A 144,179-nucleotide genomic window follows, 5' to 3' on the forward strand; every position below is an offset into this window, starting at 1 on the left:
CTGCATGCTCGCCAAACTTTCTGCCTCCACCTCGCGCGCTTGCCTTCTTTTGGAATAGTCTGTTACTCTTAATGACCAGCGGTTATCTTGCCTTCGTGCCACAGGCCCTGTCCATGCCTTCTTGATTCCACGGGTTCATATAGTCAAACATTTCATAATGTAGCGTTCCTATTTCTTTCGCTATAGCTCAGCGCACTACGGCATTTTCAAACTGACACAGCAGACGTTCGTGGCAACAGAGAAGCGACAAATGTGGATTAGCAATTGAGGGATACCAACCTGTGCGAAGTATCCCGCCGAAATTACTTGCTTTCTTGGTGGTGCAACCATTGCATCCAAGCGACGGTGACGCGCTGTCGCACCGACGCACTGGCAGATGACGTCGCTCCGTTAGAGGACGCTCTGACTTCACGAAAGTGCTTACTTAGAACAGAGGCGTGAGTTGTGAAGTGAACTGGCAGATGACGTCACCCTAGTAGATGCACTAGGGTGCGCAAGAGCGTCGATAACACAGGTGTGAGTTGCCTTGGTTAGTCACCGCGCAACTACCGAGACGAGGACGATGAGGAGGAGGACACAAGGCGCTGTTGCGTCATGCTTCACACAAGCTGCCTGTGTGAAGCATGACGACGAAATTAGTCGATAGGGACACATGCCGAATATTTTGTCTTTGTTGACCTTTTCGCTTATGATAGGGATGTTAGCGCAGACGTTGAGAAGTTTCTAACTACAGACGAGGGCTTTGATAAAAGTTTAAATATTCGCGTTGGTGTGAATAGTGCGTTCTCGCCGTAATTTATTATTAGTACTTGTTATTTATTATTTAAAAGGTTGTTTCGTACTCCTGCTAATTGCCCGCCACGGTGGTATGGTGATTATGGTGCTGGACTGCTAATCCGAAGGTCGCAGGATCGAATCCCAGCCGCGGCGGCCGCATTTTCGATGGAGGCGAAAACGCTGGGAACCCGTGTGCTTAGATTTAGGTGCACGTAAAGAACCCCAGGAGGTCGAAATTTCCGAGCCCTCATAGGGCTTCCCTCATAATCATATCGTGGTTTTGGGGTGTTAAATTCCAACAGTTATTATAAGGATACCGTGTTAACACATTGATCAGAATGAATTATTCGGTACTTCGAAATACTATTTCATGTTATTCATAAAATTTATTTTTTTTTTATTTTCCGTACGACTGAAATTAAAATTTTCTATTTCTAAAATGTGAATTTTCCCCTTGCACTGCCCTTGCTTTCATTTTTACATTTACTTTACCCGCCACTTTCTCGGCCAATCCCTCATAGTGGGTTGGAGCCAGTACTTAGAAACAATCAAGCAAGATGCGGTGCGTCGTTTTGCTGCAGCTGGCAGTAGCGGTCTTCCTGCTGCTGCCTGGGCAGCCAGAGACGGCCGCGGGAGGACAGGGACGCAGGGTCGTCCGCTACCGGTGCCAGTACCTGCGCACCCACAACCGAACCAAAATCGTGTGCAGCCCGATCGAGGTGTCCCAGGCTCAACCCGGCACCACCACCTCCATATCCATGCAGCCGGAGGCCTTCAACGGCCACCGCGCTCACAGTACGTCAGTGCAAAGATTTAATCAAAGCTTTTATGAGTTACAGATTTCGGTAGATGCAGCATAGTTCGCGAGAAAACCGGCGATGGCGAGTGTACAGAAATGCCGGTGTACACAAATGCAACCTTCGGAGGTGCGCCTGTCACGTATGCGTATTTGTATGCGCCGTTTTCAAGTAAATGATGTTCTCTCGATCATGGGCTTGTCGGCGATCAGCTGTTTCTGATATGTCATTCTGATCTTTTATCGAGGTAACTTGTGATTGCATGTTGCCACATTTCGTTGTTGTCTTTCATTGTTGTACTTCATTATTTCACCAATGACAGTCGTTGTTGCTTGTGGCAACTTAAGTGTTGCGCCGCTAAGCACGTGGGTGAAGGTCCAATTCCCGGCATGGAGGAAGGAAGTTAGGAGGGAGCAGTGCGCAATGAGATATAAAGAAAGAAAGAAACAAAGAAAGCGAGAGAGAAAGAGAAAGAAGGAAATAATGGCGAGGAATTGGGAGAATTGACGTAGTTGAGGAAGATGCCACCAGGTGCCACTACAGAAGCTAAAATTACGCGCGCGCTGCCCGCACCAGTGGCGAGGCGGACTGATGATGATGATGATGACTTGGGGCTATTCCCTTTGTATCGGGCGGGCAAGATTAATTTGGAGGATGGATGGATGCTATGAGCGTCCCCTTTATAACGGGGCGGTGACATGTCTGCCACCAGGCTCGAAGGATAAAAAAGAAAAAAAAGAAAAAAACTTCCTTGTTTCATGTTGTCCTAATGCCTTATCTACATTGATTAAATCTATGTTATTATAACAAAAAATATAAATTCACAGTCCATCTCTCTGCCTCTTAAGGCAGAATAACCTTTTTTCCCCCAATTATTTATTTTTGTACTTTATCTCTACTTTTCTGCCACCGATACTCTAACCGTCTCTTACTTATTTCTAACGCGGGCGTGTTCAGCTTTCCATTGTTGTCCCTAAAACCCAAGGCTTCATGTAGACTCGTGCCCACACGTATACCTGGGTGAATATCGCCACATTCAATCAGTACATGTTCCATCGTTTCCTTAGTTCCCCCGCAGCATGTACATAGTTCTTCTTCGTTACTGAATCTCGCTTTATAACTACGCGTTCTCAGGCAGCCCGACCTTGCTTCAAACAGTAAAGCGCTTCCCCTTGAATTATCATAAAACCTTTCCCTCCTTATTTCGTTTTTTCCCTTTCGGTAGTTACTCAGAGCCGGCTTCTTTCCATCGCTGTCATCCAATAAGTCTTCTCCGCCTCTCTGACCTTCCGCTTAATGCTCCTTGTTGCCATATCGCCCGCACTGCCAGCCGTATATTTACTGGTGAGCCTCCTAGTTCTTTTTCTCCACTGCGTGTCAACGCTTTTTCTATACAAATACCTGAAAACCTTCTCTGCCCATCTACTCTTCTTCATTTTCCTCAGCCTCTCTTCGAATCTCATTTTGCTCTGAGCTTCCCTCACTTCAAAGCCTGTCCATCCCATATCACCCTTCACCGCCTCATTTGTCGTCTTCCCGTGAGCGCCCAAGGCGAGGCGGCCCACCGTCCTTTGATTTACATCCATTCCTGATTGCACCTCTGACTTCATGCACACCACTGAGTTCCCAAATGTAAGCCCCGGAACCATCACACCCTTCCACAGCCCTCGAAGCACCTCGTACCTATTGTATCCACATAAAGCTCTGTGCTTCATAATTGCAGCATTCCTCTTTCCCTTTGCTACCGATGCTTTCTCTTGTACCTCCATATATCTATCCCCCTCATTTACCCATACTCCGAGGTACTTGTACTCGCTTACCCTCGGTATTTTTTGGCCCTGTATGAAGACCGCATGGTCTTCGTGATCATTGAATACCATCAATCCACATTTGGTTGCACTAAATCCTAGTCCTAGAGCCTCACATTCCCTTCCGCATATATCTGCCAGTCGCTGTATATCATCTTGACTGTCCGCAAATAAGACAATATCATCAGCATAAAATAGACCTGGAAGCTTCTGCTCAACCATCGCTCCGACCTGTTTGTGTGACAAATTAAATCCAATGTTGCTACCTTCTAGCGCTTTTTCCATCCTCGCCATGTACAGCATGAATAACAGCGGGGACAAAGGGCATCCCTGTCTCAGCCCCTTGCTAATTTCAACGCTGTCCTTGCTACTTATTCCTTCCCATTCTATACAAACTGTATTTTCTCGGTATATTTCTCTCAAAAGCTGTACACAGTCGTCACCTATGCCCACTTCCTTCAATATATCCCACAAAATTTCCTGATTAACGTTGTCATACGCCCCGGTGATATCTAGATAAGCTACGTATAAGGGCCTGTTTTCTATTTTAGATATTTCTATACACTGGGTAAGAACAAACAGATTATCGTCTAACCGCCTGTCGATTCGAAATCCATTCTGAAGTTCTCCCAAAATATCATTTTGTTCTACCCACGCTTCTATTTTTAATTTTACTGCCTGCATCGCCAACCTGTATAGCACCGATGTAATTGTTAGGGGTCTATACGAGCGAATGTTATCTTTTTCTCCCTTGCCTTTATAGATTAAGTTCATTCTACTTTTTCGCCAACTGTCTGGTATTTCCCTCTCCTGTAAGCACTTTTCTATGGCTTTCAGCAGTGCTTCTTTAGTGTTATGTCCGAGTTCGTTAATGAGGCTGACGGGAACCCCATCTAAGCCCGGAGTAGTGCGCTTAGGAATTTTTCCTTCGGCCTTCTTCCAATTGAAATTCTCTAGTACTACATCTTCGTCGGTTGCTCTCCTTTGCGTACTTTTACTCACCGGGGGAATCCCCTGGGGGACCTTTTTAAACGAATCGGCTGTTATCTTTCGAATGTAACCTAGCGCTTCATATCCTTCGAATTTATTTCCTCCTTCATCTACCATATGTTGTTGCATTGTGCCAGACTTCCTACCCAGCGCTTTTAGGTGGCTCCAAAATATCCTAGGCGCGGCCTTCTTCTTTTCGCGAATCTCTGTCATCCAGCGTTCACTTTCACCTTTAATTTTTGCCTCGACTAATTTCTGCACAATGGATTTTTGCTCTAAATATATTTCCCATATTTGGTTAACTTCGTCCTGTGGCCGCTTCTCCTTTTTTGCCTGTCTGTGCTCCCGTGATGCCTGACGTCGCATCTCGATCGCTTCCCGGATTTCTTTGTTCCACCAACTTTTTGGCTTTTTCTTTCCTTTCCAACAAATAGTTTTCTTCTCTATTTCCATTTCTTTCGTGATTACATGTAGCAGCTCACTATACTTCCAGTCTTTGCCTGGTAGTTCGTCTACTTTTTCCTCGACTCTTGCGGCTATATTTGTTATTTGTTTGTCATTTAGATTCGAGCTGCCAAACTTTGATTCTATGTTCTTATTTTCAGTTTTATATCCCATTTGTAATATTATGCGTTTATGATCACTACCCAAGCTGTTAATGCCTTCTTCGTCTATTCTCATGTCTCTAAGTTTATCATATATTCCTTCTGTCATGAGACAGTGATTGAGACACTGAAGCGCCCTCTTCGTATCGCTCTCCCGCACACGCTCCCGAGCATTGTATTCAAAAACTTTGTCAGCACAGCGAGCTGTTCCGACACACCTCGATGCAATGTATACGAGCAGATGAGGACTTTGGAAAGAACACGCATAAGGCTGACAAAAACGACCGAGGAGTGGCTTTAGTTTCACAATAAAGTAGCATATAAATTGAAAGAGCGCTTCTCAGCCAATCTAAAACCGGGAGTCGTTTTTGAAACCTCGTCTCTGAGCTTTGCAATCGAATTTCAAAGAGGCCAAAATGGGTCTAAATGGAGGCAGTTCTCATAGGCTGTGTGGTAAAATCTTTAAATGGCCTGGGAAGGTAGGGACTTTGTGGCACATTATTAGAATTACGCCTAAAATGTTCTAGTGGTTCCTTAGCATCTGAAACCGAGAGTCATTTTCAATATCATATTTCGTTCGTGAGATATGATTTTTTTTTGTGTGTGCTTCCCATTCAGTTATGGCGGGGCCCCATTTTTCCCGATAGAGCAAGGGGTCCTGAATTTTTTTTTTGTTAGGAGCACCGCAATTGCTACAATACAAAGCGTCAATGTTATCCCTCTTTAGGGCAGTTCGTTCTAACGTGAAAGTGTGAACGCCAAGATTTCGCCACGGGATAACGAGCAATAAATGAATTAAGCGTGTTTACAACACTGTTGAGACCACAGCTAGGACACTTGTCCCGTGTGTGGCTATCATGTTTATCGAAAGAAAACCGCCGTGACTAGCCATCTTGTGCTTTTTTCATAAGAGCGTCTATTGGTTTAACCACAAACTCTTGGGCACAGACACGTCACCGCACAGATTACGCATATTACACAATAACCTTAGGTTCACGAGCATTTATGTACGGTGATAGTGACCCATTTAATTTATCGGCGCTTCTACATGCCTTCGACTCGGCAATTGTTCGGTTGTCTGAGCAGCTACATGTGCACATGGTGTTCCTGTTGTAATTTTTCACCAGCGCTAACATATGAATTTGTTTCCACGACTTGATTTTTCCTTTATATATGCGCTTTTGACGTTATCTTTTTTGCACTAAGTGTTACTGGCATACTTAAACTGTTGATTGAACACAAGTTCCGTGTTACTTCTCATGTTGCTGACGACTGTACCTTAATCTAACTACTTATGTGTTCTTGCATTTCGTCCCCATCGAAGTGCGTCCGTTGTCTGGAATAGAACCAGCGCCCTCGTGGTTAGCGACGCGTCGCCGTATGCGGGTGCACTAACACTTCTCAAGGAAAATGAAGTAGTAAAGCTATTCAACTTCCTCCATGCATGCGTCTGGCTATTGCGCTAGTGGATGCCGGTTCGACTCCCGCCGCAGGACACGTGCATATCATTAAATTATGTTCAGGCGTTGACAGATGTACAGTCGGTGTAAACTGGCTGATATAGGCAATGAATGCTCGGCAATAAAGCCCACAAGACCCTTATGCGTTTGTCTAAGACGACTCGAAGGCGAAAGTTGTTTTGCACTGCCTCCCTGATCAGCCCACCTTTGACCAAGCTGCGATGTCATGTAATGACGTCACGATATGTGACGTCACAAATTTTGGCTACTTGTGACGTCATGACGACATCATATGGTGACGTCACCATGTGATGATTTTTTGCATCACTCGTGTTGACGCTGACAGTCAATTGTGGCGTCAATTGGCCTTAGTAAATGTGTGACGTTCGTAATACGGAGGCCGTTCTCACACACAGAGGGTCGCGTGTGCCACAAGCTGCGTGAGCTCGCTGAGCGGCTGGCACCGTTCGAGGGAGGCGCCTGGAAGTACTGCGACCCCAGCAGCTGCCTGCGAGAGGTGAGCTCGTGGTGGTTGCACGCCTTGCAAAGGCTCCAAGCAGGGCGGCCGTGTACTGACGAGCTTGTCGTCGCTGACGCAGAGTCCACACTGCACGAACAACGTGCTTAGCAGCGAGTGCAGCCAGTGCCTGGGCCGCTGCTGGATCATGTACGCCTTTCCGGGCGACCGCGGCAACTCGCACGCCAAGGACTTCCCCTGCGATCCACTCGGATGCGGTGGTGCCCAGATTTTCTGTACGTTGACTACCTTGCTTCGGGTAGCTTATAAACCTACTAAAGGTTTTTCCTAACTGCGCTAACAAACACGGACAGAGAAGTAAGTAGAAGGCTGGATGTGCCTCCGGGCCTCTTCTCGGATTTTGCTCGTTTGACGTACTACATAGTGCTTCGAACGTCCAGTCTTCTGCCCTCTTCTATGTCCGTGCTTGTTAGCGCAGTTAAGAGAAACATTTAAGATGAACGTCAGCCAACTAGCCCGACTTGGTGCTCTACTTCAGCTTATATATGTTCTCAGAAAAAAATGTTTGGGAGAGCCGCGCGAATTCCAGGAGATAAGCGTTCAGCGTTACCAGGGCAGTGACAAACCTGACGCATGCAGGTTTGTCACGGCCTTATGCACCATTGGTGTGGTTCGCTGGGTGGGGTGGGAAGAAGTCTCTGTGAAGGCGGTTTAAGAATAGGGAATGGGAGGGGTGGAGGGCGGTGTGGTTAACTGTCCAGAGATTTGACGGACAGCATACTGGCAGTAGAAAACCCTGAGACGCCGGGCCAGTACGATCGCTCTAATGACTGATTGCTGCATAAGAAAATCGGGAAATGGGACACTGCTCAAGAAGAGACACAGGCTATATCATGCAACGTCCAATGTTTCATTAGACCAGTTGGTATGTCTCTTGTGTAGTGCGCTGCATCCCGATTTGCACTTTTAGCAATCATTCATTATAAGCCTTAGTCAGTGTCGGCTTTGCGTGCGAAGTATGAACAGAAAAATGGGCCATCGATTTTCGGAACGCAAAATAGAAAGCGCTTACCTGTTTCACCGAAAGTACTCTGCAAATAAAATTGTGCCAGTTTTGTGCGCATGATGGCCACAATCAAAAAGCAAGTGTCACTGAGTGGCGTATGCCTGCATTTCTCAGTTGGTCTTACTTTTATAAGAGCTAGCTCCCCCGCAGGTTTGGCGGCAAGAATAGCCACTCAGATACACCAGCGACAATGCTGTGTAAGGATAAACGTATTCTCTTGCGCTGACTGGGTCCAGTGGTCGAGGATTAGCACCGGAGTAGCTTTTAGAATATCACTGCTTAGGATACGATCGTCATAGCTATGAATGCATCAATTAAGGTTTGGCGTGGACGGAAATGTGTTTAAGATAGCTTTGAAAGATTCCTTAAAAGCAAAATCTCGTGTTTATGTTCTTTTCTCTTTTTTTGCAACCAATCGGGCGCGTGATTCGTGCGTTTGCAATAATACTGTCGAACGTTGTGTCAAAATAAGCAGCGTCACTGGCAGGGTCGTTCATGGCAATTCTGCACTGTTCAGGGCACCTGTAAGTATATAGGCGTGCGAACAGGGGGGCAGGGGGGTTGTGGGCGCCCCCCCCCCCTTAATCATCCAAGTGGGGCGCCCATCGCATTACTCAGTCGGACCTTTCTCGTCATTGTTTAATGTACGAGATCAAGGCCGTGCAAGTTTCTGCGATAATGGCGGCCGAGTACCCCCGATATTGCATTCCAAGAACTCTCACCTCTAGCCCCGGAAAGCCAAGGTCCAACGGCAGGCCGTTGTCGGAAGCACGTCATGGCTTCATTTTCATTTTTGCATCCTTTGCGAAGCTGTTTTCTTTCGGACGCGAATAAAGTGTGTGTGTGGGGAAGGGTCTGCTTTCACCACGCCTCCCCTCCCCCCATCCTGCATTCACTCCTCGCAACTGAGAACCCTGCGCACGCCTATGCCTTGTAAGAGCTGAAAGTAAAGACGATTTCATATTATCTGGGGTTTAACGTCCCAAAACCACGACATGATTATGAGGGACGCCGTAGTGGAGGGCTCCGGAAATTTCGACCACCTGGGGTTCTTTAACGTGCTCCTAAATCTAACTACACGGACCTCAAAACTATTTCGCCTCCATCGATAATGCAGCCGCCGCGGCCGGGATTCGATCCCGCCAACTTCGGGTCAGCCATAACCACTAGACCACCGCGGCGGGGCGTAAAGACGATTTAACTCAAGCAAAAAAAAAAAAAATAACTATCTGCAATGAGATATATTGGGGAAGTTTCGATTGTATATCTGTAAGTTCCAAAACACATATCTGACATTTTGCACGTTGCGTTGTGCCATCACATAGAAAAAAAATGCCCCCACCTCCCCGAAGGGAATCGTGAGGAAATGCGAATGCATTTCTTGCGCCGAGAGTACACGGCGTAGTGATTTTAATGGCGTAAATTAATGACGCCGTCAGACATTCGCCTTCACCGACTTCTGCCATCGCTTTGAGAGGCGCCCAGCCAGCGAACGGTCGAGAGTGAGGCGCGCGCTTCACTCTAGCGGACGGGAGAGTGGGGCGCAGGGAGGAGAGAGAGCGAACGGCGAGAGGAGCGGCGAAGCACTGCACCACACCGTGCACTGCACCTACCCTTTCCTACACTCTCTCCACACACGCGGGAGCTCCGCTGAGCTCCCGCGATGCGAGCGCCCTCACACACCAGAGCGCGCTCCTCCTCTCCCTTCACTCTCCGCTACTCCGCCCGCACAATGCCACCTTGGCCCGCACCACCTGCTCCGGTTGCTAGGGGCGAGGATAAGCGCGCGCGCCCGCAGCTGTTGCTATGGGAGAGGGAGTGAGAGCGGAGAGATAACACCTGCCGGCGCGCGGACACCGACGCCTGACATAGCCCGACTAAGAAATGCATTCGCATTTAAAATACAAGTTATGTGGGCAGCAATAATGCTCGCTCGTCGCGTAACTTCCGCAACTTATAAGCAAGTTTCCTAAGGGTAATGGAACTTCGTGAACATGAGTCCATCTGATGGTGCAGGTGGCGGGTACAAATTTAAGGACGACTAGCTGGCCGGCGGCAGTGAGCCAGGATTGACAAAGCCTGCTGCAACATTTTCCAGTGAACCTCGGCGAATTTCGTTGGCATTATCTGGCATCCCTGCAGTCTGTCCTGGCGGATCGGCTTTCACGAAATGACGCGTCGGGTTTGACGGCGAACTGTGGGAGTCGTCATCCATCGGGAACTACTCTACGTTCGAATCTGCCGCCAATTAAATTTTTTTTTTCGTTTTTCGTTGGAACGCTCACCTGTGCATGGTACCAAGTGTAGGTGGCGAGGAACTGTATAAAACGACAAGTGTGCTTCGTCATGTTATAGATGGACACAACTCAAGTTACTTCCAACATATACAAGTGACGTCAAATGGCGTCGAAATTCGTGCTAATTCCGCCCGCCCTAGGCCAATCAGCAGTATTTCTCCCGATTTCTTGCGAAAATTGCGACAATACTAATTATCATGTAATGCAGAAAATTTTACACTGTGTCTCCTTGTGTAAGGGCTGATACTTAAGCTTTGATGTGTGCTCGAAGTTAATCCTTTAGCTGGTGTACAATGCGATAAAGCTCAAGCAACGTCATGCTCAAGCACCCTCTTACAGCCTATGTATGCGTGTTTCCTTAATAGATCCTTTGTTGCTTGAGAAGTGTAACAGCCGCCAGCTTATTATACAAAATAGGCAACTCATCACTTACCGGCCACTTTAGCTTTAGTGTAATGAGACGAGCCATTCGGCACTCTCATTTTTTTCTGACCACGGACGTAGTGTGTTAAATCACTATCATTTTTGTTTTATTCATTTACCATAACACCCTTAGATCGAATGAGTCCTTAGAGTTGCAAAAGTGTGTGTAAAAATCTTTATTCCTATAAAATCCAATATCCTCTAAATTGATGTGTATCGTTTCTTGTAGTAATTATAAAATTAATGCAGGAACAATCAATCGATAATGTTAAGCACAGGTCGCATGTGTAAATACCAACACAAGTGGGCGCTGTGAAGGCAAAGAAATATGAAAGGAGCGTGCTTTTAACAGGTAAATCGAGTATGTCCTGGATACTTGAGTGCTCAATTAGCGGTAATAGTAATAGTAATAATTATTGCGGTTTAACGTCCCAAAACGACGATATCGTTGCCTCCGAGATAGTGCGCGCGAATATTGGAGGCCTTTAGGCGCCTTCGCGTTTAGGTTACAGATGACGTTGACATCGCGCTTTTTTTTCGACGCGTTGACGCGTGCTTCTGTGCTAAAGGCAGCAGCGTCTTTGTACTCTATTAACACGCGCCTGCCACGTCGATGCAAGTCATGTCCCCGCAATCAGACGTTATATGAAACAAGACTGAAACTTGGGCTGCGGGTCTGCCATGCAGTCTCATTAAAGGTGGACGAAGACCCCCAGAGACGAAGCGGACGGTCTTGGCGAAGGAGCTTGGCCTCCGTCTATCGTGTGCAAAGCGCTCCTTAAGGCACTTTCGCCGCAGTACTTTGTTGTCATGCAGAAAAGCAAGCGTAGTAAGATCAGGAAGGGGCTACTAGCGGTCACGGGGCACATTACATCTGGTTCATTAATTACACACGAACGCATGCACCTTATATAGGAGTACAAGTATGATCGTTGTCGTCTAAAATTTATGAGGGACGCCGTAGTGGAGGACTCCGGAAATTTCGACCACCTGGGGGTACTTTAACGTGCACATAAATCTAAGTACGTGGGCCTCGAGTATCTCAGCCTCTATCGAAAATGCGGCCGAGATTCGATCCCGCGACCTTCGGGTCAGAGCGGTAAAAATAAAATCCTCAATGACGATGATCACCACTTGTGCTTACGCTGAATTTTCCTGTAGCACCATGATATAAAGTGAGGGGAGAGGGAACAATTCCACTCAGTTATTTACAAACGGCTATTTTTCCTAGCCTTTTACCATGTGGCATTTGCACCACTGTTATGCCTTAAAAGAGGCATCATAGGTTGCATTCCACGTTCGACAATTCATATGGAATGAATGTAGCGCTACAGAGTACTTAGTCTCAAGTCGTCCGCAATTTCCGAGAAGCCCGCTCGCTCCGAGCCGCTGCCACCGAAAAGTTTTTCAATTTCCTCCAAACTCTTGCCCTTGGTCTCTGGGACAAACACGACAAAAGGTACGAACGCAACCAGTACCAGCGCACCGTAGAGCCAGTACGCACCGGCGGCACTCAGAAGGCTCTGAATGTCGAAATGCTCTTTGACCAAAAGAAAGCCGGTCGCGAAAAGAAATGCAGTGCACACGCTCGAAGCCAGGCCTTTAGCCTTGAGAGGGATCAGTTCCCCCATGAAGACGAACGGCAGCGGGCCCAGGCCTAAAGAATGTCCCACGGCGTACAGGGCGATGGCTAGAATCGGGAACCAGCCGTACTCTTTGGAAAATTCTTCGCCGTTTACGTCTTTCAGGTAAAAGTACAGGCCGAGCAGTCCGAGGCCGACCATGGTGACGACTGACGACACGACGAACAGTGCCTTGCGCCCGGCCCTGTCGGCGAGCACCGTGGCCACAGTGAATATCACTACGGAAATACCTCCCATGATGATGGAGCAGTTATGTGAATCTAGGGACGTGCCCGCCTCGTCGAAGATGTCCTTGGCGTAGAAGAGCACGACATTGACAGCTGCAGCCTGCTGCATGAACATGGGCAGAAGAGAGTACAAGAGCGGCTTGTAGATGTACGGTTTTCGCATCTCGGCCAGCGTGAGACCCGGCAGATCTGCGGCGCTGCGCTCCAGGGAGCTGAACTCTTCACCGATGCGTGGTCCCCTGTAGAACTTCAGCGCTTCCATGGCCTGCGCTCGACGACCCTTCAAGATGAGCCATCGCGGAGATTCCTGGACGTAGAGGGCGAATGCCACGCCACACACGAAAGCTGGCACGAGGCAAGCTACGGCGAGCCAGGTGTAATACAGCCACTTGCCCATGGTGTAACCCAAGAGGATACCGACGGCGAAGAGCAGGTTGCAGCCCGTGTTGAGCAGGCCTCGCATGTGTGCAGGAGACACCTCCGACAGGTAAACCGAACTAGCGGGCGCTGCTGTGCCCATGCCACCGCCTGTCAGAAAACGGCCGACCATCAGCCATGGCGTCGATGGTGCCAGGATGATACACATCCAACCGGACACGAACCACACGGCGACTGTGACCATGGTCTTCCGGCGCCCTATTAGGTTTACTAGTTGACCTGAAAAGTACCAAGAGCTTTCTTGAGGAAGTATACTTGATATGCTGAACGTAGCATCTAAACGAACCTTCCAGCATAACAAATGCTGCTGTCGTATTGTGTCATAAACTTCCTAGTACGACGTTTCCCTTTATTTGAAACGTTTGAGAGAAAAGATGGAGAGTCGCTTAAAAAATGGCACTTGCGCTTTGATACGATGATTTATGTTGCTTTTGTAGTAATACTAAGAACAGTTAGCGTAACACTAATGCTGCGAAAGCACATCACTTTAAAACTGTGTTGCCTTAACTTATCCTTAACGCTACGAGAAGTAAATTACTGGACAATGTGATCACCTTGTGTCTTGCTGTAGTAGTATAGTGTTCTTGACATTGTGGAAGAGTAATTCACTAGCGCAAATGAAAATTTCGTGTTTGGTACCTGTTAACGCAGAAGTTTTGCACAGTGCCCTCAGCGAAAGAACATCGTTGCGTTTCAAAAAAATTAAACATACTTAGTCTGGCGTGTACAATTTTTTGTTAGTGTTACTTCAACATTTCACATACAACTTTATCGAACATCTGCGCCGAAAGAATAATCAACACTGGCTGAAGAAGCAATGTCTTGAGCAGGCCCGTAGCCAGGAATTTTTTTCGGGGGGGGGGCACTTGCTGAAAGCCTTGACTGTTTGAGAAAAATGCCTATTTTCATTATTTTCAGTAAAACACCATGCATCATAAGAATTTCGTGGGAGGCCTGGGCCCACCGCCCCCCCCACCCCCGCCCCCCCGGCTACGGGCCTGGTCTTGAGCTAACGGTTCAGCAAGCAGCTCTGTTTTCGTCGGGACCTTGTCAGGGTGATAATCGACTTAACATGACGTCACCACGTGACGTCATGTTATGTGTCGCCATAGTGGCGTCACAATGACGTCACAAATTTTGCCGCTCTGTGACGTAGTGATGACGTCATTTGCGACCACCTGAAATTTGGGAACATTTCTTGTTGACGTCGACGGTCACTTATCGCGTTTCTTGAGACATCTAAGGTTTTCGCCTTAAAAAAATTGTGTCAATTGTCACTGGATGTCTCAGTCAATTCTTGCGGGGACACCACTTGAATAGGTTTTGAATACGCCAAGCTCGAGGTTACCTTCGATCAGACCACCCAGCACTGCACCGGGGAGCACGAGGGACCCGAACCACGTGACCTCGTCGTTCGTGAGATTGAACCGCTCTCGAATGTACGGTAGCGCTGGCGACGAGTAGGCGCACATGAGGCCGACTGACATCATGGCGAAGTAGGCGGCAGCCACGCAGATGGCAAGACGGCGCCGAGAGGCCGCCACCTTGGATGAATCCTCGCTCCATTGGACCTCCGCAGTGTCGGAACCTGCACGTGTGCGGGATGGAAGTGACAGGCACGTGGAATAAAAAATTACCCCAGTTCCACCCAGTGTGAAATGTGCAGAAGCAGCGGAGCTGCGATTCATCTGTGTTTCTCTGGTTATTTTCTGTAATCACTGTGAGGCTACCACTTCGTCCGCGACTCAGAGCCGTATATGGAGAGAGTCTCGCGAATAGGCGGGGCAGTGACGTCGCGGCGCGGCGATTACGCCGGTACGTCATCGTCGCGGTTGGTCGGGCTCCATTTTTTGGGCGAATATTTCGAACCCAAAGAGCAAACGCTTCTTTTTTTTTTGAAGCTTAAACGATCGAACTCCTTCAGAGTTACTATATCAGCAAACAAGCGCGCAACAACCAATTCACCTAAACAGTTCACGCGTGGATACCAGGATGCATATACAATACCCGCGCGCGCTGCACAGAGGTGGTGTAAATATGGCGGCTCATCTCCGCCGCCCCGCCGGCCAGGAGAGTGGTTGTACGTCATGAAAAGTGGGCCGTGCTGGGGCGGGGCGCGGAGAGTGGCAAGATGAAAGAATTGCCAAAGATGAAAGAATCGGCCGCGACTGAAGCAGTTACGTTATGTATGAGTGTATATAGGAACCGAGTTCAGAGAAACACCCTTTCACGTTTCACTGTGCAGCTATACAGCTTCGTCCGCGACCTAGAGTTACTGTAATGTTCCCCCTGAGGGAGCAAATACAGTAACCCTACCACGACTTAGAGTTACTGTATATGCCAGCTTTAGGTAGCAGAGTTGCGCGTCTGTTTTTCAAACGCCCCTACAACCGTGCACTGAGGAGAAGCTGATGCGCAGGCCAGTTATACTCCCTGCAGGGGCGTAGCCAGAAATTTTTTTCGGGGGGGGGGGGGGGTTCAACCATACTTTATGTATGTTCGTGCGTGTGTTTGTATGTGTGCGTGTATATATACGCAAGCAAAACTGAAAAATTTCGGGGGGGTTTGAACCCCCCCAACCCCCCCCCTTGGCTACGCCCCTGACTCCCTGCCTGGATTAACACTACTTATAGACCTTCTCACAGAAGGCTTCCTGGGCGCCGCCATAATCCCCTTAATAGGTGTGAACCCTCTAAAATGCGCTGTCGAGGCTGTGAGTCTTTGTGCTTCCGTGATACAGTCCCGAAAGGAGGTGTTTTTTCTTTCCCGTGAAAAGGTCTATAGCCAGTAAAGTTCATCACCGGTCGTTGACACGCCAGGCACGTCGATTGGCGACGCGCTTAAGGATGTCGCCTGCAAAGACAGGGTGTGGCTTCGTCGCATAGCTGTGGTTGCTGGCCGGACCTACGCGCAACTCTGCTACCTTTAGGTAGCATAGTTGCGCATCTGTCTTCCAGACGCCGCTAGCAACCATGCATTGATGAGAAGCTGACGCTCAGGCCAATTTTTGTATTTCTCGGCGCCGCCGCTGCAGCGAACTGAATTAACACTAGCCATCGACAGCCAATGTTTATCCCCGGTCTTCGACACGCCAGACAGGTTAATCGGCGACACGGTAGGCATGTCGCCTGCAAAAACGAAGTGCGACTTCACCGCATAGCTGTGGTTGCTAGCCGGACCTATGCGCTACTCTGCTACCTAAAGGTAGCATATACAGTGACTCTACCGCTACCGAGGCAGTTACGCTATCTATGGGTGCATCTGGGAACCGGAGCGTGACATTCGGACACTCATCTGTCGTCAGGACGAGCTCTAGAACTGCTCCGCTGTTAAAATTTGGTATTGGTGAGAAACAAGCACTGAACGTAATACCGTGAATGTTACCGTGTGTTATTCTTGAGAGTTACAATCGCAGCTGCCCTATTTTGGATAAACATTGAACCGCTGATAACGTCTGTATACCGAGTAAGCATTTTTGTGCCCTTGAGAGTGGCTGCTTGTCCCTTGATTAGGACCCCTACTAATGAGGCGCTAAATGATATTGAGCACTGTACATGACAGTGAACTCAGGTTATGTCTGCTGTGCGAGAAGCTGCTGTTAACTGTATTAATGGTGGGCGGTAACCACCTGATGCGCATAAACATGTTACACGACAGTTCGAAAGCGACGCCTACCAAAATTATATCTTTTTTTTTCTCATGCTTATATGCATTACAAGAAGTAGCGGAAAAGCAGACGTCTCCATTAAATGTTTCATGCTAACCCTCATGGTAAGGTGACAGACATGGCACAGATAATTAAGGTGCAAAAATCTTAGTTTCCGTGTGTATATAGGTAACTAATATAGACCAGAGGGCACCGATTCTTACAGCGTTTACAGGTCATTGAACTGATATAAAATGTCCTTTATGTGAAGAATAGAAATCGCTGTGCTGTTTCCGCCTTCAACATTGATCAATTACTGCCACTGTAAAATGATGACAGCGTATGACCAAGGTTGGAAACAAAGTTTGAGAATAAAATAAGCAGAAGCTTTATCCTTGCACGCCGGGAAAATGTGTGCGCGGTGGCAAAACTGCATCTCGCGCTGGTTGCTTAGCGGCTGAGGTGTTTCACAGGAGGACGCGAGTTTGATTTACAGCCGCAGTGGCCGTATTTCGCTGGGGAAGAAATGTAAAAACACCATTGCTCTTAGAGATAATGCACGTTACAGAACCCCAGGTGGACAAAATTAAAGTCCCCAACTACGGCGGACCTCGTTCTAATAATAATAATAATAATAATAATAATAATAATAATAATAATAATAATAATAATAATAATAATAATAATAATAATAATAATAATAATAATAATAATAGTGTGGTTTTGTCACCTTTTCTAATTGCACCATGATTTATGTTGACTGCGTTCGTACGCTTAAGAGATCTTACGTGTCAGCACGACCGAGATCCGGCGGAAACGTTTTGGGCCCTATCTAGATTTCGTTGTTGAATTACAGCAGAAATACCGAAATTTGGCAGCCTCTAGTTCAAACCCCTTTTGCAGTTGCCCTCGCGAAATTCCACAGTCGCATTAGTGAAAGTGAAGATTTAAAACCCCGCCAGGTAGCTTAATGAACACAGAGCAGCACCGGTATTTTGGAAGCAGATAATTCCAGAACTCGCGCAGATCGCACAACTCGAGTCACTCCAAAAGAGCGGTGGTCATATTGTTTGTCAGAATTAAACTAATATAGTTGGGATATGAGCATTTGCGGTCGAGTTGGTTGATAGTAAAGATGTGCGTTTACCATCCCAAAGCTAAACAGGTGTGGGCGGACGATGTCCCAGTAGGGAGTGCGGGTAACCTTGCCCACGTGGAAGTGACATAGCCGATATACTGCAGGGTCGTCCAGGCTCCAGGCACGTGTCCGTAGCCTCAACAGTGTAAAGGCAATGCATGCTTGACACTATTCGTCTGTAGGACGAGAAGGACTAATGCCGCGCGTGTTTCTTTACAATAAAAATTTTCGCGTCCTCATTTACCACACTCGCCACGCTTATCAAGCTCCTGTTCCCACGAGAGATGCTGTATTTCTTTATCGGAATGCCCTTGCGTTATTCTCCGCATTGCTTGCCTCACAATTGCTTGAATCGTCGCGATAACCTCCGAGTTCATCTGAAATGTGCGCTGACGCCCTAAGAGATAGGTTTGAGTCCCTAACACCTCTCATCCGAAGTGATGACATCGGGCTTTCTCGTCGCTATCGCTGCCCAGTTGTACGTTTGGTCAGGCGCGAGTTTGCTCAATAAACGGCTTATGTCCGCAAGGTCGTCGCAAGATCGCCTGCCTCTTAGCTTGGTATTTCATGGAGTGACAGCATTTGCAGAGAGGTACTTGAGTAGAGGAAAAAAAAAAAAAAACCCGACGTACGATAGCTTTGGGTGCTCGCCACGCTACTCGGTACGTTGACGCGAAATGCACAGTCTCATTCAGACCCAACCGGCACTGGCAGGGACTCTATCTTTTGTGTCTCTTGAGGAGGTTTTCCTGGAATCCCTTGCTGGTATGCCTCAATTCTGCTACAACATACACATCTGTCTTTCCAAAGGTTACAAATTCACACGTCTGAGCATTACAGCATGCATTTTTCACGTGAACACGCTTAGAGCTTTGTCTTTGTTTTCTGGGTACAAACAGGCGGCGGTTGCATGTGCGTATATGCACGCAGACGTCGACTTCGCGGTGAACTATCAACATTTCTGACAGGAAGCAACGCATTTGACTTTCATGCTCAAAATCAAAATATAATAATTCTTGGGGTTTCACGTACGTCCCCGAACCACGATATGATTATGAGAGACGCCGTAGTGGAGGGCTCCGGAAATTTTGACCACCTGGGGTTCTTTAACATGCACCTAAATCTAAAGCGTCTAGCATATTGCGTTCATCTAAATGCCGCCACCGCGGAGCAGGATTCAATCCCGCGACCTTCGGGTCAGCAGTCAAGAACCATAACCACTAGACCACCGCGGCGGGTGAAAGTTCGAAAGAATTTTTTAAGCTTTGCTCAATTCCGCTGAATGTGACAGCAGTTGTGTGAGCCTGGTCTGGCTGAACTTAGGCTGAACAGCCCCACACAAGCACTTTCCGAGCATCAATAAATAACCAAATAACAAACCTGTAACTAATCTTATGCATGCGCTAACATAACCTTTTCCTTTTACCGCGTTGGAGTGTATTAGAACAGGGGAGTGCTCGGACCGAGCTTCAAAAAGTGAAGCCCGAACAGGGTCAATCCGCTTGTGGCTCTGTGATCGGTAGTCTGCAATCTGTATTCGTTTAAGTGTCGTGCGCGGATCCGCCGAAGTGGTGTAGGCATAGGCGTGCGCAGGGTTCCCCTTCAGGGGGGGGGGGGCGAAGGTTCGTCGCAGCGCCCTCCCTCTCAATTATGTCAATGTATGGCGCTGACATTGCGCCTCCCCCCCCCCGAGTTGCAGCGCCCCCCTCCCTAATATGTCAATGTGTGGGGCTGACTTCGCCCCCCCCCCCTCTTAGGTGAATAGGGGGGGGGCGCCCCCCCCTCCCCCCGTGCGCACGCCTATGGATTAGGGGTTACAGTTCTAGTACACTCTAGTAGGGGTAGAATGCCCGCTTCCCACTCAAAAGGCCTGGGTTCGAATCGCAGCTGTAGATGATGGGTTTTTATTCTAAGTGTCACCTTTTTCTAGCTGTATTGGTTTTCCTCTGTTCTTAAAACTAGCTTGCAGATGCTACGTGTTGCTTCGAAAAGTAACGCAAAATGTGAAGTAAAATAGAAGAAATTTCACAGTGAGAGTAGTTATTTGCAGCGCCACCGCCCGGGATTCAACAAAAAGCGTAAAGTATGGCCTCCGAGATTATTTAGAATACGAGACTCGAAACGAGATTTCACATTTTACGTTACTTTTTGTAGCAATACGTAGAACAGAAGCTTAGTTTTAAGAAACAAAGGAAAACCAATACACCTATAAAAGGTGACACTAAGAATAAATACACTGCGTGCGGGTAAGTTGCTGCAGAAACGAATTATAATAAAGAGCAGGCGCATATCCATCCTACAGGAAAAATAAAACAAGTACAGCATCGTAGCTTAGCAACAGGTGCTTATGGTATGGGAAAGGGCATCGTACCTCGGTAACCTCGAAACGTGATTGTTGTAAGTTGCAGGAACGTTTATTCTTGTTCAGTGGTTCCAAAAATAAAAATGATAAAGAACGTCTGTTGAAATCTCCCTGCCACAGGGTCTTTCGCAGCCGAGCTCGAAGCTGTCGAAACCGTTTTCGCACTTTCGCCTGCTGTGTGGTGGAATAAATTTTCTGCGTCAACGTTAGAATGATTGCCTGTAAACGACTACGAACATATGTACAATTCACGGAGGAAGCAGCTCTGTTTTTGCTTTCAAATGCACACGAAGTGCCCAAAGGAAACGCTTGCTGACACCGTTATTCGACTTTCGGTCAGCGCTATGATTAAAATTCACTGCGCTCGCTTGTTTGGCTAACGAACGCTTGGCTACTGATATGGCTGAATGTTAGGTGTTTATTATTGTGGCCATAGTTGTCGTCTGCAACAACAACAACAACAACAACAACAACAACAACAACAACAACAACAACAACAACAACAACAACAACAACAACAAAACCTACTACTCCACTACTACAAAAACTCGGCTGGTGGCCTCCTGAAAGGAGTACTGACACAATTCGAAGGCGAGACAAGTTGTGAGATAGGCTTGTGTGGACACACATGCATCAACTACAAAACATCAGAGGCTTATATAGCTCAGAACATATATAAATCAATTATAAAGTGCGTGCCACGCATCCGCACATGAAGTGGAGCACCTTGCGACATTGACATCAACTCGGTTCGAGTGTAAACAACCAAGAAGCAGCTACGTCACGAGCTGGTGTTGCTCCTTGCGTGAGCTCGCTCCCGCAGTTATCAACTTGGTGCTCACTAGAGTTACTGTATATGCTACCTTTAGGTAGCAGAGTCGCAGAGTTGCGCATAGGTCTGGCAAGCAACCACAGCTATGCGCTGACGTGCTCACGTGCACGCAACGCCGCCCGTGGCAACTGTGGCGACCACGTCACTGGTTTATGCGCTCACGTGGCCAGCTGCATTTACCAACAATCCCCTCTGGGTCCCGCCTCTCTCGGCGCTGTCTGAAACAGAAACTGCGACTGGGCGCTATAAGAACGTTTCCGAATAGTTAGCCGTCAAGTGTTCGCTCGAGCAAAGGAACTTTTCAGCCGTAATGAGTGAGTTGTTAGCTACTTATTGCATCAGAAAAAACAAGATGCAATATTTTTGCGTCAGTACGCCTTTAAAATGATACCGCACAAAACGTTTGCAGCCGAGATTTTCTGCCCATTTGGAAGCTTGGGTGCCCAAATTGGTTAGCACAACTAGAGAACTAGAGAAAATTAATGAATTTAATGTGTTTTTCACAAATTGCCGCGTCTAGCGACCGCGCCGTGAATTAGAGGAGGTGGCGTTTAACGTCCCAGGAGACGGGGGTGCCAACCACGCCAGCCGTCACCCACGTCTCGCAACCCACTCCGCTCCTACTACGGTTCCTAGAAGCAGTACGAACGACATCGGCCGCGAACTATGCTCCCGGGTGGGGCACATCTCAGCGCCTTTGTGGAAGGGGAGGGTGGGATGTAAAGGGGAGGTGGAGACAGGGAAGTAGCAGGAGAGGAAAGCGTGCACCCTTCTTCCGCCGGAGATGCTTAACGTCACGGCCATCGATGCGCCGCTCCGCGCGCGCCGGCGTGCAGCCGCCGCGCGCTCACAATCCTCCAAAACTACGGCCAAATGTTCAAGCACATGTGAAGTAAACTCTGTTAATTCGGAACAGTCGCGTCTTCTGAGTGGAATTCCGATGTTCTTGTGAATTTTAAAATTTTTTGTTCAGTGTCCCTTTAAGTAGAGAGCATCCCACCGGGCGACACCTAAGAAAGCTGCGCTTATAAATGAAGCTTAGTTTCTTGTTTAATTATAGCAAAACGGGACATGAATATCTGGAGAGAATTTCATGAGGCGATGACTGTTTTAATTTGTAGGCTGCGCTATACTTGTCGTATTTAAGCAAGCTGTGTCGCGGGGATACTGAATAGCGCCCAAGAATGTGTGCATTAGCATCACACCCTGCTGTGCTCAAGAAGGTTCTTGTATTCCACTGACATTTAAGCCGGGTTGTCGTCCGAGAGTGTGAGGTAGTTCAGGCCGCCCCTTGACGCAAACACTGGTTACTTCGCGAAGCGTGCCACGCGGCGGTAGCGTACCTACGACTGAGAGAAGTCAGTACGTCAGGATATAGGCAGTATAGGCTGTGTAAAGCGTTATGATGAGAAAACAATATTATATGTGACGTCTTAAGACTTTCTCAAAACAGATCAGTGCTTTACTCCACTGCGCGCAGGGTTTGACGACAAAATCATACTGTAAGATGTCGCGTACTCCATCGCCATTTACGCGCACAGTTTTCTTATTCATTGATTCAGTACATTGTCATACTATCACGGTTCGCTGTTCACCTCTGTTATATATACAGCGCGTACCAATCTCACTGTTTCTATGCCCCACTTTCCCTCCCTTTGATATTCGACGGAACATCGAAAAATGTGCGCTGTTTTCTGTCCTTCGGCGGCTTAGACGACATCTTTTGGCTTGGCATATCACGCGTGATGCGACGGCAGACTGATCTACTTGAATATATTAAAGTGGCCTTTGGGCGCTGACGCCAGCGGTGCATGTAGCTAGCAAGCAAACCCTAAAACGTGTCGTCGTGTTACACTCCTAAAATATAATGTGGGCACAGTTTAATGCATGCCACACATTTCGGAGCGCTGGTTGTCAACAAACCACCGCCGCTGCCTCAGGCACTAAAGTGTAGTAAGCCTCGACCTAACGAAAGTATGTTTATGGCGACAAAGTGCCGTCCAATTAGGAAACAGGCGATCGCCGTGTGATCTTTTCGATGCGCGAGTTCCTCGCGCATGTCTGGACTTCTGGAATAATATATGCAGGCACAATGCTGAAAAAACTGCATTACACCATACTGGAAATTGCATGACAAAAACGGAGCTTTTCCTCATGGTGCAGCTAACGACACGCGTACATGTATTTTTATTTCTTTTAACACGAAAGTGTTTCATGCCGGGGTCCACCACGGCTCCACTGGCGCATTTCCGTCACGGATATGACGTTGTAAATTATAAAGACTAACATATGGCAAAGAAAAAACTATAAGAAAAAGTTCCGTCACCGGGAGTTGAACTTACGACCTCTCGATCGCCAGCGCGAAACGACTCTGCCACGGACGGCATGTTCTCTGCTATGCTAACGGCGAGCTATTTATGTACACCATTTGCCGGTGGTGGTACTCTGAGATCGGCGGTACAGCGTGTTTTCGTTATCACTAGTGAGATGGCGTGAAGGGCTCGAAGAGCGCGCTTTAAAAGTCGTCCCCCACGCGGATTAGCGCGCGCCTCGACAGGGCGCGGTCGCTCGTGCGGGCGCTTATCTCGTGATCTCGGTGGTTTGTACGTCTTGCGCTCTGCCTGCAAGTTTCCGTTGAGAGCACGAAGGTCACCTAGCTCACTGCAGCGGCCGCTTTTGCGAAAGGAGCGCGCTGCTAACACAGAAATAAGTTACAACTGTGACAGTTCGCGCTCATCCTGTGTATGTTCGTTTCGCGCGTCCTTTCTGCTTGAGCAGCGCATTGCAAGTTTCGAGCGGCTTGCCGTTCTTCGCGTAACATTACAATTTGATGCTGTAGCGTTCATTTCTTCGCTCTTGGGGCGAAAAAATGCGCAACAAACGCCCAACTACGTCTGTGAAGACACTTGAGCTTCGTTATACATATTCCTATAGGGATCCCATGTTTTTTTACCGCATTTGAGAGGCGTGTGCCTCGCTATTTCATTATATTATTAGAAATTATGAAAATTGCTGATGAAATAGGTAGGTCAACACCTGTCCACCGTGTCATAGCGCTGTGTAAGGAAATTAAGACAAATAGTGAAGAAAATATGAAATAGCGAAGCAATAAAAGAAACGCTGCAGAGGCACGTAAAACAAACGATTCACAATCACAGGCATCGGAAGCAGCACCACCACATCATATGATTGGTGCAGACACCGCACGTTCGAAGTATACCGCATCAAAACTTGCACATCTGGTTATTAAATGAGCTGCGCGTAACAGTTAAGTGGTGCTAAAGCAGTTTTGAAGCTTTTCACCGTCCCAACACCGCATGTATGCGTTAAGAAAGAAAAACCCGTACGCTCACCATGGAGTGCAGGGGCGAAAGAAAACTAGTAACTAAATAAAATGGCACATGAAACGCGATAGCCATATAACTAACAAAAACATCGTTGTCGTACCTTTTAGGAAACCTGGCGAGTAGTCCACATTAATTGGTTTTCCCTGAGTTAGGCATAGCGTTAGAGGCTGAAATTCTCCGTACCGACGTGAAGTCAATACTCTCGGTTTTGTGAGAGTCCACATGCGTCTTCATCGCTGCCACAGCTCGATGTGCGTGGATCGCGCGGTTGTCGCATCTGGCGGGGTGAGTGCGGCGGGTGAGCACTTGAATAGCATCGTAGATAAGGCTTCAATTAAGAAAGAAGCCCGAAACTGACGACCCATTGTTCGGTGGCAGGATCGAATAGAAGACGGAATTGTATACAGGGCATGCCTGAGCATAGGGAGCAATGTATGGGAGGAAGGAGAGCCTTGGGCGGTTCAATGTTCGACGAGCGCAGAGACCTCTCGGCAAGTCCGTATCAGCTTCGTTATACTGCTGTGCCCGCAGGTAACGGAGGCTATAAATAGCGGGCTCTTCGGAAATGGGCCAGAAGACTCTACTGTGCGCTAATCGGCTATATGGAGGCGAAATTCCGCTTGGATGCTGCTCTAAGCGAACGCCATACTGAAGTTGACGGCACCAATAAATACAAACAATAAGAAGGGGGAGCGCGAACTTCTGATTGGTTTACTGTCACGGAGGCATGGTTCTGCTGTGGTCTATTGACAAGTGAGCATGCGCAGATGCCCCGGTAATGTATGGAAAAGAGAAGTAAAAGACCCCCTTCACAGAGGTCACCCACCTCTGTGAAGGTGGGTGACCAGCGGAGCTGTAAAAAAGTCACAGTTTCACCTCAAGGGCGAAGCAATGAATGCGATAGCAACAAATTGTAGTGTTATACGAAGTGAGGCTGGCAGCTAACTGTTTTGTATCCGATCTCGCGAAACTACAAAACGCTGGTGTAAGGGAATACGGCCACTCCAAGGAGAGATGCTCTCCGCATAGTCACTTCGCGTTGAGAGCGCAGCACGTAGAAGGGTATACGAGCCGCCCGCTGTGATGGCTGTCAAGATAGCGCGCGCGCCAGCGATCCCGACCGCGCCCTTAGATTCAAAGTTTCAAAGTTGCGCTGCTCGCGCGACCCCACCCCCTCCCCCTTGCGTTCATGGGTTCAGTTTGCATGCGTTCAGTTCTCAAATCGGCGGCACTTCCAAAAGCAGTTTCCGTAGTCGCGGCGGAACTGGGCGGAAGTGACAAGAATATGGCTCTTTGTCCCCATTGAAGGAGCTGAAGACAGAATACCCTTGGAAGACGCTCGACTACCATCCACTCGTCCACGTGGTCCGCAACGTGGACCACATGCACTACGCAAAAAAAAAAATTGCTCCCTACAATGGGATCAATGCTTCCTCAATAACTCTGCCGAGAGGACCATGCCCCTTATCGTTACCTGTGACTTCAACATTGATTTATCAAAGCCCAAGAACGCCTGCTGCTTACACTGCATGAAAGACGGCTTGGATGTGAACAGGGCATCACAAGGCCTCGTTGCCACGTCCAGGACAGGAGGCGTCATAGATAATTTCTTCGGAAGAGGCATCGACGATTTCCACCAGCTGTTCTATACCTCGCACTTCACTACACTTAGACCCCTCTAGCCGCGATCACGAAGGGATCCGATAACAAGTCCTGTCCAGCTGCTCATGCTCGCTCGTGCGTTGTCCGTCATAACGGCAAGTATAAGCATAACAACTCTAGCGCAACTGTAACAGCTACAACTGTGACTGCAACGTGTACGTGCAGTGCGCCTGCGCGTGCCACTCGGCTGTGTATATATCTAGCGAAATTTTTCTGAATATGAGTAGCAGCTGTCCTGTGCATCCGTGTTCCTTCTTTGTCCTGTTCGAATTCTATTGAAGAATATAAGCACTACATATCAGCTTACCGCGTCTGGTGTTGGTAACACCCATGTTGCTGTTGGCATCGTTAAGCAAATGTAACCAACTGGTTATATAACACATGTGCGACTATTCAACATATGTGTGTGCGCATACCATTTGCACATTTGTCTAGCGTCATTCCGTCACGTTTCGCTCAATGTCAAAAAATACGCCACAGTCACTTACCCGGGCATACTTCGCATAACATCGATTCCCACGGTACGTGGGATCTGCCGAATTTTTGTTTTATTAAATCTTCTGCCATGTAATCTGGTGACATACCTTATAGTTTAACATTGTCGCATATGAAAGCATAGTTTTTTGAGGCCACGCAACATTTGATCTTGTATGACCGCTAGTAAAAGCCTAGTTTTGTTAGGGGTCTTTGTTTGGTGCACCATAAGAGTAACCTTGCCTGGCCATATTCTATCGAGACAATAAGCTTGACTATCATTCTTCATCGCAGTTTGACCCGTTTATACCACTTCACATCTTGTGTAAGTTATGTTTAGTTCTCAAAATACACTGCCTTTAGTTTGATCACTGATGTTTTCGGTCCTAGTTAGTCTATCTCACCTCATTGTTTTATTCAGTGCATGAGCATCTGCTTCTGCGTCACGTGCATAAGTAATTTATGCTTCAGTTTATATGTTTCGTGCATGCCTCGTGGTGTTTATATTAACAGCGAAGCTGTTTAGGAAATCGCTTGTTCTCCGACGAACCAAAAACTACATCATTATAAACGGGTATGTGCCACAGAAATTGGGTAAATCCCACTACTCACCACTGGTCAACTAAAGATGAAGAAAGCAACAGTTATCCCCACAACAAATGGCTGCGAAGCGACGTCGGCAAGCCGAAGACCCCGTGTACGTAAAACGAGAGAATACTAGGTAACGGGAAAAGCAACGGCGGCTGCGAGATGACCCCGAAAAGATGGAATGCCTGTACGCCAACGACGACGTGTCCGTAGATCTATGAGAGGTGCGAACGCTTGGCTACAGCGCGAGTTTCTGTCTCTGGAGTTTGGGCATCCGTGTCGTGCCTGTGACTGTCTGTGGTTTAACTCGAATCCCTTTGCGCTGAGAATCAACTTAGAAACAACCTAGAATCACCTATAGCTAAAGCCTAGTTACGACCTAGAAGCAACCTAGAAACAACCTGCATCACCTAGCTACAGGGGCGTAGCCAAGGGGGGGGGGGGGGGTTGGGGGGGGTTCAAACCCCCCGAAATTTTTCAATTTTGCTTGCGTATATATACACGCACACATACAAACGCACGCACGAACATACGTGAAGTATGGTTGAATCCCCCCCGAAAAAAATTTCTGGCTACGCCCCTGCCTAGCTAAGGCCTAGAGACAACGTAGCAGCAACCATATTAGTCTTCAGAATCGTCGAGTTTCGCTGTTTCAAGCCTTGCGGGCCGTAGTGCAAGCTTCCCAATTTTTTTTATTTTGTATGCTGGCGAGTTGCTATTCTTGGTATTCTTACTTTTCTCTTTTCATCATAGTTCCCTTGCTGGTTTTAATTTAACAGCACCCTCTGTGATCGCATGTCATTGTTGTTTTAGTTGTCGGTGTTGGAATCACAGGTGGCAAAGTAATAACTCGTCAGAGTATTTGTTGGCCCGAATGAAGTCAATATATATATTCTTCAAGAAAACAGAACGAAGTATGAAAATCGGCATCGGGTAGGTGGTAGACAAGACAAAATTATTTTACCGATTACTTACGCTTAGAACATAGATGTTGTCGGCCGGAACAGAAAGTTCAACAATGACCCCGTTTAGTCCAGTCTTTGTTAATAACAGCACACCACTTACTTCACGTTCAGAACGGTTGAAAGCGAGTCACTAGCTGATAGCCTGGTTGAGCGAATGGCACGGAATATTTCGTGTTCCAGGTTTCGCATATTACGACGATATAGAGAGGTACACCCATGCTAGCAAGAAGGAGTTCACAAACTCGTCATTCTTGGATTCCAATGATCGCGCATTTACATGAAGACAGGGGACAGTTTCCGGACAAGTATTTAGGGGAAGACGGTTTTACGGCCGTGGAGGCAGTGATGTATAAGGGAAACAACTAGCTAAGCACAGTCTCATGTCTATGGCGCGTCAGCTGACCGCGTCGTCTTCCCCAAGCCACTTAAGATAGTTAAACGCAGAACGGCCGAGCTTTCGTTTCGGCGTGCAAAAGTTACGCCGTCCTTTGTCTAGACATATCGCCGGCATGCCTCCCTCCCTTTTGGTAGCCACAGCAGTATCATCATCATCATCATCATCATCATCATCATCATCATCATCATCAACCTCACTGCTCAGCTTGTCCGCCGCGGTGGTAAAGCGGTTACGGTGCTCGGCTGCTGACCCGAAGGTCGCGGGTTCGATCTCGGCCGCGGCGGTCGCATTTCGATGGAGGCGAAATGGTAGAGGCCCGTGTACTTAGATTTAGGTGCACGTTAAAGAACACCAGATGGTCGAAATTTCCGGAGCCCTCCACTACGGCGTCTCTCATAATCATATCGTGGTTTTGGAGCCAAGCGTTGAAAACGTTAGACGCGTCTTCCTGGCCTTGACCAGAGAAGAATTTTCCTTCACATGACAGACAAAACGCGCTATTATGTTTGGTTCGCTTTGTTTCATTGTGAAGAAGCGACGACAGACGTCGATATCGCCGTTTGATACCACTTCACCAACGATTTCACCCACTTTCGAGACCATGTAATTAAATCCGGTTAAACAGGTACGCCCTTGACCTCTGCCTTATTAGAGGTTGAATATTGCTCCAATTAATCGACTCGCTGTGCCAACCATGCCTTTTCTTCCTTTCGTTTTTCGTTGAATGATTTGAGCTAATTCATCTCCGCAATTACCTATTTTGCGGCTCCGATAATTTAATTCAACTTGTCGGAAGAATCTTTGTACTACTGGTATTATTCTTCAATGAGCGAAACTGTGGCAGAGCTTTTTTTCTAAGGTTATCAGCTTCGTCTTGCGTTGCCGTACAATCGCTATATTTTTTTCATTTTTTTCCTTTTCAGCAGTGTCATCTTTGCCGGTGCTTGGCGTGTTGCCGTCAGCCATTTCGAAAGGGCTTTAGACAACAAGAACAGTGATAATAACTGTGGGGTTTAACGTCCCAAAACCACAATATGATTATAAGGGGCACCGTAGTGGAGGGCTCCGGTAATTTCGATCACTTGGGGTTCTTTAACGCGCACATAAATATGAGTACACGGGCCTCAAGCATTTTGCCGCCATCGAAAATGCGGCCGCCGCGGCCGGGATTCGATCCCGCGACCTTAACAAACACAGTGAAGACAATAACGGAAATACACAAATGCAAGCGACAGCACTGCTCGGCAGCAGTGAAAAAAAAAACAACAGCAACAAAACCAGCGAAAACTACTATAAGTCTAAAAGCACAAAATCTTGTGCTTACCTGCGACATGAAAGGATGCAGATTAGCACATGCACCGTTGACGCACTACTGCTGAACAAAGCCGCCGGTCAATGTGACTGCGGTTTAACTTGGTTCCGTAGGTGTCGCTGACGCCTGCGCATGCGGCATTTCTGTCAGGAGCACGTCAGCACCACCGACACCGAGCGGTGCTAGTTTCCCATCGAAAACGTTGATATCATGCTTGAGAGACGTTCGCCCGACTGCGAGGTGGAGGGATGCAGATTAGTGCGTGCACCGTTGACGCACTGTTGCCGAACGGTATAGCTTTGCTGGCCACTCACCGTGTTGTCCCTCTAGGGGACGTACGTATACAGACCATAGCCATACGTCGCCTCTGCAACCTTATCGTCCTATCAAGGGGAGTTACTTCCACAGGGTCAAATCTTCAAATTACGCCCCTGTGTTAGGGTATAATGTATATGGTTTTATATGAGGTAACCCTACACAACTTCACAGGCTAACGCAAGTACAGTGCTCATCCAATATATCGCCGTAAGTTGGATTTATTGAAAGGAGGAAGTCATGGAGGGACTGCTGTATGAAACACTTTATTTCATTCGGGTTTTTTCCCGTCTTATTCCAGCCCGTGGCGCCTGTCGCAGAAGTACAGCCTACAACCGTTCAAATGGAAGGTTACTTCCAATGTAACCAGATGTGTATGTGTCATCGTTCGGGACGCATCGCACTTCTACGTCGCTATGGAGAGAGCCGGCAGTTGTAACGATCCGAAAGCAAACATTCCGCGCTTCGGCTCCATTTACCGTATCCGATCACCTGCATAACCAGATCTCACCAGATGACGCCATGTGCCGCGAACATTGTGCGCGCAAAAGCAAACAGTGGGCACTACGCAAACAGCTCTACGCGCTTGCCCGGTTCGTACCTCACGGGCTCACCCCAACGGTGGTAGAGCAGCGTTGATCTCTGCAGGAAATCATTTAATATCGGGCCATTTTCTTTCCTTGCCCCCAATGGACCATTTCTCACTTGCTCGGCCTACGTCTCGACCACGACGCAGAGTGGGCATGGGCTCTATTGGCTTGAAACGCGCCGTCACACTCAGAATAGATGATGCTGAACGTGCTTTTATACATTTTGCTTATGTTAATAGTGTTAGCGCCTATTTTATTGCCACAGCTATACAATGCAACAAGGCCTGCAGTGTCTTGTCCGCTCATGAACAGAAAGGTCAGTGTTCTAGGGCGTGGTCTGTAGAGATTAACCTGTAGAGTCTAGGGCGTGGTCTGTAGAGAAACATAGCACCTGCAAAAATTGTTGTGTGGTTGTAGTTACATCACGTTATCTACATGTGAAGCAATCTTAAGTAAAAAAAGTTGCATTTCCAAAGCCGCCACTAACGGCTAGACCTGTAGAAGATCCCTCAATTCTCAACCATCCGTTTTTTGTTAAAAGTAAAATGGAGATTCTGATGTGCCATGTTGGCACGAATGGCGCCGCTGTGGCCTTCCACTAAACCGTAGAAACAGTGTTTGGCGTCAAGATTGTTAGTGAGGCTCAAATTTCTTGTACGGTTTTTAAAGATGGCACGTTACCACTTCACCCATAATATACAGCTGTGTGGGTACGACTTTCTTACCGAAAATTTGTTCGATTTCATCGAGAGTCTTCCCCTTCGTATCAGGAACAAATATAGAAAATACAAGCAGCGTTACGGCCAGTAGTGCGCCATAGAACCAATACGCGGCTCCAGTGCCTACGAGGTGCACTAAGTCTGCAAACGTCTTGGTTATGAGGAAGCCGAAACTGTAGAAGAGGACTACGCACGCAGAGGTTGCCACACCTTTGGCCTTCAATGGTATCAATTCTCCTATGAACACAAAGGGCAGCGGGCCGAGCCCGAGGGAGTAACCGATGAAGTACAGTACGATAGATGCCAAAGGAAGCCAGCCGTAGTTGTCCAGAAAACTTTGGCCATTCCCGTCTTTTAGGTGGAAGCACAAGCCCAGCGCTACTAAGCTGGCTGCGGACAGTGCGGTAGAAAAGATGAAGAGAAGCTTGAGCCCGGCCTTGTCAGCGAGCAGGGTGGCGACGAGGAAGAACAACGCCAGCATCCCGCCCACAACGATGGCACAGTCGTCGGGAGCCATGGCAACCCCGGCCTCCTGGAAGATGTCTTGAGCGAAAAAGAGCAGAATGTTGACGACTGACACTTGCTGCATGAGTAGAGTTAGAAGGGCGCACAGAAACGATTTGTAGACGTAAGGCTGAGCGAAGTCGCCGAGGGTGAGTCCCGTGGCGCCTTCGGTGACGCTGCTTTCCATGGCCTTGAATTCGTTCTCTGTGTGCGTGCCCCGGTAGAACTGCAAAGCTTCCACGGCCTCCTTGCGGCGTCCCTTCTGCAGGAGCCACAATGGCGACTCCCTGACGTAGAGCAAGAAAGCGAGGCCGTTGATGACAGCTGGGACGAAGCTTGCAGCGGCGAGCCACTGGTAGTTCAGCCACTTGCCCATGACGTAGCCCACGAAGATTCCCAGAGCGAGCATGAAGTTACAGCCCGTGTTCAGCGCTCCCCGCAGGCTGGTGGGAGCCACCTCAGCCACGAACACTGCGGACGTTGTGGATATGACGGCCACTCCTGAGCCCGTGAGGAAGCGGCCGGAGAAGAGAAGACCCTTTGAATTGGCGAAGGCGAGCATGAGCCAACCGGCTGCGAACAACACGGCCCCCACAACCATGGAGCCCCTGCGGCCAGTCAGGCTTAGCAGCTGCCCTGTCAGGTAGATGAGAACAAAAGCGACATCAGAATTCCTTTTGCCCCTATGAGCAGCGTCACTAACCGTAAGGGTGTACATCTACAACTGGTCGTCGTCTTTTAGAGAGGCATGTATGCTTCGCACTACTGTGGCGAAGGTGTATTATTGTTTGTCACCACGAACATCGATTCGAACGTAACTTTCAACGACTGCTCATTAGAGTATTCAGAAGTATGCGACCTAATCACTTTTCCATTTCCCTATAGGAAAAGGGCTCCCGCATTTTTTTCTTTTACTTGATATAACCGGTAGGGGAGGGCCTTAAAAAACGCCTCAAGAAGCCCCATTTCAAATATTTGTGACATTTAGCGCTTAAGACACGGTTAGGGACGTCTTTACCAAAATTCCTTTCAGATAAGTTTATCATTTCGCACCAGGAGGCGACAGCTATAATAATAATACCTGGGTTTAACGTCCCAAAACCACGCTATAATTATGAGGGACGCCGTAGGGGAGGGCTCCGGAAATTTCGACCATCTGGTGCTCTTTAACGAGCACCTAAATCTAAGTACATGTGCCTCAAGCATTTTCGCCTCCGTCGAAATGTGGCCGCCGAGACCAGGATTCGATCTCGCGACGTTCGGGTCAGCAGTCGAGCACCACTGCCACTAGACCACCGTGGCGGGCATTCACTCTACATGCGAAATGAAATTCCACTTTAAGAACTTCACACACTGCTCTTCACCTGAGAACACTCCGGCGGCGATGCCTCCGGCGAGCATGAGTGAGCCGAACCATGCCGCATCCTCCTCACTGATTTGCAGGTTGCGCCGGATGTCGGGCAGCGCGGGAGAAGAGTACGCGTACGTGAGTCCCGTGGTAACGGTGCCAAAGTACGTGGCCGCCATCGCCAGGTACATCCGGCGTCGGCCGTCCGATGCGCTGTCCATGACGTTGTCCACCGAGGCTGTTCCATCGCGGACAGACCCTGCATCTATAGATGTAAGCGGTGCGTGTGACGCTTGACACCAGAGCTGGGGCGATTAGTTTCCACGTGCCGACAAAATCGGCTCTTCTCGCAGCCAACCGAACATCTACGGTTGCGAGAGCATGAAACGGATGTCTTGCATTGGTGGACAGTGGAGATGGGATATGGGCGATACTCTTTTATTACTTTATATACTTAGTTGTACTTTCAGCGCTTGAGTATACCTTTCTTGTTTCGCGTCGTCCATTCACCCGGTGTGCGCTGTCATACGCTATAATGATGAACCAAACAGTACATTTTAGCGAACACTACGTACGAGTGACAGAGGCCCCTACTGAACGTCCTGGTAACTGTGCCTGCATGTGCGAGGCGGATCAAGACGAATGGACGCCTTGGTGCCATTGCCTTTGAAAGACACGACACCTGAGCTTTTGCGTGTGTCATATATATGAGGAGCAATTAAAAGTCAGAGCTGCTGACGGGGTTTCGCTTGCAAGGACTGACCTAGCTTAATTGGTGATGCTTAGCCTAGGTGGTCTACGACGACAACAACAACTCGATCGGTAAGTATACGTATACATACATCGCACAACAAAACGGGGGTGCACATTCAGTACAAGCCTGAAGCTGCCTTGCAAGTTTCCGCTTCAAGGCTGAAGAGATTCACCGATTAATAATTTATGACCCTTGAATTTGGACTTGGCCAACCAAATACTGTCCTATGAGAATTCTGGTGCACAGCTTACCGAAAAAACGCCATGTGCAGTAAAAAAAAAGTGTAGCGTATTGAACAGAGCTCAGTGTTCTCAAAGGGATGCACTTCCTCAATATTTACATGGACTGCGTATGTTAAAATCTAGTGATGTGCAAGAGCAAGAAAGCGCGTAATAACAATGCCCTTGGTTCGTCAGAGTTGAACGCAATCTATTTCGTAAAAATTTAGACAGCGTGGTATTAACGTGCAACTTTAAATTGATGGCCTGAAGAATCCGTACCAGTGCTCCCGCAATAACGAGAAGGAAGAGAGATAGCTAGCTGAGTTGTAATTGTAAGCATGATGCATTGAAAAAATTACACATAATCTCCCCCTACGGGCCACCATGGTGGAATGCGAAAGCATCGCGGGGAGTGCGCATCGAGTTTCAGTTTCTCTTATGTGACTTATGAGACGGTAGTTGTCGAGGCGTTTGAATTACCGCTTGCCGACGCTGACGTTTACGTTCGGCTTCCCGAGACTTCCTCTGCTCCGCGGCTGTGGCGCTGCCGCTGCAACTAGCGCCGACGTTGACGTTGCTCATGGCGTTTCGCACACCGTTGCACAGAGAGAGAATGATGGAAGCACATCGAACGCACGCTTTCGCAGCCCCGAGATTCGTTTGCCGGCGTTGCCGTTTACGTTCAGCTTCGCGAGCGTTCATAGCGCCGTTGCGAAGGAGAGTGCAACGGGAGCGAGCGCGCGCCGTATTACATACGAGCGCACAGCGGTGGCGGAGAGAGAGAAACGGGAGAGGAGAAACGAAGCGGAGGAAACGCTTACGCCACCTCCTCCCACCTCCTCGCGCTCACGCGAGGAGAGGGGGAGAGTTGGCGCATGCGCAGTATGGGTGCGGACGCCGCGGAACGGACACTGCCCCCAGCATAAGATGCTTTCGCATCTAAAAGCGCAGTGAAGAGAACGCGCCAAGCAGACGCGACTGACGAAATGCTGGGATTCAGTGTTCCGTTTGAGAGCGCCTAAAAAACAACCAAGTCAAATAACTGAGAAATATGCGCGGCTGGTTGTGAAGTGCAAGTGCACGTTTGAATATGCTCTTTACAGAACAGTAGCTCAAAAATCTGTTGTAACAGGAAAAAAAAAACAAATAAGCTGTAGGGTCTTGCACCAACAATTCGACTGACGAAAACAGGAGGGCTTCGGCACATGTTGATAATAAGAATATAATAATTGTTTGCGCTTTACGTCCCAAAACCACCACATGATTATGCAAGACACTGTAGCGGAAGGCTTCAGAAGTTTGGACCACTTAGGGTTCTTTAACGTGCACCTATATCTGAGTACACGGGCCTTTAGCATTTTGCCTGCATCGAAATGCGGCTGCCGCGACCGGGATTCGATCAACAGCTGCCTGACCTTCGGTCAGGCAGCTGTTGATAACGCAGCACGTCACCTGCAGCATCCATATGTCACTGTAGGTTGTTTGGGGGATATTGTAAGAGCTTGTCAATATGGACGCTGCAGTACATAGAAGGAAACCTTTGTTATCTCCAGTTCCACCTGTGTTGTCTAACCAGCACTATGCAATGGTGGCTGTATCTAAGCGTTGTTTGTGTGAAGACATCGTGTGGCATACTGTGCAAACAAAGCGCAAATAATAATTCACCACAGGGCAATAATCGTTTCATTGCAGTCTTAGTCGAAAGGTGTGCCGTTTGCCTTGTTACGTCACTACTCCAAAGCAGCCTCAAACAAGATAATTAGAAACTATCGTATTAACTTTAGCATGCTTTCTAATCGCGTAAAGGTTCGCAATGACATCTCTTGCCCAGAAATTCCTTCTCTCTGTGCATCCAACCTAGCATATTTGGCGAGCATAGTTGGCATAGCAACGACACGGGGCTTAGCCTGTACATCCTCTAAAGAAAAAAATTAAGGCTGCTTCGCATTAGTGGTGCCCAGCCTGAAGAAGGTTCGGAGCTGGGCGGCCTTCTTTGGTTCTTTTTGGATTTCCCTTTCTTTCGTCCTCTCTTTCTTTCTTTTCCTCTTTCCATTTCTTCCACCTTTATTTCCGCCTTTATTTCTATTTATTTCTGTCTCTCTCTCTGTATATTTTTCTTCCTCTTTCTTTCCTATTTCTTTCTTTCTGTCTCTATCTGTCTCCCCCTCTTTTTCGCTTGCTTCCTCTTTCTTTCTTTTTTTTTCTCTCTCTCTATTTCTCTGTTGCTCATTCTCTCTATGACATGGTTCACTCCCTCGCGTCTACCTTTTCCTCCTCCTCACCCTGATTTCCATTTCTCACTCTTTTCGTTGTTTGTCACCCTCACTTTCTCTCTCTTTCTCGCTATTTCTATTTTCTTTCTCTTTCTTCCTTTTCTTTCTCTCGCTTTCTCGCTTGCTTCCTTCTTATTTCTATCTCTCTTTCTCTCTTTCTTTAACTCTTTCTTTCTTTTTCTGACTTCCTATTTCTCTCTTTCTCATTCTTTCTATGCTATGCGTTACTCTCTTCCCTGCTCTTCGCCCTCACATCTCTCCACCTCACCCTCACTTCAGAGGAAGGTGAAGCATCAGATGAAGATGAAGACGATGATGAAGAAGAGGACAAAGAGAGCGCGTGCTGGTTCATGATGATGACCATTTTTTTTTCTGTTTCAGACAGACAAATTATGGATAGCTTACACTGCTTCGCTGTTAAAAAAAGCGCCTTCCGTTTATGATGTACTAAATGAATAGTGCTTTCTGTCATGTACCGTGGAGGTAAAGGGCTCGTTCTTCCAGACAAGAACGTTAGCCCCAAGAGTGATTGAGTGGTCCTCGTCTGCACGTGACGTTAGCTAGTAATGTGTGCTGCAGCGCCGCACAGGTGCTTCTTAAACGTAAGGGACTAATAAACGCGGTCTCATGTGATCGACTGAGGCAAGCAAGTTTGTACTCGTGTGTACGAAATGCTCCGGTACAGCTGACTTTCTATAACCTTGACGTTTATATACGAAGAAAGCTACAAGCCTTGGTGCTCGAGCTGAGCAAGGGCAACCTTTCCTTGCCGTAATGTTTTATATGGAAATTTTAATGACGCGTTCCATGTATTAGCATTCGTAAACATTGACGTTGCCGTAAAGCTTTCTTCAGAATTTCAAACACAACTGTGTCAGAAAGCTCTCGTTATTGAAAAATATGAATGCGCTTCACTCACATTTGCCACGAGTTTACTCGCACATTCAATCTTGTCCTCCCATTTCAATAACATTTTCGGAAGCTGTACGAGCGTGTGTCGAATGCAAGGACATGTTAAAGCTTCGTAAGGCAAACACAACCCACGCTTCACAAAGACAGACGCAAGCAATACGAGGTGCAAGCGCTGTGTGTGTGTGTTCCTTGTGTCTGCCATCGTTAAGCGTGCTCTGTTTTGCCTCGTGATGATGAACGACCAACTAGCTCAACATGCGTGATTCATGTTACAGCTCTGAGGACTCAAGAGCGTTCTGGTGCGCTCGCTGAAATGTTTATGCGTTCACGAGCAGAGATCCCATGACTGTGTCGTGCACAGAGTGCTTTGCCATAACATGAAGTGTGGCGACAGTTGGTTACATGTAACAGAAGGCCAGCGGAAAACAGTACAAAAAATGGACAACAGAAAAAAAAAAAACGCTGAGGTACCTAACTGATAATGTCTGGGAAGGAAGGAACTGGACAGAGAAGAAAGGCAGGGATGTTAACCTGTCTAGAACTGGTATGCTACCCTAAACTGGGGAAAGGGAAGTTTTAAAGTTAGAGGTAAATGAAGAGAAAAAGAGGGAGATGGGGAGCACACACACACACACACGAAGTCACACTCCTCACACTCACAATATCGCTACATTTGTATAACCGCCGGTGCAAGTCTTCAAGAATTTTAGCAACGCCTTCGTCGCCTTCATCCGCGATGACTTCTCAGGACGGCATGCTAAAATAGTTTCCGCTGTCATTGCTCTGTTGTCAAGGCGAGCTAGGGCGACTGCAACTGACAGCACAGGAAGTAAGATTCCTGTACAATCGCACACGCTTGTAATGCCAAAACTCTGCACTGGCGAGTGATAAGTGTCGGTCATATCGCTTTACTATTGTGTTTCGTGCAATGTAAACGCGCTATGAAAATAGTGACACCGAACTTACCTTTAGAAGGCAGGTGCAGCGCTGCTAGATTCTTGTTTTAAGGCGAAAGCCTTGGATTCTTCATCAAACGCGAAAATTGACCATCGGCGTCCCGCGTCCTTGGCGTCAACACGAGTGATGCAAAAATATCATCACATGCTGACGTCACCTTATGATGTCATCATGACATCACAGACCGCCAGAACTTCTGACGTAATAACGTCACGTCAAATGACATCATCACATGACATCGCCTCCTTGCATTGCCGCCGTGATCGGTGGCCCGATCACGGAGGCAATGCAAAACCAGGTGATGTGTAGAATAATAATAATAATAATAATAATAATAATAATAATAATAATAATAATAATAATAATAATAATAATAATAATATCTGGGGTTTAACGTCCCAAAACCACGATATGATTATGAGAGACGCCGTAGTGGAGGGCTCTGGAAATGTCGACCACCTGGGGTTCTTTAACGTGCGCCTAAATCTAAGTACACGGGCCTCAAACATTTTCGCCTCCATCGAAAATGCAGCCGCCGCGGCCGGGATTCGATCCCGCGACCTTCGGGAGGTGATGTGTAGAAAGCTTCCAACGTCTCCGATCCTTGAGGAAGTGCAAAACCACGTTACGTCCAGAAAGCATTCAGAGGGGGCGGGGAAGGAACAATGCATCGATTGAAGGAAAAGAAGAAGATGACTTTTGTCTTCGAGTCACGTTAGGCAAATGCATAAGGAACCGTGTGAGTCATTTTAGTACAGTGATCGCACCAAGCCCTATCAGGAGACGACCGTTGAGAGTGATTTACAGTATTTTATTGCAGATACATCTTGTTGCGACTTTGCGATGCGAAAGCTTTGTATTTATCTATGTTTGTATGGTTACACTAATTCTTTTCAGCACACTTTCAGACCACTATGAACGAGTCAGAAAACGTCGATTTATTAACGCAGGAATCGAAACATGTTGCATAAAAAACGAAAACCTCCGCACAACCTACCAATACTTCTTATCAGCGTCGTGCATCCCCTTTTGACTCGTGCTCTCAACCTTTTTGTTTCTTGTTTAAATTCCAAGTACTTACGACGCACATACACAGCATGCAGCTGCTGAAAACTTGGATTTAATCAGAGGTCGTTACCTGTAACGACCATTTAATTTATTCCAATGACATCCCACGTCGTTTCTCATGCGCTTAAAACTCCGAACAAAGGCATTGAACCGAAGGAGCATGCTTGGCAACCGAACACGCGCAGCATGCGGTAAACATATATGGCGCTTTACCGCAGGCACGGAAGCCGTAGCCCGAACGATGAAGTCAGTTATCGAAAACGGGCCGGAAAAGAATTTTGAAAATGCCATGACCATAGAACAGTCGCGAAAAGAAATCGTCGCCATACATGCAAATGGACACATGGATGGCTAGCAGACGATACCAGGAGCAATGGACACTGAACGTGCTCCTGATGGCAACTCCGCTCGATTTCGCTGGGCATTTTGCTTGAACATATAGTACAAATTACTTTATGAATTTGCCCACTACTGTTTCAATAACTCGTGAGGGACAGGCTAGCCGGCAGCGTCTAGCAGCCTTCACGTAGCGAGCACGCGCGCGAAGAGCGGCACCAGAGTCCTCTCTCTGACGTCACACGCGAGAGGGCGCCACTCCGAATAGCGAACGCCGAACGCTTTCAAGCAGCGTCATTCAGGAACGCTCCTCTTCTGGAGGTCGACAAATGCGGAAAAATCTCTTATTCCCTAAGCAGGAGAAAAGCATGCCGTATTAGATGGACTGCTTTCGCGACTGCCTGCAATTTCACTTAAAGTAACTACTACAGAAGCTACATTTTTTGTAATAAAATGTCGGATACAGGGACAGGGCTAGACTCTCTAACCATCTACGCCAAGCGATGCTTACGGAAGCAGTTACGCAATTCTGTCAATGGGTAGCAACCGCACCGAGATACCTTTATTGGTTGTACGAACACGTAAGCATATTCCTGTGACTGGTGTTCCTGTAAGCGCTTGCCTTGGTTGCTTGAGCTCCACTAATAAAAGCTCTTAAGAAAGAAAGATATTAGTTTTATTTTCATTTTTTAACGCAAGGCTATTACAGTTTCTTGCGAACAATACCCGCCAAAGTTGCAACGAAGAAAGAATTTATGATGTTTCTAGACCACTACGGGTCTCTTGGTCTCTTGTGCACAAATTCTTTTTTGGTTGCAACTTTGCCGAGTGTTTGTTTATTCGCAAGAAATGAATGCCCCTCGCCAGGAGGTGTTAGGTGTTCCGTCGAACCCTGTACTATAACGCTATTACGGCTGAAAGCAAGGTATCATCTACGGCATGCGCTTCTTGAACATTTTAAAAATGTTTATTTCTGAGCCATTATAGAAATTTAACGTTAGCCTCTGATATATGTTTTATATCTTTCTGTTTCATGTTTTTTTTCTTACACGATGAACAGTTCGAAATGACAATTGAACGGCATCACTTGTCGCTAGAGTTTCACACCTTTAATGCATGTTTCATTCAAGTTGATTGAAATGCATGCCTAATGCAAGTTTCTGTGCTCATCGGTATGAACAATTCGCTGCACACTCTCTCGAGAAGTTTGTGCTCCGAAGAATACGCGCAGGTGAATCGATTTTCTGAGCGCGCTGATGTTTAGAGTACAATAGAACCACACAGAACTCTTACAGAAAGCTTTCAAATCACGGTGCCACATATTTTACCATGCACAAACAAACTATTTGAGTACAGTACAGCTATGCATTGTTGGCACGTATTTATTATGGCGTTTGAGCATCCTTGAGAAGATATTCGACGGAAGAAAAAAAAAAGTAAACCTCACACAGCGCTTTAAAAATATTCAGCTCAGTGTGTCCTAAGTTTTGTAAGCAAGATGCACTAAAAAGTCGGTAGGAAATCGTTGGCACGCATCCATCGTAGTGTTTCACCCCTGATGGGGACCTCTCTGTGGATGCCAAGTTCAAGGGTTCTGGCTCGATTGACGGCCACGGCGGCCCCTGTTTTCATGGGGGGCGCAATGCAAGGCACCCACGAACTTAGCTTTACGTGCACGTTAAAGAAACCCAGATGGTCGAACTTACTACAGAGCGTCCCGCAAAACGGAAGGCCTCATAATCATATTGTGGTTTCGGCACGCAAAACCCACGAAACTATTATTAATTATTACAGAGGTTTTCTATAGGCACCCGTGCAATTTCTTTACTGATGTGTATCGATTTTACATTGATAATATTAAACCCCTCACCACTTAGAAAGTAGCTTGAGCAGGGGTCTCAAACACGCTGCCCGCACACCTTTCGATAGCGGCCCAACCGGCACATGACTGTCTTTGTCCCACATATATTTTTAATTTTCTTAATAAGTATATTCATGAGCTAAACAGAAGTGAGTGTTGTGAAACATTTTCGTTCGTGAGGCACCCCTGCGGTCACCGTATGTTTAACTGTCACCACGGAACAAAAACTCGATATTTCAGAATTGGCGTCAAGGTTTCAGTAATTCCGGAGATATGTATGGATGTGTTTCCGAAATCCGGACGTCAAATATCCCCGCAGAGATGACAAATGTATCAGATATTCCAGAGGCTTTCTTTCAAATGGCAACATTAGCTGACATTTTGTTCGCCCCCAAGCGTAGGTGAGTTTGAGACCCCCCGAGCCGGAGCAATGAACAGGTTCAGCAATCGCATGCATCTAGACGCGTCAAAGCGCTACATACTCTTCCTTTAACCGAGCCATTCACTTCGATGAGCAGTTAATTGGCAAAATGTGAGGAAGCCGGGTGAGGGTAATGCGCACAGATTTGAGTCGCTTCCTGTAAACAAGTAGCTCCGCTGCATGTCCTACCTGTCATGCTGGCGCTTCGTCAGTAGAAAATACGGAGAAGTATTTAGGACGTTGCCAAGTGTGAGGTTGCGGTAACCACAATCGATACGTACTGAAGACGCGTGCTCCGCGACTGCGGGAACAAGAAGCAAGCACTGACGTCACAAGAAAAGAAAGGGACATTCTACAGTGATGCACAGGTGTTAATAGTTGATTTGTCTTCGCTGAAGGCGCCTCGTTCCGGCGGAGCTGTCTTCACCAGACAATGTAGTGGTTACAAGCGCAGTAAGTATCCAGATTTAGCAGGAGGTGTTTGTAACTGCGAACAATGAACGTGCAGTTAGCAGCGTGTTTGGTTTGCAGACGTGTGAGGAAGACCGACGTGTGAGAAGAATGGGATTTTTCGCCTTCTTATTTTGCTTTTTTGTTAAACAATTTACGCGCAGACGTCATCTGCGTGCTTCGCAATCCCGTTCCCGTCGGAAATGGAAGATACATTCCAAAACGATACAGTCCGCAGCCTGATCTCAATTAAGGCGTTGTGATAGAAAGTATAGATTTTAAGTTTAGATGCCAATGTTTAAAATGCCTAAAGTTTAAAATGTCGTCTGGAATGTGGAAATGAGTGCTTGAGATATTATTTATAGCGTTGTGTTCTTGCATAACCTACAGCTGGATACAACTTTACAAGTCCGCGGCATTTCCTCCTCAAAGGCGGGTGCACACAAGCCTGCACCAATGGGTGCGCACTCCAGACTGACGTCAGGAGCCGGACTGCCTTCTGAGAACATTGCCGAGAGCATGAGCAGGACTATTTCTTTAGACGCGGAGGTTATCGCCTGCCGCGCTTCGATCATCTGGGCGGGACTCTCAAGACTTCTTCAGTTGTATCCAAGTATAGGCGCCTAGACGATGAACTCAATATTAGTCAATCTTAACCTTAAGAAAAGAACAAATGTTCGGGGCTAGATTTCTTATTACTTTTACTGCACACATACTGTGGAAGTACACTGAGAAACCGAATCATGAGGGCCTTCTTTAGTATTAGGTGTAAAATAGGTTATTCAACAACGTTCGTAGAATCCTTTCAATATGAAACGTTATCAGCGAAAAAAACTTTCAAATGACGTCTTAGACCGTGACATGAACCAACGGGGCTCGCAAATCAATAAATCTGCGACGTCAACTTGATCATGACCCGGGGTTAGGGATATGAGTTTAACACATAACCCTAACACAGAACACAGTACAATGCGACGATGATTGTGGTGATCTTGTGACTAACGGCTATAGTGTCACAGGCGCAAAAAGAAAGCAATGCCGATCCATGTAAAGCTCTCTGTTCTCTAACCGGCTCTTTAAATACTATAACGTTAAGTGCAAGGCCTGAGGCGTTTTTATGGCTGTAATGCAATGTCTTCTATGGCGAGAAATCTTACGCATCGTTCATTTTTAAGGGTTTCAATTGACACTGTCTTCTATTCCAACTAGAAATGGCTATGCGTTTAGCCACACGGTGATGCAAGTTTGACCACGCGCTTATTGCCTCATAACTCACTGCCACGACTTGTAATTGCATGCAAACTTTCACTGTAAAGTAATGCATCATGGTCAAGCGAGCACCAGCGCACGCTACGCTCCGTCCTCGATGGCGCAGTTCAGGCAAGCGAGAATATGTGCGGACATGCAGAGTTGTCCAAGTGCGTTAACCTCAGGAAACGTTGACTTGCCCTGTACCCCTTAGGCTGCAATTATGCACCGCCCACAAATTCTCGCTAAGCGTAAATTCCTGGGAGGTGCTTCCTGCATTGTCGACATGGAGGAAGTCACAGAAGAAGGATAGCGACGCGCCGTTTGTCTCGTTTGTTGCACCAACACTATTCTTGAAGTGAAAGTGTTTGACGAAAGTTGGAGCCATTGGACTCTCTAAAGGTGGATGACCAGCGGAGCTGACGGGTGCACTCCTGCCTCTGCTCTCGTCGGCGTTCTTCAAAAGCGTCCAGACTCGACTGACGCGGTGAAGCACGTACGAAAGGAGTTACCGCTCCTCTTAACACCGGTCTCTCCCTCCGTTCGCTTCGTCCGTATGAGTGGGGGACATTTGTGGGGAATTCTCCTTGCGAGCTGACGTCACTAGGCTTCGCCTTTATCCCCCGAAGATTTCGTCACTTGCCACGCACTACAGCGACAGCGAAGCACCCAGACTCGACTGACGCGGTGAAGCCCGTACGAAAGGAGTACCGCTCCTCTTAAGTTTTCTGCATAGCCTTCGCGACAGCACACCGGTTGCACCGCCTGCGGGATCGGCCCAACTTTGACCGATCGACGATGCCAATTCATGATGTCGTGTAGTGAGGACATTATGTGACGTCATGATGCCGTTTTGTGACGTCGTCGCTTCCTCTGAGAAGGTCACGTGTTTTTTTTTCTGTTCGTGGACGGACGGCACAAATCAAGAAAGTGTTCCATTTACAGCTCTGCTGTAAAGGCTAACCGGGGTAAAATGCAATATGCGGGAACAACTGAAGTTTAATTCGTACTTGGCGTCGCTTCAACTGTCTATGCTACTTAACAATTTACAGCCAGTCAATGACCGAACCGAATGTAGTAGGAATTCGCTTGGCTGCGTGTGGAACGCGCATGGAATAGTGCAGTAGCGATCTTGCAACGCGAGGCAGTTGGAGGAAACAATACTTCAAGGGCGCTTAATCTGCTTAAACCCCATTGCGTGAGGCTGCAATCGCACCGTGAGCTCCTCGATGAACACGTTCGGTCGTGTCGCCCAATGTCTCTTCTTATACCCTCTTATAAAGTTCACGCTGAGAGTTTTCACCAACTTTTCTGAACAGCTGTATTCGCTTGCTCGGGGAACTTCTATTAAATGTCGGCATTCATAAGTTTTGGAGCGCTGATGTATCTGCTCTCGGAAGCTGAAAAAATGGATTTACCGAATCAGACCACGATGTCTTAAACTCTTTATTTTCTTATTTGTCTCGCTCGCACTGTTGCTCGTGTCTCCTTGAAACACATGTGTGCTTGCCCATTGTATTGAAGAGTTCAATTGAATGCGACAGAATAAACTAGTTTAGGTTCGACGAATTGTGCTTTGAACAGCTAAGTTAAAGTCTGGCACGCAGCTTTTAATGAACGCAGTCTCTCTCATAGTTCGGCACCTCATCTTCTTTTTCTTGTTTTTCAACATGTAGCGCACGTGACAGCGATGCCTGCGTGCGATACTCTAGCGTCTGCGTAGGCGAGTGCTGCGCTCGGAATGTGGCCTTTAAAGAAGGACTCACCGGCAACTGTTGGAGCGCATTCGCGTGCGAGCTTAAGGGGGCACTGGCACCTTTTTACGAAGGCGATTTTACTCTGCCATACAAATCTCCTGTATGTAGAGACGGCTCTGAGCAAGTGTGAAGCTTAGCAAATGCTGATAAGATATTTGAATTTTATACTGAAGTCAATTTTTCCATGGCGCACCTACTGACATCGACACTAGCTTGACCTCAGGCTACAGTACAAATTCTGGTGACTTCACGCAGCAGTCTGGCTAGTTGTGATGACGTTAGGTACCAAAACGTCCAAGATGGCCGCTTGTGCGTCATCAAAACTTCCAAAATGGCCGCTTGTGCGTCACCAATGGAGCCACGGTGCGGAGCGGCCGTGGAAACGTAACTATATATTGTGCGAGCACGTGACGTGAAGCTCATACCGTGTCGTGACGTCAGGGTACAGTAGGAGCCGAAACTAGCTTTTAAAAACATACTGTAATTAATTTTTCAAGGCACACTCGCGCTTAGCACTACATTTTCAAGGCTGTTGAGGGCTTGACCTTTCATTTGAAGCAAAAAAACGACAACTGAAAATATTCGTGTCAGTACCTCTTCAAGAAATCACGTTCCTGCGTTATCATTGTGTATACCCTGATCATCGCCGTTATCGTGTAGTGCGGGATATAGGCGTTAATCTCTTCCCAAAATGCATTAAATAAAAAAATAGCACAGCTTGCACTAGTGGCGCAAGGCTAGAACCAACAGTGGAGCTAGTGTTCGACCTAGCTTTTACTAAATTTTTGCTAGTGATGGCAAGCTTTTTGCTAGAGATGCTATGTTTGTGCTACTGGCTTGGCTATCCTTCTCCGGTCTCGGTCAGTTCCCCACACTATAGGCACGTGTCACGTGGTTTTGGCGGGAGCATGTGACGTGACCAGTTGTTGCATGATTTTAGTCCCGTGACTAGCTGTTACGTGACGTTACGTGATTTTTAGTCTCGTAACATACTCGCCCATCATAGTTATTGCATTCCAGGACCGGACAAATCGGCGCACGTGTTATGGGAGCGAAGCAGAAGAAGAGCACGAAGCGAGCGCGTGCCGGTTAATTTCTGTTCGCACTACCCGGCGCAACGAAAAGCTTTAACAGCTCCGCGCTTAAAAATGCGCCCAAAGTTCATGGGAGGTATTAGGGGCTCTTAGCTTGTACGTATACTTCTTTACGCTACCGTGTTACCGAATACCGGAAGGAATCTGCGCATGCGCGGGACTTCAGGGAACGTGTCTATTTATGGAACGTGAACTACTCTCCGGATAGGCTTTACGTTTACGGCTCTATCTCGCAAATCCACCTTCGTTCATCGCGATATCCGCTTTGCGGAGGCTCCAGCCGCCGAGTAAAAATTAGCCGAAGTATCACCTTAATTCAGCCAGATTACCGAAGCTAGAGTCACCTAGAATACAGAAGCCGTAAGTATTTCTAGGCACTATACCGTAAGTAAACGTGAGAGGCCTAAAGCCCCTTAAAAGCTGGATAGGTGGCGCCATCTAGCAGTGTCAAGATGAACTAGGCAAACACAATATTTTCATTGCAGAAACATCGTGAATTCTACTTCTGGCGTAAGAACGTTGCCACGGCAATATTACGAATGAGTTGCCTTTTTAGTAACTTGCGTGTCCATGACTGTGGTTGCACGAAGCGTCACATGGTGTCGACACCATCGTCGGATAACCCGGTATTCTTACACTCCTTTGCGTATAATGGGACACAGTACACGCTGAAAACCTCTCTTGTGATTTTGCCGCAGCGGTGATACAATCTTATCTAAATTAGATGTAATTAAACACAGTTGGCATCACCATTTAGTGGTTTGCGCAAACGCAGAGGTATACGTTTACGTACGTACGTAAACGTTTACGAATGGGGAGCTAAATCTTTTCTGAAACATGCATTCGGGTAACACGGTAAACGCAATCCGGTATTCCGGTAACACGGTAACATTAAAAAGTATCCGTACAAGCTGAAACTCCCTACTGTGGCGTGAACCACTCTGCGAACACTTGTTCAAGACGGCAGTGTACGTGTAACTGGTATGGTCCATGTGTCCTCGGCGATATCGTCCAGCTGTACAAACGGACTTTCGCACCAACGGGCAGTGCATGTCCGTGTGTGCACGGGCCTCTACAATGAGAAGAATTATGGTGCATGCTCTTAGAGTTTCGTTTGGCATTACTACAGAGCTATGGGGTGCATTGCGTTTGCACGCATGAAGCATAGACGGTAGTGCGCCGTTATGGCTTTACCTAAAGTGGAGTTTGATAGAGAAAGAGAAGGAAACAAGGAAAAAAAAAGATATCGGAGAGCTTAACAAGTTAAACAGTCCGGTTCGGCTGCTGTTCACTGTGGGTCGGGGAGGGGTAATAAATTATTAAAATATTATTAACCTCTGTACTACTTCACGGTGCTTCTCCTTCGCAGCCAGGCATGTGACAGTGACAATGCACGTTAGTCGCGAAGACGCCCCCCCCCCTCCCTATTCAGCCCTTCAGGAAAATAAAAAGAAACGTACTATTCAGCATGAAATCGCTCACAAAAGGTGGAAGACGTTGCGTCCTTGTTTGCGTGTCTCAAAAGTCAGCAACGTTTCGCTCAACGTTTTGGTTATATAGAATTACACAAGCAGTGAGTGACTAGCGGGTTCATTAAATGTAAATATTCACCGAAAGAAATTGCCATAACCGCGATGTCAATTAGAAAAGCAGCGACACGTTATCCTTTCTTCCATGAAATACGCAGCATGCGCGAGAAGCTTTACATAAACGCACCTATAGTCGATAAACTGATGTTGTGAAATTCCTGAAGCAGTAGTTCGTATGTCAAAGTTGAGCAGAGAGTGCATTATCCTTCCTTCGCTATAGCGTCAACCGTCGCTGTGAAGCTGTAGATCGGCGCTGATGGAACATGTGCCGACATCTGCCTGAGAAAAAAGAAAACACACACACAAGTTATATATATATATATATATATATATATATATATATATATATATATATATATATATATATATATATATATATATATATATATATATATATATATATATATATATTGAATGCACTGGCAGGCTGCTGCTCGGCAACCAGGTTAAGACATGGCAGTGGTGACGTGCGTACTATACTCTTATAAATGTAGCGTTGAAGCGATTAAAGATGTTATACATTCGCCATTATCATTGTGTATCCGATCCCCCTTTAATATGACTATGTCGAGCTGACGGGTCGCTAACTACAACGCTGACAATAATAACTGTCGGGGTTTTACGTCCCAAAACCAAGATATGATTATGAGAGACGCCGTAGTGGAGTCCTCCGGAAATTTCCACCACACGGACTTCCTTAACTTACACCTAAATCTAAGCACATGGGTTTGTTGCCTCCATCGAAATGCGGCCGCCGCGGCTGGGATTCGATCCCGCAACCTTCGGTTGAGCAGTCAAGCGCCATTACCACTGGACCACCACGGCGGATGCGACTGCAATACTGCGAAAGCATTCAAACAAAGTAAGCAACCCATGCAATAGATGGCTTACCATCAATTGTAAGGCTGCGTACTACTGTTGAACAAACCGTTATCAGAAATTAGCATAACAGACTAACCGAATAAATTACACGTAGTTTTCACGTGACGTCATACAGTCGTCTGCTAGCGGCCGTCCGCGATATTGGAGCACTGCAACCGACGCGCCCGCGTGTTGGAGCGCACTCACAGCTGTCTGTCGTCACCGAAGACCTTGCGATTTGCGAACTTACCATCATCAGCCTGACTACGCCCACTGCAAGGCAAAGGCCTCTCCCATGTTCCGCCAATCGACCCGGTCCTGTGCTTGCGTCGGCCATGCTATACCCGCAAACTTCTTAATCTCATCTGCCCACCTAACCTTCTGCCTCCTCCTCGAGCGCTTGTCATCTCTTGGAATCCAGTTTGTTACACTTAATGACCAGCGGTTATCTTGCCTTCGCGCTACATGCCCTACCCATGCCCATTTATTCTTCTTGATGACGACTAAGATGTCCTTAACACCCGTTTGTACCCTGACCCACTCTGCTCCCTTCTTGTCCTGTAAGGCTTGACCTATCTATTTGCTTTCCATGGCTCACTGCGTCGTCCTCAGTTTAAGTTGAACCCTCTTCGTAAGCCTCCATGTTTCGGCCCCGTAGGTAAGTACCTGCAAGGTGCAGCTGCTATATGCCTTTTTCTTGAGGGATAGCGGTAAACTACCATTCATGATTTGAAAATGTCTGCCAAATGCGCCCCACTCATCCTTATTCTTCTAGTTACTTCAGTCTCATGGTTAGGATGTGCGGTCACTATCTGTCCTAAGTAGATGTAATCCTTTACCACTTCCAGTGCCTTGCTACCTAACGCAAAACGTTGTACGCCTCAGAGGCTGTTGAACAGTTAGGTCTCTGCATATTAATTTTCAGACATACTCTTCCGATTTCCCTGTCCAATTCAGTAATCATTACTTGCAATTCGTCAACTGAGTTACTAAGCAAGGACATGTCATCAGCCAATCGCCGGTTATCTCCTGACTATCACGTGTTAAATGATGACGGGCGGGTGGAATCCAGCCCGTCATGTTTGGCCGAGCTGGTGGGATGACGCTTGCTCGCTGGGATGCAAAGTCAACATGCGCGACGGCTTTGACCCGTAGACATTGGGTGCCAGGACAGAGACGACGACGGACGTCGACCTGCTACCGGTTACGACGCATGCTGACGCGGCCATTCTCTGCCGGTTGACTCACTGTGTTCGCTGCTGCGGCTACTATTCTTTCGCCTGTCGATCGTTTTTTTGCAAGCGCTTGCAGCGAGCCGCAGATTTAACGCCCGGTCATGCGCCGTTATTGTGCCTTAATGCTGGTACGGTGCCTAGACCTGGTTAGTGCCATGCATTAGACACTCTGGCTTCTCTGCAAATTACGAACACATCAACGAACCTAGCGCAAGCGAACCGCAGACTCTCGCATCGGTGAAACCTGGCGCATCGCTGCGTGCGCAATGCAACTGCATAACTTAAATGGTCTTGTTAGAAGCTGCTAGAAACAAAGTAAGACTACAGAAAGCACTTGCTATCACGATTTAGCCCGGTACGGATCACATTTTGTGGATTGCGATCACGTAGGGTGGCTACTTACACATAGTACAAACAACGCTCGTCGAGATCGTTAATCGCAGCTTGACGGTATACAGCAGGAATCTCAAACTCACCTCACACAAACTCACGCAATTTTGTCACGCAGGGGCCGGGGCAGTGAAGAAGTAGGAACGCGGGTTTGTACAAATTGTCAGCAAACGTTGCCATTTGAAAGAAATTAAAAAAAACCTTTCTCATATCTCATATACGGGTCATTTCTGAAGAGATTTGGTGCCAGTGTTCCAACATGTCGATACGGATCTCCAATATGGCGAAAATCTGGACGCCGATACTGAAACAGAGTTTTTAAAGACGGCAGTCTTTCTTGGGGAACTTCAACGCACAAATTTTGGTCTGTCTGTCTGTCTGTCTTTTTGTTTGTCTGTTTGTCACCCGGTTGTCGATTCAGCCACCCGGCCAAAGTTGAACCACTTGCTTACCGCCCACCTGTCTTGAACTGGTACGGCTGTTCATACTTGTGAACGTTGTTGATCAAAAAGTTATTACGCATATCTGAGGCGCAACATCGCTAGGTAAGTATTAGGTGGTGTGTTCCTTTAATAGAAAATGCATGGATACGTAATTCTAAAGACCCTAGTTTCTTAAGCTGCGCTGAAAGTGCGGCTGCGCTGAAAATGCCATATGCGTACCGACGAACGCCCTCTGCTACGGAGGAAGGAAACCCTCTGCACAAGCTCATGTATCCCGACGTATTGCCAGATGGCGTCCATATCTCACGCATCGCCTCCTTTATCGTCTTTAGACGGCATTTGCAGCGCAGCACGCAGATACGCGGCCAATTTTTTTCACGGTTTTGTTTCAACACATGTTGACCATATGGGGTTCCTCACCAAAAGAATGCTTTAGACTAGGCGTGTCTGCGTAGCTGATAAACATACTTATTAAGAAAAAAAAATGTCGGGTGAAGACGGCCATGTGCGGCCTGCGGGCCACGTGTTTGAGACCTCTGGTATACAACGATAAGCCCTTAGCTCGACTGTGATGATCACATCGCAATCGAAGGTGTCCGTGCAGCTAGCAGAAGATCCGAAACGGAATCGAAAGCGCCCCGAACTGCGGCAGTTAGGGTTAAAGCAATGTAAACACATCGACAATGCGTTTGAAAGAATGTAAGCGCAGGCTCATTTTTCGAGTGTTCACTCAATCCTGCGCTGCTTACCTGAAATGAAATATCGCGGCGTAATCCATGTCCTTGGCGTCCTTTCCTTATTCGCGTCCTTTTGTTATTGGCGTCCATGGTATTGGAATTTTCGACAGCACTTTCGCGAGACCGCATTGTCGAGTTCTCAATTTCGGAAAGCAGCAGAACCAGGTCCCTTGGCTTCATGTTAGTTTTCTGCGCGGCAGACTTGCTTTTCGCGCTGATTATTGCACTTGTCGACATTGCAACGCCGCGCTGTTACTGAACGCACACAGCGCAAAAATAACGACACTTGGGGCACAGGCACCGAAGCCGACGCCACGTATAGCAGTTCAGCGTAATAGTGGCCACCCATCGCATACGCCCCAGCTGTGACGTCCAGAGAAACTATGTATCAAAGCTGTCGCTATCTCATACCCTTGACCCGACCGCCTTTGCAACCATTGCCGTATTTCTTAGTGATAACGAGATTTCGTTCCTTAGAAGTTATTCTTTGTGCACGTGCCATTTGATACCCACCGAACCTTTACTTGTAGATATCTATATAAATCAATAAAACAAAATGTTGAAGGTTAGCTCCTTGGTCATTGTTTCTTCTTCATCGTTATATGATAGCCCAGCGCTACTAATTTCGTACATCATCAACCAAGAAGCCCAATTTTTGGCTGTTGCAACCATTAGCTTTTTCTGCTGCTGCACACAGTAGTTTTGTGCTTGTGTTTTGCTATAGATGTATGTAGATGCGGCATATTTTGAATAAAAGTGTTATCGCTGTTGAATTCATAATGAATTTCATATATCACAATTCGAAGTTGTCAAGCATTCATTTTCTTTCCAAATACATAAGAAACGAAAACTTACTGACGTATTGCGAGAAGCAACGACGGATGCGTTGACAGGTGCTAATGCTTCCTTTCTAAAGTAGCTGGACTTCATCTTGTAACTTAACCAGCGCATGAGAAGACACAACCAACAGATATGCCCAAACGGAGAATGCTGGCTCCCAATCTCGCGCATATTGCACGAGACGCAAACTCTTATGTGAGAGCGCATGTGCAACACGAAGACAGAAGACAACCTAATAAGAAAAATGTGCGCAGCTTGCACTGGTAGCGCAAGGCTGGAACCAACAGCGGAAGTAGTGTTCGAACTAGCTTCTTCAAAGTTTTGCGAAGAATGCTACTGCGGTGCGGTCGTGAGAGGGGGAAGAGGGGTAATGCGGTGCGAGAAGAGTATACGCAAGTTGGATGATCAGTTGCCGGGAACATGTCACGTGACTAGTTGTTACGTGACTTTTTTGTCACGTGACTAGTTACGTGATGTTACGTTATTTTCAGTCCCGTGAGAAGATGCTACGTGATGTTACGGGATTTTTACTCACGCGAGTAGTTCTTACGTGAAGTTACGTGATTCTAGTCACGTGACTTAGCGTTACGTGGTCATGTAAAGCGGTGTCTGAGGTGCGCGATGTAGGTGCGTCTGTGCCAGATGGTTGCTAGGAAACGCGAGGTGACGTCATAGCTAGGCTGTCTTTTGTCGAGGTGACGCGGGGGTTTGCCGAGCTCCTGTGTTTAAAACCCTAAAGGCAAGGCATTTTGTTTACCCTTTGCATGTGTGTATGAGGTATTTGATCTTATCGTCTAAAGAGGTATGTACAACTAGCTGATGCCGCTTACAGTACGCTCGATAATGCCGCAGGCCCCCAAGATTACCCTCTTGTTCACGTCGGTGCGTCTGCGTAAGATTAGCGCGTAAATATACACTGCCCCGCATTGATGGTCCGAACAATGCGCTATAAGATGTGAAAATGGCTTATTCTTTCCTATTTCTCCCCGTTTTCTTGTAGTCCTGACGTTCGCGCGTGGCAGTATGCGGTAGATTGCATTCGTTGCACACAAAGTGAACGAGCGCTTGATTTGATCAGCCCGCTTTTCTTTCTTTTATATTGGACTTCTACCACATGCTTCACAAGTGCTGCCAATATGGGCAGTGAAAACGATGTATTTGAAATATTTGAATAGGAAAGAACTGGATGTGACGTTATTTAGTATGTGCGCAAGTAGATGAACATATGGCAGGGCGGAAAGCTTATTTCGCCCGCCTTTTGCTGGGTCTTCACATGTGCTAGATGCGTTTATTCATTGCCACCCTTCCTGCAGGACCCATAGTTAAAATAAAGTCGGGATACCCAGCCTTTCGAAACCTCTAAATTTGGTTTCAGACATCAGCTGCGCTCTACGTCAGTACATGACTTGTACATGGCCGCTTGTATCGCAATACAGCAATGCCATGTTTATAAGTCTAGGCGCTTGATTAAGTAAGCAATGCAGTAGTTGCACAAAGTTCAGCGGCAGAATTTGAGGTGTGTAGCCAAGATGAACTTTCTCCGAATCGAGGTTAGCCTCAGTGCCCTTCTTGTTTGCTCTCTCTCTCCTTCTCTTGTAAGGTTGTGTCACAGGCCCGTCTTGTGAGTTGCCTGTGAGATACAATCTTCAGGGACAAGTGTTCCCAGTAAGCTATTACTGCGGTACCAAAGTAGCCCGATAAAGCAAAGAAATGAGTGAGGCCAAGGGTATAAAAATACACTTCTCTTTATATCACGACGAAGGTGAACAAAACGCGTACATGGCAAGTGACAACCGTTTCAGTTGTGCCCACTTAAAGACAAAATATTATTTCTCGGGGCTGGTTGACTCAGTAGCTGTGGCACTGGCTAAACCATTCAACCACGACGTTCATAACGACTTGAAGTTATGCGGTGGTAATGGAGTCCCCAGTTCCACACATTATGGAATACACTTATATGGGGACGGGGGAGGAGGAGGTGCCTAATAGCAAAAAATACAGCAACATGAAATACAATGCATCAATCATACGCTAATATCGTATTTCTGCGATTTAAATAACAACTCATTGCAACCTTGGAACATGACTGCATGTTTTGGATGACGTTACACTCTTGGTAGCTTCGCATGCACTAACTAATGGGAAGTTCAGACTTCTGTAGCCATCGAATGTTTTACACATAATTTAATCTGCTACACAGAGGCCGGGTTTTATCGAAATAAAAGAAAACTGTCCGCTCATTATACACGTAAGTGCGCAAGCAACACAATATTTCTATTTAAGTGAGCTATGTTTGGATACTGTACACGCTGAAACCAGCGAAGTTCAATCTAGAAAAAAAAAAACAAAAACAAAAAAGAGTGCAACAGAAAAGTAAAGTTTGTAGAGAATGGATTAAGTTACAAAATAAAAAAAGACAGTTAAGTACGAGGTTATGCGACTATTGATATATGTTAAATTCCTCTTCTAGAACGCTTTCACACACTTTCATAGGAGCATACAGATTGGTCACAAAACAAAATACGCTGTACAAGCAAACACACTACATGTATAGTAAGACGAGTACTGTGGCCAGGAAGGGATATCGTACACAAACTGAAGTCTTTACAAAATGCACTCGATTCTAACCTGCCCTAGGGGAACCAGAGGGCACGCAAGATGCACATATTTTCCCACAGGAACGTAGCACTTTCCTCAGGTACACAATTCTTTGAGCAACTAGTTTGTGACTTAAACTAGCAACTCTAGTTTAAGTCATAACAACAGGGGCGTTTCATGACTAGACTCTACGGAAACTAGTTTGCATAGTAAATGCTATTAGTATGAAAAGAAGTGCGTACACAACTTTCGCCGACGTTGCTATTCGTACATTGCTTATATCATGGCCTGTACCAGTCGCGTACATTGACACATTGTTGACCAACCAATAAGATCGGTGTTAGAGCCGTCTCTTTCTATCATTATCATCCACGCATACAACATAGATATCCTGTCCTTGTGGTTGAGCAAGTAGGAACCCTACGGAATGCAATGCGCATTCTATCGCTATACCGATAATACATCTTGGCCACGGAGATCATAGATGACCTTTAGGGCACGATCTCGTAATGTAATGAGCTGGTGTGCTTGTTGCTTGTTTGACAGCAAGCTACCTAGGAAAACCCCCAACGAAATCAAACCAGCCGATGAAGGATGAGCAGTCGTTATTGCATCATTGAGAAAGTTGTACTTTGCTTCATGGCGCCTCACAGGAAAAATACGTTCGGGGTCAATGACATGAACTTAAATAAATAAATACAGCTTTACGTTCTCGACGCGCCTTTAAAGCATCTTGTCGTGGTTTTATTAGGAATTAGTAATTGCTGGGGATTTATGTACCAGAAACCATGAATGATCATGAGGCATTCCGCATGGAGGACTCCGGATCAATTTAGACCACCTGGGGTTCTTTAACGTGCAGCTTCATTTAAGCACACGGGTGTTCTTTGCATTTCGCCTCCATCCAATTGAGCCCACCATGACCGGGAATCGAACCCGCGCCCTCGTGCTTGGCAGCATGACACGCACGCTTTTACAGGTGAATTCATTTTGGTAACATAGCTTGCGACATCTTAAAAAAAAAGACAGCAACAGCTTCAACAAAGATTCGCCGAGCACTACAACGTGCTCACTAAAAATCTACCCTCAACGATGGAGTAACGGTCCCACACACAATATTGTAAATGCCCCTACTAGGAAGAAGAACTCCCGCGTTCTCGGCGCTATTAAAGAAACGTTAAAAGGTCTCCGAAAAACCAACAACAAAAACTCGGCATATTTGGCACCACTGCAGAACTTTCCGTTGTGCGCCACATGCGCAGGAATGTCACATTGAATGTCCTTCCCACGAGGAATAGATATCCTTCAAGCTTTCTCATTTCACGTTCATTTCTACATCCTTGTCCATGGTGTCGAGGGAGGCCGATGAGTCGGTCTTGCCGAATATGAGCTCTATCTCTTCTAGGCTTTTGCCTTTGGTTTCTGGCACAATAAATACAAATAAGATAAGCGAGCCGGCGAGAAGACCCGCAAACATCCAATAAGTGCCCGCCGCTGTCATGAACTTCACTAGATCGTCGTAGCATTTGGTGACCAGGAATGCTAGCGCAAACAGGAACGCCGTGCAGAAGCCCGTGGCAAAGCCTCTGGCCCTGAGCGGGATCATTTCTCCCAGCAGCACCCAAGGCAGCGGTCCGAGTCCTATCGCATATGAACAGAAATAGATGGCGATAGCTACGAGGGGCAACCAGCCGTAGGAGTCCAGGAACTCTTGACCACGAGTAGCTTTCAAGTGGAAGGAAATGCCCAGGAGCGTAAGACTAGCAACAGATCCCGCCGAAGAGACAATGAGAAGCACTTTGCGTCCCAGTCGGTCGGCCAGCACAGTGGCGACGAACAGCACGACGACTTGGAGGGCGCCCACGATGATGGTGCAGTCGTCGGCGGAAATGGACGTTCCGGCGTCCTCGAATATGTCTTGCGCGTAGAAGAGGATGACGCAAACGGCGGAAGCCTGCTGCATGAACATTGGTAGAAGCGTGCAGAAGAAGGGCTTGTAGATGTACGGCATGGTTACGTCGCTCAGGGCGAAAGGCTGCATGTTAGCGAGGTTCGCGTCGAGGGCGCTCAGTTCCTCGGCAATCTTGGGACCCTGGTAGAAGTGCAGCGATGCAATGGCCGCCTGGCGGCGTCCCTTCTGAAGCAGCCAGCGCGGCGACTCATGCACACAGAAGAGCGCCAGCGCCATGATAACGCTCGGTGCGAAGCAGAAGGCGGCCAGCCAGCGATAGGAGAGGTACTTGCCCAGGAAGAACGTAAGCAGAATTCCGACGCAGAGGATCGCGTTGGCGAGGGTGTTAAGAAGGCCACGTATGCTGGAGGGGCTGATTTCAGAGATGAAGACGGCGACGGTGAGTGCGGTAATGCCCATGGCGATGCCGGTCAGTACGCGACCCACGAACAGCAGCGCAGTGGACGGCGCGAACATAATGCACAGCCAGCCGGCCATGAACCACGCAGCGGCGGTGAAGAGCGAGCCCCGTCGTCCGATCAGGTTCACCAACTGACCTGCGTAGCCAGATAAAAGAACAAAGCGAATGTCAACAACTCTGTCGCTCTAAAGGAGTGCAAGAGAGCTGCACACGGAAATGTCATTTTCAGACTTGACGCAACAGTTCTTGAAAGGTTTATTGCACGATGACAATGTACCTGATGTGTATTAGCAAAAACCGCCGTATTATCATCCATGCGCGCTGATGGACGGATTAATGAAAGATCTACAACGCTCTCACACATATTACTTTTTAGCTCTGCATGTGCTGCTAGGTTAATACGCGTAAAATTTTGCGTAGACAAACATCTCGAATCACATTGGTACATCTAAACCTTTATGGGGCCTCATTAAGCAGTTTATTGTAAGGATAAACCTCGTGACTGTCATACCCGTTCATACATTGTGTATGTTCGATATTTTTTATGTTGTTCCTTTCCTTTTCTTGTAGCCACGTCCTAATAAATTATTTATTTTCACATTTATATGAGGAGAAATAACCGTGCATATTATAGATGATATAGATGATTATAGATTCTTTTCTATAATCGTCTCATCTAGAAATTTGAAAATGTACGTATATTGCGTTGCACCAGCGTATGCTGATGAGACCTGAATGGCCAGATGGTACTTGATCACCGTGAAGGTGTAGTCATAAATATGATTGTGGGCATTCGTAAGTGGAAGTGAACGCATAAATCTCCTCTTGATGGAACTATTTAAAATATTTGAATGAAAGCTGCCACAGCACAGAAAGAAAAGAGCACATTATTGTTAGTGCAGCAGCAGGCAGAATTTCCACTGAGGTTGTGTAGACCAGAAGGTGATGTGTTCGAATCAGCGTCGTCCACACACAGCGCACTAGAAAAAAAACATTAGAAGAAGACGTTTTACTCAATTACGATCAGAAAGCGCTGTTACAGGAGTGTAGCGTTCCTGCGCATGCCACAAACCGAGATACATTTTGTTCTTCTCCTTCTGCGTGCCTGTTCCACACGTTTCATTAACCTGTCAGAAGAGCACGCTATTCAAGGGCTTGGAAGGTTAAAAAAATGCGAAAAGTTGCTAGTGAACTCCATTACCGAGGCCACCGGACTATACATGACCTCAAGGACCCGATTACCAAGAAATTTTTATCGGCGGGGAGGGGGCTTTATGTGTGCTCGTGTGTGCGTTTGTATGTGTGCATGCAAAATTTCAAAATTTCGGGCGAGGAGGCGGGAGAGGAAGCGAATACAGCCACACCCCTGGCTACGACAATGCTACGGACATATAATGCTGAAAGCAAAGATCCTTTGTAAAAGTATTCATTTAAACTACTTTTCAGACTTCCAAAATAATAATGGCAGTGAGAAGTCCGGCGGTTAGCAAACATATTCTAAGCTAGTGAAGGTAAGTCACACAATTCAAAGACCTTGTAGACGTATAAAACCAATGGTAAACAGCATTTAGAAAATGTATAAGCATTTAGTTCACTTAGGCCGTGTTAGGGCTCAGATGTACAAGTATGCAGTTCAGTCGCATATTATTTCGTTTAGTACTTTGGCGTGACAAAAACGATCGTCGTCGAGTTGAAAGGAATGCGAAAGGTTTGCTTTCACTATTGTATTCCCTTCCGCTTTTTCTAGGGTTCAGTGGCCACCATCGCCAGTTACTGCCCTGAAGGTTATCGGCAGTGCGTCGAAAATGTGCACACAAGTCTACGCCCTCTCGCTTTAAACCCGATTTCTTAGATTCTTCTTCGGCACTACATGCGAAAATAACAGAGAGTTGAGCTAGTTGGTCCGCATTGATGTTAAAAAACTGGCCGTGCAAACATGGACAAAAGAGAGAAGACATGCGGCGTTCGTTGCGTATTGACTTCTCTTTTTTGTCCGTGTTTGCACGCCCAGTCTTTTAACATGAATACTATCTGCAAGATCGGCACGTCAAAAGTGGTGCTGCGTTTAGATTGCGTTCGCACTATAGATGCAAAGTACTTAAGAAATCAGCAGTGCTTTTTCAGACAGATGCAGCGTGCTCATCACTTTTTGACCAGTCAATGGTATTCGTCATTATATCCTTAACCAACAATATAACAGAACAAGGATAGTTGTGTTTGCTGTATAAACAATGTAAAGCGAAGAGAACTTTGTTAATATTGGAGCCTTAAAAACATGTTGGTGCCTTAATGTTGTCGTTGTTAACAATGTCAATGACGAGTTCTGAGAGAACTATTTGTCCGCTTTACAGACCACGAGATTATGAAAACTCTACGCCAGCACCATAATTTAAAAGGCTTTGGCTTTCTTTATTTTTGATATTTCCGCAAGGTCAACGACTCACACCCGTACGTTACCACGGGAAAGATCATGGCGTTTACAAAACGACTTCTGGTTTCAAGGCTGACATCTTTGTCTTGCACAATGAACTTAATTACCGAACTACTACTCAGCAAGATTTTACGACGTAACGTAACAGAACCTTATGCAACACTGGAAACAGAGGCGGGGGCTTGTAATTCTTACTATCTGATGTTCCCTAACGGCACAACAATCGGCATGTGAACACTCCATTTCCACTGCAGTTAGCTTCCCTGACGGGAAGTTATCAGCACTTTCGCCCCGGCGATGTGGTAGTGTGAGAATTGATAACGTCGAAGTCAAGGTTCTGGTGCAACGAGCCGTTTAAATCACTGCTACGCAGTAACACGTTGCAGGTTCCTTTAGCAAGAACTACGCGATTGTATCTGGGGCTACGCCTGCTTTTAGCAGTGGAATGTGTCCTGTTTCTCTTTCGCAAGATATTGCATTGTTTCTCCTACAGCTAACTGTCATTTGTTTACAATGTGCAGATAAGCAGCAGTGGAACATATTGCGAGGGTTGGCCTGAGAAATGGAAGGCGTGGCCGTTTGTGATGTGAGATAAATAACCTCGATTACAGGCTTCATCTCGCATTTAGACGTATCTGTCGAATTACGATTCGCATCCAATGCACGGGATAACAAAGCAAGCAGGAATTATCCGTAAATGTATCACCTGCAGTGATTCGAAGTCGTCAAGGTTAGTGTCAGCATTGTGTTGATATTATATAACATTAAAAAAAATGTTTGGCTTAGGTTGCTGCTTGACACCACCATGCTTTAACAGCGATGTTAGACGCGCGCAGGATTAACAAGAGACCTACTCGTCAGATACAGTCACAAAACAGGGCAAGCATTCAGGGCTCTGCTATTGATACAAAGTGCAGTATTTATGACTTGAGGGTTGCCGTTAACAGGGTGTCTACAGTAACTTGCTGTCAAAGTGCGTAACAAAATTTTCTACCGCAACTTTATTTGGAAATGACCTTGTCATGGGGTCTGCCAAGGTGGTGTAGCGTTTACGGTGCTCGGTTGCCGCCCCGAAGGCCGCGGGTTCGATCCCGGCCGCGGCGGTCGCATTTCGATGGATAATAAGTGTAGGGGTTGAAGGTCCCAAAACCACGATATGATTATGAGAGACGCCGTAGTCGAGGGCTCTGGAAATTTCGACCACCTAGGGTTCTTTAACGTGCACCTAAATCGAAGTGCACGGACCTCAAGCATTCTCGCCTCCATTGCAAATGCGGCCGCCGCGGCCGGGATTCGATCCAGTGACCTTCGGGTCAGCAGTCGAGTACCATAACCACTAGACCACCGTGGCGGATGCATTTCAATGGAGGGGAAATGCTAGAGGCCCGTGTACTGTGCAATGTGAGTGCACGTTAAAGAACACCACATGGTCAAAATTTCCGATGCCCTCCACTACGGCGTGCCTCGTAATCATATCGTGGGTTTGACACGTAATACTCCAAATATAATTAATATTGACGTTATCATGCTCACGATCACTTATAGATTGCTCATAGGTATTTCTGGTTCATTTATTAGTACGAAGCGATTCAGCGTCAATGCCTTGACGATATTGCTTAAAAGTTTCGCGCTTTCCTTAAACGCCCCTTCAGAAAGTATTATACACATGTGAAACGTATTCAAGGGTCAGGAGGTCACAGCGTTCCACTCGATCTTTCCACTCAAAAAAGGTCAACAAAATTTTGTGCAAGACTAACTCTTCCATGAACTCTTTTTTTTCCCCCGTGCCATCCGATATTGGAACCGTTTTCCCAGAGAAATAATCGAGTGCCCTTCTGTTTCCGCTTTCATTGCCGCACTTCAGAGGACGAAATGATCGTGTCTTTATTCACCAGTGCTGTAGCAAGGTGTCACAAGAACGTCGCCCACATGTCTTGGTTATCTTTGCTTTCTTTTTTTTGTTGTTTTTCTCTTCTAATAATGCAGAGTGCACTAAGATGTAAAACGCACTATACAGACAATTGTTTCTTTTTAACACGAAAGTGTTTTATGCCGGGGTCCACCAAGACTTCAGTGACGTATTTCCGTCACTGAAATGACGTCGAAAAAATTTACACGATCAGGTGGCAAAGAAAAAATGTTCCGCCAACGGGCATCGAACCCACGACCGCTCGGTCCGCAACAACAGATGCCGGGAACGCTATCCACTGCGCACGGTCACAGACTCGAGAGGCTTTACAAACGCGCCTTTTATATCTACTACTCTCCCGGTCGGCGGGGTGGTGTTGCCCTCTGGGAGCGGTAAAGTAAAATAATTCGTCATTACTGTGGCCACCGCGAATAGCACCTGCAATGCGTTACACATCCGTTCCATTCGGCGCGTTTTCAATAGAAGGTCAATTTTGTCACTGCCTTAACACACCGCGAGGTGGCGATCTTAGCCGAAGCGTCCTAAAAGCGTCGTCCTCGCTCATAGCATCACGCTAATCCAAACCAAAAATAGCTCTGCACCGCGCGCCTGCCTCACCTGGCTGTAACACCGCGTTCCCCGCTCACGCACTCGCCCCGAGAAAAGTCGCGGCCGCGCTACCGGGGCGGCACGACGCGCTTTGCGTTTCCCTCTAGTCCGGCCGTGGTGTTCAATCGCATTTTAACATGCTGCGGGATGGCGACCAAGTTCTGCGTCCAACATGCGACGCTCTTCTGGCTATCACACCTCGTTCTCTGATTACGCTTTCACCGTTAACTACTACAGCTACCACAAGGTTTGTTTAACCATTTAGCATGGACGTTAGTCGTCGGGATGGAGGTGTGCCACCAATCATCAAAGTGGGTACATCCACGTTAAACGGTGCTATAGCTGCCAGACATCAATATACATTGTGCAAACTCTCTTATATCAATGTAGAGTAAACATTCAGTTACTTCTGTAAGGGCACGTTTTACTTTCGTGTTATTCCGATTCCTATGACGGAGGGATCAACCATCTTTTTTTTAGTCATTTCAAACGTGAAGTAGTGTGTTGTGTAAAAGCGTCAATACTTATATTTGTATACCAAATGTTTACCACTACAAATTGTATTATTGCATGAAGTGCTGTGTTCGACACACCAGCTGACTTTTTTCTGTCGTTTCGTTAGTAAGTGAGCTCTCTTTTGTTGTTCACGTGCATTGTACTCAAAATGTAACCAATCCACTCCTACTCAAGGCCTAGAAATTCAGGCCAGCAGTATTCAATAAATAAATAAATAAATAAATAAATAAATAAATAAATAAATAAATAAATAAATAAATAAATAAATAAATAATAAATAAATAATAAATAAATAAATAAATAAATAAATAAAATAACAGGAATAGTGGTGGGAATATGTGGCGTCTTAAAATAAGGACAATTGATACTACAACCCGCACGAATAAAGCAATTTCCGATATTTAAGCCGTAACAGAAAGCCTGAGGGCGTGCGGTCCTTTCTTTCCACCTGCACCTGGAAATAAAACCAGTTTTTTTTTACTTCGCAGTATCAATACAGTCGCTACCTACCGACTCTCAGAAGCAGCACATCTGAGGCAGCGAATATATATATATATATATATATATATATATATATATATATATATATATATATATATAGATATATATATATATAGTAGTGGGAAAAGAATCACGCGGACCCCGATGGAATAAGGGATGAAGAAAGAAACTAAGACTTTCGTTGGTTTGGCACTGTATATCTTCACTAACGTTTCGTCTGGTGGACCAGACTTTGTCAAAGACCAGACTTTGTCAAATTTTCCGATATATATATATATATATATTTATATTTATATATATATATATATATATATATATATATATATATATATATATATATATATATATATATATATATATATATATATATCGTTGGCCATTTCACATTGCCCTATAATTTACAGGATGATTTTAAAATAGTTTAGAACGCGCTTAATATTATAGTAAAAGCTCGTTAATTTGGATTTCACGGAAGCTAACAAAAAAGGCCGATTTAACCGAATTTTAAATTATCTAGAGAAAACAATAAACAAAATTGTATTATGTCAATACACCTTCATCCTCTTGATGGGTACGTAAATCCTGTGCTTACTTTGCACAAGAGCGGTGTAAAAGCTGCAATTTTCACTACTCGCGACTTTGTTCACAATGTGGCCGCGGCTCAAGACCTCCCTGTCTTAACTAATCCGAAAAGTGCTAACCCAAAACGTCGTTACCATTGTTACTATACGGTTCGTGCTGATGACGACGGCGATGCAGACTGCGCCACCTTGGTTCGGTTGTCCGCGAACACCTTTTTCGTTACTTTGCGCCGCTCAATTGTGGCGCTTGGCGCGCTCCGAGAATCGTTCGAATTAACCGGGCTGCGGCGAAGTATGACCGCATTAACGAGAGTTTGATGCCACTGAACAATGCATATGCCGGCCGGGACCAGAGAACAGGTCCGAATTATCCGATTTTCCGAATTAACGAGCTTTCACTATGCTGGCACAACTACCGATTGACACTCATGTCTCTCTTCCAAGCACTTCCGGTCGAGCACTTCTTTCCGGTTTTACGAATATTCTGAAGAAGGCTTCTAAAAAGAGAAATTGATGGTTCTGATTCAAGTTAACAGTTATATGGAATACATTTGATATCGGCGCATAACATTAATTAAAATAAGGGTCAATTAACTATCAGGACCATTAATGAAATTTAATTGATTGAATTCATTGATATATTATGAACTGCTTGGATCGTTGCGGCACCTGGCGGAGTAGATCTCAAGCACTCGCTTCTTTTTACGTGGCCTCCGAGATACGCTTTGGCAGCGCGCGAAACACAAGGTTAACACCAGGGCACACGAACACCGACGTGCGAGTACCACTACCAGACACCGAAGTCAAGGATTAGGGTCACCTCCGGATTTTTTTCCTTTACTCAATTGTTATGATTGATGGACACACTGCGTAGGTGAGGGAACTCACCGCCGGCAAGTCCGCCGAACACGGCCCCCAATGTGACGAGAGAGCCGAACCATGCGCCGTCGGAGGACGAGAACTCGATGCTCTTGCGTATGTCCGGCAGCGCGGGCGAAGAGTAGGTGCACGCGAAGCCGAACGACATCGAGGCCATGTACGTCGTCGCCACGGTGAGGTAGAGCCGTCTCCTGGCGTCCTTCTCCGTGCCGGAGCATGCGGGCGGAAGCTCGACATCGGCTGTGTTGGGAACTGCACATACAAAAAAAAAACCTCCTTTTAATTTCCTTCACTGCAGGTTATTTTAAATTTCACCTGAGCGACCCACATGAATGCAGCCCGAGAAAATATACAGACATTCCTGGGCACTATAAATGGGTGGAAGGACTTACCAACCCCCGCATTCCAATCTCACGGGGCAAGAGGCAGTGTTCTTCCCGAAAGTTCAGAGCGGCACATTCCCTCACTATACCCTTTTGTACGCTATGTATCCCACAAGCTACCGAAACGACTGCACATTCTTTTCTGCAACGACTACATTCTACCAAATGGTATTTGAGTGCCGACGAAACCCATCAACACCACCTACGACTGGACCAAACGTCGAGCAGTGGGAGCTGACAAGCTCAAGCATTGAAGACGAGCGACGTCTGGTGAACAGGGCCGAGCTGACAGCTCAGGGCCACGGCATCATGGACTACGGACGCCGTCCACCTTGGACGACTCTGCCGTCGGTTCACTCTGCTGAATAAAGTTTATTGCTCCTCCTGCCTTGATTTTACGATTACATCTCCCCCGTTGGTTAGCACGTGCTATGCGAACAGAACATGCTGTGCCGCTTATGTCTATAGACGTTGTGTCTGGTAACGTCGAAGCCTTCTTCACTGACATAACCGAAAACATCAGATGGGAGACATACCTGTAACAGCTGTGAAAAGACATGCATGCCATTTGTGTACGCTCGTCCATTAGATCAAAACGAGACAAGAGATCGCAGAAACGTGTTTGCTTGAAGTAATCAACAGTGGTCAGACAAGGAATGTGAGCGGCGATCAAGTTTTGACAAAGGAAGTTGTATTTGTCAAGGCTGCAACGTGACTATGTATTTTTGCAGCTGCTGAGTAACGCCGGCTTCAAGGACGAAAGGGGATTTTTGGTGCTTGTTTTCGAGGGGCTCCTTTCTTTGTTAGACACAACCAAATGAATCGAAATGGGGGGCCCAGAAGGACTGGTATTCATCTGTTTTTTTCTCTCAACTACATGGTTTAGACCCATCGCGTGGTAGAGTGTGCGTTTACATGCCATATAACTGAAGCTTATTTTCAGAGATAAGTTTACTCTGTCCATAGACTAATTTGCATACATGCTGGTACATGCATGCGTGCATGCGAGCAACCATTGTGCACCGTCTCCAACTCCCCTTGAGTAAATTTGGGCCGCCTTTGATTAAAGGGAGACATTAACCACTGACAGAGCGTTTGCAACCTTGTAAGTGTGCGCTTCCAGCCGATTGAAGCAAATGTACCCGTCGAGTTTTTTTATGTTTTATATAATGCGAACACCGGCGAGGGATGCCTATTAGCCGTTGGCAAGACGTCCTTTAAACCAAGGCGACAGATGATCCGCCGCGAGGTCACACGTGGTCTGCATGTTGCGAGGTCGCGATAAATCATTACGAGCACACAGATACAGTTCAAAGGGAGACCGCGTGTCACAGTGCACCCGAATAGATTATACGAGTCCCTGAAAGCGTAACGCGATGGTGCCAGTGCGTGCGATAACGCCAGACGCGAAGAGCAAGACGGCTACTGTATGCAGTATCGTTGCTAAAGCGACGATTTCTGACTTTGACATTGGACGAACGAGGACAGCCGTTCGTCGCGATAATGGCAGGACGAGGCAAGTGGCCCCACATATGCAGTAAGATCCTTTTACAGTAAGTGCTGAATTCATGCAATAAGGGGCAAAGAGTTGACTTCTAATGATATTGTCGTCAATGTCTCCAGCCATCTCTTTGCCTGTGTACCGTCTGCCCATGAAGCATAGTCAACTGGCTTTCTGTTGAACAACTCTTAGCTGTTAACGTAAGGAGGCTTAGTTTTGAGAAAAAAAAAACCACTTCGACTGCGAAGTTTTATTTCCGGTAAGATTTCGTGGGTTGTACGTTTATCTTTTCCTACATTGAACGAAATGTCGACTTTGCCTACGTTGAAGCTTCGTTTCACCACTTGACCGAGCTTCGCAGATCCTATTTGCTTAATGGACATTTCCTTGCAGTCACCGGCATCTGATAGGTTCCTTGTCATCGTCATTGCTAGACTTGCTGAGCTAAAAAGGAGGCGGCGTTGCCGGGGTTCGTTTCCCTCATTACGACATATTTCTACCGTGAAAGTGTCTCAGAAACGCGTCCGTGTTTACAATGAAGTTTTATGCCATTTAACTATGACCTTCACACAAATGAAACAGTCGGTAAACCTCGCAACGTGGCTGCAGTTGGTAAAGGAGATTCTCCGCTTTGCAGATGAGTACTGTGGCAAAGCAACAAGACTTGGAATTGAAAGCTGGATTTGTTAGAACCCAAAGATTTGAGCAATTTCCAGCATTTAGGGGGGTCAAGAAGCACATTAGAATAAGATAACACTGTTCCTTCGTACTTGCTTCTTGTAGGATATCTCTGTTTCTCGGCCAGCACTGCCAAACTCTGTAATGTTGGCAAAACCAGGTGGCCTCCAGCCTACACGAACCACGGGATTTGGCAGCCACCGCCCTAATGCTCCGGATTTCAGCTGCTGATGATCTCCTCCTCGCATCTCAGATCTCTCATAACATCAAGCGTGGTATGGCTGAAGGGCATCGCCCGTCCCAGTTCGTCCCCAAGTGTCGCCCTGCCATTGTGTTCTCTAGCTGGCCACCATGCACTCGTGGCCTTCACAGAGTTTAAATCTGGGCATGAGCCCTCCTTTCCTCTGCTCTTTCTTCGGACCGCGTGCGCGCGTGTTCTGGCTGAAGCAACGTCAACTTGGAATGGTGCCCGCGCCTCGGTGTCTGGAGCGGCCGCTTCCACCGACGCCGTCGCGGGACTCCCGGGTGCTCCCCCGGTCGATTACGACACTGGAACGGCTCGCTATAAAGCGCGTGTGACGGCCGCACGTATTCCCTGCGTGTTATCGTCTGACTCTGGCGAGACAATCGTGTCGCCGAACCTTCGATGACGCACTGACTGGCGAGCGTGCGGTTTCATCGCTTCGGCTTACTCGTGAACGTGCACGTGCGTTGCTTACGAGTACGGCTCCTCACGTGCGGTAGGACGGACAATCGCGCTCGACAGTAATTCGTCACTGTGAAACTAGAGCGCGGAGACGTCAAAACAGGATGAAATATGATACACGTAAGCGCTCAGTGCCAAGTTTTTCTGATTGAACGATTGATTAAGCGAGTGAGTGAGTGAGTGAGTGAGTGAGTGAGTGAGTGAGTGAGTGAGTGAGTGAGTGAGTGAGTGAGTGAGTGAGTGAGTGAGTGAGTGAGTGAGTGAGTGAGTGAGTGAGTGAGTGAGTGAGTGAGTGAGTGAGTGAGTGAGTGAGTGAGTGAGTGAGTGAGTGAGTGTCGCACTTCCTTAGGCTCCTGTGTAACAGTAGTTTCTCGATTGTTCTCGATTGTTCACTTCCTTGCTAATGAAGTAGAACATTCGAGCTGAGCTGTAACACCTGGTCGTGGTAAGTAAATTAAGAGGTAAAGAAGTTCTTGGTGCGCTCATAACTTGTGCTGACGTCCTAAAAAAATCTGTCTCCAGTCTCGGATTAAAAAAAAGGAGAAAGACAGGTTACATAAAACAAAAGGCCAGAGGTAGGCCTCCCGATGTACGGATACTGAAGCGCTGTACTCACCACCAGTAGTTCAGGCTCACTTAAATCAGGAGGTAGTTCTTAAAAAGTATTGAGAAACGATGACGTGAGAACACATCAAAGACTTGCGTCGAGAGGAGCCCTGTGCTCATGAGAGCGGGAGAGAGATACGATGCACACTAGGAGAACAAAGCAAACACAGTAGATGCCTGTAGATGTGAGGAGACGATTGATCACATCCTATGCCACTGCCCATACTACCAGACTCAACGACGTGTTCTAGAAGCCAAAATATATCGCTTGATGCATGAATACTGCCAGAGAGAACAATTTCCTGGAACCTTGTCCCTACGGTTGTGCTACTTGGCCCACGGTTGTGCTACGAGAGCCCTGTTGTGCTACTTGAGGACCACCAGACTTGCCGGGCGTTTGTGAACTACCAGCGCGAGTTCGTGTTGCACTAATAGAGTGCACACTAAATGTTCACTTCTTCTTTCTCTTGTTATTTTTTATTTTATCTATTATTCTGCCTTTCCGCAACCCACGTGTAGGGTAGCCAACCGAACCAAAGCTTGGTTAACCTCACTGCCCTTTCCCCTTCGTCTCTCTCTCTCTCTCTCCACACCCACACACACAAACACGCACACAAACGCGCGCACACACACACACACACACCACACACACACACACACGCACGCACGCACGCACACACACACACACACACACACACACACACACACACACACACACACACACACACACACACACACACACACACGCGCGCGAAATTTACGGATGAAAGTTTAGTTATACTTCAAGTGCTACGTTTACATTTGTATTAACAAGGAATTTTTACGAGTTAATTTATTTGCCTTAACGCCGCTTATCGCAAAACAAACAAACAAACAAACGGACTTAAGATTGAATGCGTTAGTGCCGAAGTTCTGAATCCCGCATTTGTTATTAAGCACGGGATTCTATGAACTGCCTTGCCCCACAGTTGCACGAGCGCCAAAACAATGGGTATTGTATTCATCTGCCGCGTGAGATGGGCGTGTAAGGCTGACTGTCCACACAGCGCGTTCTGCCTCTGAGGTCGGGGGCGTCAGTATTACGTACTGTTGACGTACAGCCTGGAGCTTGTTGACTTCGTGCCCCGTTTCATTTTCATTATGCTGCTGCTGTTACTATACACGTATACTGTCACATAGCCTGAAAACCTGAGGTCCCTTGCGCAAAGCTTTGAACAGATATGTCCGGATGACTGTTTTTATGTCCTTTATAAAATGTCTATGACCTGGACAGTGAATATAATTACGCACTAAATCACACGTTGCACTGCAATTAAATCGTACGCATAGTATCTAGCTCTGTAACATTTAATTAACGACTCCGCTGGAATGTTCACTACACAAGAACTCCAAGATATGCGTCATTTAGATGTGAACACATCTATTTCCAGTTGTAATTATTTCTCCTGGCCTACCGGCATTATAAGACACGTTTGTTGCTGCGTTACAGAACATAGTCATTGCACACACACACACACAAAAAAAAAGATATTTGCAGGAGAGGCACCCTGCCCATGGGCAAGCTGTCAACGACAGTTTACCGTTACACCTGAGAGGCGGCAACGTAATAGACCTTATTTGACACACCGGAGATGAACTGCGTATGCAATGTTCTGCAATAAAATATTTTTTTTTGTCTCGGCTGCACAGCAGCCAGCTGCACAGCTGCACACTTGTATATCTGGCCCGACTGGCCGTGAACTTGTAACGCTTTGCGACATGGCGTTCTCACATAGAGACACAACTTACTTTTTCCATTTCTGTGCACTACTGGCAATGAAGAGATCGAAAACACTGAGCTAATGGTAAATTAAGTAGTATTGTTGCCTGACGTTCTTAATGTAACTTCTGGTTCAATTAGCTTGTTACACAAGATCGCTTTGGTGAAGGCAATACCGTGTTTAACGAGACATTGGACGTGGAGTGTGGCGGCAGGAATTTAGAAATATCTTTTACCTTTTAAGAATGCTCACTATCAGCAGATAACTATCGCATGCAATTTGAGTGGGTCATTGAATTCAGTTTATGGCTATACCATTACTGACCTTCCAATAGTTAGATAATTATTTATTTTTTAATTACAATTATTTGCAATATAATATGCAATAATTTATGTTAACGCTTACACATGCTTTAAATTTAGTCTCCAGAACCGTGTCATCAAATTATGTTAGTTTCACGCTTTTAGAGACAACCGGCCATAATGCGCGTCGCAAAGTGGTTTCATCACCAATCAAACAAAAGTGCGCTCAGTGACCTGTCAAGCTCGTGTCAGCGTAACTTTTGCGTTCTTCAAATTCGGTCGGCGTGTTCCCATACAAATTCTTTGCCGTTATCAGAGTACCAGAGTCACGCGAGATTCCACGACGCGTTATTCGCTGAGAAAGTTCTTTACATTTTATTACCGGCATACGATCTACGGACTCAGCTGTAACGATCATTATACGCGGAACGCCTTTCGACATGCACAAAATGTATATGCTAATCTGTACCTCGATAACTGCCTGCTGCGCGACGCTTACGACTTTGCTGCGGCTGTCGCCAACGCACCTCGACGCCGAATGCTCGCATTCTTTCGTTCGCTCGTTACATCACATTGTTGCTTGCGACGAACAGATAAGGGCAATAAAATGAGCTGTATGTGGCACTGTAAAAAAGTGTGTCAAGGATACACCTGTTTACGAGCCAACGTTGAAAATTAAATTCTGAGGTTCTGCATGCTAAAACCGTGATGTAATTATTCGGCATCCGTAGCGGCAGACTGCAAATTAATTTTGAGCGATTGGGGTACGTTACCGTGGAACGCAGGTGTTCCAAGAACACAGGTGTGCTTGCATACTGACCCATCGGAATGCAGCAGCCGCGGCCGGAAATCGAAACCCGCGTCCTCTAGCATAGCAGCGCGACACTTTAGTAGCTATAAGTCACAACGGCGAATATGCAAGGGACGTATGAGCTCGGAAATAAATATCTGTGCTTTAACGTCTTGCGTTGACCGTACCAACCTTGTTTTTCTAGACCTAAAGCGACACCACAGCTACGCTTTATGCTTGGGTCGTAGACCTCAGAGCACTTAGCAATAGCGGAAATCATGTTAACGTGTGAAGCAGCGCACTGAGACAAGGCATAAAAGGAACGAAACGACAGGACAGAAAACGACGTTCCTTTTGTGCGTTGTCTCAGTGCGCTGTTTCACACGTTAACATGAACTATCACCAACTGGCCCAACTGTCAACTTTTACTGAGATTAGCGGAAATAACCGAGCACCAGCTGCGCGAGAAACATTTTAAACGTAGGGAACGGGTTATACATTGAAGGATATCGTTCAGTCTGAACGGAAAAGTAAAAGAAGAATGAAAGAAAGCGAAAATTAGGGATACGATTTTCGTCTCTTATTTGCTACTTTTATTTCTAGTTGTCGAGTCGGCGGCCACACTTCGGCATTAAAGTGTAGATTCTTTTATCTTACACTGGAACACTGAGATGCTATAGGAGGTGTATAAGCAGCATTCAATGACCACGTGGTTTCCCCCAAAAGAGTAATTCGACATCTTTGCAAAAAAAAAAAAAAAATGGAAGAGCACCATTTTCTAATCCTTCCCCACATCAACTGCATAAACTGCCAAATTTTATTTCATACCCTTCAGCTTTTCTTTACTTGTGCTCTCTACCTGTTTTCCTGATTGTAACAATAGGGACGCAGTGTTGAATTATTGTTACATTTCCTATCAATGTTGTCCGTGCCATTCAAATAAAAATAAATTTGCGCAACCTGACGCCTCACCCTTTCCTTTCACAAACACACACACACCTTACGTAATGCCCGACGGCCCTTAATAACAGTAAACACCGGGATATTTCTGGCCCATTTCATCGTACGGTCGAAAGCGAATATTGCGACTGTAGCATCGATGTGTCAAACGCATGAGAGGCCTCTTCCCTGCATGTTCCATGAGTAGAGGACTTTATATAATTTTTTTAAAGATTGTCGTGAATGACTATCTCTCGCGGTTCAGGTGAACATTTAAATGCCACAGCAAGAAATTCCTACATACAACTTCACTTCAAATATGTGGTATGGAAAGCTCTAGCGTCCGTAGCAAAAAAAAAAGAAAAAAAAAACATGGTTATATATGATATGCACATAAAAATTCTCGTATGATCACATCTTTCCTACAAACAACTTGCTTTTATCTCTCTCTCTCCTGCCATACGAACCTAGCTTGCGTGATTTTCTCGACGTACGATTTGTGTGTGTTTTAAATTTGCAGGCACTCCGTTGGCACAAAATATATATGTTTTGACCATATACGTACTCTAAGGAAAAAAGAAAGAGTCTTTTCACTCTTCTTTGGGAGTCCTGACTTGCCACGTATATGACTCTCTTTTTGGCTTCACGACTCTCCGACGAGAATAGAACAATCTCCAAAGAGCGTTAACGTGTCTCTTTAAAGAGAGTCATATACGTGGCAAGTTAGGACTCAAAAAGAAGAGTCAAAGGACTCTTTTTCTCTAGAGTGATACGTGAAAACGCGCAGCACGATAGGGTGAAATTGGGAGCACATGTGGGCCAAGTGAACTGCAGGTGTGTTTCAATCTTAAGCATACACCCATGGGAGGTTAGAAGGAAGACATGCGCCATAAAAACAAGATAATTCAGAATAACCTCCGTGAACATATATCAAAAATTGTATTTTAGAAACACTTAGTAATGTGATTTTAGTAGGTTTTTACAAGAAATTCTCTGGCCGAAGAGCAAAAGAAAAAAAAAAACTGCAATTAGGATTATTTATCGGCCCACATGAGCACGCGATAATAATGGTGGCCGAAATATTACGCCCACAAAGCTATTATACGAATGAAAACAACGACTAAAATGAAACGCTATCAGCCTTATTTTTAGCGAGTGACTGATGATGCCCCAAGATTGCTGTTAAAAAGACGGGCTAATTAAATGGCAAAATAAAGTACGGTTACGTGAACCGCACCCAACGTGACGAATTAAACTATTGTTCTCCAAGCTTGCGCTAATTACTAGGTCAATCTACTGCCGCGCTTACTAATTAATCGAATAGGATAGGAACGACGTCAAACTTTTTTCTCCGGCGATCATCGCAGCCTTCCACGTTGCTCCGTCGGCGAGTTCGTCCCGAGCAGCTTTGAAATCCGTGGCAGGAATTAAAGAGATACACTGCGCTCATCGAGCGTTGACTCGTCTAAATAACGGATCTGCATGGCTGTTTTACGAATTCTCTTCCCTGCGCTACGACGAAAGCTGTGGGGGCAACCCCGAGGTCTGCAGTTCAAGTACCGAGCGCACCTGCCCCCACAGCGCCTCTAAATGTGACGTGCGGACCGCCCGCTGTTCCCACACCGCGTGTACGGAGTCGTGGGCTGACTTCAGCGAGCGCGAAGCGTCGGGTGGGGACGAAGCCCGGTCGAGAAAGAAGAATGCTACGTCACAGGTTGCAAAGGGAACGTCGAGAGCGTTGGGAAAGCCAAAGAGAGGATGCGAGCTTAACATAGCGGGCAAGAAGCGCGAGTCGAAAGGAGGAGAGATGCCAAGTCGGGCTGCGTGACTCGTTGCGTAAGCAATACTTGCCCTCCCGTTTTTCGTTTTCGTGGTTACGGCGGGCTCTCACCCACTCCCTTCGCTACCCCTTCACCTGTAGCCCTCCCCCACCCAGTGGAGCCTCTCGCGCCTCTTTCGGTGACGTTAGCTGCGAGTTTTGTAACGCACCCGTCTCGGCCACGTGCTGCGAGAGGTGCGCGCGCCGCGCGCACTCATGAGCGAGCTGCGCCGTTCCGCATCGCTTTGACAAGCAGAAGCGAGGACACATTGTGATCCTATGTCAGGGCCCGCGCTCTACGCCCGCTGGTGCGACAGTCGGCGGCGGCGTTTGCTCGCGGCTAGGTCGACGCTACCCAAGTCGCCCTCGTGAAGTCGCCCGCGAGCTCTCTCAGTCTCCCTCGGCCTCGCTCAGCTAGAACGCGGTTTTTAAATGCGAAGCATTTCTTAGCGAACTTCTGCGACTTTGAGCGTATCTATCTATCTATCTATCTATCTATCTATCTATCTATCTATCTATCTATCTATCTATCTATCTATCTATCTATCTATCTATCTATCTATCTATCTATCTATCTATCTATCTATCTATCTAGCCGCCTACGACTTTGTGCTCTCCTGGTCGCTTGGTTAATCGAATGTACACCAAAATTGGTATGGCGTAACATGACTGTATGACGAACATAAATGACAAGTCATAACATGAAAATCATGACACGCATGTCATGTACAGCATGACTTACGTGCCACGCTCATGATGCGCTGACGGCCGTTGCGCTAGCTTGATATGCACCAAAACTGGTATCTCGTGACGTCACTGTGTGACGAACATAAGTGACACGAGTTAACATGAAAATCATGACACGCATGTCATGTACAGCATGACTTACGTACCCCGCTCATGCTGCGCTGGCGGCCGTTTCGCTTGCTTGATCTACCCCGGAATTGGTGACCAACATAAATAACACGAGTTAACATGAAAGTTAGGACACATGTCATGTACAGCATGACTTACGTACCACGCTCATGGTGCGCTGGCGACCGTTTCCCTAGCTTGATCTACCCGGAAGTTGGTATTGCGCGACGTTACTGTGTGACGAACATAGATAATAGGAGTTAACATGAAAACCATGACACGCATTTTCCTTAGTGACATACAAGAAGATGTATGCAGCTCTTTGCTGGCTGCTTCGCATTACATCGATTCCCACAATGCGTGGGATCTGCCGGCTTTTTTCTTTTTTGTCGCTAGAACGGTGCACTGCGTTTCAGTGACCTGTTCACTGCTTCTATATTTACTTCGTCACTGAATCAGGAGCGATGACAGAATAAGGACGCGATGTCCTATTCGCTACCGAAATATTGAGCAGTGTCAAGCCTCCTGCTGAAGGTAGGGCGAGGGGTGATGCGGCAGTAATGAGTGCTGGAACGCAGGAAATGCATTTGAGTGACATAGGCTGAAAGTTCCACGCCCAAGGTTTACAAAGGTAGAATTCATTTCGTTCACGTCGTATTTCTACGCTTTCAGCAGATTAACTCGTATCGATGACATCAGTTCCCACTATACTGCTTATCACATTACAGACATTACTGGACTTAAGAAACAAATATAATTAATCTTAATTTGATGCGGTCATCGCCTCGGGTTATCGACGGCTGAGCGAGAGCAATGACTCCAATGCTACCATGAACATCTTTTCATGGCGAAACTACCGAAGTGAATACCTTGTTGGCGTTTCAACGCGTGGCAAAAATAACGAAGAGAAAAAAAGAGAAAGAAAACTTCTGTTCTGAAGCATTTAAGTTCAGCATGCAATCAACAAGAGTTGTCTTTTATTACTCGCCATCTGTCGAACTGTTCTCTTTATCGCGTCAATCCTTCCTGCTGTGCCGAAAGCAGATGTTGAAATTACTGTATGGTACTGTTTTGGCAAAGCTCGCCAGCTGAGAATGATGGGAGAGGGAAATAAAGTAGGTAGTGACGTCTGTGCTTATATTTTGGTGGGCTCACGTAATTTCACGACAGCGGGGCTTTCAGCGGAAATTGTGTTATGTCACTACTTTGGTTTTGCTTGACATATATATATATATATATATATATATATATATATATATATATATATATATATATATATATATATATATATATATATATATATATATATAGTCTGCTGTTTCTGAACAAGTTCACGTTGCGATACCCCCCAGACGCGGCCGTTCTCTCTGCCTTGTTTCTAGTACGGAACGGCTAACGGCTGTTGTTCAGGAGCACCATGCATTAGAACGACGCCTTGAACATTAATTACATCGCCTGCCTGCGGTGGAACGTGACTGCTGTATAATGATGAGGAAAGTAACAGTTACATCTCTCAGTTCATCATACACCGCGACGTTCCGAAGGTTCTCTGCTCACGGACGAAATTTGCTAATGCAGAAGCCTTATATATTGCATGAATTTGAAAATCGGACGTTGTTGGCGTCACCACGAATGGCAAAAGAAGCCATAATAAATGTGTGGCTTGAGTCGCGAGCTGCGCAGCCACTCCGTATTTGCGAAAGCTTCAAGCCGAGGTGATAAAGAAGAAGCGTCAGGAGGTCTTCAAGAAAAACAGTTGAATTAAGAAATAAATTCATCTATGAACTTGCGTATGTGTCTTAATGAGACTTGCCACATTCGTTCTGACGTCACGTCGTAGCATGCGGAACAAGTTGTCGGTGAAGACACAGGAAACAATGTAAACGAATACACTTTATTTAACACCTAATAGTTTTCGTCTTAGGTCGTCTTAGCGTTAATTAAGGGACCCCAGAGATATTATTTCACCGAAGAAGCGACAGTGCCCCGAATGAACTTGAAAGAAAGAACTCGTGGAGGCAGCGATATCGTTCTTCATATAAAATATAACGGTGAATATGGACGACTATAGGTAGTATAGCACATGTAGCATGCCTTTTCCTCTAATTCATGAGACTAATAGGTAATAGGTGATTTGAAATAAGTGCAGCAGAGCGCCTAGACTGCCACTCATATTACAAACATGTGACACTGTTTTCAAAGTATACACCTCGTTGCGGTGCGGCGATCTGTGCTTTGCGGGAAGGTTTCGCTTACATTCATGCGGAGAAATTTCACAGCGCAGCGTTTTGTTGCGTAGTGATCATGTTCGGCGACGCGCGAAACGGCGTTTTATCTCAGGTACCTCATATATTGTCGCGGCTGTTGTAGCCACAACAGCATGATGCCGTGCGGCGCTCGCTTATTTGAGTGATGTCTGTTTTTCTTTCTTTTTGGTGTGTGATACATATCAGCTTACTGCGTCAGGTGTTGGTAACGCCTATGTTGCGGTTGGCATCGTTAAGCAACTGTAAGCAACTTGTCCTATAACACATGTTCGACTCTTCAAAGTATGTGTCTGCGTATACCATTTGCACATTTCTTGAGCGTCATTCCGCAACGTCTCACTCAATGTGAAAAAACTGCGACACAGTCATCTTCGTGCGCATGCTTCGCATAACATGGATTCTCATGGTACGTGGGATCTGCCATTTTTTTGTTTTTTGTTTGTTGCGAAGGTTCTCGTTCAGATTAACCGATATTTTAAAGCGCCACACATGTCATAATTCACAGGAGGTTTAAATAATCACAAGAACACCCATGAACAGAAGAAAAGAGCTGTATGAAGACAGTGTTCTCTCTTGTTCTCGCCCGACTGCTTGCTTCTCTGTAAGTGTTCGAGCACGTAGGAATGTTTCCGTTGTCACAGCTCTATCGAGGCGATGGTCGTGGTTTTGATGTTGCAGTAGGCGAGGCGGGGTTAGCCATCCCTACAAGGCCGGAGATTGTACCACCTGAGCATCCCCTGAAATGTCGGGGTCTATCACCGGGAGTTAAGAGCTCAGTGTCTTGCAGAAAGGCAATCAAATTTGTCGCGAAGAAAATTTCGACAGCGCGGGAACTACCGTTCTTCACGATGAACTATCAACTCGCTCAAACACTCACGTTAATCAAAATTCGTTGCACGCTTCTCCTAGTTGCCGCGGGCCCTTCGGGAAAAGGACATCTTGGAATGTCCGGTGGTTATAGCAACCCCTTTGCTGGCCGCGGACCATCGCTTCTCTTTCCCCGTGAAACTGCTGGCAAATTCAAGTAAAGTGTTAAATGTCACTGATGTCACCGCAGACTGCACAGAGCGGGGAAGCGCATCGCCCAGTCTGGAATGACCAAGCCGGGGTGTATGTGGGGTCGGTTCTGATGCGGTACAACAACGTCACTTGTCTCGAGCATGTCCGTGGATCCCACCTGCTTGATTTTGCATCTTGTCGATTGCCCTGACGTGATTGAGGATTACGTCTTTGTACATCTGATAAATCTTGCGAGCTCTTACTTTTGAGACACATGTCCGCGTTTCTCGTGCAAGAACATTAGCCTGTGCCCTCAATTCCAATTGGGGATGGGATGCACTGAAACTTTACATTAAGGCTCTTGCCAATCAGATGTTTAATGAGTGCCAGAAATTGCCGGCTTGTAAACTTTTCTTGATGTGAGCCGCGCTGCAGTCATTGTAGTGCCGCTACTGAGTCTGTCAAGCACTAGTTCATCTCGTGCAGAAGAGGATTACTTTATGATAATGCGGGCTTTTTACTAGTCTTTACGTTTCTAACATTCTTAGTCAGTGCACACGTGGCCCAATCTTTCTCATTAAATTTGTCTACAGTTTTCCTCAAAGCCAGCTCGAACTATATCACCTCCAAGGAGACGGAGGAACGACACATTATATGGTTCCCGATCACACGTCCCCCCACACCCCCGTACCCAACATCAATAGGGAGGTACACCGCGTAGCGCGAGGTCTCACGTTCCGTGCCCGCGTAGAAAGGTCCTCTACAGGGGATGGAAATCCAGCGGAGGGCTGGTCAGAGAGGGACAAAATGACCAGATATTGTGACATCACAAAACTTGATAAAAACTCCAGGCGTGTTTATCCACCACCAAGCCCCAACCTCGACAGGGCCCAAGCGGTAGATTGAAGGCATTTACAAACCCACACCTTCCTTAACCCCATTCATCTCAGGAGGACATATATCCTGTCATTTGTTGAGACGATAACTGCAAATTATGCGGCTGGATTCATGCATCCCTTAGGCACATTCTCTGGGATTGTGAGGTTATAGGCGAAGAAAATGCAGTCTCCCCAGATAAATTTTGTCAACGTGGCTTTTTGGGCTAGTTGGTTATATGCATCAAAAGGTGGCATAGCGCTAACACACACGGACGAGGAAGACCTCGAACAGCCTGTCCCGTTGTGTCTTGCTCGTCCGCGTGTGTTAGCGCTACGCCACCTTTTGGTCCCCGGATGAAGCTGCGGTGCGGTGGACGGCCGCGCTGCGCAGCTCAGACCTCTAAGATCAACTGTATGGGCCATCCAGCAAGCCCGTGAGGCGGCGAGGAGACAGGGTCTCCGGTCCTCCTCGGGGGCGGTCTAGGACCAGGCCTCGAAATTGCCGGAGTTCTTAATAAAGTTGTTACAACTGCCAGTTTTCGTACATTATCCAATGTGAATAGTGCTTCTAGCAAAACTCTACCCTTTCCGACGTGCATACGTAGCACCTACGCTCCTTGAGACGGAGTCTCTGACTTATTTTGAACGACCGTCACAGGAAGCTGAGTCTAGAAGACATGCGTAGATAACGCCGACGCAGCCATACAGTGTGCCTCACAAAATTAAAATACAAAATTTACTTAGGAATATCGCAATCAACCTGAGGAAAAGCCGATGCACGCCGCAGCATGCGGTCGACTGCCGTTTCATTCTTCATAGCAATTTTCACGCCAACTTTCGCGTATTTTCAGGATACTTGCGGCAAGTCCAGCATAAGAAGAAGAAATTAGGCCCCCCGGGGCCTTCAGGGCGTCGCTTCCAGCTGTCACGGTTTGTGGCGTATGCGTATTAAGATATTGTTCGGCTCTGTAAACATTCTACCTGCCGCTGAGATTCCGGATGCAGCTGGTCCCAAATACTAGCAAATTTTTTACCTGTGTCCGCAAGCAACATTAATAAAACTTGTACACTCTAAGAAAAAAGAGAGTCAAAAGAGGGTCATGGAACCGTGACTCTCTTCGGGTGTCCATCTGACCCCTTTTGGAAGGTACAGGCAGGAAAAAAGAGTTCGTATTTGGGAAGGAGTCACTGGACCCTCCTGAAGCGCGTTTCGATTGGCTTCGGTATACGGAAGAGCCGCCGTATACGCCATACATATCGCACGCTCGCCCTTTGGCGCCGTTGTGGCGCCTTGCTCGGCGACGCAGACGGGGTTGGCGCCGGGGTGGCGCGCCGCTCTCCTCTCTCAGTCGTCTCAGTATACCCTGGTCTATTGGAATGCGTTGCGTGGTTGTGTGGTCAGAGAATATCTACCACTGGTGTGGTTGTGTTGGTTGCGCGTCTTCGGTGGTGTTGACGCCGGCTCCGTGCACGAAGTGACGCTTGGAGGGCGGAATATTCATGGAGCTGTGGACACCGACAACGGGCGCCAGTTAACGGTGAGTGTACTGCTTTCGTAGGTACTAATTATACAGCTTTAGCTGGGCGTCTGCCGCAGCTCTGCGGAATCTGCCAGCCATTTTCAACAGTAGCCTGTATCCGCGGGGCTGTTGCGGATGCCCAACTAAAGCTGTCAGTTAACGAGTTGCCACCGTTATGCGCGTTGCTGTACAAGCTCCCATAAAGTGAGCGATGCAAACAATAATCGAGGGTCATTTCTTGCTGATCGCACTTCGTGTCTGCACTACTGAAGGTGCAAGATGTCGTTTTGAGATGCCCTTTAGTCTAGTTCATAATAACATTTCCATCGACCTTGAGTGTGCGGCGTGCTTCCACGCGTGGGAACGTGAAAAAAAAAGCCTGTGTACAGAACGCTCAGACGCACTATATGTAATGGTTTTTGTTGGCTTAAAGACGGGAGTTTGAGGTGCAGATATAGTACGGTGGCTTCCAGATTGTACGCGGTAGTCATTCAAGTTGGACACGCCTCGCCAGTAAAGTGAAAAAGCTCTAGACTTTCGACGGCGCGCGTTGTTGCGGCCGCCGGCGTGCACTCTTTTCCCTCGTTTCTGTTTGCTGTTTTCGTGGTTTGCATACACTGCGATGACGTTGGGTGCTATAACAGAATCGAGTGAGTGTACGTGATTGTGGGAGTTATGTGCGCTAATTCTAGCATATGACATGTCTGATCTCGACGTAGACGGCGTACGCACGCGCCGGGTGTCGTTCGGGCCCTAGTACTCGCATCTGTTTATCTGAGTATTTAAGAATGGGTTACGTTTGTAAAACGTGCGGTCAATAACCGCTCACGGCACGCCCCTGGCTGCCGGAGGATGTGCTTTGTTGTTTTGTTGTTAGCCTTTATTATGTCTGTGTGAACCGCTTATTGTATAGGTTTTGCAAACCTTTACTGCAATTTCATTTTCTCATCATAATATCACGTTCTGCTTTTCAGATACCGTTTTTCATGGTGCTCACGCTGGACAGGAGCGACAACCTAGCAAGCCACAAGTCTGATGCCTCAAGCCGTCACCACTTTTTGATTTGTTCTTAATCACAAGGAATAAATATGGAAACATGATGGCGATTTCTGCTGTTCATTTAGCACCATATGACACTGTGCACATCACAGTCACACATTTTAGTTGGCTATACTCATAGAAGCATGTAAATGAGGAATACCCAAACTTCTTAACTGGAAATCACAGACCATCTTTTCGCGCTTTCTATATAACTTTGTTGGAAAATATGTGTTGTTTTGACGAGTTTTATTAAAATAATGCTAAAACTGAACTATTCTTTTTTTACAGTCGCTGGGCAGAACGGCAAGTATTATTGGACTTGCTTAAAATGAATACTCCACTATTTTCAACAGTAGTCGCGCAAAAGTAGAGCAAGGATCAAATGAGTAGCTTAAAATACTCGTGGAGTCGCTTGATGCTTCGGTGTGGGTCCCTTGACCCCCCTAGGAGCGTTACCGGCAAGAGTCGTCTGACTCCCTATGAGTGGTAACGTGATCCTTCCGATGAGAGTCCTTGCAGTCTTCCTAGAGGGTCAGGGGACTCTCCTAGAGCGAGCCGACCCTGACCCACCAAGAGAGTCACCGTGACTATTTAAAGAGAGTCCTATACGTACAAGTCAGAGCTCTCCGAAAAGAGTCACGCATACTCTTTTTTTTCTTAGAGTGTAGGCGACCCTGATCCTTGACTTAGGTGTCTGGTAGTGGCAGTGGGACGACGCCGCTCGTGTTCTCTGGTGTATTCCTAAGGTTAACATTACGTTTCGTAGCGGATCTCAAATGCCATGTAGGAATAAGCGCGGGGTTGAGATTTGCTCCGCCAGCTGCCGCAACGATCCGATCTGCTCAAAAGAAAACTGTATGCTTCTTCAGTGTAATAATTCAATTAATTTTCATTTTTATCTGGACAGTTAATTCGCCCTTACTTTAAGTAAACTTATGCTCTGTTATCATATCCTTGCGATATAACTCTTTAAAGGGACACAAAAGAGAAACAATGAATTGGTTTAGATTGATAAAGTGTGCTCGGAGAACTCTTGTGTAGTTTATTTCACCACCATAGGTTTATTATTAGAGGAGAAAACCAAGTTCAAAGTTTCATTTTTAAACTTCGCGCCTAACCTTGTAATTCGTGACGTAAAATATTTTAAAGAGCATTTAACGTATTTTGGCACCACTGGCTCGACTAATTTTCCACAAACTCGTTATGTCAAGTCTCTGGTCCCCTCAGAGGACAATGTACTTCGATTTAACCGATTAGAAACTACGTAGGTCCAAGCAGGCGCCGTCAAAAATATGTGACGTCACGGCAAATGGTGCGGGAATTCCAAGGTGGCGTCGCCACCTGTATTTTATTTTTGCGCGTTTTCTCGCTTATTAAGCGTCTTCTCGCAGAAAGCGTGGTGTTTTTGGTATCGTGGAAGACTACTTTACTAATGCGAGAAAAATCGTTTGCTCTTTAGTGTCCCTTTAATTTTAACCAGAAGCATCAATTTCGTACCAGTTTTACTATTAAAGCACGTCTTCTTGATACTCGGACAACCGGAAATAAGTGCTCGACCGGAAGTGGATCGAAGAGAAACAAGAGTGTGACTCGTTGTTGGCGCCACTAAAAAGAGCACATACACACATACACATTCAATCACAAACTCCTATTTTTCTCAGCAGGTAAATAGATACAAAAACATGGTTTTCATGCTCTAGAACTCGCTCAGTGGGTTGCTGTAAATGAAGCCGCGCGGCTGTGCAAGTCGTTTTTTTTTTTCAGCATCCGTCAGCGAGAATACGTAGTGCTTTTCTACAACAGACAAGTTGAGCCTCGCGTTGCACACTAAGAAAAAAAAAGCCATTTTCTTCTAAAACTAGCTCTGAGAAGCCGTCGTTTAGTGAAAGCCTTTCCTTTTCTGTTTATGTCGTCCTTCTCTCGCTGCGTCGCTCGTCAGAGCCGCGGACGTTGCTTTCGTTCCAACAACTTATACGCCGTCACCGGGGGGTGGGGGGGTGATCACTCACGCACGCTCGAATAGCCATTTGTTGCAAGCTGTCGGTGTCTGTCGTCGCATGACTTCTAGAGAGGGCGTGTCTGATGTCCCATAACGTCACCATTGACGTCTGTAGTGAAGATATGCCAAATATGGGACTAGAGCGAGCGCTTCATCTCTCTGAACGTTCACATCTCTAGCCGCTATATTTGGAAATTAACTCCCCGAATCTTGCGTTTAAAATTCGACGATCGAAGCTGGTCCTGGCTGGGTCAATCCGGCTCTAGAGCTCTTGTGCCTAATATGAAGCACTATTGAGTTCTCGGTGGATGAGGATATTACAGACGAGCCGCGCACAGATTATTTGCAAGTGGCTGATTTGTAAAAGGGGCAGCAGTTAGTCTAACTATGCGACAGACTATACAACTTATTATTTAGCTCACTTGAACAAAAACAAGTAGACACTAGTAGCAAGTTTTGGATTTTGTGGTGACGGACTTCGTGTGTTATGTGAGCGGCCTCCAAGGCCAAGGAGGAGATGAACTGCCTTGACTTCCGTATCAAGTGGCAACCGGCGACTTCGCAGGCGAAATAAGGGGGCTAGGAGTTCTAGAAGATGCCTGTGATAAGGGGACTACGGCTGTAATCTTTCCGACCCCGGCACGCGCCGACTGGAAGCCGTATCTTCATTTATCTCATTAAGAAGCGGAGACTCGGGGTGGAGGTGCCTGCAGTTTGCTTCGTGGAAGGTACAGTTTTAAGCATCTCGAAATTTTCGTGAATTATAAATCAGCAAGTCCCGATAAAAATACAGAGAACTAGAAACTGTCGTGCGGAACGAGTTGGCATTAGTTTAGGAAGCTCCAGTGCCAGTCATGGTTGATAGGAAGGAATGGTATCGGGCAGCTTAGCACAGCTCTCACACGACCGTAGTTGAGTACGTTAAAATGAATGCGGGGATCGTTTATAGCAGCTCTTTGGGGATGCCGCCACAAGAGAGAGAGCTGTGATAAGTAAGCGTAAGCCAGGCGGCTACGGCGGAGCTACTATAGGAGATGGCGTGGAATCAGCGCAAACGGGTTTAAACTGGAGTAGGCAGACCGGCGCGACGCTTGGCGACACGCCGTCACACTGACACTCTGGCGATTACGACACGTGCGAGCGCAGCCACTGGCGAGGATACAAGAGAACCTCGCGAGTGCCGCACTCCGGCTTCGGGCTGGCCTTGCCTAGCTGTCCCCTCTCGCATTGCAGCGTCGCCTCATCTCCTGACTTCAACCGCGAATCGCAACACGTGACAGGTTCAACGCATGTCGCGCTCATCACATCCCACTGAGTAATCTGATCCCGTCAACCGGCTTTACGTTGCGAGAGCAGCATGCCAGCGGTGAAACTTGCGCTTGGTATGCGTGCACGTGTTGCGAGTACTTAAAAATTAAATTGAAAACTATTTAAGTACAGACGAATGCATATTTTTTTTGCCCGTGATGATACGTTCTTTTTACACGCATTTTACGGTACATGCCGATAAGTCTCTTCATGGCTTCTAAGGTATGCGAGAAACCTGCTCTCAGTATGTTCGGCTTGAAATGGCAAATGCGCACATATGCATTTTCCATCATCCTTTGTGTGCAGTACTTCAAAAGCATTTGCGACGAATACCGGTACTTGGCTGCACACACCCAGAAAAACAAGTGCGTCAGTGAGAAAACAATTCTTACCAATTGTTCAGGCAGTCCTGAAATGAACACCGGCGATATCTCGATGCATTATTCATAGACTTCTTTCCCGAGCATTAAAATTAGATACGAGAAGGAATGCGTCTCTTCCGTAAACATAGGTTAAAGCTTAATGCCATTTTTTTTTATCGTGACACTACACGTGCCTGTTTAATGGCTGGCGGAATAAGTGGCGGCGGTTTAATGGCTGACAGTCCTGCGAGAACTATGTAGCAGTGACAAGCACGTTATTGTATCACGTTAGAATATTTTTTTACGGCGTGGTTTGTGGCGCTTGTAGAAGGTTCAAGCGCCTGTGTGTTTTTAACGCTACCGACCTCATTTATTCAAGTTAACTTACAGTGCCCGATGAGGCTCGGATTAAGGGGAACTAGCACAAAGCAAACATAAGAAAAAAATACATAAATAAATATGGGGAAATAAACGAGAAATTATTATACGGGGCAAAAATCAGCATGAATATTTCGAAGGGAAAAGAAAAAAAAACCATCATTCACGCAAAAAAGTAACGATGCAAGAAGACTTCGCGATACAATGAATAATTAGAACGCCATGATATTATTTCAGAAAGTGTTTCCACAGTTGATCATGAAATGATTGATGGTTGCTGATGTTTATCGGGAAGATCATTCCGAAGAACAACGGAACGTGGAAGCTGATGATGAATTAAAAGTTTTCCATCGTCCGTTTATGCGCTTAATACTGTACTGATTAGGCAAGTGACGTCAAATGCACGAGGCGCTTTTAGTGCTAAGGAGATGGCCCGATGCGGTAGCGATATTTACAAAATAGGCATAAAGGAGCGATGAAACGACGCATATTTAATGGCACTAAAGATTTGTCACGTTTCATCTGTGTCACATTAGAATGTGGGCTGTAGTTACGCGTAATGAAACTAACGGGTCGATTTTGTACAGACTACAACCTGTTAGAGTCTGTACAGTTTACGTTCCGGGATACATGCACTTAGGCGATTCGAGAACATTTTTTTGTGTAAATTGGGAAATAAACTCTACACAAAGCGATGAAAGGACACACGAAGAAAGGACACGCAGCAACTGAGGGGCGGACTGCCTTTTTTTGTGTCCTTTGTGTAAGTTTCGTGCTGTTTTTTATGATTGTGCTCAGACAACCGATTTGTCTCTACATGCTCTTTGGCGCTACATAGAAGTCAGCGTAGTTTTATAAGCTCCAGGGTGTGGTCTCCCGAGTGAGTCACCTGGCTTGTCTGCTTACGGATGTCATAAGCTGGCTTTCTAGAAGCAACGAAAATGTGGCTGCATATTGATATTATGCCGTCACCGCGCCCTGTTGCGAAGTGACGCGCGTATTTAAAGGGAAAGGACGTGCTACCTTTCATCTGAAAAGCAATACAGTGGGAGATAATTTGGACGGGTAAGTACAGTCATTGGAGGGCCCACAGGGGTGGGCCGAGGGGGCGACACCCCTAATCATCGAAGGGGCGAGGGGGGTCAACCATGTATGCCCCACATCTTTACACAGGTGGACATGGCCGGTCATTGTGTAATGTACAGAGTTATGACCATGCAGGCTTCTGACAATAATGGTGGCCGATGACCCCTGATGTTGCATTCCAAGAACTGTTTGCTTTTCACCGTTGCCCCCGGAAAGACGGGGACCAAAGGCAGGCCATTGTGTGAAGCACATCCTTGCTTCATTTTCATTTTGGAATTCATTGCGAAGTTTATTTTCTTTCGGACTGGACATACGAAAGGGGGGGAGGGGGGGCCGCTGCAATGATTCTTAGGTCTCCCTAACTGAGAACCCTGCGCACGCCTATGCGTACAGTATATAGCAAAGGAAGTGATAACTAAGTTAGCTAAGAATATAGCAGACCTTCATTTAAAATGCCATATAACTTAGTTGGTGCGCAGTCCATACAAGGAAATGGAGCGACCGGGAAAGTGTCGCACCTGTGCATACCAAAACATGACTTATTTTTTTTTAAATGCCAAATATAGGCTGTTCAGTCGCTGCGTGTCTCGCACGTGGTGATGTTCGGTAGCGAAAACAATTGCGCTTCTGCAGTGAAACTCGCAGAGCAGAACTACGCCAAAAAAGGCGAGCTTTTGAGCTCGTAGCATGTCCTTTATTCGAATAAATCGCGAAGCGTGTTGTAAGCGCTAGTAACTTGGGAATAATTTTCTCGTTCCGGAAATTCCTTGTGTGACAGAAACGAAGTACTGCGCACTTGGCAGTTTCATCAACCCTAAGCGTACGCATGTAACATCTTGCAGTAACTGTCATTTAAAGGGACAAGTAAGGCTTCTTGCTGAAATATAGATAAAACGACTTCGTGTCTCTGAGACATTAAAGGTTTGGAGAGAACCGCAAGACATGTGGGGCTCAGTGAAAAAAAAATAATTTTGAAGTTACTTCGTTGTCGACTAGCTATGGATTTTTTTCAGATCAAGACAATGCTTAGACAATTCTCCGCCACCCCGTGACTCTCCAACATGGTCAACGTGACCAAGACGATCAGCCTCCAGCTAAGTGGGAATGTATGTTGAAATATACGCGTTAAATGATGAGTTCGAAGGAGGGACAAAGGACTGTGCGTTGCGTTTAATTGTGACACGTTCTCACAATGTATGTAAGCAGGAAAACATTTCACTGTAAGTTGTCTGACTTTAGCACCTGAAGGTAAGTTGCAGATATTTACATGCGCAAATCTTTGTCTGAAAATAAATGCTCAATTATTACTGTGTTTAATGTTCGCATTATTAATTGAAACATTGTATCATGACACATAATAAGTCGAATGAGGCAGACGTTCAAGGGAACCCGGAAGTTCGAAGAGATTAAAAATCCTTGAACAGGGGTGTCATTGTAGACGACGTTTCGACAATTAATCTTGTCTGTTTGTCGAAACGTTGCCTGCAGCGACATCCCCTGTTCAAGGATGTTTATACTCACCAAGTCTAATTGTAATACGAGGGCTAAAGTTCATTCTCATGAATAAATAAATAAAGAACCCGGAATGCGGAATTTTAAGGAACTTATAAAACAGTGCCACTGTTGTGCGAGGCATAGTTTTTCCCCATTTTTATTGGATGGTAATTGTTTCCTAAAATTTCAAAAAAATACATGCGGGTTTGTAAATAAAGCAACGGAACCGTGTTTAATGGTCTGTATTGAAGCATGGACATTCCATGTAATCAAGCCAAGGAAATAAACGCATTAAAGCAATATTACTAAAGAGTTTAATTACACCTATTGGTAACGTGTTTTAACGTATTTAGAAAATAAAGACATTTAGAAAGCAAGCAGATGTACCTTTGATTAGGTATTGTAAAGCTTGCCGATGTAAATTTATGGATAACTTTAGAATAGTATCAACACTGTCGGTAGCAGTACCACGGTAAGAAAAAAAACAATAAAAAGCAGCCACGCAGGTGTTGATTAAGTAACGGTGTTTAACGGCGCAAGGGCCAGCTATGGCCAAAGATATTGCCGCGACACGGTAAATTGTGGGATTGATGAAATTGAGTAAGGTAAGGCGACTCTATAAGGGCCCAGAATGTTGCTCATTAAAAACGCCTAAGATACGTACAATTAATAGCATCACGAAAACAGTGATGTTTACGACGCAGTCTTGGTGCCGCAACTCTTATTGCAGCTATTAGTTGCTGTGCCTTGTCGTAAAGCTGTGATATTTTTTAGCAATTGCGGCAGCCTTCTGCGGCTTCCTCCAGGTCAGCGATGCAGACAACCTTACCTGGAGTGTAACGTTGTGGCATTGTACTTGGGTGCTCACCGATTCGATGCTATGACACAGCGGCCTCTCGCATCGCCTTAGAAGTGGCCGTAAACAGCTGTGCTCACAAGAAATCGACTTAAAATGCAAGGCGTTTCTTTTTTTCCTCACAACTGTGCCTTGGAACATTCTGCCGCACCTGTGCGGAACAAGAGGCGGTCAAACGGACACTATAGACCGCGTGCTCCGCTGTATCAAGTCGTTGACAGGTTTCCGAATTACATTTGCGATTAGTTCGAAGCTGCTTTAAACTTGCTTACACGAGTACCAATGATCTGCCGCAATTACATTGAACAAACAGTGCGGTAGTAATTTTCTGGTGGCTTTAGGAGCTGGGCATTTATGAGAACGCTTGTTCTGCCACTTACCCTGTCTAGGGCTTTGGCATAATATAGCGCATAACATGAATCAATGAACAAAGTTAATCTCAATATGATAAGGATTCTTACAGGAAGCACGTAGCACAGCTGACGCTTAAGCTGTTTTTTTTTCAATTGAACGACTGTCGGACATTTCACTGCTAGAAATATGCTCGACATGTGTGGAACCAGAGGTTGAGTTTGTTTATACATAGTCGCTGAGGTGCATATTGGTAAAATGTATACTCGCCCTTACATTTATTATACACGTAATACATTAACACGTGCCTACATATATTATTCTGTTATTTTTTTTCAAACCTATGCCTTATTTTTCATCCAACACGAAAGCTTACGCAATGATGGCGTTCTGTGTTTGTTGATCAATCGCAAGAAACAACCGTCAGACGCTGCAGCTAATCAAGCCACTGTTCAGAAAAATTCGATTAGCACAGAATGTAACGTCAGTCGATATTGTGCAGATTATTTTCCGTATTGTTATAGTGTTTTGCAAGTTGCCTCGAAACTGAAGATAAGGGAGTAATCGTACGCAGAGAACGAATTGTTGGACGATCGGTATGGACACAGATGCTTGCCACAGCTCTCTAACATTCGGAAGCAGCAAGCTGGCGCCTTTATCTGCAGGAAAGCTGCTACGAAAGTTAAATTGTGCGAAAGAAAATTTTTATGCTGCAAAATAAGTGCCAGACATTCGTTATTCTGACTGTAAGGAAGAGAAAGTACGGAAGTTAATAACTGTTGAGATGTAACGTGCCCCCCCCCCCCCAAAAAAAAAAGAAAGAAAAAGAAATTTCGGAAGTGTGTCCATCAGATACATCCCATCAGTGCGAGTTAAACAGCGGTTGCCGAGGAAGGATAACTAAAAAGGAACTGCCATTACTTGACGCCTCCACGTATGCACATGCCTGAGTGTCTGTAATCATATGTACATATTCTTGATACGGCTTCGAATAAAGCATTGCTGAAAGTTAGCTCTTGCGTGTGAGCTGCTTCATGTTCCGCCCCGTCAAAAAGTTGTGAGCTTGACACTGAATATGAAGTGGTATAAAGTTTTGAGTTTGATGAAAGTGCGAAATTTTTGGGTGCCTAAAGTGCAGGCCTGTGTCGCGCAAGGCGGATGTACTTGAAGATGAAAAACTCGGCAGATCCCACGCCTTGTCGGAATCGGTTTCATGCGAAGCAGTCAGCGAGCAGTTCTATGCCGCATTTTCTAGCCTTCAGCCAGGCGTTACGAGGTGAATCGACATGCTTTTGTAAATGGAGGAGTTGTGTGCACATCGTGGGCTTACCAGATTATTATTATTAATAGGATTATTAGACTATTATTCAGATTATTAGACTGCTATAAAAGCGGAGCCAACACTGACACGCTGACTACACTCACGTTAGAGCACAGACGTCTGTGTTATCGAAACGAAGTGCACGCTACGGTGCGATGATGTGAATATCATACGTAACTTTCGTTAGCGTATTCTTCCGGGGTCGAGCAACGCTTGAATATAGCTTGCGGAATCATAGGAATACAAATGTAATGTTTATTAGGCTGCTATAAAAGCTGAGCCAACACTGGAACCACAGTTGACGTTACCCCGACATGCAGCCTGTATCATAGGAGTACATATGTAGTGCCTATTGCTTTGTTATAAAATTAGACAGCCAGTACTACAACCACAATTGACGTTGCGACGACATTACGCCTGCACAGGGTCTTTTTCCAAAGCAGTTTCTAGACCTGGCGTGGCTCTGTGGTAGAATACCTGATTGTCACACAGAATGCTTGGGTCCGACGACTGCTGGGATCCTAATTTTTATTCGCATTCGTCGGGTCAACGCCGCCAGTGTCGGCTTTTCTCAAATTACCACCATTCACGTGTAGATATAAACCGTCAATCATCTGGGGGGTCATACCTGCACACCACGGACCGTGGTATACAGGTATGTGCCAAACGTGTCTAGAAGAAAGAGTTTGACGAGGTACGCGTAGGGTTTTCATGTTATTCATGTCATGACCGGTCAGTCATATTCGTCAAATCCTCTTACCCTCCTATGCCAAGTTTGGTCTACACTAAGTTAAGGAGGCGATCACGAGAGCGCCCAGACGTAGGCGGATAGATAGATAGATAGATAGATAGATAGATAGATAGATAGATAGATAGATAGATAGATAGATAGATAGATAGATAGATAGATAGATAGATAGATAGATAGATAGATAGATAGATAGATGAGATGAGGAGGATCATTATGTAAGCAAAACAGACAAACATCAATACACAAATTTGCGCTTCGTTGATAACAGGTGGAACTGTGTTACTTTGCAGGATTTAACAGTTCTCAACACACCTTAACACACCGTTATTCCTTGCATCAAAGCAAAATTCAGAATAGACGAGCAACCAGCCGGTGTAGTCTAGCGCTTACGATGCTCGACTGCTGACACGAAGGTCGCGGAATCGAATCCCGGTGAAGGCAGCCTACCGACGGAGGCAAACGAAGTGCTAGAGGCTGATGTGCTAATGTTTAGGCCCACGTTTAAGAACCCCAGATAGTCGAGATTTCCGGAGACCTCGACTACGGCGTCTCTCATAATCGTATCGTGGTTTTGGGACGTAAAACCCCAACAATTATTATACAGAATAGACGAACGTAGGTCGGAGTGTTGTGAATGGATGTTGTCAACGCATCATGAAGTGTACGTGCATCCGGTGAAGTACGCTGTTGACCCACCGCATTCCGCTCATGCGCCGTAACACTTGTGCACGTGCCCGAGTCACGTATCTGTCGTCAATAAAGGACAGCGTTCTTAAGTAGCGGCAGAATCAAAGACCACTACCGATAACGTCAACGCGCGTGCCATTACGTTTTATCTCGTGTGCAGCAACCATCGGATGCCTTGAGACGCAAGAAACCCAAATAAGATAACGCGGCGACACTTCGGTGTCGTGTCTTATCGAACTACCAATAGTTTTCTGGAATTTCTTAGCAAAGTATGATATACAAAAAGGTGTGGTAATAACGCGATAGCGTTAAAGAGCCAGTTTCGCAAAAATTCTGGTATCGGTTTCGGCGTCGGTGTCGTTGGTTGGGAGCGAACATTCGGGATAGATGCACATAAATAATAAAAGCGTTCCGTTGGAGTGAGAATCGAACCCAGGCCATCTGCGTGGCAAACAGGAGTTCTACCATGGAGCTACGGCAATTCTTCAAACATCTTAGTAAAAAAAAGCGCTATAAGAATGTCATGTAGTGGGAGGAGTCTCCTCAACGCACGTAATATTGCGTGGCAGAAGCCTTCAACAGTAGAATGCGATAGCGTAATCGGGCTCTTTGTGCATCGCCTTCTCAATTGCTAGCCTAGCTTCGGTTATCAGTACATGCCTCAACCGTGCCGTAAGGAAACGAACGACTGTGCGCGTAACATTGGTCGTTTTAAACAATCCAAGAATGCCTACTGGAAGTACAGTTGTTAAGTCACCACTATAATTCTTCCTTTTGCGAAGTAGCGAAGGGCCCACTACACGTCCGTAAGGCAACACGCGAACCTACACAGCTGCTTACTTTGTTCATGCTTTTGCAGCTGATGATGGTTAAATATGTCTGAGCGCTTTGTAATGGGTGGGCCTTTAAAACAGCCACTCGTTGAGCAATTCACATGTTTTGACGCCTGGCGCGATTGTGAGCTTCTGCCACGCTATATTACTTGCGTTACGGAGGCTCCTTCATCTACGTGACATTCATATAGTGCTTTGTTCGAAGCTCTGTGGTAGAACACCTGCTTGCCACGCAGTCGGCCGGGGTTCAATGCTCACTCGAGCCGAAGTTTTTTTTATTATTTATTTTATTTGCATTACTCTCGATTTTTCGGTCGCGGACAAGAAGATTTTTCGCTCACAACCAACGACGCCAACACCGACGCCGGAATTTCTGCGAAACGAGCTTTTTAACGCTCTCGCATTAATACTTCTCCACGAAATTTAGGCTGCCTGTGATACAGTGCGGATGGGGTCGACCGTGATAGCTTATGAGATGCACCTGGGAAATGTGTTTAAAGTAGTGCCATACGACACAAAACTGCACAGTTTAGCATCGACATGTCGAGGTGTTACATCTTCGCTCTTGTGTTAGGGCAAGCAAAAACATTGTTACCGTAACAATCGCTAGAATGCGGCAACGCTCTATGATTAGCTGGAGCTACTGCTATCAGTGGGCCACCGTATTATGGTAATATTTTTAATGCGAAGAATTGTTTGGAATCTTTACACGCGGTCGCGCGAAATCTCGTCAGGTTTCGCCAGCTCTTTCCGTGTCACGGTACAGTAGGTTTGGCCAAGTCTCACGAGATCTCACGATGTCTCGATACTTCTCGCCCTAGTCCCGCCACATTTCGCGAAGTCTGGCCAGTTTTTTGGCTCTCCGTAAGAAAAAACGGTATAAAGCAAGGGTCTCAAACGTGCGGCCCGCAAGGAAACAAATGTTTGTGACTTTCCTAAACAATATTCGTATTATTAACTCGCCTGTTGCGAATAATAACGCTTTGTTACGGTAAGCTACAGAGACGGGACTCGTATGAAGCGTTTTTTTTGTGTGTGAGACACCCCATGCGGTCATCATGTGCTGAAGAAACATAACCGCGGAACAAAATCTCTATATTTCACAGTCGTCGTCCACATTGGAGTAATTCTGGATATCAGCATCGATATGTTGCTCGAATCCTGACGCCAAATCCGCTTCAGAAATGATACATATAAGAGATAAAAGAAATACGTTCCTTCAAACAGCAGCGTGACCTTTTCTGTCAACAGCCCCCCCCCCTCCCCATTTTTTCCCGCTTCAACCTCCGTTATAGTCGTTGCGAGGAGACGCTACACTACGTCCTGTGCGACTGTCCGGTATATAATGTTCAGAGACAGTCACTGGCGTCCGTTCTAGCGCACCTTGACAGTAGACAAATGTCTGTTGAAACAATTCTTGCATGCCGTCAACAGCAGACATCGCAGCTGAAGGCGACGAAGGCACTGCTGAGGTTTTTAAGAGAAACGAACTTAGACAAGCGGCTGTGAGAGAAATGTCGCGTACCATGCAAGAGTGACCGACTGACTCGGTGTGTGCTGTGTCATGTGCTATCTTTCCTCTCCATCATTAAATCTCCCCCACCCTGTTCCCATGTGTAGGGTAGCAAACCGGTTTTCCTAAACTGGTTAACCTCCCTGCCTTTCCTTCTCTACTATTTCTTCTCTCTTTACTCTCCCGTTCCTTGCGGCACTAGATTTCGTGACTGCGGCCCACTAGCTGTGGTAAGTTTGAGAACCCTGGTATAAACAAAATGATCGAATGGGCTATATGAGTTTATGAAAAATGGGGATGTGGGAATGTGGTAAGCCGTCTCGAAAAACACGCAAATATCAACGCTAGTTCCATCACAACTACTTCAGTATGATTCATATTATGCTGCAGCAGTGTTCATGGCGCAAAGGAAAAAAGGAGAAAAAAAAACTACCTACATGGGTATGAAAATGGCTCAATCTGTTTTCTACATGACTACGCAGTAAAATGACACGCAGTATTGGAACATCCCCGTCACAATATAAATATACGTTATAGAAAGCGCAATCCATTGAATAAAGCACGCACTTATTGACATTGATTACTTTTTCTTGGTTTATAGTTTTCTGCGTCGGTTCGGTCGGTATCTCACCACTAAAGTGCAGCTCGGCATTGAGATGACTCGAGTATGGACGCAAGTGTACAGCCCCGTCACATATCAGTTCCGCGAAGCGATAAAAAGTCTGTACACATATGTGGTCACCTATCATCTGATGGTACCAAGGGAGACTTCGCTCAGAATTTTCACTCCGTCTATCCGCGGAACTATTTCGCCACAGACTCACGAGCCTTACAAGCTAGGCGCAACAATTTGCGCAATGCTTCGAGCCTACATTTTGTGCACATATTCTTGTTCCTAACACGCAAGACGTCCATATACGCGAACCGACAGGAAACGATGTCATCTTCCTGACCTTCCTGGAGCCTCGAGAACTTACTAAAGTTTTCCGGTATCCTGTTTCAAATGATCAACTTACAAAGTCGCAAAGCCGTTCAATTACGTTACCAGAACAACTCTTAAGCTGATATAGAGAGTGATTGAAATTAAGATATGTGGTTTTCTTAAGATTCAGCACTGGGTTGTAGGTGAATGCCACATTTACAAATAAGTCGTGTCTTCAGGGGGACACAATGCAATATGATAACTATCGCTGTCAGACGCCCAATTAATAAAGATTGATTATTCGCATGACTACTTAGGCAAGCTAGTGAGGACTGGCGCAAACCTCCTCCATGATGTGCCGCGGCACTTGCGTGCAGCGTATAATCTGACAACGGGTTGAAGGCCTTTCAAAAGATGATAACGGTTTTCCTCATACTATCGGCTGGCGATATCAAGAAATGACTGCGCGTCACGAGCTACAACAGCGACTCCTAAGGTAATAAAAAGATTGTCGCACGTAACTTGAGCCATGACTTAAAAAATGAAAGGCGTGTCGGAAGGGAATTAAATCGAACGCATGCAATTCGCACTAGTCAGTGGTTACTCAGGCTATTTTTCACTTCCTCCAAAACAAATTCTCTAGTTAAGTACATATACCCACATAATTTTAATTATTGGCTGAACATCCAAAGCATGATAGCAGAGTTGTAGAGCACCTTGAGGAACTACCGATTGAATTGTTTTCTATGCGCTACGCCTCGCGTAGTCCTTTTTTTCGCGTTGCTAGAAAAAAGACCACGAAATATGAAAAAAAAGTCACGTGACAACGCACTTGCGCACTGCTATCGGGCTGCTCTAAATCATGCGATCGGCAAATGTAATCATATGGTACAGGGAACCGGTTATATTATGCGCAGGTAGCGTATCATTGGTTCGGTGAAAGACTGCGAAAATTTTCCGGTCGTTAAGAAAGGCTGTAGGTGTATAAAAAAGTTCCCGACGTAGTCAGCGCCCGATATGACGCAAATGAATCACGTGCTTGCTTGTGTAAACCAAGAGAGGAAACGAAAAGACCAGGCAACACATCTATCTATCTATCCATCTATCTATAGTTTCGCACAAACCTCAGCTCTACTTTTAGTATGACTCACAATATAGCGGGGGCGCCGACAGCGGTTTTAATGGGATAATAAAGCGGCAGCGATTGAAGGAAAGAAGAACTGGAGAAAAAGGCAAGAACCACGAAGCCACAGCGAAAGTCGACTGCATATCATATCGCCAGACGTCCGGTTGATGAAATGCATTCGCGTAAGGGATGACGTTTGCGTCTTGTTTTTATTGTCTTAACCATGCGACATTCGCTAAACGAGGTGACGGTGATACTGATAATGACGTCAATGCACCACATGACGCTGGGAAGAATTAAATCGTGTGTACAGCGAGGTGACCCGTTTGATAAACATATTGGTCTTGCACGTATATGAATAATATGTATATTTCCTTTTCTGGACTCTTAGTAAAACGTGATAAGCACGAGAAATGTGCACACGCTTTTGGCGGCTATGACAGAATACGCCCTAAACTCAGATATATTTTTCTCACGCACTTGGTTAACGAAAATGATTTGAAAGTTGTTCACTAAAACAAAACTGTCTCTCAGCAGCACTCTCACGTCTTTGCTCGACATGCGAGTACCACTACAGGTATTACGTAGAAATGCCGCTATCAAATATGACACATAGATTATTTAGAATATGAAGATTTATGGGTTTAGTCGCCGTAGCTGCAACGTGGCATAATGCTGGAATGAAACAATATGCAAGCATGAAGACTTGCTTCATAGAGATACCATAACGGCCTACTTATTCCACAAAACAGTGTTGTGAAGACCAGTCACACTAAATTAACCACTTTGGTCCTCTAAAGTCACATAGCCAGTTGTCATTAAAAGTAAAATGACATCTGTCATTTTGACGGAGTAACAAACAAACTTGTGCCAAACTCAGTCTACTTTCTCAATGTCTTAATTCATGCGAGAACATTGCTTGTCTTAAACAATGTGATCTCATTTCCTTGTCTGTTTTTGAAGGGTGCAAAAATTTGTTCATGTTAAGAGAAAAAAAATTGCAACCTCAGGACTGCCTTATTTGAAAATTTATTTCTTCGAAACTTTACTTGAAAGGTGTTCTTCTGAGCTAACCTCATTGATAGGGACTTGTTGGTAGTCCTGATGCTGTCAGCTAGAGCCCACAGGAAACAACTTTCATGCTGTAGTATATATAGAAACACATGAGTAATATCTCTAACCGGATATTGGATATGTCACTTTTTATATATGTTACCAAATACTTTGTATTATATTTTCTATAGCGATAAATTAGGGAGGTTATAAACTGTGTCCATGAAATTGTTCAGTACGCAGCTTCCTGGCCTATTTCATAAGTAATATCCAACATGTTTTTCAGTAGAAGGTGTACAATTGCACCCTGCACATACAGCCCAGGGCACATAGCATCTATGAAATTCAGGCGTGCCATTGCTTCTCGCTCGTAAATTTGTGCATGTAAGTTTGTGATGGTGTTGATATTTCGAATATAAATAGTCTTGACTTTAATAAGCGGTAAGTAGACAAGAACTGAATGCCCGCTCTTATTCTATCTGTAACAGAATCCCTTAACGTTTCGATCTCTGTTTAATATCATATTGTGAGGAGCCTGTTGACTAATATAGAGCACCACATGATGTCTTGTCCTAGGAATCTAGATCATCAATAACCCGCCTCTTTCTATAAATACTCGGTTAAGCACGTGTGACAGAACTGTTACTCTGCCAAAAGTAAGCTCTTCCGTGGACTCAAGAACTTGATATATATTTACTATGAGACGTTTATTTAGAAGTGATCTACAACCTTATTGCAACTATACCACTTCGTGTGAAAAGCACAGAGACATACAAGTGGAGTATTAATAGTAGGCCAGAATGAGCAGAATACTGTTTTCTGCATGTGCTTGTTAACGCGCCAAGAAGTAGAATGTAATACTAAACAAACAAGTTGTTCCCTGTAATGATTACGAGATTGGAGTATATATCAAGAAATGATGTGACTCTAGTGGGGAGCAAAGGAGTGAAGACAGTTAAGCCGCAGAGATATGAATTGTAATGTCAGAGCTCTACAGTTACAATTTCAACACCGGTGTTTCAGATGTTGTAGTACAGAGCATGACTTCATTTTTTTCGAGCAGTAAAACATATCTGAGGCTATCGTTTTCAAAACGTAGCGTCAAAGCTTGGGAGCCCTATTTATGAATACAATATGTAAACTATATGACTAGGAGGACGATTGATTGCACCTTATTGAAAAATGCATGTGCTGCCGACTTTATGCGCTGTAAGACGGGATAACCTACTTGGTTTTAAGCAAAATAACCAGTTATGAAACCGCTCGTCCTTAAACCGTATAGTTAGCCATGAGCCCAACAAAATTGTTGGAATACTTTGCATGTCGTGTTTCTAAGGGTGTTAAAGGGGTCATGAACCACTTTTCCAAGTAATGATCTAATGGCCTCAGTATCGGAGTGTACTGCCTCCCGAATCGATTGCCGCAAAAATTTCTCGAATCCGTCAAGAATCAGCGGAGTTACGGGGGTTTGGCGCACGCTCCCAGCGCTTTCTCTCTTTTCTCGTGCCGACGAGCGCACTGGAAGCTAGACAGGGAGGGATGGCATGGGGGAAAGAAGTTACGCCAGCGCGCGTCATGAAACGCGATCGCTCTCCCGCTGTGATTCGCTTGCGCGATGCGGCTACCGTGTACTGAGGAGTGCGGCGCCGGCAAGTAGCGGCACCCCGCGGCAAGAAGCGCATCTGATCCGAACGCCGCTCTCGATTTACGTCGGCTATCGGCCAATAAGCATGCTATGTCTCTTGCGACGTACAGCGGACAGACGCCCCGCCCACCGACGAGAGTGAGAACCGGCCTCTGTTTGAAAAGAGGGTGCCTGGGGAAACGGCAACTTCGCGCTCCGCTTGTGGCCATTACGCGGCGCGCACGACTGTAATATTTGGCAGAGCAGTTCATAGCCGTGTCAGCTTTCCGCAGGATGTGTTTTTTCAATCAGCCCGAGGGGTGCTTCATGACCCCTTTAAAAATCAGTACCGCGCATGCCCCAGAAAGACACTGGGTAAGAAAAAAAACGGTCACAGTTTCGCCGCAAGGGCGAAGCAATGAATGCGATAGCAAGAAACTAATGCTATACGAAGTGAGGCTCGCCAATGGATACTCTGAGTTTGAACAGCGCTCCTGTTGCAAAGGCGGCCGAAGCAGCGATGGAAACTAGCGTGCTTCAAGTGTCGAGCTGTGACACTTGATAGTTCGCGCTCATCTTCTGTTTGTTCGTTTAGCGGCGTCTCTTGAGCTCGAGTGACTTTCGTACGCTCCGTAACATGAGCGCGGACATCGCGGTGAAAGCGTGAAACATCCCTCTTCCCCTCACCACGAGAAAACCGCGCGAGCAGACAGCGGAAGGGCAAGGTTCTCCCTGCGCAAATATAAGAAGCGAGCGAGCGAGCCGAAGACTTAAATGCGCTCGTCGCGCTCCTAGCGCCATCTCGCTTGTAATGAAGAAACGCTCATTATCGCCTGCCGTCTCTGAGTCCGTCCAGCGGTAAAGGGTGTGTATATAACGCTCGCCGTTAGCTACGTGGAGGATCTGCCTTTCGTGGCGTAGTGGATAGCGCCACTCGCTGCGGAGCAAGAGGTCCCTGGTTCGATTCCGCGCAGCGGAAGCATTTTTCTTTGGGGCTTTTATATATATATATATATATATATATATATATATATATATATATAAAAGCCCCAAAGAAAAGTTATATATATATATATATATATATATATATATATATATATATATATACGAGGGGCGTTCAATAAAGATTTCCCCTGACTAACTTCCTTTTATTGCAGGATGCTGAAACTGCGCACGTGTAATGACATAAGTCACTGTAGGTCACGTGCTAATTTGCAACTCTAAACTAATAACGGTCTTTCTTTTAGAGGTGCTGAAGTGGTGTGAGGTGTGATCATGGATGCAGTGGAATACAGAGCAGCAGTCAAGTTCCCGTACATGAAAGGCCGCACTCCAAGGGAGACGTTCGACTAGATAAAAGAGGTTTATGGGGAGGATTCCCCATCATATGATGTAGTGAATAACTGGCATCGCCAATTCAAATATGGTCTGATTTCCGTGGAAGCGGCTCCGATTGCAGGGCGACCCCACTACGCTGTCAATGAACACACCATCGAGCAAGTGAAGGCCGCCATTTTGGAAAATCGCCGCATTAGCGTTCGAGACCTAGCCCAACATGTCAAGATTAGTGTGGGGTCCATGGAAAAAATCATTCAGGACCATCTTCATATGCGTAAGGTATCCGATCGCTGGGTTCGCCGGCTGCTCACACCTTTCCAAAAGCAGGTACGAGTTGAATGCTCCCAGGCTCTTTTGACCATGTGCCACGGAAACCAGCAGGACTTTTTGAACAGACTGATTACACAGGATGAATGCTGGGTCCATCACTATGATCCGGGGACTAAAGTCCAGTCGATGCAATGGAAGCACTTGGACTCACCGCCTCCAAAGAAAGCACGCACCCAGCCCTCGACGGGCAAGGTCATGCTCACAGTCTTTTGGGACCAGCACGGAGTAGTCTTGGTGGATTTCCTAGCAAAGGGTGCCACGATTACAGGGGTATACTATGCTTCACTGCTGCGGGAATTGCGACAGACCATCAAAAACAAAAGACGTGACATGCTCACCAAAGGCGTCCGCCTTCTGCGAGACCATACCCCAGTTCACAACTAACATGTTGCCCAGACGGAAGCACGCTCCTGCGGCTTTGAAATTCTACCGCATTCCCCTTAATCACCCGACCTCGCACCATCGGACTTCCACCTCGTTCCAACATTGAAGTCATATTTGAAGGGCAAGCATTTTCCAGATGATGAGACTCTGATTTCTGAAGTTACAACATGGCTTTTGGAGCAACCTGTCGACTTCTACAAGTGAGGTGTTTATAGTTACATAAAAAGATGGGAGAAGTGTGTGTCCCGGGGTGTCACCTATGTAGAGAAGGACTAATAAATCTGCAAAGTTTCGTTGCTCTCCGTCCACAGGAAATGGGTCAGGGGAAATCTTTATTGAACGCCCCTCGTATATATATACATACTTATACATATACGGTGCATGGCGGCGGCGGCGACGGCAAAATTCAGCCGAGACTGTCCATATAATTGCTATCGCAATAATAATAGTAAGACGTGAGTTGGCAATACGAACATTCTTATTTTCTTTACTTTGGTACAATTTTGCATGTCCAGACGGCTTAGATTATCGGTATCATATAGATTATGCTGCCAGCGCACAGCGCACTAGAAGGGTTGTCATTTCTGATCAACGTCATTGCTTGAAGGATCACCTCCTTGTAGAAGATCTTAGGTAAAGGTAAAGGAACCCAGAATGCCCTTGTATATGGCATTAACGTCAGGCGTTTCTTGGTCTCCGTGGCTCCTCCTGTGTCATGACACTAGCTCTACATCACTGACTCTGAACACACTTGTTGGTTTATGTTCGCTATGGACACAATGAGTTTGGAGGCTAACCCAACAGAACAAGTGAAAAAAAAGTGTTTTTTTTTTCGGTTGCAACTCTCTGTGCTATTGTTTGTGAATGGCGTTCATTGTATTCAGTGCTGCAGTCATAAAGATCGCTTCATCTCTATAGACCACCCAGAAGGCTTGTAGATCCATAGATGCAAGAATTTCCTGGTCCGGAAAAGCGTTTAGTTGCAACTTAGAATGAGAACAAGGAGCACAGGCTCACCTTTCTCGAACTGGCAGTTGAGGTGCTGAGGTGCGCCGGACGGCCTGCGTTCTTCCTTGAAACTCATTGCCAATACCTTCAGGGGTAACTACTTCCGAGTCTTCTAGCCGAGGGTATAAAGTAGGAGTCTACGAGAATCTACACTTGGGTCTCAGAAGCTCCAGGCTAAAGCGGCCCGTTTTGCGGTGGACCTGAAATAGCCACACCACAGTGGTTCCACTGTGCAGCCAGCCCACTCGCCTGCTCTGATGCTTCTTGGACGAAGTTGGATCCTGCTATGTTCGCAGCTGAGAACGTTTCCTTTCGCCAAGCCTCAAAGTGCTAGACAGTTTCCATGGGTGGGGCACTCCTGGAGCTTGAGACTGGCGTCACACCGTCTTCCCCTCCTGCTCGCTCTTTCTCTCGAAGTTTCCTCCTCTCTCTCTACTGCTTCATTGCTTACACTCTGTGCTGAGCGGCGAATACAAAAGCCGCGTGTAGGCAGGACACGGACAGGACGGAGCAGTTTTTGAAGTGCGTCCCGATAAGAGCTTGAGGAGGTAGCTCGATTGTGGATCTCTGTGAGAGACCGATAGTTGCGCCTGGAAGAATGACCAGAGAAAGAGAAGCAGTGCAGTCGATGCCGATGGGCTTGGCGTTGTTGTTCCCGCTCTCCGCTTTCCGAGACTGAACGCGAGGGAGAGACGATTTCGTCACAGTAGCTCCTTGTGTTGCGTAATCACACTGATAAGCAACGTAGGGGCGGCAGAGATGATCTCGAGTCGCTGACGTTAACTGCGCTAGTGCTCCAGAAGCATACATAAATCACCGCGGGAATAGGGAAATATACTGAACCCGAATTGCTCATTACTGATTGCGGAATGTTGACGTCTTGAATACAATCTACATTTGTGGAACGCATAATCTGTATAGGCGAAACTTGTCGCACAAGATGAGTCTCTTCTAACAAGCGTTCGCAGTCGAACTCTACGAACCGAAGCTCAAGCGTATAGCATATAGGAGAATCGAAGTGCGCCTAACTGAATTGCGTCATTGTGGGAAGATTCAGTTGCCGTTTAAAGTCTAGTGATGGAAAGGCTATATTGGATATACAGAGATTTGTACTCAATTATAATTTCTACGGCATCAAACGATCCGCGAGGTTTACAATTAGTCGCTTAATAGATTTGTAGCAACAAAAACGTCAGCTCGAGGTGAATCAACTCTCAGCAGTGTCTGTACACTGCTGTCCAAGTGTCCAGGGTCCTGTACAGGTAGGCTAAGTTCGTCACGGCAGCCCACGGATCCGTTCAATGTCGTTTGAGTGCGTCAAAGAGAGGCTCACATCCTTCTACGAGTTGTCGGTCATTTGAGCAAGCAATATTCCACGTCACTAACAGCGCATCCAAATGAATGCATCGGCGAGGATGATAGCATAGGGCGTTCTTCCTGAATGCGTATGGGAATATGGCGCGAATGTGACGTAGCAACAGGGGCGTAGCCAGAAATTTTTTTCGGGGGGGGGAGGGGGTTCAACCATACTTTATGTATGTTCGTGCGTGCGTTTGTATGTGTGCGTGTATATATACGCAAGCAAAACTGAAAAATTTCGGGGGGGGGGGGGGTTTGAACCCCCTCAACCCCCCCCTGGCTACGCCCCTGCGTAGCAAGTATGTCTACGATAGGATGAACCCCTCCTCCATGCAGGAATTTCACATTTGCGAGGACGACGAATGAAAGAGGTTCACGAATGATTTATTTCATAGCAAGCGGGTGTTTTTAGGGACTTTATGCGTTGTATTGAGTATTAGTACCAGGAGCACAAGACCCCCAGCATCGTCAGTTATCTACATATGTGCAGTAGAGCCCAATGAAAACCGAAGTGAAATCTCAAGCTCCGTTAAAATTACTGCAGGAGAAATGTTCTGCGCACGCTACTAAGTTAGTTAAATGCTGGCTTCACTTCAGCAGCGTCACTGCCTGTTGTACTGGATAAAATTTCAGTTTCTGGTAGTATCGCAGATGAAGCTGCAAATCCCTACACACCCGCCACGGTGATGCGGAATATGTAGTTATGGTGCTCGGCTGCTGACTCGAAAGTCGCGGGATCGAATCCCGGCCGCGGCGTCCGCATTTCCGATGGAGGCGAAAATGCTTGAGCCCCGTGTACTTATATTTAGGTGCATGTTAAAGAACCCCAGGTCGTCGAAATTTCCGGAGCCCTGCACTACGGCGCCCCTCATAATCATGTCGTGGTTTTGGGACGTTAAACCCCAACAATTATTAAGTACTTACACAAACTGCATTTTTAGAAAGTGCAGTTGGTTTAAACAACCATAGTTCATAAAGTCAACTACCCTCGCATGCCCGGACGCACGTGTTCACGATTACTTAATCACCTTCGTTCCAAGCACATTTTTGGTAAAACTCGTGCGTTAAGTTCACTTGCTGTCCCTCGTGTCGCATATCAGTGTAATAGCCTTCCTGATCAAATTGTTCTACAATGAAAGGTACAAGGTCCTCTCATCAGTGGCGCGCAAGTTTCACTTAATGGGCCTTGTCGCTTTAAGCAATGACGTTAAGCTTGTGCATTCTCGGTATATTTTATTGTTTTTTTTTTTTCATTCTGTGTTGCTATTTGGTCGTTTCTATTATTCTTTCGTAATATTAGGCCTGCCCCCATTGTATTCATCTGTTTATTGTTGTGATGTCTCCTTACTCGATGTCACATTCAGGGCCTATTAGGTGTCTTATAAATAAAAAAAACAAACAACAGTGTAATACATACCACTCATTTTATCAGCTATTGCGTCGCTCCTCCACATAATGAGCGCTGTTACGTCTTATTGAAAACTTAGAAGGGTGGCCGATTGGTTTAGCTGGCATTTTCGCGCTTTTCTCGTCTAAGTTGATGAAAACATAATGGCATCATAATAGAGGTTAGCATTTTATATGGAAACTCTTATTTTCCTGGATAATTGCAGCTTCCTGAGAAGCATCATTGCCATTATTCACCCATTAGTGCTCTAAATAATGAAATATTTTATGTTCACCTTACTTTCTAAGTACTTATACGATAGCTGTTATGCATGAGAATTTCACACACAGCGTTTAGCGCCTTTCTTGCGAGGGACCACATCGGATCGGAAACGCTGAAAAATCGCACCAACAAAGTGATTTAAAATGTTTTACAGTATGCTTTTGTCTAGAGCAGGAACTACCACTTATACAATACTAACAAGTTTAGGGAACAGAAAGGTAGAACAGAAATGTTTAGAAATTGTTTTTTGTCACCCATAATAGCAGATTAAAATCACTTAACGGACAATGTTTCCGCCCTCAGTTGCGACGCTGTCGTTTAGTACCAGCTGCAATTTCATTTTCAAGTGTAGCATTTGACGCCTCTTGTAGACTTTTCTAATTATTTATTTTCCTCCATTTTCGCGGTTCATGCGCAGCTGCATTTTAGATTATTGCTTTGTATATGTTAATGTGTTACCTGTACTTATTCAATTATTTTTATTTCTCTCTTAATGTCTTAATGGCTCTGATGGAACTATGACAAATAAACACACATATGTCTATTGCGAGAAATACGAGGCAAACTAAAAACAGCAGCGTGCGCAAATTCGTGCCTTGTGCCTGGAAGCCTCTCAGTCACCCACAACTCGGGCCATAGAAAAGCTTGGAAGATACAATATCCTCGAAAGATACTCGCCTTGAATCAGACTTCGCTTGAAGGCACAATGTCATCGAATGATGCTCCTCAATACGCGTTACTTTATCGGTATGTTTCGACCCGTTCGGTAATCTCTGACCCATTCCATGTTCAAAGAAATAGAATGAAGGAGGTCTTCCCAAAAAGTGCAAATACTGCAAAAAGTGCTAAAGCCCAAAAGTCTGTCGCCTGCCTATTGATAAGAATTTATCCCAAGTGCCTCAAAGATAGCTCTTGTTGGTTGAAGAACACTTGAACAACACTTCATTCGTCGTTCCCGCTTTATTTAACTTACTGGGACAAAGTTCATGGACCCTTCTTCTTGGAGGTGGCTCGACCTGTCACGTAGTCAAAGGAAGTTCCAGTCAAGCAGTCTTGTGCAGTATACGAACGCAATCCTCACCGTAAATTAATTAAAACTTCAACAAAAACAACAGCTACAGGAGGCTTGAGCGTTGAAAGAAACGCAGGGCTGGCGAGATGCGTCGTATTAGATGGCCCAACGAAGTTTCCATCTCTCGGAGCTTGTTCAAGAGGCGCTTACTCAAACACACGAAGATTTTTCGCTTCCTGCGCCACTGAAATGAGGCCGCCGTGCCAGGAAAATAATCTTGCCTGAATACTTCGCACTTAGCAAGAAAGACCTGAATCATGAGCCACACCGATCGACAGAACAAATTGCTCGTGCTCTGGTTGTTGTCTGAAGGTGCTGAACTGGGAGGAAGTGAGAGCTTCTTTAAGAAGAAGGCAGGAATCTCTCTGAGAGCTTACTTGGTATGTTGACTCAGGAAATAACAAAAAATGGAAAAAGATTGGGGCAGCTACGCGTTAGTGGTGCGAGGACTGAGGAAACAGTGCAGCTGATGACCTTGCCCTCCTCTATTCTCTCCTCTTCACCCACACTTCCCTTTCCCACCTCCCTGCTATGCTATGCTATACACGGGTATGCTATGCTTTATTTCTCTCTCTTTCTATATCTTTATTTCTCTGTATATATTTCTTTATCGTTCTTTCTTTCTTTTTCTTTCCCTTTGTTTCATTCTCCTTTTCTGTTTCTCTTTTTTCTCTCTTTCTGTCTATTTTGTTTTCGTTCTCTCGCTCAAAGCAACGCAATTATATGGTTCCCATAAATGCTTTCTCTGCTAACGTGTCTGGATAGCCGAGTGAATACGAGGCTCGCCTTCGGCCCGTGGGTGCCCGGGTTCGAAAACCACCTCGCCAAGAAATTATATTTTGTTTATTTCTTTACTCTACTCATTTTCTGCACATCTCTCTTCCTCTTTTCCTTACTCCAACACGTTGCTAGGCGCAGACGTTCCAGGTGGCTGCTAGGCAACGGGCAGTGACGTCAAAGCTCGGAGAGTTCCTGCACATGATCCGGGACCTAACCTCGAGCTTCAACAGCTCTGCTGTTAAAAAAAACTTGAATAAGAAACGAAGTGACACACAAAAGGTGCACAAACAGACCGACAACATACACGGCGGAAGCCGCAACCTACGACATCCTAAATTAAGTTATCTCGTCCGGGACAGCGTACGTGTTCCTCCCTATCCTGTCCCACCTGATTTTCTGTGACCACGCGGGCATGCACAAATTTTGGTGTCTTGCCTTTGTCAACTATCCTGAAATCGCATGAGTAAATGTTTTGTGAAAAGTAAGCGGTAAGCGGTGTCCGGCTGCCGACCCAAAGTCGCGGGTTCCATCCCGGCTGCGGCGGTTGCATTTCAATGGAGGCGAAATTCTATAGAGGCCTGTGTACTGCGCGATGTCAATGCCTGTTAAGGAATGCCATAGGGACAAAATTTTCGGAGCCCTCCACTACGGCGTGCCTCAATGATATCGTGGTTTTGGCACGTAAAAGCCCAGATATTATTATTGTGAAAAGTAAGACGTAAATAAAATGTAATGACGAGAAGCCTCACAGTCATTATCATCATCGTGAGCCCATGTTATGTTCACTACAGGACGAAGGGAACTCCGAATGATCTCGGACGCGTGAGCTGCAAAGTTATATATTTCGTCCCTCTACCTAAATCTTGGCCGTCCTTGGTCGCGCTTCAAGTCCGTCTCCCTGAGTGACCATCTGTTTTCTATCCTCATCACGCGACTTGGCCGCGGCGCACGCTTAATTATAACTTGTTTAAAACGATACTGATTGGCAAGTATGCTTCCGGAGCCTGTACGAGCATGTAGCGTTCGCGCACTGTGGTTATGCCGGTAACACCGAGCGAAAGTAATCATACTCCTGTCATTTTCATAGCTAGCCCACAAAAATGACCTTCACCTTATCTACTGAACCTACACGACATCCATACCAGCACCATAACAAATTTTTATCGAAAAACTTGCGCGTTAATCGTAACCCCAGAAATCCTATGTCATACTACAGGACCTCACTTTTTTATTATAAAGCCGCAACGCTTACTGCACCCTAGGAGATCACATGATTTTTGCCAATAAGATCCATTTAATCCATTTTCTAGATGCAGTCGCAAGGCAACTCTGTTTCGTCTTATACTGCCAGCTATGAGGGCGCAAAACGTTGTTGATGATAAGATTGTTGATGTGGTGAAATAAAGAAAAACGAAACACACTTACTTCGAACGTAAGGCCAAAGAGGCTGCCGCTCGCCTGATGAAGCGAAGCGTTGCAGTGAACCGGGCTTCGGAAGAATCATCTCGTCAGAAGTGAAGGCGATGTTCTGGGTTGTTTTACCATCCGTGTTGCACAGCTGTATAAAGATGCCGCGTTCCGAGAAAGAGAGAACAGGACGAGGGGAGTTAAAGAGGCACGGTCTTCGAAAGCAGTTCCTTCACAGTTGCAGAAGAGTGCCAAGTTTGAAAGAATTTCCACGTGCGGAACGCACCCAGCCGAGCATATGAACGAAAAAGAGTCAGGAGGGACCGGACTCAGCTTGTTTCTGCCAGACGGCATGCCAGCGCGATCAAGATCATCGGACATGCGAGAGTGCAATCAGCGAAGGTTGACAAGGGTACGACGGGGCTTCGCGTCCTTCTGCTCTGCGAGAGATGCTTAACGCGCTTGTTCAGGGTTCCACAGATTTTTGCTGACTGTGGCACTTGTTACCCACTTTGTCTGAGCCGATGACATTGACTGTCTTGTGACCCGCTCGTTTGCTTTACGGAGGCGTGAAGATGTGAATGGTGATTACCAACAAGGAGGTTATGCTTTGACAGAGCGCTTCCGGCAAGTCGTTGTTGATAGGCTAACTGCCATGTTGACATATCCCTCATTATCATGGCGTACGCAAAGGGGGGTGGGTACGCTAGTCGCTGCACCCCCTTAATCATCTAAGGGGAGCGCCAAGTCTTCATACCTTTACTCAGTCGGAACGGTCCCGTCATTCTTTAATCTGCAGCGGCCTGGACATGCAGGGTTTTGGCGATAATGGCGCCCGGGACCAGTGATGTTGCATTTCAAGAACTCTTCCTACCGTTACCCCCGGAAAGCAGGGGACCAAAGGCCAGCCATTGTAGGAAGCACGTCATTGCTTCATTTTCATTTTCGCATCCATTTCGAAGCTGATTTTTTTTAGGAAGGTAGTGCAGTGAAACATTGCTCTCTCTAATGGAGAACCCTGCGCATGCCTCTGCTCTCTCTATTCTTCTTTTGATTTCGGTATGGAGTTCCTTGTCGGTTCTATTTTTTGCCTGGTTTCGGCATACAAGCCGCGATGAGTCGCCAGTCCTTCAGGAGTCTCAATAGGAAGATTTTCAAAATTAGCACCTTTGTGACAAGCATAAGCGGAGAAAGGAGGGACCATGTATTGCGGTCATAGTCAGGTCGAATGGCATCAGAACCGTACATTCAGGCCTGCTATTTTTTCGAGTTCTAACAAATGAACTTTCGGTGGCATGAGCCAATCTCTTTGGTAGGCGACTGGCTCATGCAGTCAGTTAAGCTGGAAAGGCACGGAAACTTTGAAAGCAGCGCCATGGCGGGTCAGAGAAACAAGTGACAATACATTTCTGTGTCCCGTCCTAGCGCAGTTTTCGAAGTTTAAGCATCAACCAAAAAGCCCGCATCAATGCACTTTTTTCATTTTATGAAAAGGTGAGGCTACATGAGAGGGACTCGAGACAGTTTGGGTAAAATGTAATTTACAGCGGTATGCATTGCGTAGGAACAGATTCAGAGGAGGCAAAGTAAAACGTATACATTTTAAGGTATAATCATCACACCGTCAATTATTTACCACGCTGACACTTCAGAGAAGTGAACTTCAGTTCGGAGAGTACGGTTGTAAATAGGCAGAACATTCCAGAAAATCCAGGCTGGTATAACCAAGCCAGTCACATTGCTGTGAAAATGCGGGTTTATCTGTAGGACATCCGCTCTAACGCCGCTGCGTTACACGATTTACATAAGCAAATAAAGAAAAATGCTAATGCACGCAAGCTATTAGATAACTTAGCCTGCCTGATCTAGAGACAACTTAACCTGGCTACCTAGATGGAGGTTTATCTAGATGGAGCGGTTTATGGAGAAAGTGATTTAGTCAGGACGGATTCTGATAACTTGGTCTCAAAGGATCTACGGTTTGTGTCGCTGAAGCTTTTTGTGAGCTGGCCGTCTCGCGGACACCTCTTCGATGAAGGTCTTTAGGGATCAACTTCCCTTGTCGGAGGAGTTGTGTATTTGATTCTCCCTCGATTGAGAGCTCTCAAACTGCTGCGTAATATGGCCCTCTCATGTCGAGTGTCCGCTGGCAGATTTTTTAACATGTAAGGTTCGGGGCTTTCGGAACTCTTGAAGATGAAGATGGCGATGTTTGGAAAATTGTGTATTTATTGAGGTGGCTACGTTGCGTCTAACCTCATTTTCTTCCTTCCGGGCCCGTACATGTGCATGTGGCCAGGCACTCACAACCTCAGTGCAATTCTCTCGGTTCCTAAGCATTCCTTCTTTTCCTGCTATAAAACGTTAGGCTAGGACAAATCGGAGAGACTAGACACACATGTACTAAACGAATCCTAAGCATTCATTGAGCGCACAGCTGTGAAGAATTTCCGCGCATGGACGGGTCTTGAATACATTGGCTTCCCCATATGGACTTTTAGGGTACGTTGAAGCACTTGCCGCAGTTGCGAAAAACAGACCTGATGCTATCTGTGGCTCGTGAGATTTTTGGCAACGCAACACATGACTGCTTAGCGCGCACAACTTGTTCTTCTTTATATACTCAGTCTTACGTAATTTTGAAAATTATTTTCGCTGACGCTGAGCACAAAATCCAGAAACAACAGCCAGCCAGAAGATAATCCGGTCAGCTGGTTTCATTTTAGACGCTGTTGCAACTTGTCATCCTCGCGTGGTGACGTCAGATGGCCCTGCACAATCGCCAAAAGGTTTCCGCGACCCTCTTCTGAATCATACACGGTCGCATGTTTTGATTGTGAGCCCGTCTGATGGTTACCCCGTGACGTATCGTCTGGCACCAGTCCGTCTGCATGTCGGCGACTCACATCTGCGGAATGTATTCATCTATATTGCGTTGGGTTTTACTGCTGACCTATTAGGCGCCATTCTGTTGACGTCATGGGACTGTTGCGTTGCCATGAGTGCGTGTGCCGTAGTCGCGTCATATCGCGTTTGTCTTATATAAGGCTAAAATTGCCCCCTGCGCTTAACTTCGTGACATGACGGAAGCTGTCCGGCCGTGTGACGGGTTTCACATGAGCCCCTTATCATTTCTGCATTCTATCTCTGTCGAGGCATGACCTCGCGGTTCAGATTCCTCAGCGTGGACGTCACAGACAGCGTGGCGACTATGGGTTAGTCTATCTCTCGCGTTATGCCTGCAGCCTTGCCAACCGTCCCTTTTGTTCTTTCTTAGCGGTTTACTTTTAGGAAGCATGGCGCATTCGTTTATGCGCATGTTGAAGGGCATATTGAAACAATTGAGATAAGTGCCTGCAATATTGCCGCTGTGCAGTTTTGAATAAGCACGGGAAACAACGGGATGCCACTTAGGTAGAATGGGCACATGATGGACGTTACATGCATGCATTAAGTATGCGTCAGTAGGAGTCTATTGCGAGTACGCATACATTGCAGCTCGACCAGTCTTTTAAATTACCACAATTCGTTTTTCTTTATTGAAAGGAAAAATATAAATGAAGGATGTGTCACCATTTCTTGGCGATGGCTACTATATATATATATATATATATATATATATATATATATATATATATATATATATATATATATATATATATATATATATATATATATATATATATATATATATAGTTTGTGCGTGTGACGTACGAATGAAGCGATGACAAGAACAGCCGACGACGAAGAAGTGCGCGGGCAATAGAACAAAAGTAAAAGTGAGCGACAAAACAAAACAAACACATGGCGTATGAGCTATGCCACGTCTCCCGTTCATAGCGACACGATGAAGGCTTCGCAACCACTTCATCAGGCACACATCATCAACGAAGAGATCCCTTGACTGAATGGGGTCTACAGAAGCGGATGCCCACCGTGTACCAGCATCATGACTGCACCATCTGCGGACCTTGGCATCCCAAGGTGTACCGGATCAGCGGATGATGGGCCCGTTCGGGACTGGTTCGGCCTATTCGAGCTCCGCGCTACCGCTGCATCATGGTCGGAACGGGAGATGGTCGGCAACTTCAACGAATACGCCAGCGGTGAGACATTTCGATTTTACCTCATACACATCTTTCAGAACAGCGAATCATGAAAAAAGATTAAAGAAGAAATGATAATTCGTTTTAACGAATATAATGAAGACTCGTTTATAACCCACCATCTGGAGGGAGGCATTCGAACTCTATCGTCAGTCATAAGCAGTCTTCACGAATTCGAACATCGAGCACGAATTTACATTTCCCAACTGGGCATTCAGTTTGCCCAAGAGATCGAGCCTTTCGACAGGCTTTGCTTCCACACTGAAATCGGAATTTTTACCACTTTACAGCACTATTGGACTCGAGGAGTTATTGGAGCATCCGAAGCACTTGAATCTTCGGCTCACATACGCGGCCCGCCACCTCGTTTTTGAATGATGTGGCTCTTCGTGACGACCACCGGCTGCCTCACAAGCTCGCTACGTTCACAATAGAGGAAATAATGAATCAGGAAACACTCCATCGAGTCACGACCCATCCATACGGATTCATGAGTCAGAAGAGCCTCGTTCAATAGCTCTGCAAAGGACAAACAGTGTGATTCGAAGTGCGGCCAAGCGATGTCTCTCGCGATATCATCGTCTAGTGAACACCGTGGTCTAGTGCTCTCACACCGGAAAGTCGAAGCAACATGGAATCAGCATTCAATACAAGCTTCAACGATAAAAACTAAAATGCATTTATTACTTCAGGTGACACGGAACATGCGTACATCTCACCAGTACGTTAAGCTGAGACAACCAACAGTGCAGATGCATTCAACGATGAAGGCAATCAGCAATTTCTGCAGCAATATCAGCAGGACCGCAGCGCGCAAGATGAACTTCAGCTACTGCAACCAAAATTTGAACGAGGACGGCGACGAACTAAATGTTCATCGAAAGCACACTTGAGGCGTAAAGGAGATCGTCAAGAAGGAAACCAACTGAAGCAAAGAAAAATCCAACATCTAAGACATCTTCGCAAAATGGAACGTCAAACAAGCTTTCTGCACCAGAGATCAAGACTAAGTCTAGGATCACAGCAACTGAGACAACGGGACACAAAATGACGAAAAAGACGCGAAACCACCCTCTGCATTCTAGAAGAACACAGCCATCGTCCCATCAGACCCGATCAAGGCACCCGAAAACTCGAAGCCCAGCATGCGCAAGCCACGATAAAGAAACCGATACCTACACATGAGCGGCCGATGCGACAAGGTATCCCAACGTTAGTTTTTCACGAGAGCTCAAGCTGTGTTTTCATCACCACACAAGGCGCCGGGGAAGCCTGTGTCATATGATGTGTAACAGCCAGCCTCGCCCACCAGAGCTGTGCTGGACACCACCGGAGTGCTCAAACTCTCCTCGTTTATTCTTGTTGTTGATAACTCGCGCACTCTTTCGGGGGGAGGGTGAATTCTGTGACGTACGAAGGCAGCGATGAGAGTAGAAGCCGACGACGAAGATGTGCGCGTGCAGTAGAACAAAAGTATGGCATCTCAGCCAAGACACGTCTCCCGTTCATAGCATGAGGTGACGTCTCTCTCTCCCTCTCAAACACACACACACACACACACACACACACACACACACACACACACACACACACACACACACACACACACACACACACACACACACACACACACACACACACACACACACACACACACACACACACACACACACACACACACACACACACACACACAGCCCTGTACTTGGCGAGTTCGAAAAACGCAGTATAAAATGGTATAAAATATGACTACTGTGCAATAAATACGACTTTTGTAAAATATAGTAAAGGCACTATTCTACTAGCTTTAATTTCAATTTAACCTGAATTGCCTTGGAATTCCGTATGTTTAGTTATCCACAGTTCACATTGTGTGAAAAAGGTACCAAACATTACGAGTTGTAATGGATGTGCACGCTTTTAAACGACTGCGAAAAGTGCGTATGACATCAAGGTAGAAAGGGCACAGTGAAAACGAGCTCCGTTTTGTGTCAACCGCTCGACTAACAGCGTAGTCGAGGGGTTGACGCAGCTCGTTATAAAAACAATTCGTTTCTTGTATCGCGGGAAAGTTTGTTGTATTTTTTTTGTAAATATGTGTACTTTTCTTCAGTTTATTTGCTCTGGAGCTTGATACATTACTTGAAAAACCAAGTATGCAGTGATCACTTATACCAGGTGGGTGCGTGGTCTCCGAGATTGCGTGAGGTTGGGATGTCAAACTCAGATAAAGGGAGTTTGTGGCATTAGATGGTTCACGTGTTGATTTAGTTAAAGAAGAAACGGTACACAAGCCTAAAACGTTGTTAGGTTGTACAAAAAGGGAGACAGCACAGATGGTTGATCGATCCAGGTTATCTTTCGAAGATTCAAGTTACCCATAAATAGGATGGGTGATGAAGAAAATCGCACACGCACAAGGTTAATAGTGTCGTGCAGCAGAGTGAAAAATGTAGGTGGTGCAGAGGGTGAGAAATCGTTTGAGCATCTAGGTAATCGTTCGTACAGATGATAGAAGACGGAATATCGTTTGAGATTGCCAAAAGGGCGCTACCTCTTCTACGCGCAGTAAGATCGCTCTGCGATGAACATTTAATGGCACGGCATCTTTGAACACTTCCGTATCGGTGACGTGTGCCGGCAACCTCGTTTCAATAGGCGCACCGATTTTCGCACAACAGGTGTCAATCACGGACGATAAAGAGTCATATTTGTCAGAGGCACTTTCTAATAATTGTTGGGGTTACACGTCCCAAACCGCGATATAATTATGAGGGACGTCGTAGAGGAGAGATCCGAAAATTTCGACCTCCCGGGTTTCTTTAACATGCACCTAAATCTATGCACACCGGGACCTAGCGTTTCGCCTTCACTGAAATGCGGCCGCCGCGTCCGCCATTCAATCTCGCGACCTTCGGGTCAGCACACCGTGGCGGCTAGAGGCACTTTCTGACGTTCGATTATAAAACTGACACTCGAGAGCATGGGGATTATGAGCCAGTGCACCTCTCGCGTCCCCAGATTGCAGGATGTAGCGAAACAGGGGCTGCACGCTTAATACAATCACGACTCTGTTTGAGTTCATTGTTTATCAGACCGGGCATTGTACACGTACAGCGATGAGCACTGTTAGGGTGAACATGCGAGCGCGTGGCCGACGGCACTGTCAGCGCCGCGTAACAGCCATCGTTGGAAACTCTGCACATGCGCAGCATGTGCTTTTAGATACACTCTTTCCACCGCGCCCACCACGTTATGGATACGCTTGTTGTGGACTCGCTTGTGTGCGCGCGATGGAAAGATTATTTCGTAGAACGCATGATGCGCATGCGGAATGTTTCCAGAGATGATCGTTACGCGGCGCTGACAGTGCCGTCGGACACGCGCTCGCGTGTTCACCCTAACAGTGCTCATCGCTGTACAACCTCTGGTTCAGGATTAACTTATCGTAACGTAGTTTGAAAGGTTTGAAAGAGGCCTGGTTCTTGCCGAACGCTATCAATTTTCTTCGTGCGGCACGTGTAGCGGCCAAGAAATACTGATATCTTTGGGATTGAATTGACTGCATAGAGGCAGTAGTTCTTTCCTTGTTTTTGAAGTTTGAAAACCTCACAATAATAGGACGGAATTTACTAGGCATAAGTGAGCTTAGGCGGTGCGCACATTAGATTGCGTCGGATGAAAATGTACCAGTAATAGTTCCGATTACTGTTTCTATTTTCGATTCCATTTCTTGCCACGTCTCCTTACTATCAGGGACATAGGCGTGCGTAAAGGGGGGAAGGGTAGGGGGCGCCCCCCCCCCTAGTCACCTAAGAAGAGGGGGGCGCAAAGTCTGCCCCATATATTGACTGAATGGGGAGGGGGGCGCCGCAATGAACATTCGCTCCCCCCCCCCCCCCCCCATGTAGGGGAACCCTGCGCACGCCTATGATCAGGGAGACCATGGAAAATTTGAGTGTCGCGGCGCGACCGATATTCCAGCTCGTTTAAATGAGATTCGAAAAGGCTATTCTGAGTTCTAACTTCAACTATTTCTGTTATGCTAGAAACTTTCAAGCTGATATCAACTTTTGGAGACTTTTCCTCTAGTGTGTGCAGCCTTTTCATAATACTAAAAGCTTTTGATTTAAGCGATTTTCATCCAATTCTTACAGCCTTAACATCTCAGTTTGAATTTTCGACGCTCGCAAAGAACGAGTATGCATGTCTTTTATGAGCTTGAGTATTAGCCTCGTCTGCTCAGAGGGGTCAGATGGCAAGGACACAATGTTTAACAGAGCATGAGAACCGGTGTTGGGCCAGAGTTTGATTCATTAGCCCCCGAGCATAACGGAAGAAACGCCATGGAAATAAAAAAAGAACTCTCAAGCGGTTTCACATAACACTCCTGAGCACGGGAACAGGAGCAAGCATGGATCGTCGCATGTCTTAGCCTAGAAGGAAAAGGAAGCACGAACATGTTAAGTGAAAGCAAAGTGGTTGAGAGCCATGCTAACGGTAGTACTCACGTGCCCATGGAAGGTGAACTGGATGGGCGGATTTTTTGCACAGTTTACGATAGGCAATGTCGCCGACGACCGTAAGGGGGAGCCAGGAGTGACATGCGTCAATGCGGTCATGTCGATGAAGTGCGCAGCATCCAAGGTGTAATCGGGCAGCACCAGTCGGGGAACGCTGAGCATTTGTGGCCACGACGCCATATTATGTGGTTGATAACTGAGCATATGTCAGGAGACAAGTAGCGCCTGTGAAGTGAAAGCACAGGGGTTGAGAGTCATGCTAACGGTCCTGAAGTAACCGCACCCGTGCCCGCTCAACATTCGTAGCATCCGTACGACCATTTACTTATTTTTTGTGAGCACCTACGCAGGCCATTCTCCAACGCACAGTCATACTAAACCACCCACGATGAAAAATTGGTAAACAGGGTTTGAGTGCTGCAACACACAAACGCTGTTTACCAATTTTTCATGGCAAACTTCCATCTTACCCTGACTCCTGCCTTTTTTTCTTAAACCACTCATGAGACATCTTCGTTCGACGACTGTCAAAAAAACATTGGTGACAACAGCTCTGTGCATTGACCGATGACCTATTAGGGGCGAAGCTCCTTAAGGCGGCACCCGTTCGTCCCTCGTAGTCGTAGTAGTGCGTAACCAGTCGTAACGCTAGTACCAGATCTTGACCTCCAAGGTGGTGCCGGTGGGAGATTTTAGGGGCGAAGCTCCTGAAGGCGGCACCCGTTCGTCCCTCGTAGTCGTAGTCGTAGTAGTCGTAGTGCGTAACCAGTCTTACGCTTTGACCTCCAAGGTGGTGCCGGAGGGAGATTTTTCCTGTGCGTTGTTGAACAATAAAAAATTCGCAGCGTGCGCGTTAACTAAAAGCCGAATTCTTCTGTCTCTCATTCCCCATTAGCAGCCATTGGCATGTTCCAGTAGGAAACGTTAGTAGAAGTAGAAGTGTAAGTGTTAGCTAAAAGCCGACTTCTTCTGTCTCTCATTCCCATTAGCAGCCATTGTTTACCTCCAAGGTAGTGCCTGGTGAGATTTCTCCTGTGCGTGATTAAACAATAAAAATTTTGTTGAAAACGCCGTTGATTCATGAAATAAACCAACGAAAGACGCCAGATGTTTTCTAAAAGCAAAACGAAAGAACGCCAGATGTTTCTAAAGCAAAACGAAAAGACGCCAGCTGCTTAACGAAAGACGCCAGATGTTTTCTAAAGCAATGGTTTTCTAAACAATGAACATTCACAGCGTACATGTAAAATTAAAGTGAGCTGCAAGTCGTCATAACTCATCGAACCTTTAGTATAAACGCGCCCGATCTCACGTCGGTGATGATGTACTGGGCAGAATTCACGGAAGATTCACGGTTTACCGATGAACCTCCGCAGCTTCGCCCACTCATCATCATTCACTCCGTGGATATGCTGTGATTTTTTTAGCAAGAAAGAACACCAGTGGAAACTGATCGCATGAACTTAGGCATTAAAGTCGATGACCACCCTTGAAACTTCCGATTGGTCTCAGAACGCTGTAACTGCCTAACGACGACATGAAGGAAAGGTCTTGTGCTACATGACCGCATTTCAGTCATGTAGTTGGTTACGAAACAGTTAGGGTTGCAGTTGGTGGCTGCATTGCGCAAAGCGAGAGAGAGAGAGAGAGCAAGGAAAGGCAGGAAGATTAACGAGATGCTTGTCCGGTTTGCTACCCTGCCCTGGGAGAATGAGATAAAGGGGGCGAAAAAAGACAAGCACACTTGGTGGAGCACATCACGTCTACAGGTGGTCGCACAGATCTGTTGACAATGCGCCAAATTGACTACTTTACGGCTTCATTTGGCGACGAAAACTTCAAGCTGGCGCCATGTCAAGTTTCTGGCTACGCTGAAATGGCGCATTTAGTAGCCATTTCGCTTATTATATACAGATAAGATACATTATTTCAATCTTTTCTGCCGTGTAACCCGAGGCGCGCTCCTGTCCTCCCACCACCAGCATGCTGGTGCGCACGGAAACACCCCAACGACACGTGCGGCACGACTGCAAAGACGGAGTGACGAAGTTGCGCATGTTGGCAAACGCGCCATGGCTAGCGCGCTGCTCACGCTGCCCGCCATCTACGTGACGCTGCCCGCCAGGTTCCAATGCTGAGGCGCAGCGCATGTTTTCGTGTGAACTTAACAAAAACAGAGATCCGCTACAAGGTGAAGCAGTAATGCTAACCTTCAACCAGATTTCACAACTTAACGCTGTACTAGCATTATGGTAATTCTACTAATACATTTCGGTTTGCGGCATGAAGTAAAAACTGCTTCAACTTTTAATGCGCCTACTGACTTGTTGGTTGGAATGTTCCAAAATTACTCTTCCTCTGGCAAGGATAATCTATCCTACATAAACTATATGCAGGAGCACTGAAGTTATTATAATATATTCATTTTCTTGCGACTTACATGTGGCTTGAAGACCAAGCAACAGAAAAAAAAAGAACTTATGCTGTCATTTTCGTGTTTCTGCTTATTTAAAATATTATACTATTTATTGATCAATAACAAAAATTACATTCATAATACCGCTTCGGTTCCATTTGGCTACAAATATGGCGATAAAATTAAAAGACATTACTACTTTGACTACTTGTAGCTTCAGTTATGGCTCCTTTCCAAATCTGCCCAATGGCAACCCCGAAACAGTGGTTAAACCCAGAATGGTAATGGTAGTAAGCCAGGTAGAATTGTAAATCACAATGCAGTAAAGAGAGCAAGTTTGATAAATAAGACGATCATGACAAGGTTACTCTCTGGTATGTTTTAGAATTCCGCTCACAACCTCCAGCCGCCTTGTCTAATCTGATGCGATTACCCAAAATTTCAATGTTATTCCCTTCAAGCCTCCGCAAATACTGGAAATTTTGCTGCCGCCCCTGACGCTGCAGTTGACTTGTGAAGGAAGAGGCATGAATGATTAAAAAAGGAAAAAAAAAAGCCTGCGTGTATTTTTTGCGATCCCGTATTGAATGACTTTATTTAATAATCTTACAACGTCCAATCCATTATTCATAGTAAACCGAGTCTAGTAGCTCCACTTGTTGATTTGGCCATTGGAAACTTCACGCAAAATTCATAGTAATAGTTCTGACACAAATAAGCGAAGTTTCACTCCCCCATCTCGCAAGTAGTTACTCTTACATTCGCCCTTGGTGGCCATTTTTTATTGCGAGCTAAAAAGAAAGAAAAAAAAAACCACGTTTGTGTGTTTGTATTTTAGGTGAATCTGAAAGCACCTCGACACAACTGAGCCCTTGTTTCACACAATAGCGTGCCTATTTATGAAATCGCCTGTTTTGTTTATAAAATATCAGTTTTTATTATCAGCATTAAAAACTCATAACTATGTAAACGTTTTCCTGAACTAAAGTAAGGCTGAATTTTTCAGTGATATCTGCTGTTCCTGGCTAGAAACAAAAGTAAACGATTACATTTCTTTCTTTTTGTTAACTGCGTATCGACTTAGTAAATCAAAAGCAGTTTCAGTAGATGGATTGAGATTTCATAATGAGAGCGCTTAGTTGGCATGTTATGTCATAAAATGTAACCCTTAAAAATTCGGTGTATATAAACCCTAATGTTAGCGCTATCTATGAGCCTTCACAAATGTAGTTCCATTTTTCATTTCCGGCCGTGCCTTACTCGTACCGTCGGCGGCGTTACGTTACAGCTGCGCCGAGCAAACTTCACTGCAGACGTGTGCGCCCCGTTGTGTCGACTGCGCAAAGCAGATAAAGAAAAGTTGCACCCACATTCCAGCAGATGGCGTTAGTTCGCCTCCAACGCTCCGCTTTTAAAAGCCCGAGCTAGCTACGTGGGTGGGCAACAGCATACCGAAGTAAATATTCGCAACAAGAGAGAGGCATGTGCCTGCCGCGCGGAAAGTCCGGGGAAACATTCAGCATATTGCAACGGAAAGCAAAAATATTCACCCTCACAAGAGCCGCAATAGGCGTGTATCTTTCAGAGGCAGTGGCTTTCGAATTGAATGGGAGTATTAACAAGTCAGCGATTGATATAAGCCACCGCTGGCGTAGCCAAAAAAGGGGGAGGGGATAGCTGAGGGGGTTCAACTCCCCCCCCCTCAATTTTTTCAATTTTGCATGTGCATATATAAACGCACACGTACAAACACACGCACGAACATACATAAAGAGCTTTCTCACCCCCTCCCCCCCCCCCCCCCCCCGAAAAAAAGTTCTGGTTGTGCCTATGTAAGCCATGGACGTCTAGCTTTTTGGTGAAAAAATAAAGCAGGCATGAGACTCATACAGCAAGGGTCTTTACAATTGCAGATAGCAATGCACTACAGGTACAGAAGCTTGTATGAAAAAAAAAATAATGGCTCGGGTGATAGGCTGCAGTAGATGGGGTAATATGTTGTACAAGCTAAGTGACTAGTAGTCGGCGTCTCTCATATCGGGGGTTTGAGACGCAAAACGTCAACAATTATTTATATATTGACTACTAGTAACCATCCTGTTTAAAAGGTAATAATGGTAACAAATATCATCATCATGATCGTTATAGCATATCAGCAGATGTGAGTGGAAGCTTTCGACTATGTGAATCTCAACTTTTCTACTTTAGTGTGTACGCTGTGCCCTTTCTTCCCTCTTTTATTTCGCTGCCGCAGATGCGTGACTCCGAACAATGTTGGTCTTATTTTTGTCTCCTTCCAAAGAAAGAATCGCGCGCTTTCTGAAAGCTCCCAGACAGTTTGAGTAAGGCAACCCGATCGACGCAGCTGTGTACACAAGCTGAGGTGCCTGCGCTGCGATAGCGTCGACCAAAACAGTGCCTTTTCATCACACTGTTTGGGTAACGCTCTTTGTTACGGGTCATTTAGTGCGCACCTGCTGAAAGCGCTTTTGGGAATGCAAGAAGTGGTTCTCTTTTGATTACGTCAGAAACGCCATCTTCAACACATGGCCTCTACTGGTGGACACACAGAATACTCTCATCATCGGGACTTAGAAGCGATAGTTCCTGGTCGGCACAGATGCTTACAAATTATTTCTTTTTGTTACAAGACGTACTACTCATGTGACTGACAGGTTTTTACTGGAATTCTTTGCGCACCGTGTCTGCGCAATCTGCACTTTCCGTTGAGCGAAATAGTCATAGTTTTCCGCCTATTTTATGCCAAATTAAGGACGAAGGCCTGTCAGTCCTAGTATTTTCAGTTGACCTTACCACGTGCGAGATGATTCTACTCTGTTGCTTGTGAACTTAAGTTGTTCACTTCATCTAACCCAGCAGGCGATAGAAAATTTAAAACGTTTCATGGCCCTTGCGCCAAAAGAACCCCACTAATCATCATCATCGTCAAAATTTAAATTTTTTCCAAGGGAACGGGGGTGGGGGGTAGGGGGGATAACCTTACGGGACTTATGATATCTAAAGCGTAATACAGCCTGTCAGAACTCGTACTAAGCTTTACAATAAAAAAGTCAGAGGGCGCTCAGGACATTATGACTCCCCTAGCCCCCTCCCCGTCTCTATGGATCCGCCCGCAATTTATTCTTGACTATGTTTACCATCTTTTGGTATCCATTCACTCGCGCTAACTGACCTTTCTTAACGTCAGCTAAAAATATCGGCTACCTCTGTTTGTTCTCTAATCCGCTCTGCTCTCTTCCTGTATCTTAATGTTGTGCCTATCAATTTTAGTTCCATCGATCGTGCGTAGTTCTTAATTTCCCGAGTTTCTTTGTTATCCTTCAAGTTTCCGTCCTATATGTTTGTACTGGCACTATACAAATGTACAGTCTGCGCTTTAGCTAGGTAGAGTGGGAAATTTCCTGTCGTGATTCAGGAACGTCTGCCGTAAACTCTTCAGTTGATCTTTGTTCTCCGCTGAAATTCCACTGCATGAGTAGGCTACCCTGTCAATAATTGTCCTAGGTATTGTCACGTAGGTGTTTGCGCCACTGGACACGAAAGTGCGCTGCTAGACGAAGAAGTTGAGGTGTCTCAGGTTTGGTGTTATTCTGTCAACGCTACATAAATTCATTCAGGCAACCGGAAGGATACGCTGCTAGTGGTACCGCCAGTTACATCCAATTCTTTGACCCCCTTCTTTATTTTTGCTAATTTGTTTATATATTATGGTTTATCGAAAGCTTCTGCCCCTTTCACTTTTTTTAAGGAATGTTGTTATAGTTCTTATCTAATTTCTCTCTTTTTTATTTTTTGGCAAGCGTTGTGTAAACCATTTACATTATAAAGTACAGTGTGGCCAATCGCCCTTGTGGGTATGAGCCAAGATCTAGGCGACAAGACAAGACAAGACAAGATCGATGGTGTCTCTCTGGTCATAGTGCATCAACGCTACGCCTCGTGCCTGTTGTAAATATACTGTAAGTATACCCGCAACAATATACGCACCCTTGTACGGACTCTAGAGGTTGATTGCCAATCATGAACCTTTCCTCTTTCGCCAGGCTACTGAGCATTACCTTTGTCTCAGGGGCGTAGGCAGAAATTTTTTTCGGGGGGGGCACCTCCTTGATCTGTAGTGGGGACGAGCAGGCAGATGTGGTCGAGTGTCATTTTCTGCTCTGTATGCTATGGCAAAAAAAAAAATTTCGGGGGGGGGGGGCACGGGCCCAGGTGTGCCCTAACGTGGCTACGCCCCTGCTTTGTCTTTCGCATATTTATATTACAGCAAAAGCTGTTATGGCATCACAACAGCAGCTGATTTTAGCGGCGTAGTTGTTCGTCGTCGTCGCCGGTGTTCGTAACCGCTATAGCACGAAAAGAGAAAGAAAAAAACGAAATTAGAAAAGAATGTCCAGGATTGAATGGGATTTGAACCAGGGCCTCTGCATGGCAGTTGAGTATTCTACCACAGAGCTACGCCGGTGCTTGAAAGTCCTTCGCAAAACGACCCTATACAGGCGTCAGGAAGGGCAAGGAATCGCGTTAGCATATGTAATATAGCGTGGCAGACATATAACAACCAGGCGCCACACAATTCGATCAGCGTAACGAGTAGGTCGTTTATTGCGTCCAACCCATTACAAAGGGCTCAGCCATAATTCTTCATCTTCATCAGCCACGGCATCAACAAAGTGCACATAATGCCTTACACATGTGTAGCGGGTGCCTCGCTTCTCCGCAGAATGATGAATAATGGCATAATGGGTGCTTCCGTAGTTCACCAAAATTATGATGATTTATGGCGTTGTGGGCACCTTGCAGGTGTACTTGTATTAGTTGCGCCAAAGAGTGTACAACAGCCTCTAGAAAGCCCACTCATCCAGCTTTCTCTGTGACTGTGCTGCGTGCACCGCGCAGGCCTGGCGATTTTTTTAGTCGTATTTTAGTACTTTGTGGTATATGTCTTCGACATGTCTTTTAATTTGTGGCCATCATTGGTAAACATCATAGTTTACTAAGATATTCTCCGTTAATCTTTGTCCCTATTTCTTCCCCATCCATTCGTTTGGCCACTTCTTTCAGCAAGCACTCAACAAGATTCTAGAGACACTATGTCTTCATCTGACCCTATTCTGTATTCGTAATTACATTGCTTTTCTTGAGGAGGAGCAAAATATATGTGGAGTCTTAGTAGATATCGGTCGAGGTGTTCATGTGTATTACAAATAATCTTTGGTGACTTAATGGTTCCAAGACAGCTGGTATCTCTACTTAGTCGAATGTATTTTCGTAATTTATGAAAGCTATGTAAGGGAGTTTTGTTGTACTCACCAGATTTCTCAATTATTTGGTTCATCTCATACCTGTGATCCAGCCACAGACCCGAGTGACGTACTGTTTAGGTCGCCCTAACCTGAAGTTCGTTGAGAGAAACCTCCTATAGCAGGATTACTATGAAAAGAGCTGACACAGGGATTAATTAGATCACGTTTGTCTCGCCGAAAAGCACTTTCCGGCTACAATGGTAGAAAGGAGACGGAAGAGAGAGGAGGAGAGGAGAGGTTGAGGAAGGAAAATGCGCAACTTCTGAAACCCTAATTGGGAGCACGGCTCAGCGCCTAAAAGGAGATGGAAGAAAAGTTGGTGGTCTGTCAGGAAAAATTGGCAAGTAGTGATGACTTTGCCCATAGTAGTACGGTGATCTAGACCCTATCGCTACGCATAGAGGACTTCAGGGTGACAGAGGAAAGTGACGAATACCTTCGTGTATATATATATATATATATATATATATATATATACACGAAGGTATTCGTCACTTTCCTCTGTCACCCTGAAGTCCTCTAAGCGTAGCGATAGGGTCTAGATCACCGTACTACTATGGGCAAAGTCATCACTACTTGCCAATTTTTCCTGACAGACCACCAACTTTTCTTCCATCTCCTTTTAGGCGCTGAGCCGTGCTCCCAATTAGGGTTTCAGAAGTTGCGCATTTTATATATATATATATATATATATATATATATATATATATATATATATATATATATATATATATATATATATATATATATATATATATATATATATTGTTAAGCGGTTTATTGGACGTGACTCGGCGACAATTCGCTATGGCGACAGTCAAGGCAAGTTCCGGCACTGAGCGTACCGGAACTGGGACAGTGCGTGTCATCGGGTGCGTCCATAACTTTTGCGTCTTCGAGGGGTTCCACTCTGCCAAGACATTCCCCTCGCACCAACGTAACAATGTATGGAGATGGGTTGTGAACAAAAATAGCGGTAATGCCCTGAGTGACCTGGACGGTCGTGAAAGGTACCAGCAAGCCTCTCCTTGTGCAAACGTGGTCAGATGGCGAAATGAGTGCAATGGTGTCGGAGAGACCGGCGCAGTCGACTGACACAGCCGTCGACGAGTTTGGAGGTATTTTGGTATCGTCTTTGACGAGGATCTTGCTCGATACCGATGAAGAGTCTGCCGGCGTCAGATCTGTGAACGGGGAGAGTTCGATTTCGGCTTGGGCGCAATGAATTACGGCGTCGTGGCGGGAGAGAAAATCCCATCCCAGGATGACGTCGTGAGAGCATGCAGCAATTATAATGAACTCGACATCGTACGGAACGTCCTGAATGACGACGCGAGTTGTGCATATTGCTGTAGGATGAATACTCTGGGAGCTGGCTGTACGGAGAGACATCCCAGAAAGTGGCGTCCTCACTTTTCGTAGTAATCGGCTCAATTTTTGGTCCATAACGGATACGGCGGCTCCAGTGTCGACAAGGGCAGATGCGGGAACACCGTCGACAAACACGTCTATCACGTTCGATGGGCTTCGCTGAGGGCTTTCGCAGTTCGATAGCGTCGCAGCCCTTGCCTCCTGGACTGCGACGACTAGTTTTCCTGGTCGCGTGCGACCGGACGTGGGCGCATCGGCGACAGTGAGCGACGTCGTGGAGACGGAGAGCGCCGAGTAGATGGAGCCTGGCGTGACGTCGGCGACAGAGGCGTAGGTGGGGCGTAAAATGTGCGGTTTGACTGGCTGGTGGCGGGCGACACGACTTGAGGCGGTTGGACGCGATTGCAGTAACGCGCCACGTGGCCTGCGTAACCGCATGCGAAGCATATGGGGCGGTTGTCAGGTGTGCGCCATCGGTTTGCTGGAGCAGGACCCGCCCATGGCGCAAGACGTGATTGACGGGGTGGCGACTGATATGACTGCATCGTTGGCTGCAGTCGTGGCCTCTGCATGACGTCGGCGTAGGTAGCCGGCACAGCCGCTTCGAAGGACTGATGTCTAGCGGCGGCTTCGGCGTAACTGTGTGGGGCTGCCGTAGGTATTACTGGGGACGTCCTGGCGACAACTTGGGCGTAACTGAGTGGTGCAGGAGCTGGATGGTGCTGGTGGTACTCAGGCATGACCTCCGCGATTTCCTGCTCAATCGCTCGACGGAGGGGAGGGAGAAGAGTGGTTGACGGCTGTTGAACGTACTGAGGTTGAGCAAAGTCCAACACAGAGAACTGGCGCGCAATTTCCTCGCGCACGAATGACTTCACCTCTGCCAGCAAGGCGGAGTGGTCGGATATGGTCGACAAGCCAGCGAGCTCGGCGTCGCGGGATGGAGAGCGACGGGTCATCGACCGCTGCCGACGCAGCTCCTCGTAGCTCTGGCAGAGCGTGATGACCTCGGCCACTGTGCTGGGGTTTTTGGCGAGCAGCATCGTGAAGGCATCGTCGTCGATGCCTTTCATAATGTGCCTCATCTTGTCAGATTCCGACATGGTGGCGTCGGCTTTCTTACACAAATCGAGTATGTCTTCAATGTAGCTGGTAAAGGTTTCGCCGGCCTGCTGAGCTCGTTCTCGCAAACGCTGTTCGGCCTGCAGCTTACGAACGGCAGGGCGGCCAAAGACGTTGATGATGGCGGTCTTGAAGTCGGACCACGTCGTAAAATCGGATGCGTGGTGGTTGTACCACAGGCCGGCCACACCCGCGAAGTAGAAAACCAAGTTGGTCAATTTTCCCGCCTCGTCCCATTTATTGGGGACATTCACGCGTTCATAGATCGCGAGCCAGTCCTCCACGTCGGTCCCATCTGCGCCAGTGAAGACTGGGGGGTCGCGAATACGAGGGACACCGGGACATGAGGTCGGTGTAGGCGGAGGCGTCTGCTGGGCGGCGTCTTGAGGCATGGTAGCTGGTAGGGTACGGGATCGAAGCTCCAGAGGCATCGAATGGGAGCACAGCACTCACCACCAATTTGTTAAGCGGTTTATTGGACGGGACTCGGCGACAATTCGCTATGGCGACAGTCAAGGCAAGAGCACGGGCTCCGAGAGCGAGCGGCGTTTATATGAGGACGACCCACTAGGAGCCGCTGGAGAACGCAACCGTTAAACAGTACCAATTGCTTCGCCACAATATATATATATATATATATATATATATATATATATATATAGTTGAAGAAATGAAGGAGCACACTTACGAAAATTGCATATTTTTACTCATTTACGTTTCGGCCGTGCCACGGCCGAAACGTAAATGAGTAAAATTATGCAATTTTCGTAAGTGTGCTCCTTCATTTCTTCAACTACATGTGCACCGGACCTTCAGAACTTTCTTTTGAATTATATATATATATAGATATATATATATATATATATATATATATATATATATATATATATATATAGTTTGTGTAACTCCTTCCAGCCGCTTCACAGCAATGAGCGAATTCGTATATGTGGAAATGGCGTTAGCATTGAATAAGCTAAAATCAGTTATAATCGCTGCACGATAAGAGACTTGTTTCTTTTTTCACACTTTGCTAAGACTGGCTTGCATACTGTGCTGCGCCATTCTGACGAAGGCGGCCTGTTCTTACATTCGTCTGAACAGCTGCGTCTGCGTGACATGTTTGCTGCTGTTGATACAACAATATATGGCGCAACACATTGAAAAGATGAGTAAAAAAAAAAACGCCTCAGTGCAATTGTCTTGCCGTCTAGATGTAGCATAACACAACACGTTTTTATTTTCTCGACTTCACAAATATGGGAGTTACACGTTTTATTGCGCCTACTACGAGCAATACTGCAAAATAAGCTTGCTACAATACAAAGTGCACAATTGCACACGAAGCAATAGAATCAGCAAGGTACAGCTATATACAGGCTTATCTTTTTAGATTCATGTATCCGTAAAGGAGTTTCTAAAGCACCAGTTTTAACATCCAGACCATTTTGGTTGCTCGTTATTCGTAGCTGTCGGGAAGTAGGCCTAGACAAGCACGGACACTAACATAAATAATAAATGTGAAATAAGTGTCTGGTGGCGTGTTACGAATACTCTCACAATTTTCATTTCAATACTGAAAACGCGCTAAAGTATGGCGATTTGCAATGTGCGATTCCTGCTTTTGCGCCATGCTACGGACCTGCCATCACGGCGTCGGATGATCGAAACGTGCGATGGTGGTTAGAAATTCTCACCACCACGAAGAAGATCCAAAAACACTTGAATAGTTAGTATGTAACACAGGGTCGCCATAAATGTGACCCTGTATTCCATGCTGACCTTTAAGTGTCAGCATAAAGGCTTCCGAGGCTCCTGCCTGCTGGGAACCATACTGCTTGTGGCATCAACACTCGCCCCGTCCTTTTCCAATTGTGAAAAAGGATAGTTGCTGCCAGCCACCCTGTCTGTCTGGTGGCCTCTATCAGGCTGTTGCAAAACTATGTTTGCTAATTTCTTGATATTTTTCTGCTATCTTCCTCTCGCGCCCATTTCGTATAAAGCTTTCGTATTTACTCTTGGTCTTAAGCCAAGTACGTCTCGTCTCATTTCGCCGGAAACCAAAAGCGGTAGAACCGCTGCAGTCACGACGCTTCTAAATTCCCAACACTGGCTTCGAACATCGGTGACTGATTGACACTACCTGTATTTCAAGTTAGCATGCTATAATGTTATTCGTGTTATTCATGTATTCGTGTTATTCTCGTTAGCTTTTAGCCGAAGCAATGGACCTGTGTTCAGAACATGTTTAGCAAATTTTGATGCTTTGTAAAGATGTGTAATGTTATGGTGGACTGTTAAGACGGTACAAATATTAATTTTAAAAGAACAACATGAGAACGTAAATGATTCAGCTAAAAGCAATGACTGCCTTTTTCCCTTCTACAATTCCAGGCTGAAACCATATTTTATACCGGATGATTGGCTAAAAGCAGTATTTTCCTTAAAAATGTTATGAACATATATAGCTTACAACATACAAATATAAGGTGGGCAAGGCGAAGCAGGACTGACTGGCGACTAGCTTTTTTTTTTAAGGGAAGGGGGGGCACACGGCTTCGCGCAGGTGCAATACAAGCACGTGAAATGGGACAGTGCGCTAATTAAGTGAACCTCGTGAACACCCTAGGTTGGCACCGAAAAGATTAATTTCAGCTAGGAGTTGCAATACCGACGAGTTCCTTATTGCAGGCAGCAACTCAGTTCTTAACTACAGATATTGCCAAATTCCCCCGAAAATTATGTCTTGATACCAGTAGCGAATATATTGATCGCAGACTCTCGTGGTTTACAGATGAGTGCGTCACAGTCACACATATAGTTTGCGAAAAAAAGTCACAGATGTTATTTGATGAGACTATACACTTGAAACAAGCATATGGCCGAGCAATGATTGCGCGAGAACTAAGTACACTGTGGGAGAATACACACGACAAGCAGAAAGATTTCCTTGAAACACATAACAGGTAAATTCTTGACCACTCTATAATACTTTAGCATGGCGAACATAATGTTTAGATGTAGAATCGCAATAGCCACAGAATTTGACGATATGCTACAGTTTTGCAGGCGTATGCTTGATATAAACCAATTTACTGCCTTTTCATTTGCATACCCTTGCTGTTACTGTACCGCAAATCACGCACTTTCGCTCGCCATTGTTCGTTATCGGTTACGCGTTTTCTGGATCGATGAAACACATACCCACACTTGAGGAGCTGCCAGCCCTGTCTCTTTAAACTTAATATCGTACAGTTGTTAAGTAATACTGTGCTTATTGTTACAAACAGCTCTGTAGAGACATTGAGGCCGACCAACCTCTGGGCTTGGAGCAGCTAGGTGTAGAAATGTGAACTAAGATGCCACTGAAGTGTGAAAAAAGTCGTGACTGGTCCACACTTTAGCTCATCCCCGCATCATTAGCGAAGTCTGCTACTTTCTTTCCAAAAAGCTTCTCAATTTCTTCTAACGTCTTTTGCTTCGTCTCTGGAATAAAAATCCAGAACAGAACGCAACCCACGAGAAGCAAAGCAGCGAATAGCCAATAGGTAGCTGCCGCTCCCAGAAGCAGCTGCAGTCTGAAAAACTCCTTGATGAGGAGGAACGAGTAGGCAAAGGCGAATGATGTGCAGAATCCCGTGGCGAATCCTTTAACACGCAGCGGCAGCATCTCCCCGAGAAGCACCCACGGAAGGTGGGACATACCGACGTTGAACGCAACGAACATCAGTCCCATGGACACGATCGGAAGCCAAGTATACGAGATCGCAAACGTGTCCGGGCTGTGCTGCTTGAGGTAAAATGAGTATCCGAACAGGAACAAGCTCATGCTCGTCCCGAAAGTGGAGACTATAAGAAGAATCTTGCGACCAACGCGGTCCGTTAGGAATGTGGCTATCGCTACCACGGCCACTTGAACGACGCCAATGATTATGCTGCAGTCTTCGGGCGCCATTGACGTGCCCGCCTCGCGGAAGATGTCGTGGGTGTAAACGACGATGACGGTCACCACCGATGACTGCTGCAAAAACATGACCAGCAACAAGCACAAGAATGGCCGGTAGATGTACGGAAGAGCCAGATCCCGCAGGCGGAGGCTTTCGGTTCCGCAAAGGCTTTCTTCGATAGCCGCAAGCTCCTTCTTGCCCTCTGGTCCCTGGTAGAAGAGTAGTGATTCTAGCGCCGCGTCGCGGCGGCCTTTCTGGAGCAGCCAGCGTGGAGACTCCTTGGTCCAGAACAGCAGGACAACCATGAGTATTGTTGGTGCCATGAGAGCGACAGCGAGGTTCTGGTACGTGAGCCACTTGCCGAGGACGTAGGTGGCCAGCATGCCGCAGAAAAGAAAAACATTGCTTCCAGTGTTGAGCAGGCCACGGATGTGCGAAGGGCAGATCTCGGATATGAATACGGGCACTGCGGGCGCCACGATACCGACGGCAACGCCTGTTACGGCACGCCCGGCGAACAACAGAGGGATGGACTTAGCGAAGATGATGAACAACCAGCCAGCCAGGAACCAGCCGCAGGAAACGAAGAGAGTTGTTCGACGACCGGCGATGTTCACGAGTGGCCCTGTAAGAAGAACAAAAAATGCAACAGAAAAATCAAATCACCCTTTCCGCATTCATTCAGGCGCTGAAGTCTACGCTGAATATCTGAAATTTCACTGCTAATTTTCAATGTTTCGATAATTTTCGCTGTCATTGAGAGCATCTACAGATAATTAGAGATCAGAACGAAGCCATTTGATAACCGCTATTCTTGGCATGCTGGGGAAAGAAATTAGTGGTGGAGCATTCGTGCGAGTTGCGACATCTATGTTAGTTTTGTGTAGATTATAATCACAATTTAAATAGTGCTTACTTCACACTTGAGGACAGTCAGAATCAATAGTCAAAACAGTGGTTAATCAACGCAGGACTGCAGTGTACAGGGTCGTTCACATGAAGGTGAAATGCTCCTTTCAGTTAATGGCGATGTAACTTCAACCTTCCCTATATTTCAAGGAGGAAATGTGTCTTATGTGTTACCTAATAATGATGTCGAGAAATAAAGTAGTAGTGTTTTTAACATTAAACTGACCATCAGCCGCTATGACTTCCTGAATACTAATCAGGTGTATAACTGTCGGGCCGTGAGTATCATGCGTCAATAGTGGCTTCAAAAATAAGTGTAGCATATGCAGCGAGGGTCCCCCTGCAGTTGTTTTGACTTTGGGACTACCGCCTCTATAACATCTGTAACAGATTTCTTGTATCGTGAACCTGTATTCGTAAACTTAAAAACTTGATTCTATATAGGACTCAGTTTATGGACATACGCATACATCTGCTGTTTTTAAATTCCAGTTTATCAGATTTTCAGTGAATAAAAAATACTGTTCATACATCGCTCTGTGTGTGAAGCGAAAAGCCCGCACTTCAGTTTAAATCGCGAAAGCGCACTTTGTTCGCTTTTGAAGACGAAACACAAAGATTGAAGACAGCTGTCTGCACAATTAATACCGAGAGTTGCACGTAGAGTTCCGCAGAGGGTACGCCATTCCCAAAGGCCTTGAAGGCACGCTAACAGCACCATAGATAAGCGCGTTCTTGTTTGGCCGATTCCCTGACGTTTGAAATGAAATCTTTATTTCTTTCTTTAGAATTACACAATGAGAGTGGACGTCAGGGTACAAGCTGCCTAAAGCGGCTTGATAAAAACCCCAAGTCTGTTATCAAACTCTGCTTTTCAATTTTTTTTTCGCGCACTTAATTTCACTAGCCGCTTGTGTGTCAATTGCACACCATAGTTGAACACATGCTTCGGAAGATAGCCATAAGCCTTTATCATCTGATCTCCATCTCTCTAGCACTATGACCTTGACTGACCCTGTTGATTTGTTTATCTGTAGCTACATTAGCTACATTAGCACGTTCAATTGGACTCTCTGATATATATATATATATATATATATATATATATATATATATATATATATATATATATATATATATATATATATATATATATATATATATATATTTAAAAAGATCACCAAAATTGAGAGGCCGTGTTTGTCTCCTTGCGTAGTCGTCTCGCTCCTTCAGCAGTTTCTGTTTCAAGTTCTGCATGCATATATCGTGCATCGGTGCTCATGCCGACTTGCCCTTCTAGCAGAGTAAGAATTTGGTCGGGTCTCTGCGATTTTTGTCTGGTTAGTCGCTGTCTCACCCCAGTGACTCGTTTCCACGCACTACTCGTCGTTCTAGCATTCGCGATAATCCCTTTGCGTCATTTAAATTACACATCCTGTCACTCCACACGCTATGCTCGCTTCAGCGCATTTATGTTACTTCTTGCAGACAGTTAGTGCAGATGTAATGGAGGATGCAATTCTCCAGCGTTGCGACCAGGGTGTCGGAACGAAATGTTTTTCGTTTCGGTTTTATTTTCGTTCCACCGCAAAAAGTTCCGTTCCGTTTCTGTTCCGGATCGAAAAAAAATGTTCCGTAACGGTTCGTAACGGTTTCTTTTTGTATGCAAAAATTTGAATTATAGGTAATCATAAAAAAAAACATTGGATTTGTGATGTAGTTACTTGCCCTCCTCTTAAGAAAGTTGGACAAGGGTAAAAACACGTTCTTCAGAGGAGTGGAAGTAACTGTACCATGAGTTCCTGCCAACTAGCACAAACCAGTATTAATTTCAGTCATAGTATTTATTTTCTCAAAAGACAAATACGAATTTTTTAGTGGGCTCAATGCTTTGTGTCAAGTGAATGACCACGATCTCAGAAGCGGCCCGTCATTGAGTGTATTCTCTGGTGTGCGAGACCGCTGTTCTGATAGAAAGATAGCCAGCCTGCGCGGAACACACAGCACTGTCACAGCGAAAGCTGGAAGAGCGGACTTTGTAGAGTCCATTTTAGAGTCTCTTGGGGCAACTAATACAAGCACACATGCAAGGTACCCACTGCGCGATAAATCATCCCAATTTTTCTGAAGTAGCGAAGTTCCCACTATGTCGTTTTTCGTCATTCTTCGGAGAGTCGTGGTACCCGCTACACATCTGTAAGGCATTATGTGCACTTTGTGCTGTGGCTGATGATGATGAAGTATTATGGCTGAGCACTTTGCAGTGGGTGGGAAGCAGGGTTGCGGAATGGGCGCCTCCATTCCATTCCAATTGCATTCCGGGGAATTAGAACTTGTCGCAATTCTATTCCTTTCAATTCCTCGGAATGAAAAAAAACTTTGCCCATTCGGACTCTGGGAATGGCCGGGCAGCTCAATTACATTCCTGCAATTCCTCAACGCAGGAAAGGCATCTTGATAGTTTTATCGAGTTAAGAATGAACACCCCATAAAGCTGATGTTATCATGTGCATTAAGAACTGTAAAAGTACGCAAAACACGCTACCAAGGTCGAGAGATAGTAGCTTGGTGACATATCTCATGGAGTACGACCACCCTACTAATTCCCATAGGGCAGTTCTTCCGCTACCTATAGTATTTGCATGGTCAGCGTGTTTGAACGAATGATGGTGTTTTAATATTGCTTAAACTTAAATGTGTTAATGCTAAAGTGACGACATTGCGTATTTTTTTGCTGACAAAAGTATTGAAAAAGACTAAGCAGTTTTGCCACGCGTCTCTAGCGGTTGTGAATATGAAGAAAACTAAGATTTGGTTAATGGGGAAAAAACCCTCTAGATCTGCTGGTATCAGTTGGAACAGTGCACCGCTCGGGCACCTTGTGCCTTTGCATCGAATACGGAGCGCTGGGCCGCACTGCTCGTCAGCATTCACGCTTGTCAAGCGCGCCTCGCAAGCATGGATGAGATGAGGAGAACTTTCTGTGTTCGCCTGTGCACAAGTATGCAATGTCTTCCTTGTCGCAAAGGTTATTTACGTTCGTCAGGTACTAAACTGCTCGTGAGATTAAGATCAGGCTGTGCATAGAGTATTCGCCACTTTCGTGTGGGGGTATCAACGGGAACCAACGCGCAGAAATAACCTTCGTATCTGCTCGGATAATGCATTTGGATCTACGCTAGCTTATGCCTCGCTTTGTAGTAGGCGCGTTGCTTGAAAATGTACCGTGCTTGTAATTAGCCAAGCCATTTTAAAAATGCTGCTTTATTGTTAATTTCGAGGCTCTGACTTACTAATGTTACAAATTTCAAAAACAGGACGTAGACGAAAACATGCTCTATTTTCGGAAAAAGACGTAATTCATTCCCATTCCATTCCGTGTAAAAGGCGCTTAATTCCATTCTCATTCATTTCCTCCAAGCGTTGTCCCCATTCCATTCCGGGGTCGCGAAAAAGGGGAATGATTCCGGAGTCATTCCAGTTCTGGTGGGGCAACTCCGCAACACTGGTGGGAAGCATCAAAGCACACACTCTTTGCGCTATTAGCATTGTATCATGACTGGAGTTTATTTTCGTCTTCTGCCACTCTATATTACATATGTTAACGCGATTCCTTGCCCGACATGACGCCTGTAAAGAGTGTTTTTGTGAAGGAGTTACAAGCACCAGCGTGGCACTCTGGTGGAAGACCCGACTGCCACGCAGAGGGCGCGGGTTAAAATCAAATCCGATCCTATAGTCGGTGACAAGCTAAGAATAAAAAGTAAACTATACCGCTGTCCATTTGTACTATGCGCGTCCAACTACGGCCGATCTTTACATTGACGTAACAGTTAAGACGAACCAATCAAAAATGCAACATGGCGCCGTTCGCGACGAGAGGCGAGGTACCAGAGGCACCGCTGCACCGACAACGAGATCCGTCATTTCGAATTTCCTGCGGTGTTTGTTTCTTCCAGAAGATGCTATTTCCTACTGTTATTCGCACGTACCCAGCATCGTCCTCGCCGGTCGTCATCCGATGCAATAGAAGCCTGTGACTGTGCCGCGTTGGAAGTGCACCGAAGTGGCAGCAGCTCGGAATGTTTTACAACGCTTTAGCGCGTTCCGTCGTTTCGGCAGCGTCAAGTTGCAACACGGCGTGTGTTCCCTCCATCGCTCGGATACATCAAGCATATCGCCTGAGGGTCACCATATCGGCGATTGTCGTCGCGTTCATTCGTGTGCAGTGAGGTGAAAGTGAAGTCGGAATGTGCGCGTCTGTGTACGGTTTGCCGCCCGCAAAATCCATGGCATTAGCGTTGCCACATGTGCGCGTGTGTGTTGCTTGGAGCTCGCCAGGCACGTAGGCAAGGGGGGGGGGGCCCGGGGGGCCCGGGCCCCCCCCCGAAATTCGTCCAACCTTCTATATTTCCGGGCAACTTTTTCTTCTTTTTGCCATGGAAAGACTTTCTTTCGAACAATTAGGCCTCGGGCCACCCCCGGAAAAAATTCCTGGCTACGTGCCTGGAGCTCGCGACATGGGAATCTTGGTGATCTATTGTGATATGCGCCGTGCTGTGCGCCTATATAAACGACGTATGTGCGGACGAAGCGTGAGAGAAAGAAAGCGACCAACATAACCCGTTAGCGCAACACAATGCGAAAGTAAACAAACCAGGTGTGGAGTATATGCAGTGGTGTGTGCATTATAAGAAAATAATTGTGGTCATCTGATGCGTTTGTGATTATGTGACGTGTGCCTATTGGCGCAGTTGCGTCGTATCAACGGAATTTAGTTCCACCAGCCCAGAATCATGTGCTAGGTTGAAGTGCCCGTCGCGTAAGTATCGCGCTCGATGCACGAACGCCTTGCAATGAGAAACGCCGTGCGAGGCAATCGTTGTTTACGAACCGTGAAATGATGCGCTCGCTGTGACACGTCGATTGCATGGATCGTGATCGTAAGTGAAGTGACGCCGCTAAAACTAGTATTCAGTGAAAAGAAAAGCGTTTGTTTTTAATGGCGTTGCATCATATTTCACATTATCATATTTGGAATCCGTGTTTTTGTCTAACGTGCGTTTTTTAGCATTTCGCGTGTATTGTGGGCATGTATTACGCAGTGATAATTTGTTTATATTAAACTCGTGAAGCTTATAATGCATAGACCCTTTTTTAAGCGCTTATCCCTTGTTCTGAAGCCTCACCCCCTCACTATGCTTCACGAACAAATGAGGAGGGGGAAGCAGGAGAGCTCGGGCTTGACAATGTACGAAAGGAATGTACTTACTGATTGTGTCCGCCGAGATTACCTATGTAGACATGTGTATGTTTCGCTTTTTTTTTCTTCGAGGATGCACGCGCTTTTTCTATGTCCGAGTGTATATTTGTCATCTTTTGGCCTCCTGATTTTTTCATTTCTAGATTTTTTCTTATTTATTTTTTTGTCGCTCTACCTGCACGGAGGACGATGCTTAGAAGTGCATCAAAATCTCGTAAATTCTTCCTTGATAAAGATCGGTCTCCGATCGAAACGTTGACAAATAAACTTTCTTTTGAGAAGCGTGTATCCTTTTCCTGTTTTTCTTACGGCAACCGATGACAGCCTCTTTACAATCTACGTAAATATATATCTACCTTCGCACAGACACACACATATATAGAAGGTAGGGGCCCCTCTTCTAGCAAAAGTGGGTGCCCCTGCTGTAATGCCCACTGGGGTGACGCAGTTATGTCATAAATAAGTAATAAATTAACTAAAAACTTGAACGTTCAAGGGCTTAAGGGGTAATGGCAGTTCCAGTGCAAGTTGTCGAAGCGAGAAACAATTCCACGTAAAGCTTTTAGTCAATGCCAATTTAGCCGCGTGCACCTCCTTGGCGTGAACGGCAACGCACGCAATGGCCCCCACAGTTAAACGTCATGTGTGCAACATGCTTTTATTTCGATGAAGCAAGACGTCAATAAAGCCTTGGCGTCTTCCTAAACACGATTACAAGCACGGCGACTAGAGACGCAAATGCGGTATTTACGGCAACACAAGAGTCGAAATTCACAAAGGCGGTCTCAGACCACTTCGCCATACTTCGCTTTGAGTCACAGTCGCCATAGTTACAGCAGGCAGTGAAGAAAACTGGCGGCGAGAGTTTCGCAAAAAAAATTACAAGCGACCTTATTAAACGTGATAAATGTCCCTGTTTGTTCTGTTAAACCGTAAAATAATTATTCCTTTATTTTAAGTTTTATGTTAAATCTAGCATTCTTTGTTTTAATACCATATTAGGTACTGCTCAGAAACATCGCCTTTGAGATTTGCATTACTTTTTCGTGTAGACTCCGAGATGAAGGCGGCGGGGGTGCGATTTAAACAACACAAATATTGTTATGCTGACGGTGAACTCCGTGCCTTCACAATTTATTTTATCTAGCTTTGCTTTCTTTATTTCAATATCAGTGCAGTATTTGCAAAATAAGGTTTATATAAGTGAAAAGTATTGCCACTGTTTAGGAACTACTTCGTTTGTAGCGCGGAGGCATGCAAAATATGAGCAATGCGGCCTCGTGGGCGGAGCTTATATTTATTCTTAGGTTGTCACCGACTATAGAAATTTCTTTCTCATTTAATTTTTAGGGGCGTAGCTCCTCTTAGTCTAACCTTGTCACGTCTCCGTTGTCCGGCGTATCTCCCGGCAGCCGGCAGTAAACGGCAGTATCTGTCCGGTGGTGGTGGTGGTGGTGTGCGGCGTGACCACCCTTACTGCGCATGCGCATACCCTCTCCACACACCCCCTCACCATTCCCCATGTCCTCTACCCTCTCCCCTTTCCCTCTCCACTCACCCTCTCCCCTTCCCCTCTCCCATAGCCAGTCTTAAAAACGGAGGGGGCGTGCACACATGAAGGCTCCCTAAAGACAATGCGCTGCGACAGTACGTGATATGTATCGCCCTCTCCTCTCCTACGCTTCCCCCTCTTTCTCCTCCCCTACGGTCCCCCCCCCCCTATCTTGCCTCGCGGCGCAGCGGCGCCGACGCAGCCAGCGTCGCGAGGCAGCGTCGCGGCAGCGTCTTGATTGAAAAAACCGACCGCTCGCGCTGCACAACCGTTCACAGACCACCCCGCATATATAGGCACTGGATTTTGACCTCCAAGGTAGTGCGTGTGTGCGATTTCTCCTGTGCGTGATTAAACAATGAAAATTCACAGCGTACATGTAAAATTAAAGTGAGCTGCAAGTCGTCATAACTCTCATCCAACCTTTAGTATAAACGCGCCCGATCTCACGTCGGTGACGATGTACTGGGCAGAATTCACGGAAGATTCACGCTTTACCGATGAACCTCCACAGCTTCGCCCACTCATCATCATTCACTCCGTGGATATGCTGTGATTTTTTCTTTTATCACGCGATAGCGGTCACGGACACCGGCGGCGGCGGACAACTATGGTGCCAAAGTCAGCTGTTGTGATCTCAGAACAGCTTGCGCTGTTACAAACTTCAGCGACGACGATGCCCTCTCCACATTGGCCTGCGTGACAGGCGCGCGAAAGTCCACTTGCGTTAATATAAGCATCTGTGGTTGCCACTGTTTTCGTTTTTCCCACGATTTCAACATATCTTTGCTTTGGAATTCTTGCCTGAGGTACACGCTAATACTGTACCCTGAGATATGCATAACTGCTCACGTTGCATGAGCTCAGTTGTTCCGGACTGCAAAGTTTTCTCGTGAACCGAAAAACGATTGAAAAAATTTCGGTTTTACTCCGGAACGAAATAATAGATAAAGTTACGGTTACGTTTTCGTTCCGGTAAAAAATATCGTTTTTTTCGTTTTTCGTTTTCGGTTTTCGTTCCGTTCCGACACCCTGGTTGCGACTACTGATGCGGACTTTACGCAGCCCTCTCCGTCTGTAGTGCGGGCTTTCACACTGCGTTCTTGCTGAACACGGTGAACACTGAAGTTTTCTCACTGAACCTTTAGTGAATATTATGCGCAATAATGCAACCGGCTATTCTACGCAGAAAATACCTCGCAGTGCGCTATAGCAACAGGTTAACAGCAGTAAGAACTCTACTATGCCACTAAAGTCACATTTCAGAGGAAATGTTGCGGATATCAAGGCGCAGCAACGGTACCTAGAGGGGAGATTACATCACACAGCTGGAGGACCGGGATACAATTTCCGCAAAGTGTGTTCACAGCAGTCACTGTTGAAAACGGATGCATCAAGTAGCGGCCGTTGAAGTAGCGCTACAGTTTCACGTCGCTGTCTTCAATGACTGGCCGCTATTTACACCAAGTGAAAATTGTTTGAATTCATAATGTAATTCCACACTTGCGGAAGTTTTCCTTGATATGTTGGCGCGACTGCCCACAGAACGGGCGGCATTTTTGAAATTGCGTTTAACAAAAAAATTGTTGCACGAAATAAAGAAAAAAAGAAAAGAAGAAAACCATGCAACACTAATAAAAAGAAAAACTGCTTCACATTTCATACGCTGTTTAATTTTACTGCTAAAGCAGGCAAAAACTTTAAACTGTTTGCAATGTTCCGCAAACCATCGCTTACAGTGCCTCGTCCTCGTCATTGCCTTGGCGAGTTCATAATGCACAAACAGCGCGCAGTTTACGAAGACGGGCAGAAGGAATACGAGAGACAAAGCTGAATAACAACTCGTAGTGACGCAACAACTCCTACACTTGTTATTCTAGTGAGTTCGTTAAGTCGCGTAGTTTCGTCTGCTGCCTTCCCTGTCGCCATTTAGGGAAGGAAATATTTATCCCGACAACCGCCACTTCAGGTCACAATGCTGTGACGGAGCGAGGCCTACTAATCATTTACGTAATGCTCAGCATTAACACCTGATAATTTGCTCGAGGTATTTTGCAGCGCGCAGAGCTCGAGACTTGTAGCATATGCGCGTGTATTTTAGGAATGATGTTATTGACGAAGGCAACAGCGTACGAATTGCCAGTAAGGTCTTTCTGAAAATATGACTTGTGCGCTGCTGCTCTTGTGGCAGCAAATAGGCCTGTTTATCGCAGCACTTTATAGCTTTCTCTAACGACGTATATATCACTCTTTGATGTAACCGCTCAGTGTTATTGGAAAGTGAAGCGGACATTTGTTGCGGCACGCGCTAACATAGCTCTCCTGGCTAGGTGCTTATTTTTGCATTTGTGTCAAGTGATCGGGCGGCCTTGACCTGTTGCTCCTGCCGCGAATGGGCACTCCAAAAAGGAGCTGTTGCACTGCCTCTCCTTGATTAGAGATTTCTACGCGCCAAGTACTTGACCTTACGATAGGAGCAGAATGTTCCTCCGGATCCGTCTGGCAGGATGTGAAAGATTGCATTGTGCCCGCTTTTGGCAATGCGCATAGGAGGCCGGTTGAACGGCAAGGTTCGCTGCGTTTGTCACTGTATCAGCAGGCATTATGTGCTGCTCTCAGAGTCACTTCGATTGTCAATACGGTATATATCTGCATGAGACTTGTTTCTGAAAGGCAACAAATTTAGGGGCGAGGTAGTGGCTTATCTAGCTACGCCTAATCGTGGCAACTCCAGGAAGCAGTTTTCGCATTAGATGAGACGTACTGTCGTGGAACGAAACAATTTAATTCATAACTGATCAAAAGGAGATCTAGGAGAAGTAGGCCTAAAGATATAGTAAGGCACCACGTTGATGTTGTGCTGTATGATTGCTTTGCTAATTATATTGAAATGCATCTGCTTACGTGATGTACCACAAGCTTTAAAACAACCTGCGAGACATTTTCTTGTAAATAAACAAAACATTACCCATAACAAGAACCTTTGCGCACGTACCTTCTGTCACAGTCTTGTTTTATATTTCTAATGCTGTGTGGCTGAGTTCATGTCATTTTCCTGAACCAAACGCTAGCCATGCGATGAAGTTAGAACTACAAAGTCTTTTCTGATAGAAATCAAAAACACCTTTTCACCTTTACTTCTTGCTCTCGCATAACACACTGCACTGACTCTGATGTAGTGCGTGGGAATTGCGTCAGCGACGAACAGAACAAGCTGACGTTTTCGCAGACCATAGTTGAAGTTAGTTCCTCAAACAAACTATCTCACGTAATGCATAAAATTGCAGACAGGGAACAAGAAAAATGCAAGAACATTTCATCGTGCGCGAACTCCTACTTAAGTGAAAAATACTTATCTGTAAGTTAGAGAGTCGGCCAGTCGAGAACTAGCAAAACCAAATATCACAGTCTGCTTAAGAACGAAAAACTTCGCTCGCTTAATGCACTCAATACACTGAATACATGTATTGCACTTATAGAGGGTTTGACAGCTCGCGGTGACAAGCACAGCCACTAGGTGACACGTCTGAATACAACGTTGCATAGGGCAACACATGAAGGTGAAGAGCAACTATAGAAGCAAACTATGCTGTATGCAAAAGTGTCCACAGAACCACACACACGCGCTTAAAAGCTATCGTGATTTCTCATAACCTGGAAAAATGTTCCCCTTGTAACTGCTCGTTTTTTTATCTGCAGGTGTACTCTCACTATATGATATAAAAATCTGCAGTGCCGCGAACGTCGTGAAACAAACAGAATTCCTCGAATACTAAGTGTCTCGTCGGGTCATTGCATCGCACAGCTTCGTTTATACTAGGATAAAAAGTTCAAGAGAAGACGGAGGCTCAAAGCGATGAGAAATCCTTGAACATGAATTTCGCAGAGAGCAAACGTTTCGACAAGTGGACTTGTCTTCTGCAAGGCAACAGCCCTGAAGAGGACAAGTTTCCTTGTCTAAGCGTTTGCTCCCTGTAACGTTCCATGTCCAATGATTTCTCAGTACTACATTCCTGGCATTCTTTACAGCGGTCACGAGAGACTAATTTGCCGGTGGGCAGCTTCATTGCAGAGAAAGCATGCAATCGCGCTTGCGAATATTTGTGTGAAGGAGGTTGCTATCGCTTAAGCCCTAAACGAGGGCTGCGGATCACCCGCTGTCAGCGGCACTGCCCGGTTACAACTGCGCTTTGTTTCTTTGGCTCGCTTATTCATTTACGAATGACAAAGGCAGCAAAAAAGATAAGGTCCCTCGGAATGCTTTAATATACGTCAAGGCCATTCACCTGACGCTGAAACTGCGACTTTCACTGTATTTCGAAGGTGAGCTTCTTCCTAGTAATTCTTTCGAGAAAACTTTTTTGAAGTAATTGAACAGCATTAATAAAATGATAAGGAAAGAGATATTGTGTCGTTGAACGAAAAAACAGGGTTCGAAAAAAAAAAAACGCCAGGCCTGCGCTGAAACCGCAGCACAGTCACAGCGAAAGCTGGAAGAGCGGCGTTTCTAGAGACCGTTAAGCTCTCTTGGGGCTACAAT

General features: G+C 46.1%; 5 protein-coding genes across 9 annotated transcripts in view; 1 reads left to right on the forward strand and 4 right to left on the reverse strand.

Moving 5' to 3' along the window:
• The first annotated feature begins 1,334 nt into the window (after positions 1-1,334).
• Positions 1,335-7,013, forward strand: LOC125758624 (uncharacterized). Its single transcript, XM_049416005.1, has 3 exons — positions 1,335-1,572; positions 6,854-6,954; positions 6,987-7,013. The coding sequence occupies exons 1-3, from the start codon at positions 1,335-1,337 to the stop codon at positions 7,011-7,013; spliced, it is 366 nt and encodes a 121-aa protein (XP_049271962.1).
• A 4,634-nt stretch (positions 7,014-11,647) lies between these two features.
• Positions 11,648-24,609, reverse strand: LOC119394045 (facilitated trehalose transporter Tret1). The gene is made up of 3 exons (XM_037661258.2): positions 24,435-24,609; positions 14,358-14,597; positions 11,648-13,228 (listed from the first exon to the last, which is right to left on the reverse strand). The coding sequence occupies exons 1-3, from the start codon at positions 24,556-24,558 to the stop codon at positions 12,030-12,032; spliced, it is 1,563 nt and encodes a 520-aa protein (XP_037517186.1). The 5' UTR covers positions 24,559-24,609; the 3' UTR covers positions 11,648-12,029.
• Positions 24,610-31,003: 6,394 nt separating this feature from the next.
• LOC119394049 (facilitated trehalose transporter Tret1-like) lies at positions 31,004-52,026 on the reverse strand. Of its 2 annotated transcripts, none has more exons than XM_049415602.1 (3): positions 51,828-52,026; positions 33,225-33,473; positions 31,004-32,496 (listed from the first exon to the last, which is right to left on the reverse strand). In XM_049415602.1, exons 2-3 carry the CDS (start codon positions 33,427-33,429, stop codon positions 31,301-31,303), a joined length of 1,401 nt encoding a protein of 466 aa, XP_049271559.1. In that variant the 5' UTR covers positions 33,430-33,473; positions 51,828-52,026; the 3' UTR covers positions 31,004-31,300. The 2 variants fall into 2 exon arrangements, with proteins under 2 accessions (XP_049271559.1, XP_037517196.1); XM_037661268.2 differs by lacking the exon at positions 51,828-52,026 and adding an exon at positions 42,201-42,326.
• A 3,784-nt stretch (positions 52,027-55,810) lies between these two features.
• LOC119394047 (facilitated trehalose transporter Tret1) lies at positions 55,811-109,249 on the reverse strand. 4 transcript variants are annotated; one of them, XM_037661264.2, is made up of 3 exons: positions 109,125-109,249; positions 65,061-65,303; positions 55,811-57,761 (listed from the first exon to the last, which is right to left on the reverse strand). In XM_037661264.2, exons 1-3 carry the CDS (start codon positions 109,201-109,203, stop codon positions 56,569-56,571), a joined length of 1,515 nt encoding a protein of 504 aa, XP_037517192.1. In that variant the 5' UTR covers positions 109,204-109,249; the 3' UTR covers positions 55,811-56,568. The 4 variants fall into 4 exon arrangements, with proteins under 4 accessions (XP_037517192.1, XP_037517193.1, XP_037517194.1 ...); XM_037661265.2 differs by lacking the exon at positions 109,125-109,249 and adding an exon at positions 102,829-102,917; XM_037661266.2 differs by lacking the exon at positions 109,125-109,249 and adding an exon at positions 74,060-74,270.
• Positions 109,250-130,622: 21,373 nt separating this feature from the next.
• LOC119394052 (facilitated trehalose transporter Tret1) overlaps positions 130,623-144,179 on the reverse strand; it is a 16,319-nt gene continuing 2,762 nt past the window's right edge. The window contains exon 2 of the mRNA XM_037661273.2: positions 130,623-132,540. Within this exon, the coding sequence (XP_037517201.1) occupies positions 131,369-132,540 (1,172 nt within the window). The 3' untranslated portion in view covers positions 130,623-131,368. The remainder of the gene's footprint in view (positions 132,541-144,179) is intronic.

This window comes from Rhipicephalus sanguineus, chromosome 5, assembly GCF_013339695.2.
Source record: "Rhipicephalus sanguineus isolate Rsan-2018 chromosome 5, BIME_Rsan_1.4, whole genome shotgun sequence".
In the NCBI taxonomy this organism is placed as follows: domain Eukaryota; kingdom Metazoa; phylum Arthropoda; class Arachnida; order Ixodida; family Ixodidae; genus Rhipicephalus; species Rhipicephalus sanguineus.

Coding starts and splice junctions, on each gene's coding strand:
- LOC125758624 (XM_049416005.1), top strand. CDS start 1,335: ATGCGGTGCGTCGTTTTGCTGCAGCTGGCAGTAGCGGTCTTCCTGCTG. Junction 1,573..6,853: donor CAACGGCCACCGCGCTCACA/GTACGTCAGTGC, acceptor TCTCACACACAG/AGGGTCGCGTGTGCCACAAG. Junction 6,955..6,986: donor CCAGCAGCTGCCTGCGAGAG/GTGAGCTCGTGG, acceptor CGCCTTGCAAAG/GCTCCAAGCAGGGCGGCCGT.
- LOC119394047 (XM_037661264.2), bottom strand. CDS start 109,203: ATGATTCTTCCGAAGCCCGGTTCACTGCAACGCTTCGCTTCATCAGGC. Junction 65,304..109,124: donor TCTTTGGCCTTACGTTCGAA/GTAAGTGTGTTT, acceptor TTGTATGTGCAG/TTCCCAACACAGCCGATGTC. Junction 57,762..65,060: donor GTTCGGCGGACTTGCCGGCG/GTGAGTTCCCTC, acceptor CTGGCTACGCAG/GTCAGTTGGTGAACCTGATC.
- LOC119394045 (XM_037661258.2), bottom strand. CDS start 24,558: ATGTGGACTCTCACAAAACCGAGAGTATTGACTTCACGTCGGTACGGA. Junction 14,598..24,434: donor CTCGCCAGGTTTCCTAAAAG/GTACGACAACGA, acceptor GCACACGTGCAG/GTTCCGACACTGCGGAGGTC. Junction 13,229..14,357: donor GCTGGGTGGTCTGATCGAAG/GTAACCTCGAGC, acceptor GGTACTTTTCAG/GTCAACTAGTAAACCTAATA.
- LOC119394049 (XM_037661268.2), bottom strand. Junction 32,497..33,224: donor CGCCGCCGGAGTGTTCTCAG/GTGAAGAGCAGT, acceptor TCTACCTGACAG/GGCAGCTGCTAAGCCTGACT.